At 39.7% G+C, this 144,179-nt stretch overlaps 1 protein-coding gene, 3 long non-coding RNA genes and 1 other non-coding gene across 10 annotated transcripts in view; 3 read left to right on the forward strand and 2 right to left on the reverse strand.

Annotated features, from left to right (window-relative positions):
• Positions 1-2,975: 2,975 nt before the first annotated feature.
• Positions 2,976-87,166, forward strand: LOC106730439. 2 transcript variants are annotated; one of them, XR_004324807.1, is made up of 8 exons: positions 2,976-3,358; positions 25,972-26,135; positions 28,935-28,989; positions 81,279-81,365; positions 81,865-81,878; positions 85,080-85,240; positions 86,150-86,274; positions 87,128-87,166. It is a non-coding gene; the product is annotated as an uncharacterized LOC106730439 (long non-coding RNA). The 2 variants fall into 2 exon arrangements; XR_001366901.2 differs by lacking the exon at positions 2,976-3,358 and adding an exon at positions 18,917-19,162.
• LOC116667771 lies at positions 16,808-28,511 on the reverse strand. The gene is made up of 3 exons (XR_004324809.1): positions 28,432-28,511; positions 23,565-23,568; positions 16,808-16,818 (listed from the first exon to the last, which is right to left on the reverse strand). It is a non-coding gene; the product is annotated as an uncharacterized LOC116667771 (long non-coding RNA).
• On the reverse strand, positions 59,504-83,206 carry LOC116667770. The gene is made up of 4 exons (XR_004324808.1): positions 83,196-83,206; positions 73,232-73,244; positions 63,408-63,417; positions 59,504-59,889 (listed from the first exon to the last, which is right to left on the reverse strand). It is a non-coding gene; the product is annotated as an uncharacterized LOC116667770 (long non-coding RNA).
• A 3,508-nt stretch (positions 87,167-90,674) lies between the features above and the next one.
• TRNAA-AGC lies at positions 90,675-90,746 on the forward strand. The gene has a single exon. It is a non-coding gene; the product is annotated as a tRNA-Ala (tRNA).
• Positions 90,747-113,466: 22,720 nt separating this feature from the next.
• The window catches only part of NAP1L1 (nucleosome assembly protein 1 like 1), a 30,720-nt gene continuing 7 nt past the window's right edge, over positions 113,467-144,179 (forward strand). The window contains exons 1-16 of one of the 5 annotated variants that reach the window (XM_032493734.1): positions 113,467-113,621; positions 123,293-123,329; positions 127,591-127,676; positions 128,201-128,303; positions 134,249-134,390; positions 134,624-134,704; positions 135,435-135,563; positions 136,527-136,598; positions 137,411-137,550; positions 137,981-138,126; positions 138,236-138,255; positions 139,472-139,594; positions 140,313-140,342; positions 140,855-140,905; positions 141,828-141,899; positions 142,565-144,179. The exon at positions 142,565-144,179 is cut by the window's right edge and continues 7 nt beyond it. In XM_032493734.1, coding sequence (XP_032349625.1) covers positions 123,313-123,329; positions 127,591-127,676; positions 128,201-128,303; positions 134,249-134,390; positions 134,624-134,704; positions 135,435-135,563; positions 136,527-136,598; positions 137,411-137,550; positions 137,981-138,126; positions 138,236-138,255; positions 139,472-139,594; positions 140,313-140,342; positions 140,855-140,905; positions 141,828-141,863 — 1,176 coding nt within the window. In that variant the 5' untranslated portion in view covers positions 113,467-113,621; positions 123,293-123,312 and the 3' untranslated portion in view covers positions 141,864-141,899; positions 142,565-144,179. Of the gene's footprint in view, positions 113,622-123,292; positions 123,330-127,590; positions 127,677-128,200; positions 128,304-134,248; positions 134,391-134,623; positions 134,705-135,434; positions 135,564-136,526; positions 136,599-137,410; positions 137,551-137,980; positions 138,127-138,235; positions 138,256-139,471; positions 139,595-140,312; positions 140,343-140,578; positions 140,674-140,854; positions 140,906-141,827; positions 141,900-142,564 lie in introns of those variants that run through there. The other 4 variants (XM_032493736.1, XM_032493735.1, XM_032493737.1 and 1 more) reach the window with 4 other exon arrangements.

Genomic DNA, 144,179 nt, shown 5'->3' on the forward strand with positions numbered 1-144,179 from the left:
TGGCATTCATGTAATTAAAGTGAAATTGCTTAGACAGAAGTCCATATTAATGAAATAAACCACACTGGAGGAATTTTTAGCTTTATTTAATTTTTTAAAAAAATTTTAAAACTCACATCATTTCTTATGATTCTTTGGTTGCCTAGAAAGTAGATTACTCACAAACACAGCCATAATTTTTCTCATGGCCCTTTGCTATGTAACAGCTTCTGTTCGTTTTTCTCAGTCTATTTTCTCTCTGCTTCACTTTGGATGGTTTTTATTACTATGTCTTTTTAAGTTCAATGATTTTCTCTTCTGTAGTGTCTAATCTTCTGTCACTCCCACCCAGTGAATTTTTCATATCTTTCATTGCTCTCTTCATTATGCTGATGATTTCTTTTAAATCCTTGAACATATTGAAAATAGCTACGTTCAAGTGCCGTATACCAATTCTCTCCATCTCTATTATTTCTAGATCTGTTTCTGTTGATTGATTTTTTCCTAGGTGTGAATCACATTTCCCTACTTTTTCAAATGTCTATAGTAACTTTTGGTAGCTCTTGGAATGTAAAATTACACATTTTATTTTGCTGAGCTCATTCTTAAAGAAGTGTTGGATGTTACTACTGTAGGCTTGACCATTTCAAGGCTTGAATGTTTCAAGGCTTAGTTTTTTTAAGCTTTGTTAGGATAGGTTTAAGATACAATTATTTAAGGTAGCCTTTATTTCAGGGCTAATTTAGTTTTTCTGCTAACGTGTGGTGCTTCAGGGTACCTACTGAGTGTCCTGGTTGTTCAGTGAGGACTCTTCACTCTGAATGATCAGAAAGTGCGTCTCCCAGCTCTCTGTGTGCCCTGGGAATTGTTCAGCTTACAGCCCACTGGTCTTTCTCTGCTTGGCCTCATGGAGTTTCTTTCTGTGTATTCTGTGTGGTTTACTCTTCAGCAACAGAGTCTTGGGAAGCCCAAATCAGATTTCTAGAACTCTTTTTTTCTGCATTACTCCTTCCCTTCTGATATACCTGTCAGCAGATTCCATGCACTTTCGCCACCTTCCTGAGGTGATGCAACAATACCACCAAGCTCTGCTTAGGATAAACCTTCCTGTACTTTGGTCCAGAACGTGCCTCCAGTAGGAAAGCAAGGGCGATCAGAGTGCTCACCTCACTTGTTTTTCTTCTCTCAGAGATCGCACACTTGCACAGAATGCTACCCAGTGTCCAAAAACAGCTATTTTATATATTTTATTCATTTTTCCTTTTTTACAGCAGGAGGGCAAGTCTAGACCCACCTATACCATCATGTCCAGAAACCGAAGTTGGAGGAAGTGTTTTAAAGGCTGTGGATAGTGCCGCTGCTTCATCACTTGAGAATCTTGCTCCTGACCCGTCATCTGATGTCCAGTTATAACCTGATGACTAACATATCCTCTTCTCTATGGTCTTCAGGTAAGTGGACATGAGAAACATTTATTGAATGTGTGTGTGTGTGTATGCATACACTCTAAAACTTAATTTTATCCTATGTATAGTTGGAATTTTACTGATTATTTCTCTTAGAGGTAAGAAATACTTTTTGGTCTATATTTATTCCACTATTTTATTTATAAATTTATAGCTATATAAATAAACCATAATACTATTTATAGTCTTTAGCTTGAATAGTCATATTCAAGCAGAAATATTAAGTGTTTGATTTTGGGATTTTGCTCAGGCTGTGTTATGCAAAATACCATAGATTAAGTGGTTTAAACAACAGACATGATTTCTCACAGTTCTGGAGCTGAAGTCCAAGGCCAAGGTGCCCGCTGATTCAGTTTCTGCTGAGAACTCTTTCCCTGGCTCGCAGATGGCTGCCTTTTCACCATATCCTCACATAGTGGAGAGAGCGCTCTTGTGTCTCTTCCTCTTTCATAAGCACACCCGTTCTATCAGATCAGGGCTCTACACTTATGATCTCATTTAACCTTACTCATCTCTTTAACGGCCCTATCTCTAATATGCTCAACACGGAGGGTTAAGACTTCAACATAGGAATTTTAGGGCGACGTGTTCGGTGCATGGTATCCACAGACTCCTCTGGGATATTATATAAAATATGGTATGTGAATGCATAACCTTTCTAAAAATCTTTAAAATTCTAAATTATGAAATATCCAGCCACTACGGTTTCTGACAACCCGTTATTGACCTGTACGAAAATATCTGAGAACCTATTTCCTCAAAAGAGTTGGGATTGTAGAACTATTATTCCAGAAAATAATAAAATTCTACAGAAATAAAAGAATATTTCAGGGCTTGTTTCTCCCTCTGAGCGTCCTTCTTTCTGAAGAGGATGGGGCTGTTAGGAACTCAATGAAAGGGGTCTAAAAATCTCAGCTGTGTTTGCATTTCAGCCTCAACCTGTTCTGTCCTTCCGTTTAAACTCGTGCATGTCCTCCTGGGGCAGGAAGCCCCATAAAAAGACCGGCAGGACCGCTGCTCTCCTCTTAGCACCATCCAGTTCCCTGGCCCAGAGGCTCTATCTCACTCTTCGCCTCTAAAGCGGCTAACTTACACCTAGAATTCTATTGGTTCCCTGAGCTCACTTCTGATTGGTTATTTCCTTCACTCCTGATTGGTTATTACTCTCACTCCTGATTGGTCCACTTCCCTAACTTCTGATTGGTCCATTTGTAGTACTTTATTTGCATGGAGCTCACTCCTGATTGGTCTATTTCTACAAAGCTTGTTCCTGGTTGGTCAACTTCTGTTGTACTTTATTTGCATATGATGTTGCAAAGTGCAAAACTGGCAGCCTATAAAAGGCCTGTGTAAACCTACAGACAGGATCCAGAGCTTGAAGTGTTAATGCTGGCGTAGTAAAACTGAGTTCTCCAGCTGTCCAAGTGCTGCTTGGTCTCTCACCCTAATCCAGGTTGCTGTCACAACTGAGCTGTAAGACGTTTTTCCACAACACTCGGAGTCAGGAACAAGGCAGGACTGTGGGTTTCTATCACGAGCGCATGCTCTTCTGGGTACAGCACTCCTCTCCAGCTCTGCCACTCCCTGGCGGAGTGCCTTTTGGTGAGCCTCATCTCTAAATTGACAGTAATGACAGTGCTTACCTCGAGGGGTCTCCTGAGGACTTGATGGCATGATCCCCAGAAAGTGCTTAGCTTAGTGCCTGCTGCAGAGTGGGCTCTCAGTGGATGTCTGGCTATTGCCATCGCTGCTTTTGTTATTACGGTTAAAGGTGGGAAACGGGAAATTACTTTGGTCATTTCCATTAAGGTGAAGGTGACTTTGAGAAGAAGGAAACTCTCAAAGGCTTTCCTCCCTGCCACTTTCACAACTGCTTGGCACAGTCAGTGGACCTCTGCTCGTGCCTCCCAGAGGTGAGTGAGCACTGTCTCCTTCCAGCCTCCCCTGCATCTGTAGAACTCATGGGACTTGACATAAACCAACCGCAGGAAGGAGCGCAGGGGAGTAAAGAGCAACATCTCAGAGGCAGCTTTTTAGAACATTGCTGTTCTGGAGATGATGATCCTCCTCTCTTTCCTCAGAGATGCTGCCTGGAGAACCTCCAGAATATTCGCCATCTGTCCATCACCTGTGCCCAGCACCACGCCCCTTCCCTGTACCCTTCCTCGTTTTTCTAATGCTCGTTTCTTGTAATGCTAAACAAGTCACATGGGTCCCCCTTATGGGATTTTAAGCTGAATTAAATAGAAGGGACTGTAGTATAGAAATACAATATTAAAATTAATTTCATTGGTTTCTTTTTACTTGTTTTAATGTGGCTACTAGAAACTTTAAAATTATATAAGTGGTTTGTACTATATTTCTATTGAGCAGAGCTGCCTTAGAGAATTCTAGTTTTTTTTTTTTTTTCCACTGGAACTTACACGCACAATTTAAAAATACTTAAGTTGGGAGGATGTGGAAGGTTACTAACAAGCTACATGCTTTCCCCTAAGCCTCAAGTTCTGTTTGTAAGCAGTTAAATCATCTCTTCATGTACTGAAGACCAAAACTCAAATGTCTAGGGGATTAAAGAGAACAAAAGAGGGTCCGAAAAAGAGAGATGGTCCCTGCTGGCAGTGTCCTTGTCCTAGGCTGGGAAGCGAGTTGGCCAAATGGTACTTAATTGTGAAAGGGAAGAGGAAAACAAGCCACTTCTTAATCCTAATGTTCTAACACCTCTCTTCTAATCTCTCTCTAGCCTCCATCTTCTAGGAGAGCAGGAGTCTTTGGGCTGGGAAGTTACATGGCCTTTTATGGGAGCTGGGAGGGGGGCCTGGGGATGCTGGCCCCTCAGAATAATAGGTAAAGATAAAAAACAGAGAGTAAACATTTGCTTATACTCAGTGGCCTGCGTTAGTAGGAACCAGTGATCTCAGTTTGAGTTAATGAGACCCAGAGAATGTCAAGGTAGTGAGAAGGAACCTTCATATACAAGGAATATAGAGCAAACAGATGACCGCAACAGTCTTCTCTGGATGATGAGCAGGCCATCCACTAAGACTCATCCCCAGAGGCAAATTTACGATATCAAAGTTATTTTCCTTGAAGCAGCGAGTCTTCAGTTTTCTCTCTTCCTGTTCACATATTATCATTTTGCCACTGAGAATAAACCAACGACATGTGAAGTGGAGACAACAGAACTCTTCTTGTCCTCCCCCAGATAATATGCTGATAGCAAAAATGTGTCACTCGTTCATTTCTGCAGGTGCACTCTTCTAAGTATTGTACCAAAGACATCTCTTGGGAGTTATTATTACTATTTATATTAAGAATTCTTCCTAGATAAACTATAGAGTCTGAGTTAATAGATGTCTCACATGATATCTTGGAACATTTTGGGGGTGGTGGAAAGTTCTTAAATATCTTGCTTTGAATATTGATTCTGTACTTTACAACTGATATATCTAAGTACGATATAAATGTGGAATCAAAAATCAAGAGAAAAATTTTAGAATATTTTAACTTACTGAAGAGATTATTGAAAAGTTATCATATTGAGATTTTAAGACTATGTTATTTCCCTGACATCTGATTTACTCTCTTTCTGTGGTTTCTGTTTCTTTAGTGTAAGAAAATTGTGTGGGCTTTTCTGACACCAAATACATCATCTCGTCACCAACCAGTTCTCCAATTCTCTGACACAACTGGGTGTGCTACAATTCAGTCCAATTCTGACACTACCCAGAGTTAGCACAGACGCCACAGATTAAGGGCTTAGTCCCACAAGGCGGCCTCCACTTCTAATGCAGCTGCAAATCAGGTCCCCAGGCTACCTGCCCTTCTGCTTGGCAAGTTACCAATTTGGAAATTCCCATGATGCCTGCCCTTAGGTTCGGTAATTCAGTAGAATGGCTTACAGAACTCAAGAAAATGTTTTCATTTCTATTACTGGTTTATTATAAAGGATATAACTCGGAAGCAGCCAAATGGAAGCGAGCATAGGGCACAGTATGGGGAGGGGGTGTGTGGTATTTCATGCCCCTCCTGGTGCACCACCCTCCCAGCACCATGGTGTGTTCTCCAACCAGGAAGCTCTCCAAACCTCACCACTTAGGGTTTTTATGGAAGTTTCATTATGTAGGCATAATTGATTAAACCAACTTTCATTGGTGATTAAACTTGGTTTCTAGCTCCTTTCCCCTCCTGGAGGTGGGGGTGGAGGTAGGGCAAAACATTCTAACCCTCTATTCACACGGATGTTTTTTGTGGTAACCAGCCTCCATCCTGAAGTTATCTAGGGCTCTTCTGTGAGTCATCTTGTTAGCACACAAAATACAGTAAATTCCAAGAGTTTTAGATCTGTGCTAGGAATCAGGGACAAAGACCAAATATTTATTTTTTATTATACTCCCAAATGATCATGATAAATAGTACCAACCATTAACATTTATTGGAAGTCAGTGATGATGCTCATTGCTGTGTCGTGGGGGCTGACAGGGGTGTAGGGGGGAGAATGTGTAACCCTCAGAGATTCTGCTGGAGTAGACAGAGGGTGGGGCACGGGAATCAGCATTTTAATAAACACTCTAGGTGATTGTAGTTCAGGTGGTCCACAGATGACTCCTTCAAGAAAAAAAATATATCCTTTAAAGCAGTTTCGACACTGTTCTACCTTGTTTAATCGAACAAAAGTTATGTTTTTATTCAGATTTAGAACATTAGGTTAGGTATATCTAAACTAATGTTTGTGAAAGATTTTATTCTAATGCAATTTGGTGTCATAGACCTCAATAGACACTCAGGCCGATTTGGTTTCTGAAACAGAGAGCAAAGAAGTACACTTGAAAATCTCTAGTGCCCTCATGGACTTCATCCAGAGATAGATACACTCTAGCAATAGATCAAGTATTAAAAAGCATTGCTTCTCAGCGTCATTACTGTTGACATTTGGGGCTGGATAATTTTGCTATAAGGAGCTATCTATGCATTGTGGGATGTTTAGCAGCATCTCTGGCCTCTGTTCACTAGATGTCAGTAGCAGTCACCCCTTCCCTTCAGTTGTGAACCAAAAATGTCTCCAGACATTGTCAAATGTCCCCTGGGGGACAAAATCCACTCTGGTTGAGAACCACTGCTCTAAAGGAAATCAGCGAAGTGTCCTGTGATAACCTCCCCTCTTCTTATTGCTCTCCCTTTAGTTAAATGGTTATGTATGCAAAGCAGCAGAGAGCTAGTTAAAGGCAACTTTGAACTCAAGGTAAATGAGAACAAACACTAAACCCTCCTCTGGCCCATCAGGTGCCTTATGGACCCCAAGGGAGAGTCCTGGAGGGATGGGGGTGGCAGATCTTTGCTGGCTGCCTTTTCCTCCCAGCATTTAAAGTGATTGTGAAAAAGACTAAGTCATTCTCACCCACTTTAACTACAACCCAAATTCCCCAAACTTGATCGTTGAAAACATCATCTTGTCAACAGGAACATTTCCAGGAGTTCTTAGGCGTTTGTGAAAGTGTACTGCTTCTACACATGCCCAGAACTATTATTACCATCAGAAGCAGGACCCGGGATTTCAGGGACCTCAGGGGGATCCACAGTGAGAGGAAAGACACCGTGGGAGATATGGCCAGTGTTATTTATAGTTTGCCTCAGGTTGTTGACACCGGTCCAAGCAATTCTATCCTTGCAGGATAAATCCAGGTGGCCAGTTCCACTTGGAGAAAGATAAATAGCTGATCATTGATTTTTCTATAGGTTCAGAAACTTTATGTGCAGCAAGAAGGAAGAAAACAGAAATAAAATCCTCTCTTCACCTCTGCTGTCCAGAAAATGAAATATGTCTTCTTAGACTCTGTTTGGATGATTCATTTTCCACAAGATGGTGTAACTGTGGAAACCATTTTCAGTTTTTCAGTATAAAATGAGAAGGGCTTTCCTAAACTTATAATCTTAAAAGAGCTGTTGAGGTATGCTCTTCCCTTACTGAGCCTAGAACATACAGTTGAAGTGGTTTGTGATGGATATAACTTGGTATATACATGGGTATAGCCCCAGGAATAAGGGCTACCAGAAAGACTTCCTTCCCCAAAGCTCCCAGTCATCCCAGTCTGGTCTGAAATTATAAAAGCATTGAGATGAATGAAGTTACAATTTACAGCCCAACCACAGCCCTTTAAAAAATTCAAGCATCCCTGGAAAAGTAACAGTTAAGATGACGTCAATTATTCATACTTTAGTGTGAATTAGGTTATTATCTGGCACAAAAATGAGGAATAAGCATAGACATTGAGACTCTGAGGGACATTTTTGAGGGAGATGGGAAAGGAGGGATTGTTTGGAGGATAGCAGGTCATCTAGAAAGAAGAATCTAAAGCAAAAATTAAGTGCTAACAATTTCTTCTTTTTTAGCGCTTTATTGTTAGTGCTGTCTTCTTCTTAGTGCTTTATTATTATTGCTCTTTTAAGCTCTTAAAGTAGCACATGCTAAATCAAACAATACAGAGGCATTTACGATAAAAATGTATAGTCTCCCCCTCTCCTCTTGCCCCACCAAATCTGGTTCCTCTACCATGTAAATCAGTGTTAGCATTTTGTTTATTGAGTATCTTTTTATTGGGTTTATAGGGTACATTTTTCCACATTTCTATAAACTCACACATGCATGTATAGTATACATGTAGGGATTCTTAAAAATTTTTTATTGAAACGTGGTTGATTTTCAATATTAGTTTCAGGTTACAGCAAAGTGATTCAGTTATACACATACATGCATATATATTTTTTCTTTTCAGATCCTTTTAGCATATAAGGTTTTAAAAGCTTTTTTAAACAAAGACAAGATTATTCCATATGCTTAGTTATCTATATGGACATCTTTCCAAGTTAATGCCTTTCTCTTATTCTTTATAATAGCTGCATATATTCTATAATATAGATATATCATTATTTATTCAATAATTTTTCTATTTGCAGATATACCTCTTATCTCTAGTTTTTATTATTAAAGATAATGCTTTATAATATGGGGGTCAATGAATAAACTGTAATGTAATATAATCGAATAACAGAGTTAAAATGAATGGACTAGATGTATATGTAACAACATGTTTAGATCTTAAAAACAATCTTGAGTGGAAAAAATATACAGAATAAAATTACCTACTACATAAAAGGTTAAACGTATACAATAAAACTGCATACTGATTATGGAAATGTAAAGATGTAACAAAAATTTTAACAGAAGAAAAATAATGCTTCAAAAAACATCCTAGTACATGTATCTGCATGTGCTGATGCTTTTATTTCTCTAAGAAAGATTTACAGAAAATGCCACCTAGGACAAAGATGGTGAATTTCTGTTCCTTTTTAACATGACATTGTTTGGAATGAATTTAAGGTTCTGTTTACCAGCTTTTGAGTATGTTTCAGTTTGTCTAATTACTTAAATCCTATTGGGTAAAGATAGAGATATAAGAAAAATAATGGTAATTTAAAATACTCTTCAACTGGACACACAATTCCTGGGGAGTTTGGACAGAACACATTTACCCTGACTATTCACTTTCTTTGTTCTGGAGCCTATTCTTTCATTTAGGGATGACAAAGAATTGTGTTCGCTTTGAGGGCATCAGTCTTATTTATAGTTTGATCCTGACTCTTGAAATAATAATATTCCAAAATCATCTGAGGAAAGCTTTTCTTAATGGTCCAAATACAAAGCATGGACAGTTTATCTACCCAGAAGAGATACAGAATAAAAAGAATCAAGAATAGACAAGTCTGTGACCTTGAATTTTTAGTTCAAGGGCTTACCCAATTTTTATATGACATAGATATCAACAATGGAAATGTGGAGGGCAAGAGACATGAGTGAGTACAGAGACATACGATCCAGCCCTGCCTCCATGTCTGACACATGTTCCTTGGAAGGTCTTCTACCTGTTCATGAATGTGCTTTAACAGCCAAGTAGGTCCAGGACTGGTGGCCTTGCAGGGGGCCACTCTAGGAAACTGTCTCAGCTGCAATTAATTTCCTCCTTCCTTCTTTTCTTCCATTCTTCCTTCCTGCCTTCCTGTCTATTAAAATATAGTTCACACATAACATTGTGTAAGTTTAAGGTGTACAGCTGCATTGATTTGCTATATTCATATATTGCAGTTTGATTATGACCTTAGTTTGGCTAACACCTCCATGGTGACATAATATAATGTGGTGGAAATATTTATGATCTAGTGTCTTAGCAGCTTTGAACTTTATAACACCGTATTGTTGACTATAATTACAATGCTGTGTATTACGTCTCCAGAACTTATCTTCTAGTTGCAAGTTTGTTTCCTTAAACAACAGCTTTCCATTTCCCCACCCTCAGCCTTGGTAATGTCCCTTCTACTCTCTGTTTCTAAGAGTTTGGCTTTTTAAGATTCTGCATATAAGTGATACTATACAGTATTTTTCTTTCTCTGTCCGACTTACCTCACTTATCATAATGTCCTCAAGCCATCCATGTTGTTGAAAATGACAGGATTTCCTTATTTCTCATAGTTGAATAATATTTCATTGATATATGCCACATCTTCTTTATCCATTCACCCACTGACAGACTCTTAGGCATTTCCATTTCTTGGCTATTGTGAATAATGCTGCAATAGACATGGGAGTGCAAATATCTTTTCAACATCCTGTTTTCATTTCCTTTGAATATATACCCAGAAGTGGGATTGCAGGATCATATGGTAGTTCTATTTTTAATTTTTTGAGTACTACTTTCCATAATGGCTGAACAGTTCCACCAGCAGTGCCTGAGTTTCCATTTCCTCCATATCCTTATTATCTCTTGTCTTCTTGACAAAAGCCTTTCTAACAAGTATGAGGTGACATCTCATTGTAGTTTTGATCTGTTAGTTCCATGATGATTAGTAATGTTGAGCATTTCTTCATGTGTCTATTGGCCATTTGGATGTCTTCTTTGTAAAGAAGAAACTATTCTCTTTCTCTGACCATTTTTAAATCAAATTGTTTAGTTGCTTAAGTTGTGAGTTCTTTATGTATTTTGGGTATTAATCCCTTAACAGATATATGGTTTGCAAATCTTTTCTCCCGTTACTTAGGATGCCTTTTCATTTTGCTGACTTCTTCCTTTCTGTTCAGAAACTTTTTAGTTTAATGAGTCCCACCTGTTGATTTTTGCCTTTGTGGCTTATGATTTTGGTATCAGAGACTTCTTCTTCACTATATATTTAGAAAACTTCTTATCCCATCCACCTGTTAGAATCCCCCCTTAAGGTAAATTATCTTACCTTAAACATTATCTAGTTGCAGAATTTATAAACTGAAACCACTCTCTAAACACCTACTGAGAGGAAATGGGGCAGGGCACAAGGGGACAATGAGGAGACTACTAAGCTGAGTACTACCTATAGATCCCAAGCTCTGGGGAGGAAGTCTTCCTGTCTCCCTGACCTATTGCCTCACCACTGTTCCAGCTGTTTTCCATGAAACTTGTAAATAATCAAAAATGGATCCAGATGTCCTTTCTCTTTGTTCCTATAGCTCACTGTGCTTACTACTATCTCAGAATTTATTGCATTCTAAAATTTTTAAATGAAAGTATTGCAAAGGCACGTTCCAACTGATACTAAGACTCTTTAGGTCTTTAATCTTCCAATACAAAGCCAAATTTACTATATATTCTCAGTGAGGCACAGGCAATGTGATTCTGCTCCCAAAGTACATGCCAGCCTTTAGGTACTAGACAAATAATTTTCAAACTACACAGCTGGACAAAAATCATGTAGAATGTCTCACTCTAGTTTGGGAGTCCTGTACATATTTCTAACCAGCATTGTAACAGAGTACATACAGATCTGTCTCAGCCTACTGGATTATTAGTTTCTAGAATTCAGGACTCTGTTTCATTCATCATTTTATTTTTGGCTCCCAGTAGAGTGCCTGGTACATAGTAGGCACTCAACAAATAGTTGTTAAATAGCAAATAGTTGTTAAATTTTTAAAAATGGAGCATGGAAGGGAACCAATGTTTATCAAACACCTACTACATGCAAGGCTCTGGGCTAAGTGCTTTGCAAAATTTATTGAGTTGTTTGGTATTTGCTAGTGTTCTGTATGGTATGTGGCTCCAGGAATTGCACTAGGACTAGGGAAGATTATGGGAAGATACCTTTCAGTTCAATGTTAAAATCTTTCTAATGTTCAAAGCTGCCTGAAGATGAAGTTGGCTGCCTCAGGAAGGGTGAATTCCCTGTGACTGTGTATAGACTGAAGATGTTACGAGGACCCAAACATCAAGTGGGGTGGAGCTGTCAACCGGATTAGGCTCCCACACTCGGGTCAGGCGAAAAGAAGAGGCCAAGCCCAAGAGTACTGCACTTCTTCCTTACCTCCAAGTGAAACAGTTACCTCATCGTGATGAACAGTGCTGGCTTTTGGCCTCTAAATTGGAGATATAATAGGGAGTAATGGGGTCTATATATATTCCTGCTAAAGAGCACAATTCTTCAGCACCAAAGGTTTCCATGCAAGAATGTGGGTCCTGTGTTGAGAAATCTTTCTAGGAATTCTCATTTGTATGACCTCCTGATCCTTAAATGTGCTATCAAATATCAAATTCCATTGGGGGAAAAAAGAAAAAAGCACTGTGAGGCACACGACGTGTTCACACATTTGGCCGATAGTCAGTTTATTATCTCTGCAACTAATCATATTTAAGGTATCTTTAAACCTGAGAGTCTTGTGATGTTTGCCTTGTAGAGTGGTTATAATCCAGTGTCTGGTTATAAATGATAAATCCTGATATTTAATGACAGTGTCCTAAGTTCACAACCACTCCAGCTTTAACTTTCACACAGGGAGATTAATTTGTGCTGGCCCTACTTTATTTCATTGGTTTTTTTGTCATCAACATCATTGCATCAGAGGTTTATCTGATTACTTTATGTAACTTCATCAACCAGAGGGTTGATTGATAACACAGGGACAGAGAAAGGCAGGTAATCTTATTATGACTTTGAGAACAAAGCTCAGCTCCCCATGGGGCATAGAGAGACTACAGTGAATTAAAACCCTGTCCAAAATGATATACACTTTGGCAGTGATATTTTGACAGTCTCAGTTTTGAATTATCTTCCCAGATGTTCTCTCAGCAAAATTAGAGAAACTTCATTTCCAGTGAAAGTCCTTTGACCCTAAGGTGGAAAATGACTTAGAATAGGAGCTTTTACCTTCTACAAAGTGACTTCTTCCCCTCTTGATCTGGGCTCATGGAAGCTGTTTTCTATTACCTGGAATTCAGGAAAAGTAGTGCAGAAACCACAGGCGTCTTCTCCTGGGATGATAAATTACTGATGCCCCAGAAGGTTATAATTGTTGATTTCTAGGGAACGACCTAGAGTGGCTTAGATCAGCTCTGCTCTGGGCAATAGAAAAAAAGCCCAGGTCCACCCCTTTCCTTCTCTTCTTTCTTGATACCTTAGTCCATGCAGGGAGCTGTGAGAAAACACCATAAATGGGGTAGTGTGTAAACAGCAAACATTTATTTCGCACAGTTCTGGAGGCTGTAAGTCTTCAGTGTCTGCTAAGGGCACATGGCAACCTCACATGGAAGGGACAAGATAGCTCTCTGGGATCTCTTTTAAAAAGGTGCTAGTCCCAGTCATGAGGGCACCACACTCATGACCTGATCACCTCCCGAAGGCCTCACCTCCTAAGACCATCCCTCTGAAGGTTAGGATTTCAGTGTGACTCTTGAGAGGATACGAATATTTAGACCATAGCCCTTGGGTTAGACTTTTTTTTTTTAATTCCAATGGATTGGTCCCATTTGCCATACTTACAATTTTGGCATATCCTAAATGAGTGGTGCCACGGAGCTACCTGGCCAGCTTTTAGTAATGTAGGACTTAGAGGTATCTGCTCCAGAAAAAAGGAAACGCCGTAGTCCATATGGTCCATCCTTTTCACCAGGAAACAATTAAGGGTAAACCTATGGTAATGAGCAGAGTGAATTTCCCAGGAGCATGCCCACTACTTATCTCTTTCCTAATATGACATAAAGTAAGCAGTGTTGGGAGACAGTTCTCTAAGGGCTTAGTTTCTGCAGGTATTGAAAATTAGGTACTGACTGCCTTTTTTCCATACTGTCTTTTCCCGATTGCTTGTACAGTGTACAGCCTTGGAAGATATAATCTGTGCCTCGAAAGCAAACATCAAATTTTCTTATAACTTTGGAAAATAGAGATAATGTCTCCTGCCAGAGCAAAGAATCTGCTCAGTGCCACTTATAAAAAATTCAGATTACCTGACCTCAGGGTTTGCCTTGTAATAAAGTCCATTTTTTGTGCATGAATCATCTGGCCTTCCTCATGTTGCTTTGAGGGAGTAAGAGTTCAGAGAATTGGTGATAAATGCTGACAGCCTGGCTACTGCTATTGCTGTGAATAATAAACAGTCCTTTGTGTCTGACCCTGGAGATTTGTGTCTTCTAGTATCCATAAAACGTTAGTGGGCTAATTCCCTTGTAAATAGAGTAAAATTTCAGACATTTAATTCTTGAATAGTCAATGATGATTAAGTTTTCAAGAATCTTAGAGCAACAGGCAAAGAAGAGGCTACCAAAGTGGCTGGGTGATGGGTCCTGATTATCAAGGGAGGGCATAAAGTTGTTGCTAGGCAATGGGGTAGAGAAAACTATGTTTGGAACCCCAGAGAGGGTGTATGGGGGCACCCCTTAGAATTTGTTCAATAGAAAAAGTTAATAGCAAACAGCAGCTATCAAATAAGGAAAGAGCAACTAAGGATTCAGAGTTTTGACAGTAATGTTTGGACCATTTCATTTGGTAAAAATATGGAAGAAGTAGTGGAACAAGGAATTTATAAATATCCAATATGGTTCCTGAGAAGGTACAGAAATGAAGACCATGGCAGTTCTATATTTTCTTCCTGGCTAATTTCTTTTTTTCATCCCCTCTCCTTTCCCATTATTGGCTGATTTTAAAATATAGTCTTCACATTATCAAACATTCGGTAAGTTTATGGCTAAACTAAAAGAAAAGTTAACATCATCCAGAGATGGATACTGTGAACATCTTCCATAAATGGATATCATGATTCCTGGAACTTTGTGCTTTTACATTTGGGAGGAGAATGTTAGAGCATCTTCATTTGTACAAAGGATACTTGCATCTTGTCAGCAGAAGCATGAAGATGTTCATGTTGAAGTGTGGACGTTCAGATAGATACAGAATGTGTGTGCATGTTGGGGGTGATGAGTGTTTATCTGAGAGCTGACTGGTCAAAGGGATAGATGTGCTGGTAATTTACTCATTAGCACTGAGCTCCAAATCTACCCTTCTTTACCAGTTGGCTTCCTGTTGCCAAGAGAAGACATTAGAAAAAGGCAGGAAAAGGAATTCCCTCTTCCTGTTTGTTTGCATAGCACTTCATCCTAGCAGTGACAGTTGATTGCAAACTGTGGCTTCTTTTTGGCATCCCCAGAACCCATCACATTTTAATACTTCTGAGATGTTAGCACCATCCGGGCAGCACCCTCTCTCAGAGGTCCAAACCCCAGGGCCATGACTTCTCCTCCAAGCTTCCAGATTCTGATCACCCCAACTTCCCTCTTGTTTCCCCCAGCCAACAGCCATGTAGCTGTTTCCTGCACTTCTCTGTGTCACCTCCCTGATCTCCTTTTGTGCTTTAATCCCTCCATTTGTGTAACCAACTTCTTGTATTAACTTTTCTCTGTTGGAGTATGTCATGCAATTTCTATTTTCCTGACTGGACCCTGACAGATAGAACTGAATTTTTTTGTCAGGGGGAGGTAATTAGGTTGATTAATTAATTAATTAATCAATTAATTTAATAGAGGTTCTGGGGATTGAACCCAGGACCTTGTGCATGCTAGGCATGCGCTCTACCACTGCACTGTACCCTCCCCCCTAGAACTGACTTTAAGACATATATTTTATTTATATTTTTATCAGAGAATTGTATTATAGATGAATATTAGTGATATTTAAGGCTGTCAATTTGACTTACAGCTTCACTTGAGACAAGAAATCTGATGAAAGAAAGATACTAAAATTGTGAGCAAACGTGGATTTTGAGATAACTTATGAATTTCAGTGATGATCCTGTTTCCTTTTTGTCAATATGTTTTAAGTGTTTCGTATAAACAGAATTATTTTTAGTTTTTTGAGCTCAGTCACTCAGATTCTGACTTTAATGGGCAAATCCAGTCCATTCACAATCAGTATAAAAACTAATATACTTGGATATTAATTCTTCCGTTTCACTCTGATTTTTTTCTCCCTTAGTTAACTTCTCTGTTGTTTCCTTTTTCCTTCCCTATTTTCCCTGTTTTGGTCAGTCTAATTTTCATCTCTATTCCTTGAATAATCAAAGGTCAACTATGTGACTATAGAGGAATGTTTTCTTTTTCTTTTTGAGAAATACCAAAGTTTTAAAATGCTGCTTTTCTAATGGTTATGATCTCATCCATATGGTTCTACAAGGAAGTCTTTTAGGGAAACTAAATCAGCAGAAAAGATTCAGCAGATGTTATCCTTGGTGCTGTAGACTCCACAGTGGTAAGATTGCTTTGGTTATTGTTGGGGCTCAGGATGGGCCACCTCAAAATATGCTTCAATGGCATATTGATATTTTAAATTAAAGTTACTTAAGAAATGGCAGGTGACCCCCCTCTTTGTCTCCCTGAAAGCAGGAAATAAATCTCTCATGCGCAAGGTACACCCCCTGCATCTGGAGGTAGGACACCCTTATCGCCAGAGATAGGTAATTTGGGTCTGAAAAGAGTGCATAAACAAACCTTGTTATTTCTTTAATTTACCACCCCAAGCCCAAACTCTGCTTAGATTCTTCGCTAGGCACTCAAAGCCTAAGTTTTCTTGTCCTGTCTATTCCTCAGAAATTTATTGCTTCATCTCAAAATATAACAGCTGCCTGCTCTGGCCACTTCTTAGGTCCTACTTCTCCATGTGCATGAATTAAAATTTGTTTCTTTTCTCCTGTTAATCTGTCTTGTGTTAATGTTAATATTAGCCCAGACACAAGAACTCAAGATGGTAAATTTCCCGTCCCTGACACTATCATTTGGATACTTCCCCCCCAACACCTTCTCTAGAACATAAAACAAGTAAATTAAAAGAGAAAACTTGAAATCAAAGAAGTTCTGCTATGAAAAGAGCTTATTAACTGAATGAATGTGAAACTTGTTCATGCTTTTAGGCTCTGGTTGCTTTTTCCTCTCTAAAGAAAGCACTGCTTACACTTTCAAACTCCTATTCATCCTTTGAAAAGCAGCCCAAGGATCTTCTCTGCCCATCTGTCCCTGGCCACCCTCTCCAGACTTGCTTCCTTCTTTGTGTCCCCTCCACGGCTTACGATGCCTGTGTTACAGCCCCTATAGCATCATCCTGGAATGATTGCAGCTCTAGGCGGCGTGCTGTTTGAGAGCAGAAAGAGTTCCTTCACCTTTTTATCTCCAGTACTGAGTTACAGCGCTTAATAAATGCTTCTTGGGCAAATGATTGTTTCACCAATGGTAAGTTGTTTATGTACAGCAGCATATTTCTGGCATCTCTTTCATTTTTGTTTTCCTAAAGCAACAGAAGAAAGCAATTTTAGAGTTAATGTTGCCCCTAAGGAACGTAAATAATAGCTTCACTAGTCTTATTAATATCATCCCCTAATATTTTGAGACCTTATTTGGGTTGAGGCCTTCTGCACCCATGTGTCTCTCTGCTCCTCAAAGATTCTTTTTTTTTTTTTATTTCCATCACAGTACTGCTATTTTTTTTAACATTTTTTATTGAGTTATAGTCATTTTACAATGTTGTGTCAAATTCCAGTGTAGAGCACAATTTTTCAGTTATACATGAGCATACATCTATTCATTGTCACACTTTTTTCACTGTGAACTACCATAAGATCTTGTATTTATTTCCTTGTGCTATACAGTATAATCTTGTTTATCTAGTCTACATTTTGAAATCGCAGTCTGTCCCTTCCCACCCCCCGCCCCCTTGGCAACCACAAGTTTGTATTCTATGTCTATGAGTCTGTTTCTGTTTTGTATTTATATTTTGTTTTTGTTTTTGTTTTAGTTTTTTAGATTCCATATATGAGTGATCTCATAAGGTATTTTTCTTTCTCTTTCTGGCTTCACTTAGAATGACATTCTCCAGGAACATCCATGTTGCTGCAAATGGTGTTATGTTGTCATTTTTATGGCTGAATAATATTCCATTGTATAAATATACCACATCTTCTTTATCCAGTCATCTGTCAATGGACACATAGGCTGTTTCCATGTCTTGGCTATTGTAAATAGTGCTGCTATGAACATTGGGGTGCAGATGTCTTTTTGAAGTAGGGTTCCTTCTGGATATATGCCCAGGAGCGGGATTCCTGGGTCATATGGTAAGTCTATTCCTAGTCTTTTGTGCCCCTCAAAGATTCTTTGGCAGATTCCTACATGTGTACCAATGACTAACCATCTGAAGGCAATTTCAACCTTCTTGCTCATGGGAGCAGACGTTGGAGTCTAGCCTCACTAGTAGCCACACAGGCTGTATTCATTTCCAATGAGATTTCCTTAGGAATAATTCATTTTGGGGTGGTTTGAAGTTTTTGGCAGAGATGCTCTCATGAACCCTCATTCTTTAACCTAAAATCATCTTTTTAATCTCTCTGGCCCCAGGTTAAGGCCTCTATTTAACATGACAGCAACTGAGTATTTCCCCACTCTGACTGACATTCAACTTGATTATGGGTTCAGGCAATACCTAAAATCAATGTAAAAAAAAAGAAAGTGAATTCAGAAGGTTTGAAATATAAATCCGTTAAGGCCTGACATATTCTGGAAATTTTAGTGATTAGCTCACAGTCACCCTCTTCTCCAACTATGAAAATAACACTGTGAGTTTAAACTAAAATAAGTATCTTGGACCTCCTTTGTAAGAAATTTGTCATTTAGAAAATGCAGAGAAGCAATTTCCATAAGTTCAAGGGCTCCTTATTACAAGAGAGAAGATAGTTTATTTTCACTTTATCTGTTACAGAGGGAGCCAATAGGCAGGAGATATTTCCCAAACTGGCCGAGCAGGTCTGTCACATCCCTCTGTGTCAGAGATGTTCCTGCCGCTTCTTACTCCACTGTTCCCACCACCACAGACACTCACTCTTTCCCCTTCTAAGTACTTAAATCTAATTTTTCCTTCAAGAGCAGCCTAGAAATCCTGTATTCTGAACCAAGATAACTGGTTATTATTAAGAAACATTATAATTTTCAAAATTCTACTTGTCCATATTGGACTCTGCATCAACTAAAAAAAACCCGGATCTTTTTTAATATGAATTGCTCTCAAGCCACAAGTTCCCTATTCTATACTTTCATAATTTTGTGCCTTCATTTCAGCTATTTCTGACTTCTCTCCAGATCTCCAGAGTCCTACATCCATTTTTCCACTCTATACACAGAAGGATTTGGTTCTGGGTGTAAGTTAGGTGCTGGGTGTACATCCTATATATTCAGCTGATGCTTTGAGATCAACTGGATACATTGACCTTTTACCTTTCCCCTTGAAGCAGCAAAAGTTGGGACCAGCTGGGTTATTACCACCACTTCCAACCTCTACATCGATCCTGAAGGAGAGAATCCTACTCCTGGACCGGGGGTACGAGAACAGCAGGACGAGAGGTGATGCCACTACTCCCTTGACCTGTGCTCTAAGGCTCTGGCTGCTGAGTGGATGCTTTCATGCACCCATGGACTTAGCTTAGGGCGAGCTGGTATCCACTGTTCTCTCTTGCCCTTACATCTCACCCAATGCAGGGGCCATCTGGAACAATTATAATTTGTCTTAAGTGAGCTAACATTAGCATATACTTAAGGAATCAGGCCTCAGGACTGGGGGTATACACTGAACAGGTAAACACATGGGCAGTGCTCTTGCCACGTCTTGGATATCAGGACCCTGTCTTATATTACTTCTAAGGACAATCTTGTCCTTCCAGGGTATCCCTGAATCATTTTTGCCTTCTAGTCTTCATACAAGTAACTAAGTAAAATATATCCTATTAAAAAAAAACAAGAACAGAGACTTTGGAACATCACTAGAGACTTTCATTCATACTGGTATTAATTACGTATTTTGGGCATATTTGTTCCACAATAGCCTTTTTGTGCATGTGCAGAATTCAGCTCTGTTCCCAAAGTACACTGTGAGATCCCTTAGTGCAGGTGCAGAATTGTAATGGTAAGCAGACTAAACCTCAACCTAGTGGCCAATGAAAAAGGGTGTCTCCTGAGTGTCCATAAAAAGGCTACAGTGGAAATTTCTGCCTGGTAAATGTGAGGGAAAGGCAGGAATGTATCTGACCTTCTCTCTTGGGGAGAACTAGCCCAGGGTAAGTACCTTGGGGGTCCACAAGGAACTGAGTCTTGGAGTGGCCTAGAAGCCTCATGCTTTGTCCACTGACAGGCTGAAACCATTAATTACTCGTACGACTTCCAGATATCTGCTCTTAGTAGACGAAAGAGTTTGGGTAGATTGAGTCACGTTATTTCCTTCTTTTCCTGGGCAAACTGTCAGACTGCACTTCTGAGCTTTCTTAGAAGACAGGTGTAGCAACGTGCTTGAGTTTTGTCGGTTGGAAATTCTAAGTGGATGCTGACACTGAGTTCAGGACTTGCCGCCTCAAAATATACCACTTGGATATATCGATTATTTTGAATTTTAGACATTTGAAAAACAGTAAATTTAAGAAGAGGTTTTCTCTGGACTCCCCTATTTGCCTAAAGATAGAACCTCCAAAAGTAACTCAGCTGTCGTAGATCCCCTCCCCAGGAGTTTCATCAACCAGGGAAGATTGACTGTTATCACAGAAAAGACTAGAAGTCGACACCACACCCAGACTTTGTCACCAACTATCGTACCTCCCATCTGTCCTTCTAAGGACACATTTATCTTTCCTAAAAATCATTTACTGTCCCCTGAGGGGCCTACATTCCTCCTCGCCTTTCCCTGTTAAAATGTTAAATCTGGATTCTAAGCTGCCTTGGAGAGTTACTCATTTTCCCCTGCATGTCTCCCATGTACACACGAGGCACATGTGTTACTACACTCCTTTGGTTTTCCTCTTGTTAATCTATCTTTTATTCCAGGGGTCTTGGCTAAAAACTCCTCCCCTATAATCATTAGCATAGATGTGAAAAGAGCAGGATACAAAATTGTTTTTCCTAAGTCATCTCAAATGTGTTTTTGGAGAAGTAGGAGGACATCTGCCAAAATGTTAAAAATTGAGAGAATCAGTTCACTGAAAATGCATATCCCTTCACCTAGATCCAGGACTGCCCCACACTCTGGAGGCCTCTTTGTTCCTCCCGCCTTGCTTCTCTCCAAGAGATGAGGAGACTTCTAGGCCAAGAGGTACACCCATCTGAAGCGCATCTCCCACCCCCAGGCCCCTCACTTTTATTCCATATGCTTCAGGTATACTGGACTCTGGAATGCCTGCTACTTTCATCTGTTTTGGGGTCTGTCTTCCTGAGGTTAGATCACATCCACTGTGCACACCTCTTGGCCCAGAGGTGGCCAAGAAACCCTTGTCTGTGGGAGTGAGGAGCTGTGATATTGATGTATAGGGCAGCGAATAAAGGGAAGGCAAATATGTAGGAAACTAATAGTAGATAAAGCTGATTAGTACAGTTTGTTATGTAGCTTCCTCTGGTGCCATCTCCAGACATCCAGGCTCTTAAGTTATCCCTGGTGATTAACTTTTTTTGGTTTTTTTAAAATGTACTTTTTTTTTATTGAAGTATAATTGATTTATAATGTTGTATTTTCAGGTGTACGGCAAAGTGATTCAAATATATATGTGTATGTATATATACACATATATATTTCTGTGTGTGTGTGTGTGTATACACATACATATTTACTTGTGTGTGTGTGTGTGTGTATATATATACATGTGTGTGTTTATATATATATATTCTTTTCCAGATTCTTTTCCATTATAGGTTACTAGAAGATACTGAATACAGTTCTCTGTGCTATACAGTAGGTCCTTGTTGTTGATCTATTTTATATGTAGTAGTATGCTATATATGTTTATTGCAAACTCCTAATTTATGCTTCCCCACAACTGCTTTCCCCTTTTATAACCATAGTTTGTTTTCTATGTCTGTGAGTCTATTTCCAGGTTGTAAGTAAGTTCATTTATATCATTTTTTTTAGATTCCATATATAGGTGATATCATATGATATTTGGCTTTCTCTGTCTGACTTACTTCACTTAATATGATAATCTCTAGGTCCATCCATTTTGCTGCAAATGGCATTGTTTCATTCTTTTTTATGGCTAAGTAATATTCCTGTCTGTCTGTCTGTCTGTCTATCTATCTATCTATCTATCTACACACACACACATATATACACCACATTTTCTTTATCCATTCATCTGTCAATGGATATTTAGGTTGCTTCCACATCTTGGCTATTGTAAATAGTACTGCTGTGAGCATTGGGGTGCATGTATCTTTTCAAGTTAGAGTTTTCTCCAGATATGTGACCAAGAGTGGGATTTTTGGATTGTATGGTGATTAACTTTTGTTCTTCCTGGTAGAGAGGAGAGGAGGTACAGCACTGAAAACTTATGTCCTGCTCTTAGGTAAATAGAGGAAAGGCAGGGAGGTTTTCTTATATCTGCTTCTTCTCAATTGCCTTCAGCTCAAAATAATCCTTATGCCAAAGTGACATATTTTGGAGGTAGCATATTCTGCCACCCCACAGATGGTGCTTGAATGCATGAACTGAGGTGTCACACATACATATGCATAAGGTCCCTTGTGGTGCAAGATGGACCTGGGGGTGGGCAGAGGAAGGGGACTGGCTGCAGGCCAGGAGACTAGGGATGGACTCTCCTTGCATTGCCATGTTCTAGAACAAAACTTGTAGGAGTTTGTGAATTCTACATTTGAACTTGGCTTCTAGGTGATTATGAAGATATATTGGTAAGGTAAAAGATAGAGTATATTTTATTATTTTATGAGTTTGCCTTATAATCTTAAATATTTGGGCACATGGTATAGGAGCCTCCATTTGCACCCAGGCCCTGCAGGGACAGGAACAGGCCTGCTTAAATATACCCATTATCAACATTTGGCCACATTGGCTTGCCATGTCTGTCTGTCTGTCTGTCTGTCTGTCTGTCTATCTATCTATCTGTATCTATTTATCTGTCTATCTCAAGCTGCCTTTTTAAAAAATACTGAAACATTTGAAACCATGCTCTGTAGAGTTAACAGAAGCTGATGACTAACAGGAATTCTTGAGCTCATCTTACAGAGCAACAGATAGGAGAACAGCTTGTTAAAACCCCTCTGCTTGTAAACTGCCTTCCTTGATGAAGCTCGCTTTAGTCATTTTTTCCTTTTCTTGCTTTTTTCCCTCTCTTTAATTGCATACCTTCCCAGCTTCACGTGGCCCAGTTGTTTTTAAGAACTTGGGGTCAGCTCTTGTCCAGTGTGAGCTGCCTAAAGCTGCTTGGGACCACTGACCCTCAAACTGGGCCTGTGCAGGTGTCCGATGAGTGGTCTTTTGACATCAGAGGGCCAGAAAACTCCACCCTCAGATCATGCTAAGTGCCTCCATTTTGAATATGCAGAGACATGTAACCCAGGTGCACCTGCACAGAGCACCGACCTTTCCCCATGCCAGGACCACCCTGTTTATCCTATAAATGTCCCAACTTCAGGGAGGTGGATCAGACTTATTCTGTCATCTCCTCACTTAGCTGCCTTGTGAATAAACTCTTTTCTCTGCTATAAACCTCAGCATCTCAGCATTTGTCTTGCTTCACATCAGGCAAATGGACCTGGTCCATTAACACATTTGAAAGTACGTTGTAGACACCATGATACTTCATCTCTAAACATGTCACCATGTGTTTTCTAAGAACAAGGACATTCTCCTATATAACTGTAATATCATATCACACCAAAGAAGTTTGATATTGATATAATTAAATTATCTGCTATATAGCCTATTTTCAAAGTGTCTCCATTGTCTTAAAAATGTCCAATTAAGGTATTATACATGTCTTTTTATTCCATTTGTTTAGTTATTCTTTTGTGTTGTCATTTATAAAGATGTGAGTTCACGCTGGATTAGAAAAAGAAAAACTGGTTCTTCACCTCAGATAGTTTGAGAAGCACTGTCCTGAAAATGGTGTTTGGCAGGAGTGTGGAGTGCGTATGTGTGTGTGTGTGTGTGTGTGCGCGCGCTTGTAGGGTTGAAGGTGTCAAGGAGGAAGACATTTCCCTCTACCCTTCTAGGCTCTTCTGGCTGGTCTGAGAACTAAGTTGACAAGATGCAGATTAACAGGAGAAAGTCAAACAAAGTCTAATAACATGTATACATGGGAGCAGCCCAGGAAAACTGAGTAATTCTCTTAAATGGCCCAAGCCCTCACCTTGAATACTATCCTTAGCTAAAGACAAAAGAGGATGTGAGAGTGGGAACAGTCAGTTATGGGAGGTTACCAGGAAAGGCACAGTGAACAAGAATAATTATGGTGCAGATTTAAGTCTTTGCCTTTCCATTGATAAAAGTTTCTAGAGCTTTGGTTACCCTCCTTCTCCAGGTACGAAGAGGGAGACACACTTATAAATGGAGATTTCCCTTACAAATGTAAATATTTCTTACAAAAGGGCAACTTCTACTTGGTTTTCAGAACTCCTCCCAAGTCTGCTGTTTATTAGAAAATAACCACCTTAAAACAGTGAATATGCCAAAGAGACTTATTTTAGGGTGGCAAATTCTGCTCCTCTACAAAGGGAAAGAGATCAAAGAAAAAGTCGTTAGTTTTTGATTTGGGGCTTTTTTTCCAATCTAGGATCCAAATGAGAATCATCCATAACATTTGTTTTTCATGTTGTATAGTAATAAAGTTATGAAAACACTAAGAAAAGCTTCCTGTTAAATAAGGGTCAAATTAGATTGCTTGATATAATTGGTGGAAATGTGAAAACACTAAATGCATTTTATGGAAATAGAATGCATGGTGTTCAGAATTTTAAGGGAGTGAGAGGAGAATAAATGCCAACAACCTTTGAGCCTTAATTTCACAGTTTTTTCCAAGCCTGTTATTCCTTAAGGATATGCTCCTGCTTTTCCCTTCTGTAGGTTTCTACTATGATTTTATCTTTATCCTAAAACTGAAGTGGAATAAAGGCAATGTCAGATAAGGGACATTTTAAAGTAAATAACACTTTAAGCCAGTTGTGTTCACATGTTTTTAATAAACAAATTTGCACTTTGCACATTTGTAAATCCTTGCAGTGTTAAACACTGATTTCCTCACTTCTATCTTGGGCAGACTTCCTTTTCCAAATCCTCACATGTGACAGTAAAACATTGATGTTTGTGAAACACAACCATTTCCTGATACCTCATTCTTTTTCATGGCAGCAAACAGTAATGTTATAAGCATCTGTCTTACGAGCTTTCATTCAGGAATAAAAAAATGTTCTTAACAAGAAATGTAAGCAGATAGGGTGGGGGTCCCCAGAGAAAAAGAACCAAGCATGGCTTTCCTGACATAAGAGAAGCCATTTTTGGCCCAAGCCTTTTTGTGATCTAAGTCTGGCCACAATGCTTGCCCTTGGACTGGTCTCAGTAATTAGTGATCTTAAGGGAAGAAAGGGAATGCAGGAACAAAGAAAAAGCAGTCAAGAAACAATACTTTAGCTCTAAAACAGAATCCTAGCTCCTCTTCAAGGAATATACATAACAGTACTGCCCAAGACAGTAGCCATTAGCTATTTAAGTTCAGCTATTCAAATTTTAAATAGTTAAGATTAAATTATAATAAATTAAATTAACATCAAATAAAATAAAAAATTCAGTTTCTCAGTTGCATTCGCCAAATTTCAAGTGCTCACTGGCTACACGTGGCAAGTTGCCATCATATTGGACACCGTAAATATAGAATATTTCTGTCATTGCAGACTGTTCTGTTGGACAGCCCTGTTCTAGCATTACCTATAACACTTACCACAGTTCTGTTTACAGAAGATATTAAAAAAAAAGAATGTGAAATAATACAGAACACATAGTATTACTAATAAGGTTACTTTTAGTAAGATCAAGAAAAGTCACATTTATGGTTTATCATTTAAAAATGAAAGGGTTGGAATGGAAAGAGATAGACATTAAGAGACCTTTTTAAAAAACACACACCGATAGTACAAATAAAAGAGAGTACCTGCACTGTCTGTTTTCACAGTTGTGTGTATGTGTGTGAGAGAGGTTGTTGTCAGGATAAAAATGAGAGTCTTCATGAATTATGTAAGGCCTTAGACAAGTGTGAGGTATTGTTAGCAATAATTACAACAACATAAACAGCAGTTTGGCTATTCTGGTTTTGAGACAAAAGGAGACGGGGTAGTGACTTGAAATTGAGACACACTGGATCTTTTCCCTCATTGTTTTTTCTCACTAGGTTTTACCATAGAGTTTGCAGACTCTGACTCGACAGGGGAGCTGCATACACAGGAAACGTTGAGAAATGTTGCTGCTTTCAGGAGCATCAACATGGCCCTCCAGACAGACTGGTTAAGCCCTGCAACTGGCTGAGCTTGTGGACAGGAGTCCCGTCCTCTTCTGGTGAGCAGCATTCTTGGGTTCTGAGTCCCACCCCTGATTAGGAAACTCGCCATCCTAGGCAGAGAGGCTGTGGACTCTCCAGGGCCTCCCTCCCTAAAGACTCCCGATTGATACCTGCCCTCCAGCACCGCACTGATATTGGACTGTCAGTGGCTTTTTCTTTATTCCTTTTTCTTTTAAATTGAATGCATGGATCATGAAATAACAGCTACACAGAATGGTTTTGCTCAGCAGAGTATAAAGATTATTTGCAGGAAAATGTTGTTTTACGTATAAGTGAATAAAAATATAATGAATATCATCTTAGGATCATGGTAAGAAGTATACAAAGACTCTCAGAGCTGAAAGAGGCATTTTAATCATTTAGCCCAAAGATGAGGAAGTCCCTGCTGAGAAGTAGTCCCCAGTCTCTGCTTAGGAGGTACCCGTATGTCAGTGAGTGTCCTGGCAGGAAATAGATGGCACAGTTTAACTGGGGAACTAGAGAGCGTCGATTTACAAAACTGTAGGCGGGCTTCATGGAAACCAGCAAGGAACAGTGCAGTACTTTAAAACTAGCAACATCAGGGAGCCCTGCCTCCCCTGTGCCTGATGGGGCAACAGAGGCCATGGTTCTTAGACCTCTGAGAGGGTAGCTTTCTTGGTCCACCCAGGCTGCTATAACACAATACTGTAGACCGGGAGGCTTAAACAACAGACATTTGTTTCTCACGGTTCTGGAGGCTGGGAAGTCCAAGATCAAGGTGCTGGCAGATTGGGTTCCTGGTGAGAGCTTGCTTCCTGGATTGCAGGCAGCCACCTGCTCACTGTGTCTTCACATGGCAGAGAGAGGGCAGGCTCTGGTCTCTCTTCCTTTTCTAAAAAGGAAGCTAATCCCATCAAGGGCACTGCATCCTCATAACCTCATCTCAACTAATTACTCCCCAAAGGCCCACTTCCAAACACCATCACTTTGGAATCAGGGCTTCATGTGATTTTGAGGGGAACACGGATACTGAGTGCAAAGCAGCAGCAAGTGGGGAGGGCTGCCTGACAGGAGCCATCACCTTCAGTAGAGGGATGAAGACAATCTGACACGAAGGGGGGCCTGGGGAGTAAGGACCCCCCATCTCACTTTCCACAGCTCTCCTATTGGCCAGACTCACCAAGAAGCAGGAGGATAAGGTGGCCAGTTGATCTGGTTTATGTCAGTCAGCCTCTTTTACCACAGAGCAAGAGGAATAAGGATCTGGAGCGGCAAATAGAAAATATACAGCTGCGGGGGAGGGTTCAGCTCAAGTGGCAGAGCGCATGCTTAGCATGTACGAGGTGCTGGGTTCAATCCCCAGTACCTCCTCTAAATATAAATGAATAAACCTAATTACCTCACCCCTCAAAAAAAAATAATAAAAAGAAAATATACAGCCAGCCTCTCAGGCTACTTATTTCCCTGGAATGATTAAATGCAGTAATGTGTGTAAGGCTCTTTGTGTAGTATCTACAATGCTACAGAAACTTAATAAATGCTAGTGTGCTGAGTATAAAATTTATAGTCCCAGACTTACTCCATTTTTCAAAAGTTTAAAAACTGAGATAGGATCTAGAGTCCCCAATCTGTTTAGCAGACTGCAGAAAATAGTCTTACCAAATTATTGAAACTCAGTCATTTTTGAAAAATTCTTTTTTTTTTTTAGATAAATTGCCACATTCAGGGTTTTCCTTTCCACTTTCTTCTCCATTTCTCCCCTTCTTCCCAGGTCTGATCTAAATTTCTGGAAGGATCTTACAAATGATGTAGGTATCAGTAGTGTGTGGCTCGCTGCCATCCTATGTCCTCTGTGCTATTATCATCTGTTCTTTCCAGTTCTGTGGTTTATGCCACATACTTATGCTCTGAGTCTTCCAGGCTTTATTCTTAATACAGGCAGACCTCGAAGACATTGCAGGTTTAGGTCCAGGCCACCACAATAAGAGCAAACATTGCAAAAAGTGAGTCACACAAATTCCTTGGTTCCCCAATGCATATAAGTTATGTTGACACTATGCTATAGCCTCTTGTGTGCAGTAAGTCTAAACAATGTACATACCTTAATTTTAAAATACTTTATTGTTAAAAAAGGTAATCATCGTCTGAGCCTTGGGTGAGTCGTAATCTTTTTGCAACAGTAGCCTCAATCATCACTGACCACAGATCATCATAACAAATGTAATAATAATGGAAAAGTTTGAAATATTGTGAGAATGACCAAAATGTGACACAGAGACATGAAGTGAGCAAATGCTGTTGGAAAATGGCACCAGTAGACTTAGTCAACACAGGGTGGCCACAAACCTTCAATTTGTAAAAATCACAGTTATCTGCAAAGTGCAGTAACATGAGGTATGCCTGCACTTACAATCAACCTTCAGAATTAAAAATTAATAAAACCAAATATCTTTCAGCCTCTCTTGCCCCCTTAGCTAGATAACCACATGCAATGAATTATCTGTTCAACCACACACAGCAGTCTTCACAATGTGGTGTTAAAGTCTGTTATTAAGAGTCAAATATCATAGAATTCTGTCTGAAGCAATGAAATTAAGTATCAGGAGTAATAATTAAGAAAGATAGTCAACTATGATTCTGTTTATTATAATACTGATTTTGGGGTGCTTCATATTTATTAGGGAGTGAATAAGACTGACCACCCAGTAGCCACACATCAGTGACGTTTGACCTACCTTGTCAGGAAAGACTTTAATTTTCACGGATGTGTATGTCTGAAGTTTGGCTCTCCACTGAGTTTCTGCTTCCAGGTAATAAATCTTTTTCTTTCTCAGCCTCACTGATATGAAAATGGAAGGAAGTTTGCTGTGATCTCTGGGCTTCAGTTTGGTAAGATGCCACAAGGGGATAAGGGAATAAGACCAAAAGATAATTTGATTATTTGATGTATTTGGAAGCATATCCCAATGCTCTGAAAACTGGAATTTTGACATTTTGAAGTAAGATTAATGTGGTCTGCACGCTGGGCCAACACCCAAACTGGGTAAGTAGTATGGTGCCTGTTCTAGGCTTGAAGGTATTGCCTAAATCCAACTAATGGCCAAGGAATGTGGAACCATGGAAGTCAAGAGGATTTAGTTAATCTTCGTCAGCCTTTTGTGATTTGACCCTTTGTGGTTAGTTCTGAACAGGTTCTGAAGTTTAATTCCTTTGTCCATGTTACCATGTGTGCATCCAAAAGAAAAATAAGAAGAATCCCATCCTGCCCTCCATATACACACCTAGAGAGCCAGCAGGGATTAACTGCAAGAGCCCACCTTGCTGAGGGCTCTGCCCAGTTATATAAAAGACCAAGTATTTACATTCATCCTCATTGCTAGGACACAATGTGTTCTCAGTGTATTACTCTTGTTACCTTTTGAGTGGTGGTATTTGGTTACTCACTGAGTAACAGGAGAAGAACCAGTATAAATGGTAGAGAGATTATAAGAGCAAACACCTATTTAGTGCTTTCTTTGTGTCAGGCCCTGGGATAAGCACTTTTCGTATATTAACTTATTTAATTCTCCCAGTAACCCTATGATGTAGTTACTGTTCCTAACATTCCCATTTTAATGGATAAAGAAACTGAGGCAGAGTCATTTATTCAATTAATATTTATTGAGTGTCTACTATGTCCCTGATACTGGCTTAGGAAGTCGGAATGCATCAAAGCATCCCTGCCTTCATGGAATTTACCATCTAGTGGTGAGAGGAAAAAAAAAACTATAATTATATAAATTATATGGTAAGTTAAAAAGTGGTAAGTGATACCAAAAAAAAAAAAGTAGAGCGTTAAAGAAGAAGAGTGTTCTGTGTGTATTTGTGTGCACGTGCAATTTAAAGTAAAGGATGTTGGACAGTGAAAGCCTCACTCAGATGGTGACTTTTGAGCAAAGATTGAGGGAGGTGAAGAGAGACCCAGGTAAACCCCTAGGAGAAGGTCATGCCGCAAAGAGTAAACTGCCAAGTGCAAGGGCCCCAGGGAGGTGCTTGGAGTGTTGCAGACAAAGCAGGGGGGCCCCCGTGGGTAGAGTGATGCAAGTATGTGAGGGAGGAATAGAAGAGGTTAGAAAAAAAGCCAGATCCCAAGGTCTTTGCAGACACTGACTTTTATGGAGTTGAGAAGTCTTTGGAAGGTTTTGAGCAGAGAAACTACATGATGTGACTTGTGTTGGAAAAACATCCTATGGATGCTGTGCTATGAATAGACTGTGTGTGGGCAAGCAGTAGTAGATGGGGTGCTGGTAGGCTAGGGTGGAAACCAGACAGATGAGTTAGGAGGCTATTATAATAACCTGGGCTTTCTGGAGACTATTAACAATAACCTGGAGAGTAATGAGAGGGAGTTGAACCAGTATTGTTGCACTAGAAACAGTGAGAATCATCAGATTCTGAGAATATTTTGAAGGTGGAATTCCTAGGATTTGCTAATAGATTGAACAGGGGATAGAAAAAGAAGAGTAAGAATGACCCCAAACTTTCGGGCCTGGCTTACTGGAAGGGTTGGCATTGGTGGAAGCTGGGAAAGACTCAGAGAGGAGCAGGATTGCTGAGATCAGGAGTTCAGTTTTGACATGCGAGGTTTGACATGACAAGACATCTGTGGCAGGGAGGACAATGCCCCCCCCCCAGCAGAGGGGCGTCCAGATCCTAATCCCTGGAACCCGTGAATATGTTTGGTTACATGGCAAAGAGGAATTAAGGTAGTAGATGGAATGAAGGTTGGTAATTAGCTGACCTTAAGACAGAATTATCCAGGTGGACTCAGTGTAATCACAAGTCATCACAAGTCTCTAAATGTGGAAGAAGGAGACAGAGGAGTCAGAGGGATGCAATGTGAGAAAGATTTGACTGGCCATTGCTAGCTTTGAAGATGGTCCTGGCCACAAGCAAAGGAATGCAAGCAGTCTCGAAAAGCTGGAAAAAGGCAAGGTAGTGGATTCTTCCCTAGAGCCTCTAGGAAGAAATGCAGCCCTGCTGATGCCTTGACTTTAGACCACTGAGATGCATTTTGGGCTTCTGACCTCCTCCAGAAAAGTAAGGTTATAAATTTAATAAATTTGTGGTGTTTGAAGCCACTAGGTTTGTGATCATTTCTTGCAGCCCCAATAGGAAAATATAACACCCAAGTGGAGATAACTAATAGGCTGCTGGATATAAATGTCTGGATTTGGGGTAGAGATCCAGGATGGGGATATAAGTTTGAAATTATCAGAGTATTGATGATACTTAAAACTAGGAGACCTGCTGTGATCAAGTGAGTCAGTACAGAGAGGGGAAGAGGAGAGAAGAGCTGGGAAGTGGGGAGGAGGAGAGGGGAGAGGAGAGGAGAGGGAAATGCAAGGACTGGGCTTGGAGGAACTCTGATATTAAGAGACCAAGATGAGAAGGAGCCAGCAAAGGAGACCTGGGAGGAGAAACTAGTGAGGTAGGAGGACAGCCAGGTGGGCGTGTTGCCTGGGAGCAGGAGAAGGAGATGATGATACGTGTCAGATGCTGCTGATGGGTCAGGTAAGATGAGGACGGAGATGGAGCATTGGACTGAGCAATGTAGGGGTGACTGGTGACCTTGATAAGAGCAGTTTGAGCAGAGTGGTGTCGGCTAAAACCTTGTGGAATAGATTTTAGCAAGAAAAGGAAGAATGGAGTTAAAGACAGTGAGTATAAATTCCTTTGAAAGAGTTTTGTTATAAAAATGAGTGGAGAGACTGTGACAGCTGGAGTTGGAAGTGGACTTTTTGGCTGAGAGTGAGAGAAATAACAATTTATTTGTATGTTGATAAGAATGATCGAGCAGGGAGGATCAGAGAGGTCAGGTCACTTGCTCAAGGTCACATGACCATGTAGAGCAGAGATGAACTCTTCCAGCTGAGGTCATTCTAGACAAGCCCACCCCCAGAAGGGGAGCCACTTAGCCAGCCCAGCAGCTGGCCACACACTAATGTGTGAGCCCAGCCAAGACCAGCTTAATGATGCCTTCTGTTTCAATTGAAGTTTATGGGTTGCTGTTATGTAAAAAAAAAAAATAATAATAACTGATATTGGGTCAAATTAGTTACATGTGTTTGAGGTACAAGTGGCCACCTAAGTTCAAGATCATAACTGACTAATATATGCAAAGGGCATTATAATTCATTATATGGGATTCATTATAATGAGATTGTAAGAGACCTTTCGCTCTCAAAGGTCTGCCCAGTGTAAGTTTTATGCTAAATTTCTAATTTGCTTTTTCACTGGAAAAAAATAGGAATGTAATCACCTTTAGCAACTTATTTATGGCATGAAAATTGATACATCTTTCTCTACATAGGTGGCAAAATAAGATTAAATAACACTATCACTGTTCACTGAATGCGTGTCTAGACAACACCAAGTCATGGCTTTTTCTTGTCCTAATATGCCGTCATTTAAATTTTTGCACTTTGCCTTCATTTCTTTTTAAAATCATGAGGAAATAGTTTGCAAATCAAATATATTTTACTTGAAAAGGTCATTTTCCTATGCTAATTTGCTTAATTGTGATGATTATTTCACCATGTATAGGTATGTCAAAACATCACATTGTACATCTTAAATATACAAAATTTTTATTTGCCAATTATACCCCAAAAAAGTCAGGAAAAGAAGAAAAATTTTGATTATTCAAAATGAATTCATCAGGGAAAAAAATTGAAAAGAAGAAAGAAAAAGAAAACATCATTTTCCAAAGCCTTAATTGGCATTAGTTCTGACCCATAAGTAGTAATTGCACAATTACTTTTAGGGTATTATGACTTTGGTGCAAGAAAAATTATGATGGCTATAGACTGATCAGCTTTTGGCTATAACCGTTAAAATCTAGAAATAGAAGCTAGGAATAAATTCTTTCTGAATGAATCCATTCCTTTTCTCAAAAATTCTAGATCAAGGTAACCATAAGTATAAGTGAGTTAAGAGCAAAACCAACTTTTGCAGCATCTCATGCCTTAGTGAGTTTCTGAGCACAAACATCTTGCTCTGTATCCATCTCTTTTCCCTCTTTCCTGTAGGGTAAGGATATTGTGGTTCTTCTCAGGGTCGTGATCCCCCTGGCCTCCCTTCTCTCTCCTCCCCCATTGCCCTCACAATTCCACATCAGAGGAATAGGAAGCACTATGCCCTTGCTGGTGCCGTCTTTGTGTAAGTCTAGTAGTTTCTAGTTTTACCAGAATTTATATTATAAACCAGACTGCATTGCCAATCTATGTGCACCTTTGATATAAGATACTGTTTGAGACCTGTGCCTTTGCAGATCAGGCAAGATGTATTCTTGGTTTCCCACAGACATGGGACAGAAATTTTCTAGTTTAAATCTAAGAAATGTATTTACCCAAAAGCCGAGTGATGTGTTAATAACCATTCCTGTCCACAGAGGTTTTTGTCAGTTTGTGCTCTGTCATTATACAGTGACCTTTCTCTGGCGTATCAGGAGGCATTTAAGAGAGAACAACTTTGCTCAGGATTCTTTATGGTGTGTGATGGAGAAATCATTGCTGTCGGGGGGGTCTTAATTGGAACTAAAGTGGATATCTCTTCAGCATTTAGTTTCAGGTATGAAGCACTTTCTCACATTAAGCATTTCCTTATCTGTATAATAGGGTGTCAACAAGCACTTCTATGTAAATAAATGTTTTATTGAACACATATGCCAGGAACTATTCTAAGACCTTTGTATACATGACCTCCTAAGATGGGAATTTGAATGCACAAAGCAGTTGAAATGCACACATTTTAATTTTTAAAAATTCTTAGACATAAAAACAGTCTTCAAAGTTCTTAAAGGTCATTTTGTCATGAAATAAAAAGCAAATGCATGAATTGGAGAAGTACTGAAAGAGAAACAAGCACTCTGAAAGTGTTGCTGTTAAAGCAGTCAATTGATTGCACGGTAGGGAGTAATGTTGCAATTGGGCAGCCGTGAAAGAAGGGAATTTTTGGCGAAGGCAAGGTTTTTATCTTGAAATGGAAGAGATGGAAATCATAGTGAGACCATAGCTACATGCAGTAAAGTAGCTTTTTTTTTTTTCTTTTCAAGTTGTGGCTTGAGTGTAGCTGAGTTTTAAAACTGGGAGGCTGGTGCTGGCACTAACTTGTATCTTTTCTTATGAAGTATATGATGCCAAACAAATTGCATAGTTTCCAAGACTGGTGAAGTTAACATGGTCATATGCCCCAGGACGGTGGAGGAATTTGGGATGATAAAGTGTATTAATTACCTTTTGCTGCATAACAAATTACCCCGAAGTTTAGCAACTTAAAACAACAAAAATACATTATCTCACCTAGTTTTTAAGGGTCTGGAAACCAGGAGCAGCTTTGCCCAATGGTTCCAGCTCTTGAAGTTGCAGTCAAGCTGCTGGCTTTGAGGAGGAGCCGCTTCTAGATCCATTTACATGGCTGTTGGCACAAGGCTTCAGTTCCTCACCTTTTATTTTTGTAACTTAATCTAGGAAGTGACAATTACTTCTGCTGCATGCTAATGGCATACAGACCAATTCTAGTAAGACATGGTTGGTGGCTATACAGGGTGTGAATATCAGAAGATGGGATTGTGGGAGGCCATCTTGGATCTGGCTTTGTTTATTTTCTTAAAAAATCATTTGGTCCTGCCAGTTAATGAGACAGCATCTGCTTATACACCTACGTCCTTTTGAGTTATGCAAAATCCTAGTCACAGGAACTTGGAACTGGAAGAACTGTAGAGATGATCTTCTAACCCAATCCTTGTTTTCTTCTAAGACTCATCAGGATGGAGTAGGGAAAATAAAGCCCAGGGTGCATAAAGGACTTGCCCCAAATACCCTCCCCTCCAAAAGCTGATTCAAAAGTTTATCCTTAGACCTGTCAGTAACTTTTTATAAAATATTTGAATCCATAATTTTTTGTTTATGATTTATTTTACTTTTAAATCAGAAGAACCCAAATGTTGAGTTGGGTTTAATTTTCATGAGTCAGGATTCATTCAAGTCAATGTTCTTTTCTTTTTTAAAAAAAATTTCTTCATGGGTGGGAAGGGCATAGCTCGGTGGTAGAGTGCCTAACATGCAGGAGGTCTTGGGTTCAATTCCCAGTAGACTCCATTAAATAAATAAATAATTGAACCTAATTACCTCACCCCATAAAAAAAATTTTTTTTAATTTCTTTAAAAAAATGTATTGAATGTTATTTTGTGCCAAATACATGTTAGATACTGGGTACACTGTCTAAAATAGGGGGAAAAATGCCCTTTCCTAATGAAGCCTATTGGAGGGGGGATATATTTAACAAGTATTAAAAACAGGTGCTGTGTGGGACACAAAAATGAGGAAAATGTTATTCGTGCTCTAAAGAAGCTTAAAATGTAGTACAATTAGTGTTAGAATTATGTATATAAGATGTTAATTGGCATAATTTAACTTTTCATATGACTGGTCTCATGGCACTAGTGTGAAGCTAAAAGGCTTTTTAGCTATGTTGGTGGTAGCTGGATTTGCTACTGCCAATCAGACTGGGTCCATGTTACTTTAATGTGTGTACATATTTTTATCGAAATATAATTGACTTACAATATTATACTAGTTTCAGGTGTACAGCATAGTGATTCAGTATTTTTTAAATGTTTTTTTCAGATTATACTCCATTAAAGGTTATTAAAAGATAATGGCTATAATTCCCTGTGTTATATGATATATCCTTCTTGCTTATCAATTTTATAAATAATAGTTTGTGTCTCTTAATCCTATAACCCTAATTTGCCCCTCCCCCCCCACTTCCCTTTGGTAACCATGAGGTTGTTTTCTATGTCTGTGAGTCTGTTTCTGCTTTGCACACACACTCATTTGTAGCATTTTTAAGATTCCATTCAGAAGCGGAACTATACATTTTTTCTCTGACTTATTTCACTAAGCATAATATTCTTAAGATCCATCTATGTTGCTGCAAATGGCAGAATTTTATACTTTTTTATGGCTGAGCAATATTCCATTGTATATATGTCTGTACAACAGACATTCATCTGTTGATGGACATTTGGGTTGCTTCCATATCTCACCTATTGTAAATAGTGCTGCTATGAACATTGGGGTGCATGTATCTTTTTGAATTAGTATTTTCATTTTTTTCCAGGTATATACCCAGGAGAGGAATTGCTGGATCATACAGTAAATCTATTTTTAGTGTTTTGAGGAATCTCCATACTGTTTTCCATAGTGGCTGTACCAATTTACACTCCCACCATGTACAAGGATTCCCTTTTCTCCACATCCTCACCAACATTTGTTATTTGTAGACTTTTTGATGATAGCCATCCTGACAGGTGTGAGGTGATATTTCATTGTTGTTTTGATTTGCATTTCTCTAATAATTAGTGATGTTGAATATCTTTACATGTGCCTGTTAGCCATCTGTATGTCTTCTTTCAAAAAATATTTATCAAGTCTTCTGCCCATTTTTTGACTGGGTTGTTTGGGGTTTTTTTGATATTGAATTGTATGAGCTGTTTGTATAGTTTGAATATTAACCTCTTATCAGTCATATTATCTGCAAGTGTTTTCTCCCATTCTGTAGGTTGTCTTTTCATTTTGTCAGTGGTTTCCTTTTTTTGTGCAAAAGCTTTTAAGTTTAATTAGGTCCCACTGGCTATTTTTTATTTTATTTCTTTTGCCCTAGGAGACAGATCCAAAAAAAATATTGCTGTGTTTTATGTCAAAGAATATTCTGCCTGTGTTATTTTCTAGATGTTTTATGTCTTCAGGTCTTACACTGAGGTCTTTAATCCATTTGAGTTTATTTTTATATATGGTGTGTGGTAATGTCCTAATCTCTGTTTTACATGTGGCTGTCCAGTTTTCCCAGCACCACTTACTGAAGAGACTGTCTTTTCTCCGTTATATATTCTTGCCTCCTTTGTCACAAATTAATTGGCCATAGGTGCATGGATTTATTTTTGGGCTGTCTGTTCTGTTCCATTGATCCATGTGTCTATTTTTGTACCAGTACCACTGTCTTGATTACTGTTCTTTACATTTTTAATGTTTGTATAACACAGTCTTGTTATACATAGACTTGGAGTATATGCATGGAAGAGAAAAGTAATAAACAGAGTGGCTGCAGTTAAAAATCTCTAATTTTAAGCCTCCTTAGGGTGCTTAAACAATGCTAAATGATAACTCTTGTCTCAATCACCAGCAGCTTATAGGTATTACATGTCATTAGGAAATGAGTTTTTTAAAATAGAGTTAGAATCAGGCTCAAAATCTGCATGGCATCATAAAAAATGGGTTCTTCCCAAGAACAGGGGATGACAAAAGTTATTCCAGCTTTGTGGTTATTGTAGCTTCATCAGTCAAATGTTTGGATCCAGGAACCAATCGTAAATTTTTAGAGGAAGCCAACTGTGGATAAGATAAACTGTTTCTTGGCAGTATCCCCTTGAGAAAAGATTTTGGATAGAAAAGTTCTCTTTGGATGGTTTCTGCAAACACCATCCTACTAATGAAACTCCCTGGGCTTTTCTCTCTGACTGCTCTGCAAATACTGGTTGCCAATTACCTGTGATTCAGGTCCATATTGTATGTACAGCATGTCCTCCATTTGTTCCCTGGACCAGGGCTGGCTCTCCCACCGAGCAGCCAATTGAAGGGAGAGAGAGCCAGATATAAACATTTCAGTTTAATTTTTTCTGCCTAGTATATAGCAGAGCATCACACACAAGAAGACACATAATAAATGCTCTTGGATAAAGGCAAGGGCTGCTGCTAGCACCATTTCTAGGCTCAGGATAGAATGGGCTTTAGTTTTGCTTTTCCTAAATTACACTGAATTTAGGGATTTACTTTAAAAAAAATGCTTTAGCATTATAAAGTAACCCAGAGGCAAAAAGAAGATAAGATGGACACCAAGGATCTGAGTACATTGTGGTGAAAAGAGAATGGGCTTTGGAATTGCTCAGAAATTTATTCATCCATCCATTCACTCAACATATATGGATGGAGAGTGTGCATGTAGTGAACAAAGCTGACAAAAAGCCCTACCATCTTGGAACTTGCGTTTTAGTAATGCAAATATGGTATGTCAGAGAATTTAAGTGCTTGGAGGAAAATAAAGTGAGGAATGGGTGAGGGACAACAGCAAGTGGGGTGAAGTTGTCAGAGGAGTGTTAGGGAAGGTCTCACTGAGAAGGTGACATTTAAGCGTGTGAAGTACATGGAGGAGATAAGGAAGGGTGTCACGTGGTTATGGGGGAAGAGTGTTCAGGCAGAGGGACAGCTGGGACAAAAGTGCTGGTGTGGGTGTGGCAAGCAGGCCGGCGTGGCGGAAGAGATTTGACTGTAAGTCCAGTCCTGCTGAGAAAGCCACCTAACCTCCCTAAACTTCAGTTTCCTCCCCTAAAAAGTAGAGATGAAAACGCCTAGTTTGCAGGATTATAGTGAAGACCAAACGAAATAGTAAAGGCAAGGAACCAGCACGGTGCCAGGTATCCAGATAAGAGCTTTAATTTCAACGTAAAGAATGTTTCGTAGCACTGATACTGCTTCTGTTCCTTCTTCCTGGAAAACAAAGGAAATGACACTACATTGTAGGTTTCTCATGAGAAGTGAAGGGTGGCAGAATATGCCACCCCAAAATATGTCTCTTAGGCATAAGGATTATTTTCAAAACAACAGACACAAGAGAAGAACTGAGAACACAGAAGTTACCCTTTTGTAAGGGAAATTTACAATTATAAGGGAATCCCCATTTGCAAGGTCATCTCCCTCTCTTCACCAGAAGAGAAAGATAACTAAATAGCAAGAAACTCATCAATGGAGAAGGCACCAATTTAAATCTGTGTAACAACCCTTACTTTTGTTTACTTTTCCTGATCACTTCCTTATAATTGGCCTCTCCCATACTCTTCTCTCTAGTCTTTAGCTGAAGATGGTATTTAAGCCTGAATTCTAAACCACCTCTGAGAGTTACTCACTTTTTCCTGGGTATCTCCCATGTATAGGCAAGGTATACATGTTAATAAACTTCTATTTATTTCTCTTTTGTTAACCTGTCTTTTGTTACAAGGTTCACAGGGGAGAACTTAGAAGAGTAGAGAGAAAATTATTTTTCCTCCCCTACAGGAGTAAATGCAATAATACATGTAAAGTACTTAGCTCAGAGCCTGACACATGTTAGATGCATAATTGATGGCAGTTCTCATTATCAGATACTTCAGTAAAGCATTAATTAGTATAGACATAGACAAAATTAGGAGAGCAGCACCAAGCCACTAACAAACAGGGCTAGGAGGAAAACAGAACTAGTTCCAGGGCCCAAAGGGACCAGGAAATATAAGAGCAATGGAGCTGACAAAGGGCAAATTGAGGATAAATTCCATCAAGGTTTTACTCAAGGCCAGGGCAAACTTGGTGAGTAATCTGATTTATTTGAAGGAGCATGGAGTGGGAGAGACAGCAGAGCAGAGGCAAAAACTAGGTGAACTTGAGGCTTCAATATAGGGAGGGAACTATACCAAATAGTTATTGTAAAGTTGAGCAAGTAGAATCATTATAAGCAGACCTGGCCACAAATGGGTGTGACTTGTCAAAGGAAACAGGCTAGGATGGAGGGCAGAGAGATTAATGCAATATGTCAAAAAGATACAGACATATGTGGAAGCCTATAACTGTTGCAGGGAGTACCGTGGAGAACATTTGGATAAGGATAAAAGCAGAGAGAAAGCAAAAATGATACAGTTGTGGGAGGATACTAAAGACAGTTCTATAAGAAGTAGGAAATAGAAGTTGTATTCCAGAATCAGACAGCAAATGCTGGCCAAGCTATGCAGAAAATTTCTAGATCCCAGGTTCAATTAAGAACAAGGCATCAAATAAATCCTTGAAAGTCAGAGCATCATGGTAGTTAACTTAATGGACTGTAGGTGAACGGATTTCATTTCAGATATATTGTGTGACCTTTGATAAATTAACCACTATTAGCCTTGGTTTTCTGGCAAGTAAAATAAAGGTGATAAAATTCTTTTGAGGGCAATATTTAAGAAGCCTTTTGAAAATGGTTTAACATTTTCTTAGATTTTCATCTTCCAACTAATAGAGAAATGAGAAAGGGAGTTGCTATTTTGGATTTAATTCTGACCAACAGTGAAGCAGCTGTGGGCTGAGTTGGGAACTTTAGAAGAAAGGGGAGGGAAAAACAAAGTGATGACCTATGTTAGAGTCCTGGATGGAGAGAGGGGCACTCGGCAGGAGCCTGGGATCAGGATGTTCCTTCTCACTCCTCCAAGAATTTCCCAGAGCACAACTTGACAAGAACTTTGTTTTTCTTCTTTCATTTGGACCACCCAGACTGCCACACATTTCCCACCTCTTTGAAATGTTCTTTCCCTTTATCTTCCTGCTTGACATTTTTGTGCAGACATTAATTTTTCCCCCTAAGTGGTCCTGAAAGCGCTGGAGTCAGAGTCAGGAGCGTTCAAGTTCTTTTATTTCACGCCTGAGCACATAGGCGCTACGTTTTCCCTCCCTCCTTCTCTTCTACCTCTTTCCTCTTCTCCTCTGTCTCCTCTGTTTTTCCCCATCCAGACTCATCCCAAACTCAAGTTTATAGATTGAAAGTGAGAGCACTAAGAGAGTTAGTGGGTGAGACCAATGTCAGTGGGGGCTGAGGGTTCAGGTGGCAGCCATTGCAATCTCTCTGTTACCCACCCACCCTCCACTTAGGGCAAACCTAGTGCCTTTTCCTGCCCTCACCTGTGACAACAGAATCCTGACTGTGTGCAGGACTGTAATGTTTGGGCACAGCAGACCATTATAAACCTCCTCTGCTTCCCCAGCCTCCCTTGCTGCAAGAGGTGGGGTGAATCAGCATCACTCATGCCCTTTCCCTTCCCGGAGATCACTTCTTTGCAGTTACGCATGGATGGCTGTGTGACTTGCTTTGGCTAATGAAATATGGGTGGAAATTTCACCTATCACTTCTGGATGGAGGCAGGTATGAGTTGTGCCCAAAGTTCATGCTCTTTTTCCCTGCCACCATGATGCAAGAAAAATAATTCAGTCCTATCCTACTGTTCCACTTATTGATCGCTGTGTGTAACAGAACCACTCCAAAGCTTCGTGACTTAAAGCAACCACTATCTCATGCTTCTGTGGGTTTACTGGGCTCAGCTAAGAGGTTCTTCTGTTGATCTCTCTTGAGGTCTCTCATGGAGGTGCAATCAGATAATGGCCAGGGCTGCATCTTTCAATGACTCACTCACACATCTGACACGTTGGCAAGGATGGCTGGAAGCTTGAGCTTGGCTATGTCTCTCTCCCTTTCTCCATGCCATCTCACAGCCTCTCACCCTCTGTCTGATCTTTCATGCAGTTTCTCTGTATGGTCTTCCTAACATGATGAAGTGTAGCAGAATACTCTGTCCTACAATATGCTGCTGATATAATGATTATTTTGAGTTGAATGCAATTGAGAAGAAGCAGATGCAAGAAAAGCCCTCTTCCCTCCCCCTATTTGCCTAAAAGCAGGACACAAATTTGTAAAGGTGCCCACCCCCACCCAATAACATCAGGAAGAATTGAAGTTAATCAGTGGAGACAGCGTTAGATCCTTATCAGCCCATAGACTGCACCAGGGGATCCACGCAGCAAACCCTGCTGAAACTAGCTCTTACCTACCATATAATTGAGCTTCCCACAATTTGTCATTCTAGAGACTCAAAGTCCTTTTCCTTTGCCTTGTCACCTCCTACAAAATTTGCTAAGGATGCCATATAAGTCTAAGTTCTAATCACTTCTCTGAGTTACTCACCTCTGAGTGCTCCCACGGATACATATGACACACATGTTAATAAACTTCTGGTTTTCTCTTGTTAATCTGTCTTTTGTCAGACAAGAGGTGTCCTATTGGGGTAAAAACAACAGGGGAGAATAGCTACGTGGTGACACAACACATGAGAAGCATAATCTACCAGACTTTTCAAGACTTAGGTCCGGAATGGGCACAGCACCACACCACCACCACATTCTCTTGGTTAAAGCAGTCATGGGCCCAGACCAAGTTACAGATTGTGGGAGATAAACACCACTTCTTGAGCAACAGGGAGTTGGTGGCCATTTTTAATCTACCACACTCACAGTTAACATCAAAAAACTCAAGCCCTTCATGTAGACCTGGAAGTACCCAGACTATGGTAGGCAGGAAGACACTTGTCCTAGCTGTAGCCTGTCAGCTAGCACCCTAGACTCCCAGATTCTTCTGAGCTGCTTCTGGTCCCTTTATTACCAAATCTCCATTCCGTTCTAGTCTGCTTCTTCCCCAAACAGGCTCCTAGCTCCATCTTCCTTCTCTAAGGTTGTGCTATCACAAGGGTGACAATGGGCAGTGAAAGGAGGGAAAGTCAGACTCAGACACCACTATTCCTGCAGTTTTCAACCTCTTCTCCCATGGGGAGTGCCGGCAGGCAGCCACCCCTCGCCCCTAGGCGGGCTCTCCTGCCAACTTATTGAGGATTATCCTAACTCTCTAGTTCCCTTTCATTTCCTCTCTTACACACGTTTTAAGTTTTGTTGCCAGAGAATAGATTCTTGTCTTGCACAGGAAAGGATTCAAGAGCAAAGCATAATAAAGTGAAAGCAAGTTTATTTAAAGAGATACACACCCCATAGACTGAGTGGGGTCTGTCTCACTCAGAGGGAGGACAGCTTAGGAGATGCACACTCCATAAGCAGGATGCAGGCCATCTCAAAAAACGAAAGGGAGAGAGAGAGACAGCAGTGTAGCAGATGTTTAGTTTAAAGTAAAAGCAGATTACACGCTTCATAGACAGAGTGCAGGCCATCTCAGAAGGCAAGAGAGAGAACGACCTCAGGGTGTGGAGTTGTTAGTTTTTATGGGCTCGGTAATTTCATGTGCTAGTAGGAGGATTATTTCAACGTCTGCGGGGGAACAGGCAGAGATTTCCAGGAATCGGCCCCCCTGCCCACTTTCTGACCTCTTATGGTCAACCTAGGAGCTGTCATGGCGCCTGTGGGTGTGCCATGAGGCTCAGGGTCTACTGGAGGACACATCTTCTGCCAGCTTGGTTCTAACCAGTTTGTCCAGTCCTCAATTGCTGTGTCATTCCTTCAGTGGTTGTGCCCTGCTCCCTTCCCTCCTGTCTCAGTTTTCTCTCTCTCCAGATGAGGCCAGAAGTTGTTTTTCATTAGAAAAATCTTACCCTAGTGACAAGCACGTTAACTTTATCCTGCTGAACCCTACCTCAACCTCCCCGCAGCACAGTACTCACCCCGGACCTTGTCTTTCACACGTAAAAGGCCCATTAATGTGTGAAATTGTTACTGAACAAAAGTTCGTGTGCCCAATACACAGTAAGGCCAAACAAACCGAACCGTTGGAGTTTGGAGCAGAGAAAGATTTATTAGATGGTCAGCAAAGAGAACGAATGGCTGATGCTCAAAAAAACCAAACTCTTCAATGGGCAAAATTTGGGATAAGGGCTGCAATGCGTGACTTTCTTCTGATTGGTTGGTGGTGAGGTAATGGGGTGGTACTAAAGTCGCCATCCTCCACCTGGATGGCCTTAGTTCCTGCAGAGGAAGTCAAAGATATTGTTATGTATGTTCTTTGAGGCAAAGAGGACCCTGCCCCAAGGCTGGGCTATTGTTTCTTAACTGCTTCTCCCTTATCTCTTCATTCCCTCCTTCCCCTGAAGTGCAGCTATTTGAATCTGCCCCTTGGAACTCAGGGAAGGTCAAGGAGCCCATTTTCTACAAAAAAAGAACAGGGGGCACACAGAAAGGATTTGTACCAGAGAGGACCCCACAGGGCCCTGCTCTATTTCAAAATGGAAATGAGAATTTTTTTTTTTTTCTTACTAATATAACGTCCACTTTTTTTCTGATTTTTACACATGGCTTCTCCTCTCCTCTTCCAGAGCTGTGTGCTTGCCTTGGGCAGAATGAGGACTGTAGCCGTAGGAAGGCAAAGAGGAAGGGGAAATCAATATCCAGTTTTTGACTTTCAGAGCTGTCAGAAAGGAAATAATAGTCTTAAAAGCCAGTCTTTGTCAAGAGAGGAAATGATTTCTAAATTCCATAAGCCGTCGTTAACATATCAAGAGCAGAGACCAGCAACGGAAATAAAAGTATTATTCAGGGAGAGAGAACTGAGCGTAAGAAAAGTATCTGCTACAAAGGGGTCGGAGGATTAGAAGGTGACGGCGTGAAAAGCCCACCTTCTGACCCTGAGGGATTATGGGAAAAAGGAAGCAGGTAACCTTGTGGAACAGGTGGTGAAAGGAAGCTATGAGACACTTGTGTCCTCTCCAGGCTGAAGTTCTGGAGGCGCAAGGTCATCCAGTCAGAAAAAGAGAGCAGACAGCAAAGGGGCTTTTGTCCTTTTCTTAGCTGGAGCCCTTGAGGGAGACTACCATGCGGGGCGGGCTTCAGTGCCCTGGGGGTGGATAGAATGGGGTACACAAGGGTTTTGCAGGACAGGGAGATGTGCAGAGACATCTGAGGTAGAGCGCTTGACTCCTTGGAGTCTGTATATGGTTTGTGAGCAATCTAGACATTCCCAAATGCCCTTGGGGGGCTGCTGAAAGTAGATGACATTCAGGCTGGGGAAATTGCCACAGATGTCACAAGGTGGGGTTGAGGCAAAGAAACCCTGAGGCTGGGAACTCAAGGTGGGGTGGAGAACATCTGAGATTAGTGGCTGGACTTCCAGTGGCTGGGCTGCACAGCCACCAGCAAAGGGATGAGATGGAGCTGAGTGCCAAGGGTGACCTTAACCAAGCTAAGAGAACAGACAAAGCTGTGTTCCTCAGCTGCTAATGTTAGCAACCATCACCTGTAGGGTGCTTGGCAGGACCCAGACTCATCCCACCTTAATGGGTACCAGCCAGCCTTGGGTACACACCCAAGGACAGGACCAGGTGGCCAGCAGTAGAGACAATACAAAGACAGGCACCACTCCAGCCAGAGCTCCGTCTCCCCAATGCCAAGATGTCAGCATTCCTCTACACCTAGAGCCATGTTGGGGGAAGGGAGAGAAAGGAGCAATCCATCTTTGATAGGGAATTAAGCTTTAATTGATAAATGTTTAGTCCTCAAAGAGTATTTTCAGTCCAGTGTGCCCTTAATTGGAAAAGTTCATGTGCTCTCCCCACCCCTACATTGGCTGTTACTCAGTGGGTTGGGTCCATGAAGATTTGGTCTATGACAGAAAATTAAAAGTCACATGGTCTTTGTATATTTGAGTTTTAGTTTGTGTTCAGTTTGCAGCTTCATTCCTTGAATATTTCTCAGTAAATGACCAAGTTTCCTACAGAGATGAGTTCTGCAGCTCCCCCAGGATGCAGAAGTAGTTGCAATTAATTTTTAAAGCAAAAATATGTCTTCCCACTTCATCAGAAACCATTATTCCTTCTAAACTCCCTGTTTCTCATGTTTTATTTAGAAAGACCCGGAACTGAGAAAACACAAAACTGAGTCAGATCATGAAGCAATTCCTGGCACCTGCCCTCTGCAGAACTTGACTCCCGTAGCTCCAGCCACCCTTCCATGTGGTTCGCTGCTTGTCTGGAGGGAGCTGTCAGAGGTCTTGCTGAACACACTGTGTGGAGTGGTTCAGGTGTGTTGGGGGCCACATCCCAGCAGACCCAATTCTGTGATCTTTTCTAGTTTCCCTTCTGTCTCAGCCTCAGGTAACTGTCCTGCTGAATTACAAATAAATAAATAAAATTCCTCTTCTTCTTAGTTTGAGATAAAGTTGTAATTTTTCAAAGGGTAATTTAAGTAAGAAACTGAGGTATAATGAAAAAAACACACTAAAGTATTAAGAACCAGGGATTTTTTTTGGATTACAGATTTATTACAGAAAATGGGGGGAGATATGCCTGAGATTATCTCAGATGCACAGATTTTAAGGCATTCAGCCATGGCTTTTTTTTCTTCTTCTTCATTCTGCCAGATTCAGAAATACTTCTTATGATTCAGAAATAGTTCTTATGATTTTCTTCTTTCTTTAAGCAGTGGTGTTCATCTGGGATGGTGGTTGGGAGGGGCAGTTTTAGCCCCCAGGGGACATTTGACAATGTCTGGAGACACTTTTGGTTGTCACAACGTAGGGAGGGTGATGCTACTGGCATCCTGTAGGTAGAGGCCAGGGATGCTGCTGAACATCCTACCATGCACAGGGTAGCCCCCGCAACAAAGAATTCTCCTGCCCCGAATGTTAGTTTTGCTGAGGGTGGGAGACTCTGCTTTAAGGAGACACGTGGAACAACCCCATTTCAAGAATCATATCCAGCATGACAATTAATTACTATGGTCAAAGAACTGTTCTCACTGGGAAAGAGACAAAGTCACAATTCTATATTAACTAATCAATCAATCCATTCATGTGTCAAAATTTTGTTGGTATCTACTGCATGCCTGGCATTGCTAAGCAATGAGCAAGACAGACAGCCTCTTCCCTTGCAGAGTTTATGGGCAAGTTCAAAAGAGAATCCTTAAAGTTAAAATCATACAAATATAATTTAACTGTAATTGTGATAATTCCATAAACAAAAAATATGGGCAGATATAAGAAAGTACATATTCTGAAGGGAAAACTAGAACATTGTTATATTTTCTAAAAATGAATAAATTCAGTGAAAGAAATCTTAATGTTTTATTCCCTTGAACTTTCATCATGACTGTTTTCCATGACCAGTCTCCTTAGTCTTTCTTGGTTTACCAAGGGAGCACTGTGTCTCTCCTTGTTTTCAAAATGTTCATTTAAATCTCTTTCAAAATGTAAGAGTCTGTTGAAGCTTGTTTGCTGCTAAGCCCCAGCCCAGCCTTCCCTGTGGAAGCCAAAGCAATTCTGGGAAAGGTTGGGGCTGGAGGGCAACCTTGGGTTAATCTAAGAGTGAGACGGAAGTGACAGCCTCCAGGTTCCAGTGGTAATCAATTCCCTTTCCTGCATTAAGCTACTCAGTAAGCAACAAGACCCACAGTTAACAATTTGAGTCTATGATCTTTTCCCAGGGGTGTGGATTGGGGAAGTCTTCCCTGGGGGAAAGAATACTTAAGTTGAGATCAGAAGGATGAACTGGGCAAAGTTGGGGAGGATGAAGGCAAGCATTCCAATGTGCAGGTCTAGTAGGTCTAGTAGGTGTAGATTGGCATATCAAAATAATCCTTAGACCCAGAAAAAGGTTTCACTATGATCTCTTGCTTCCTGTTCTTCAGAGACACTTGATCCGGGATGTGTGGCCCTACTTGGGGGAGGGGAGTAGTGGCAGAATTGGTTTGACAGTGACTCACTGAACCATAAGCCCCAACCAGCTATCCTGCAAATTTATGACAACAAAATTATGACAACTACATACAAAACCAAAGCAGTGGGTATTCTCTACTGAGAATGCCTAAGAGTACTCAGCAAATGTTTATGTAGACCCGACTGAGGGCCACAGCAGGGCAGACTTTCATTTCCCTTTTGAGATCAAAGGTTCCGTGGAGAAGCTGAGGAAGACTATGGAATGCTTTCCTGAAAAACACACAGATGCACATGTGTCCAAACAATTGCATACAGTTCATGGGGTTTCCAGCTCCGAAGCTCATCCATCTCAGGGTAACACAGCTGCTCTCAAACTATAACAACGGATGAGGAAGAACATGCCAGTGGTGGGAGGTATTGTGTTCCGTCTCAAATGTAATGAGTTTGAGGTGCATATGGCAGGATATTCAGGTGGAAATGTCCCAGGAGCAGTTTAAACTGCTTCCTGGTTTTGTGCGATTTTCTAAGTATGTTTAAATCAAGAGGAAGTGGGTGGGTATGTATCGGTACAATGGGCCCCATCCCAAGGGTCCAGATTCTCTCGTGTTCTTATTTAGAAATTTTTTTCCTCAGAAAAATTTTCATTGTAGAAAATACGACCCAGCCTTTGCATTATTAAGGTCCTTTTCTTTTCTTTTCTTTTCTTTTTTATTTTGGAGGAAGTAATTAGGTTTATTATTTTTTTAAATGGAGGTGCTGAGGATTGAACCCAGGACCTCATGCATGCTAAGCATACACTCTACCATGGAGCCATGCCCTCCCCACAAGGTCCTTTTCATAATCACTCTCTATTTCAGAGCCTGATTAAAGAAAAGTCTAGCCATGTGGCTGGGGAGCCGGTCTGTGAGGAGGGGCTGAAATATTAAATGTGACTGAAAGAAATACTGAACAAATGGAGCCAGTCTTCCGCTCCCCACCCCTTCATCCTGCACAAGGGCTGGCTAAACTGCCCTCTGAGGAAGCCGAGTCTACAAACTGTGCCTTTTTTTGTTTTCTCTTTTTTCCCTTTCTTTCTTTCTTTCTTTCTTTCTTTCTTTTCTTTTCTTTTCTTTTCTTTTCTTTTCTTTTCTTTTCTTTTCTTTCTTTCTTTCTTTTCTTTCTTTTCTTTCTTTTCTTTCTTTCTTTCTTGTTGTTGATAAAGTCTGGGGGCTGTGGAGTGCTAAAAACATGGGCCCCTAAAGATATCCACATCCTGTGGATGTTACCTTGTATGACCTGTGGCCTTACATCAGGCCATAAAGGCTCTCAGCAGATGTGATTAAGGATTTTGAGATGGGGAGATTATCCTGGATTATCTGCATGGACCCTAAAGGTCATCTCACAGATCCTTGTAAGAGGGAGGCAGATGGGACCCAGAGAGAAGAGGGGAAGGCAGATAGAAGAGAAGGAGGCAGTGTGACCGCAGAGGCAGAGGCTGCAGTGACGTGACCACGAGCCAGGAACACCGGCAGCCACCGGACCTGAAAGAGGCAGGGTGCAGTTGTCCCCTAGAGCCTCCTGAAGGGAGCACAGCCCTGCTGACACCTCGATTTCAGCCCTGTGGGGCTGAAATTTCAGACTTCTGGCCTTCAGAACTGGGGGAGAATTAATTTCGGCTGTTTTAATTCACCAAGTTTGTGGGAAGTTGTTACAGTAGCCAGAGGAAACTAACTAGGGACTAAACTAGACAGTAGAAGGAGGGACTGAATGGTCTAGATTGGAGCCTCTTTGTCTCAGGTTTTTCATGAAGTTTTCTGGTTTCCTTTCCATTTTCAACCTCAACTATTTCTGAATCCAAGTAAATCCTCCTCTCTCACCTTGACACTTGTATCGGAAAGCTCCACTGTCCTATATAGACTGAGTAATTGATTTTGATTCACTGGTACAAAGTTCTCTTTTGTTTGTTTTGCCTCCTTCCCCCTCAGCTTATATTCCCTGCTTCCAAATAATCGTTTATTGTTTTGGAAGAATCAGTCTCTCTCTCTCTCTCTCTTCAGCCTCCTCCGCTCCTCTTGTGCTTGATCTTAAAATAAAAGTTACCTACAGTTGACAGCCTCCTCTTTCTTTTCTTGTGATTTCCTTCACTCAGCAGTGTGGAGCGGTAAGGCTGCTCTCCCCCGAGTGTTTGAAGCCACCCACACACCTCGAAGCACAGTCTCCAGCAGCTGACAGCACAACACAAGCCGGTGACAGTCACGAATGCCACCATCGTTAGTTCCACAAATCCTCTATGAAAATGGGTCTGTGGGATGTAAGAAAAAGGGGGAAATGGTATTTCATGATGGGAATTTTTTTAAACTGCAAAAATGGGAAATAAATTGGGCCAGATGATTATTTTAAATAACCTATGGTGAAAGTAGGAACTTAAAGCAAGTCTCCATCAAAGAATTTGAGGAATCGAAACAAGCCATGTGAAGTCTTTTTGCATGAAGACCTCCTAGTGCTTCTGGGAGAAACAGTATAGAGGAGACTCTAGGAGGATGGCCAAGAGATGGGGAACCAGGGGCTCAGGTGAGAACATCGTAACTCAGGGGTCAGCAAACTATGGAATGGGTCAAATCTGGCCCACCATCTGCTTTTGCAAATAAAGTTTCATTAGAACACAATCCTGTCCAGTCATTTACATATTGTCTACAGCTACCCTTGCCCTGCAACGGCAGAGCTGAGTAGCTGTGACAGAGACTATATGGCACATAAAACCTAAAACATCTACTGTTTCACCCTTTACAGAAAAAAAAAATATGCCAATCCCTGTTATAATGAAATGGTAGCAGCAGTTCGGGGTGTAGTAAATAAGCTCTAACAGTGAGAAATACGAAGAATTACCGAGGGTAGAGTGTATGAGTTTCTTAGGGCTGCCACAACAAATTATTGCAGATTGGGTGAGTTAAACAACAGAAATTTGTTCTCTCATAGTTCAGGAGACCAGAAGTCCAAAATTAAGGTGTGGGCAGGGCTGGTTCTTCTGGAGGTTCTGAAGGAGAATGGATTCCATATCTCTTTCCTTGTGTCTAGAGGCTGCCAGAGCTCCTTGGCATTTCTTGGCTTGTAGGCACGTGATTTCAGTCTCTGCCTCCATCTTCACATGTTCTTCTCCCTGTGTCTCTCTGTGTCTTCCCCACTCCTGTCTCTTACAAGGACAGGTCATCGACTTTAGGGCCAACCCTAAATCCACAATGATCTCATCTTGAGGTCCATAACTTAATCAATTACATCTGCAAAGACCCCTTCTCCAGACAGAGTCACATTCACAGATACCATGGATTAGGACTTGGACATAAGGTCTGGGGTTGTTTCTAATTCACCGACTGTTTTAATTCACCAAGTTTGTGGGAAATTCAATTCAATGCACCACCAAAAATCTGTTAGCCACGTTGGGGGAAAAGGAGGCAGCCTGAGGGCCTTGGTGATTGCTGTGAACACCATCCACCCACAATTGAATGTAACCTTAGGAGACAGTGCTTACATAAATATCTCATTAATTTTGACAAGTTTTCATATTTAAAGGAATATATTGAATCCACAGACAACCTTGAACTTTCATCTTATAATTCGGTTTTACTTTCTTTCCTTATTCAATTTTGTGTCACTCAGTTTTATGGTCTACATGTAGAAAATGTGGGCGATTTAAGCTCTTGTGGCCCTAAAAGCAGCCGAGTGAATGCAAGACAGACAGTAAGAAGTGGAGAAGCAGCTGAGGACCAGGAAGTTGGTTCCTGCAACCTCTGTTGTTGACTCTGACAAGAGAAGCATTACCTTGGGAAGCTGTTGGAGAGCAGCAGGGAGGGAGTCCAGAGAGTCCTCTCAAGGCTGCAGGAACCTCTTGTCAGAGCGGTTTTTGTTTTTGTTTTTGTTTTTTTTTTGTTTCTTCATCTGTGACTTGAAAACAAAGAAGTGTGGTTGCGCTCATGGTGGGTCTTATCTTGTCCTTTGTTTTATTCTCTTTACCGGATTCCAGTCCAAATTTGGGTGTGGAGGGAAGGCAGGGCATGTTTCTACTAGGATTCCTTCCTGACCAGAATTCACAAGCAGGGGTGGAAAGCGGAGAGGGAGAAGCCGCCGTCAAGTTGGCACTCTTCTGAGAAACATCTGAGTGGAAGTGACAGTTTTTTCAGAGGGATTGTCCTTGACGGGCACTAAAACCAAGGCTGGAGTGAAAGAATCAGGGAAATTAGGACTCCTCTCCCAAGAATGGGAAATGACATTACCTTGAAGATGTGCCAGAGGAGCCCTGGGGCATGAGAAGTGAGGCAGCCACAGGCAGCTGCCCACCTAGGGTGCTCTGTACTCCTGTCTTTCTGTTTGAAACACCTCCAGTCGCCTCTGTTGTCCTGTATGAACCTTGTCTATTACCTCCAGGAGCTGGGACAAATCCAGGCTCCACCATCTCTTCTAATTTTCAGATATTTTCTAAGGATTCACACCATGGCACACCAGTTTCTTGAGTCTTTGCTCATTTATGGCAGAGTTTTCTGCATCCATTCAATTTGACTTGCATTTTCTAAGCTGCACAAGCCTAGTTGAAACGAGGTCCATAACAGTAATTTAAGGAGATGGAGGAAGAAGGCACTTCTCTGAATGTACCAGAGGGGAAATACACTTTTTCCTTTACCATCTTAGAGTTTCTGGCTGACTGACATGAGACAGATTTAACTGGAGAAAAGCATATGAACTTTATTTGCATGCACGTGGGAGCCCTCATAAGAAAAGTGAGGATCCAAAGAGGGGACCGGGCCTATGTGTTTACATACGAGGCTGAACACAGAGTAACACTTGTGGAGAAAGGTGGCTAAACTATGCTAGGTTTACTGTATTGGAAATTAAAACTGAAAACCTAAAATGTAGATTAAATCACTCTAAAATAACAATGAGAAGGTTGTTATGTGTGTTAACATAAATACACTTTTATGCGAAATAACTGTATCTGTCAAAACTTTTTTTTGTAAAGAAGAAAAGAAAATCCTGCCAATGAACCATAAAAGCAGAGATGTGTGCTTCCAACTTAGCCATCTCAGTGGCCTCCAGTCAGCCCCTACCCCTTCCTCAAAGAGACCCCAAAGACAAATGAGTATGTTAATTCCATTTGTGGCCTTTCCCACTGGTCAGAATCACCGGCATCTCTTACTTCCCTAATGCTAGAGGAATCCTCATCATGATAGATCGATTTCCAAATTAATTAATTAACTAAATAAGGAGATTAAAAGGTTATTTTAACAAGGTCCGTTTGTACAGCTTGCTCTCAGCCTCCACAGCGTTTCTGGTGATAAGAATGTGTCTTCCTCCCGGCGCAGGGAGAGCACCTTTCACGTGGAAAGTTTCTCTCTTGCTTTTAGGGGAAAAGACAAAAGGTCAGCATGCCCTTCTGGCATCAGCTGTTTTTTCAAGAGCCTCTAGCTCAAAATAATTAATATGCCAAAGCAGCATATTTTGGGGTGACATGCCCCAGATTGCCTTCGGTGCCCACCTATTCTGCTGGAACTATCCCTCTTCTCAAATTTCTTTCATCAAATTCCAGTGTATCGTAATTCACAGGCTAATGCACAGGCATGGGAGTCAGAGAGACCTGGGTTTAGGTCCCTAGTTGCACCGCTTGTAAGCTAAGAAATCACAGCTGACACTAGTACAACTCAGGGGTTAGCAGGGGCCAACCCTCATGCAGTCGAAAATTTGCGTATAAATTTACAGTCAGGTCTCCGTATCCACGGTTCCGCATTCAACCAACCTCAGATCATATGGTACTTGAAGAAAATCCACATATAAGTGGACTCTCATAGTTCAAAATCCATGCTGTTCTGTAGCTGATTTCTCTAAGCCTCTTTTCCCTCACATGTAAAGTGAGAATGTGATAAAAAAAAAATGCCTACTATTTAGAAAGGAGTTATAAAGAGACTGGAATGCTCTCATAAGAAAGGCTTGATTGCAAGGGTTGGCCTTTGGCTGGTATCTGGGAACCTGGATTTTGGAGGGGTTTCACCATTTCCTAAATGATAACAGTGCTTCACTGGGCCTAAAGTGTTTGTCAGACACTTGTGGTTTATGCTGAACATCTCGTTTCCTTCTGGGAGTCTGGAATTTTGGTCTGTGCTTAGCAGAGAGAGCCTACACCACCAGTCCCCCATTAAAAACCCTGGGCACTGAGTCTCCAGTGAGCTTCCACAGTGGACAAAACTTGTCATTTGTTGTCACAACAAGTTGCTATGAATTAGGTACATCTTCTGTGACTTAGAACCCTTGGAATCCTGTGCCTGGTTTCCTCCAGACTTTGCGCTGTGTGCCCTTTCTCTTTGCTAGTTTTGCTTTGTGTCCTTTCACTGTGTTAAATCTCAGCCTTGAGTAAGGCTGTATCCTGAGTCCTGTGTGTCCTCCTAGGGAGTCACTGACACAGGGTTGGTGGGGAGAGGGGTGGTTCTGAGGACTCTTGTCTTAGCCCATTGCAGCTGTTATAACAAAATACCACAGACTGGACAGCTTGTAAACAGGAGAAATTTATTTCCCACAGCTCTGGGGTTGGGAAGTTGAAGATCAAGGTCAGAGTCACATTCGGGAGAAACCCTCTTCCTGGTTCATAGCGGGTTCCTTCTTTCTGTGTCCTCACTTGGCTGAAGGGGTGAAGGATCTCTGTGAGTTTGTTGTTGGGCTCTGTCCCATTCAAGAGGGTCCCTTTACAATTTAAGCACCTCCCAAAGGCCCCACCTACTAATGCTGTCACCTCGGGGGGTTAGGATTTCATTTTAGCAAACTCCCAGGAAAACTCCTCCGTGGGTCCCTGTTTCTCTTCTTTCTCCCTTCATCTCTCTGTTCTTCATCAGAAATGTCCGCGACCCACTTGAGGGAGGAACAGGAAGCTGTATGATCAAGTCAGAATTCTCTCTGGCACACAGGGAAGAGGAAATGACACAGAACCTCCACACAGGAATGAGTTTTGTTCTGACACGTTTCTGAATTTGTGTTGCCCGTTTCAAAGTAATCGCCTTGAGAGGCTCCACTCTTTATTACCAAAACTCCAAACACATTAGGATATGTATTTTTGTAACTGGCAGACTAAACACTGTTAAAAAAAATTCACTGCATCCCTTTGTGGTCACACTCCATAGATACAGCTCTGACCAGGTACCCCTGAGACTTTCAGGATTTATCTCTTTAGTTGTCCGGTCCTTCATTGTTCTCAGCTGAGAGAGGACTGGCTTAGTGCCTCTCAGAGGGCGCGGGGGCCGTTCTGTAGGGCTACCGGTGACCACCAACAGTGCTAGGGAGCCCTGGCCTTGATATAGGGAGGTACAGGAGAAGGTGGAAAAGGAAGGTAGAAAATTTTAAATATATATATAGAAGAGCAAAACAGTAAGAGTAAAAAGGAGAAGGCAAAAGAGAAGAGAGAAGGAATTATAAAAAACGAAGCACTTGTTGAAAGCAGAGGAATAGTTTATGACTCAGATTCTCCAACCTCTGAATGTAGTTCAGTCTGTTACTCAGGTTTAGAGTTGGTTCCCAGGCAGCTGGTGAAAGGGGCTGGGGGTGGGGGTGGGAGGAGGAGGTGGGAGGGTGTGAAGTGGGGCTGCCCAGAGACACTAGGTTTTGGTTTTATTATCCACTGAGAAGTTTCTCTCTTGATGATTAAACTGCTCAGAGAAAGTCAAGCTATGAAACAAGCTACCCAATCTATCAATAAAGAAATCATGTCCTTTCTTTTTAAAGTTCTGAAATCATTCATTATCTGTGGTGTGACAGTTGACTACAGTAGAATTGTCATATCATAAATGGTGGATTAGGGATGGATGAGTGGACTTAGTGGGTGGACAGGCCCTTTTGTAACTGAGAATACAGTTTGATTAATAGAAGGAAAAGCTGGGGAACAAAAAAGAAAATCAAAGGGCAAAGACTACTCAAAAAAAAAAAAAAAAAGAAAGGGAGAAAATTTGATGTCGAGAACTTTAAAAATAGGCTGTAGGTTTATAATGATATAAAAAGAAAAAAAATCCGTTCTCTTCTCCTACCCAACCCCACTTCTAAATTTCACTGATGAAATAGGCAAAAATCACTCCTACATGTGGCTGCCGTGTGTGCGTGTGTGTGTGTGTGTGTGATGTGTAAAAACAATTTATTTCAGTTACCTAAGTACCTGGTACGATTCACACTGTACATTTGCCTCCAGAGTGTGAAATAAGTTAGATGACAAATGATGGACTCAGAAATTGCTACTGAATAATTTTTACCTTTAGCTTTAATACAAGCCTTTAAAACAAAAACATACAGGGAACTGGTATAAAGTCTGGTTGGAATTTTTTCTTTTCATTTTTTTTTCCATTACTCATATCCAGAAACAGGCTGTCTGAGGAATTAATCTGAATATTCTGTCATCTTGCACATTATTATTTGATTTAAAAAAAAATAGCTTTGCTATTGAATCAGAGAATCTTGAAGTCCCTAAGAAAAATCAAGAGATTACTTATTCTTTATTAACAGATACGTCTTACTATTCTACTCAACATTTTCATGTAGGAAATTTGTTTGAATAGACTAGTTTGAAACCAGGGTCACTGGGCAAAAATAGAAAAGTGAAAAGCAATGATGTACTCTAATGATAACTTGAAAAAAATTTGTTCTCAGGTGGACGATAACATATGCTAGTGTTTCTAATATTCATCAGTTAGATGTCTTAGGAACACAAAAGACTGCAAAAGGCTCATCCCTCCGTTAAAATGTTTATCATTGGCTTTCATTTCATAAAATGAAAATTCCTACTAAAACTATTCATAGGAATATAAAATGTTAATACACTTGTTACTACCTTCGTACCTTGGTACCTAGTTTTGTTATGATGATCTAAATTAGTTTGCAGTCTTGACTGCACATTAGAATCATCTGGGGAATTTAAAAATATATATATATATATATCTCTCCTGATGCCCAGGCAGCAGCCTAGACCAGTAAATCACCAATAAATCATAATCTCTTGGTGGAACTTGGTACTTTTTAAAGCATCCCAGGCGATTCCAATGTTCCATCAAAGTTTTGATCACCAGTTTAAGTAGTCCCTGATCAAGCCCTACTTCGATCATCACCTTTGTTAGAATCATTCCCTCCTCTGCACTAAAGAGAGAGCACATAGCAAATCGTATCTTTGCAGGTCAGGTCCGTGTTGCATTGTTTTTCATTTTTCAGCACCTGAGAGGTGCTCAATAACTCAAAGACTGAATGAACACACGTATTTCCCGGCAGGGCCGCGGAGGAAGGTTACCACCATTTTCAAGACAGCAGATTCCTCCAGCACATCTAGAGAGACAGTGTGACTCATTTAGTTACATTTTACAGCTCTGAGTCACCTGGCACTAGGCCAGTCAAAAGTTTCAGAACCTGATGTTTCAGATCCTTACCTAATGGACATTTTTATCCTGGGAGCCGGCCTGAGGATGCAGCTGACAGAACGAGCACAGGGCTTTTCTTCAGGAAGCAGTGAGAAGCCACTGCTGCTCCCCACTTATGTAACCATATGTTGCACAAGCATGACCTGAGGAATGTGATGCAAACATTATTTTCATCTTCCTCCATCACTTTAAACTCAGTTCAGCAGGGAAAAAACTTCTCTTGTCTGTCGATAAAGTCTTTCATCACTCAGCAGTTATTGACTTGGAGTTATAAAACAGTCTCATTTTAGAAACTTAATTTATTCAGTCTCACATCATAATCAAAAATCAACCTGCAGTCAGGGTGAAGCCATCACCCAGGCTCCAGGCCTGGCCGGCTGCACAAGCCTGTGGTGGGGAAGGAGTTTGTGGTCCTTCTGTCCTCTCCTTTCTTCCAGCTTACCTGGTCTACCTGTGCTTCCTCTCTGCCTGGAGTCAAATTAGAGAGGGTGAGGAAAAAGAAGGGAAAATGACGTTGCCACTTGCGTGAGCCTGGCATTGGTTAAAGCTCGAATTCCTGGATGGGTTGGCAGGTAGTTGCAGTAAGTTGTTTTCTCGTGGGGGCTTTTGTGGGTTCTTCAGAGGTTTCTTGTTGAGTTCCTGGCTTTTGCAGTTCCCTGGACCTAGAGTGATCATCTTCAGCTCTTGGTGGCCATCTGTGATGCCTTCTTCACCCAGACTCACACCTCTGAAAGAGTAGCCCCTTTAGCTGGGATCTCTGTGCACCGGGCAGCCCTATTAGAATTGGGGGACCCCACACTGCACCTCGTCTTGGTCCACGCTGGTCCATCCTGCGTTCATGCCCTCCTTCCCTCCCCATCATCCGGGGTCGGGCTGTCTCTACACAGCGGCACCCTCCTGCCTCCACCATGGAGGTGGCTGTTAGAATTCCGAGGTGGGAGTCAGCCACCTTTCACAGTCCACTTTACTTTTCTCAGGCCTGAGTGAGGGACCTGTCTTCCTTGTCCCTTGGTTGTAGGGAGCACATAAGAGGCATTCCATGTAATTGCCTTAAAGTCTCCATCTTCAAGATCTAGGAGGTGCACCTCCACTGTCATAGGTCAGCCTCCTTGGAAGCAGAGCCTGAAATAGGGATTCTTGTTCAAGTGATTTATTGACGAACTGTTCTCATTAGAAGGGGAGTAAGGAAAACAGGATGAAGTTGGGGGATAGGGGAAAGCCAGGCAGGAACATGACCAGCTAGAGACTCATGTCAGTCTGATCCCAGAGGGAAAACCCTACAGACAAAGTGCATCACAAAGGCAGTCCCACTTTGAGGCAAAGAGTTCAGTTTATATCCTCCTGCTGGTTGGGCTGAGGTTTGCTGGGGTGATCTGGGTGGAGGCATGCATCCCACAGGTGCTGGCTGGCTGAGGGCAGTTCTCCGGAGAAGGGGACAGCTGAGTGCGGTTATGGGTGGGGAAATGAGTGGGCCAGCTGGTCAAGGGGATCTGGAGGGACCTTTACAGTATCCACTACATTCATCCCACTCCCTCCCTCTAAAGATGTTTTCCCTCCTCAATCTCATCTTGATCTCTTGGAGCACTCCAAGGATTGTGGAACAGATTCTTAGAGACATTTCCTTTTAATTATACTAATTGGGGAGGGGGAGTGTCTGTCCCATTCTGGTATCGAACATCTTTCATCTTGTCCGCTCGGGAGCAACAGAAGCAGGAAGAATTCCATTCTAATATCCTTTTGCTCTTTTGTTCAGGTGGGGTTTTGTTTGTTTGTTTGTTTTTAATATCAGTGACCACAGAACTTGATGGCTAATCCCACGGGACAGGGCCCAGAGTGGCAGGTGAACTCAAAACCATGTGTGGCGGCTTCCCTGGAAGCTCAGATGGATCTGTGCTCTTCACACGTCTCCCTCAGCAGACCCCACGTGAGATACTGTCCAGGAAGCAACATGGTCAACTGGAACAAACCCATGACTTTCTCATAAGAAAAGCAAGCACATTGTATATTTATATATACACACAATGGAATATTACTCAGCCATAAAAAGAATGAAATGATGCCATTTGCAGCAACACAGATGGACCTAGATATGCCAGTATTAACTGAAGTAATTCAGACAGAGAAAGACAAATGCCATGATATCACTTACATGTGGTATCTAAAAAATGATACAAATGAACTTATTGACAAAACAGAGAGACTCACAGACGTAGAAAACAAACTTATGATTACCAAAGGGGAAACAGGGGTGAGGGATAAATTAGGAGTTTGGGATCAGCAGATACAAACTACTATATATAAAATAGATAAACAGCAAGGACCTAGTATATAGCACAGGGAACTGTATTCGAAATCTTGTAATAAACTATAATAGAAAAGAATCTGAAAAAGAATTTATATATATGTGTATATACACACACACACACACACACACATATATATATATATATATATATATATATATATAACTGAATCTCTTTGTTGTATACCCGAAACTAAGACATTGTAGATCAACTATACTTCAATTTAAAAAAAAAAAAGGCAGGCCAAAAAAACCCAAACAAACACATGGATTAACAAGACATAAAGAATGACTTTTCAAGTGTCCATGACCAAGCAGCAGGAGAGCAGAGAGGCGAGGCAGTGGTGTGGGACAGCAGTGCATCACCAATATCCCAGAGTAGCCTGGGGAGGGGAACACCCAGCCCAGAGAAGCCACAAAAGGCCTGGAGTTCTTCAGGGGTGAAGAGGAACCCAGGAAGCTGACAGAATAGCTGGTTTCCCATGCCTGTTTCCTCCTTTTTCTCCCCTGTTATACGGTTTCCTGATTCCTATTGAAAAGATAGGAAATAGTCCATGACCCATTCCTGTCCAGAGTTCTCTCTGTGCTGATTCACCAGGATGTTAGAGCTGGAAGAGACGCTAGGCTTTATCTAGAAAAGCTTTCTTCTTTCACAAATGAGGAACTGTAGCCCAGAGAGGTTATTATGAAGGACGTGGAGACTGGTGACTCACAGGCCAAACCTTGCCTGCACAGTCTTAAGTTGGAATATGAATTTGTTTAAAAGATTGAAAAACCAGATCTCTCTTTCTCTCTCACTCACACACACACACACACACACACACATCTGTTAGAAACCTGGAAACCCAGCCACAAGAGGCTTGGAGTCTAGCACGGCAATAACCACCCAGTGGTTATTATAATAACCACACGATCTTGTGGGCTGTCTCATGCCCAGCCTGTTTGATCTGTCTTGCCCACCTGATCCCTGTAGGTAACTGAGTTTGTGGCTTCTCAGTGATGGTGTTTATCCAGAGCCCCATAGCTAGTGACAGACTTGAATAGGGGCCCATATCAAAACTGAAATTTAGTAGGCACTGGCAGAAAAAGTATAGAGGGACCAGGACGTACAAATCTGCCCTGGTCCAGAAGTGATGTTGGCTGTTGAACTAAATTGGAGAGAGCATGCAGTCAGGATGGCAAAACTGGCTCCAGTCAGTGTGATAAAGGGATGGGTGCTGGGTGGTAATCCAGCAAGACTTGGGGGTTCAGGGAATTGAAAAGAGCACAATGACACATAGTTTTGCGGCAAACTGCTGGGTGGCATCAGAAACATTTCAGCAATGGATTAGCAAGGCTCTGGCCACGGGGCTGGCAGTCAGGAGTGGGATCCCAGTCCCAGTTTGGAGGAATGGTCAGAACGAGGCAGAACTCAACCTTAGAAGAAGAGCTGTAATTTCAGAAGGGATCTCAGGTTAGGGGACTAATTCTAGGACTCAGTTACGCGGCTCGAGCTGGGATGGGAAGTCAGAGCAGACCTGGGAGGTGGCTGACTTTTTGCAGTCACACGGCTCTGTGAGCTCCTCCTTGCTTGGGGCTTAGAGCCTGCGGTGGGGGTTGAATGGATCAGTTAACTGAGAGCTCAGCATGGAGAAAAGGGTGTCAGGATTGGGGAACCAAGCCCCATCAGACTCCTTCACCAGGCTCCCCACCCACTATTTCTCATTCACCTGCAAACCCAACCTTCACATAATTAAAAGACTGACTTTGCCCTGAATCTTCACATCTCTTCTCATATTTATAAATACCAACACTGAAACAAAACAAAGAGAGAATTCTGAGAATTCTTCAGCCTGGCAGCAGGTGGAAAAATGAGCCCACGATGCTGTCAGGTACCATGTGAAGCAACAATGGGGCTTGTCAGCTGTTACTTTTAGTGAGCATTAAGTTTGATGAAATAACCCAGTTGTACAAAAGGGGAAAAAAATAAGTGACAGTTATGGCGACAGATGGGGAAAGACTTGTTTCTGCACCTACAGATAGGAAATTTTACTGAAAATACTTTTAAAGGCACCCTTCTTAGATAATTGTGTCTCACCATGAAGTGACTCTAAGTTTCTAGGGCATGTTTCTTTTTGTTAAATTGTAGAAAAGATAAATGGTTTAGTCTGGGAAAAATATAAATACCAGTAAGGTCAGCCAGGCTGAACACATAATCATTACCAGTATTTTCTGGGTCCCTGCTAAGAGCCAGGTGCCATGCTAGCTGCTTCGTGTCTCATTTAATTCTCACAACAATCCAAAGAGCTAAGCATGGTTATTATCTCTATTTGCATATGAGGGTACTGAGGCTTAGAAAAGTGAAGTAAGTTACCCAAGGACACACCACAGGTGAGAAGGAGAGCCTGATTCAAAGCAACTCAGCCTGTCCCCAGAGACAAAGCTTACAAGTCGCCTCCAGTGGCGTGAGCCCTGCTGTGGCCATGTGTTAGGTGACTACCCCAGCATCCTTTGCCCCTGACCTCCTTAGCAAGAGAATCCCCATTTGTTGAGGGTGGCAATACTAAAGAACACCCATCTATCAGTGTAGTTGATACATTGCATTGATGGCCCCAAGTAATGACTTCTCATGTGCCCATGCCCTTTGCAATGAGACTTGTAATAGTAACCCTGAGGTTCCCTAAACTCTCCTCCTCTCTTGGCCCAGCCTGGGTCCCCTCTGCTCCCTCTAGGACTGGGTTGATGGAGGTGCTGCCCACCCCCAACGTTTTCCTACTGGCTCCACAGCCCTCTCTTTGGGGCTATTGCAGGACCAGAAGCACAGAGAATGGCTCCTGAAGGCTTAATTATCCATCTCAGCCCCCAGAGCATATTGGTGCTTGGAGAATCTCTCGGGGAAACTCAGGAACATCCCCTCCCTGGGCTAAGGAGGTCTTATCTCTGGGGTTTAAGTGTCATTGATAAATTTGTTATATAGAATTTACAATATCTTTTCCCATGAAACCATATTTCATAAATATGCACATATAGAAAATGTATATAGTATATATTATATAAAGCTAAAGTTCCAAGCTTGTCTGTTAAAGCACTATTTAATCTGTAATACGAAACCAATGTGCTTTTTTGAGTTTGAGTTCCTATGAATTTAGAGAGTCATTTGATAAAGCAAGAATAAGAGGGCAGAGACTGCTTTTACTCTGGGCAATTTTGAAACAGGTGAGCCAGGCAGTGTCATCCCTCTCTGCGTCTTGGTGTTCTCCTCTGGTACCCGCTTCCCCACCACGCCCAGCATCTTCCTGTGGCCCGAGCCTGGCACTCTGATACTCTGAAGGTTTATCAAACTCCTGTGCCTCACAATTCAAACGCCACCTTCAATCAAAATCTGCCTTGCTCCTTGTGGAAACTTTAGATATCTCTTGAGAGCAATCTGACTCTAACTAGGAACTAGTCAACAGAAGCAGAAAATTCCAAGCCATTGGAAGTTAGGGGCACTTATTCTGAGATGAGCGGGCATCCTTTAGAGAGAGCTACCTCGGGGGTTGTCATCCTCTGCCTCCCTGCTGACCACAGGTCTTCCCTGTCTACTTCTCGGTCCGGTCCGGGGAGTCTCTAAGTCCCACACTTTTTTAAGGCAGAGTTTCTATGGTAACATCAGTGGAAACTTTGGAGATGGAAAGTCATGAAGGTTCTTCATGTTTATGAGTCAGTTCATCTGAGATGCAGTGAAAAAGCATGAAAAGCCTTAAACGTTTGTAAGCTTTGACGCAGCAATTCCACATGTAGGAGTTTTATCTTTAAGCAATAAGTGAATAAGTGCAAAAGAGGCTTTGTCAAAGCGTTTTTTAAGATGTGGAAAGTAGGCAACAACCTAATTTCAACAAGTAGATTTGAAATAAACAATCAGCGTAGTGACTTTAAAAACAAAGCAACCGAATTGGCCTCAGTTCAATTCTGACATTCTCTGTGACTACTCTAAGGTTTTTATTTGTGTTTCAATTTTAAATAGTGATAAGGAGTGCAAAATGCAGGATATGAGACTTTTGTTTAGTAAGTGCAAATTTTAGTTCATGCGTGAAACAATTCACTGATTTTGAAGTGCTATTTTTAAAACTGGAATTTATTCTTTTTAAAAAGTTGTTATTTGTTTTAAACCTAAGGGGAAAAACAAGAAAAGAATTAGCATTCCTGATTATTACATGACTATTGCTAGGAATAACCTTGTCTCATACAACAGGAGGGCGCTAAGAACCGACCTGTTCCAGGTGTCAAGTCCCCTAGCTGTGCCACTGCTGAGGGGAAAGCTCACTAAGAAGCCAAGTGTTACTAAGACTTCTCTGAAACTTGTGAAACCTGTTGGTGGGAAAGCAGTTTGCCACTGCATGTGTTAGTTCTTCAGGAAAAGAATGCTGGGGCACATGGACATGCAACGATAAACTCCTCCCTCCACGTGGAAAATCTGTCACCAATAGCCAGCCATGGCTCCCATCTACCATCTTGGAAGGTAGCAGAACTCATTAGCAATTCTCAGTCATTCAGAAGGAACCAGTGCTTCACGCGAGTTGTTAATTTGAGGAGAAAGCAAAAGCATTGAGGGAGACATCTAACATCTACCTAATTGATGAGCAGATAGAACTCAAAGCAAACTATTGAGGTAGTAATATGGCATCCTGGAGGAAGCACAGATTTTGGAGAAGACCTGGACTTTGGTTGTGGCCCTACCAAAATTATTTGCTCCTAATTCACTTAAAATATTTATTGAATCTCCACTGTGTGGGTGCTGGGAATACAATGATATACAAGATAGATATGGCTGCCCTGAAGGAAGGAGACTCCCACCCACCAAGAGAAAGGTTAACAGACAAATGGATGAAGCACTTTTTTTGTTGTTTTAAGTGCCTAAAGGAATCAGACCAGTGGTTTCCCATTGCTCCCAAATAAACACCAAAATTCTTAATATGGCCCCCACCATCCTCTCCTACTGTATCTCACACTTCCCCCTTGCTAGGTCTGTCTGCTCCAGCCGCAGCCTTCTTTTAGTTCCTCAAGTGCATTAAAGCCTTCCTGTTTTGGGGTCTTGACCTATATTGGCCACCTCCACCCCTACTTTGCCTCAGTTAATTCCTAATATATCCTTCAGCTCCCAGGACAAATACGTTGGCAGAAAGCCTTCCCTCATGTCCACTCCCCCACATCCACTCCACACCTCCCACACCCAGTACGCCTACAATCAATGACCAGTCCGTATATCCCCATTAGCAGCCCAGGCATTTTCTTCATAACTCGGTCATTATCAATTTGCCTGTATGATCATTCATTTGATACCTGTGTTCTCTTCCACCACCGTCTCCTGCTAGACTGTGAGCTTCATGGAGGCAAAGTTCTCTGTTTGACCCACACCATTGAATTCCTAGGTCAGCATATTAAATATTTGCAGAATTAGTGAGTGAAGGTAGGCATAGATGAGTATGTAACCAAACTGAAAAATCTGCCACCAGGAGTGTGCCCTAAGAGAATTCTTTTATGAGGGAAGTTGTGCTGTCCAAAGAACTTCCTCATTCCTGCTCTCCCTTGACTGGCCTAGCTGGTCAGGTGTTGTTGTTTTGAGTTTTATTTTTATGCATTCCCCTTTTTCTTACTTTCTTCTACTTCTTAAATTATACTTACCTTAGTATTTTTTTTCTTTTTATCTTTTGGTCTTTAACTCCTACTTGAATTTATAGCTTTCCATTTCAAAGCTTTCAGCTCTGATTTTACTAGCCCTCTGTCTTTTCAAAAATTATAAGTATTTATTTTATTCTATGTTTTATCAATTCCTAATCTTAATTTTGAATAATTCTCTCTAGTCTTAACTCCTTCTTGTCTTGCTGCTTTCATGTTTTGCTCTATCCCATTTTAAATCTAATTTATAGTAGGTACCATTCTCTCATAATTTATTATTAATTTGTTAATGTGCCCATTTTTAACTTAATTGGTAGATTTCAGTGTCATTTGACCATCTCACCTATCTTTTACTGGGAGTTTTACCCTATTTATTCTCACCCCCTTCCCCTCTCCCTCCCTCTTCTTTACCCCACTGCTCCCCTCATGCCCACTTTCCCACCAGAAAGTTGGAAGTCAGAGGAATATAAACAGGGGGGGAGAATTCACTTTCTGAGCATGAAAGGATGAAAGCTATCTTTTCCCTTCCTCTTTTCCCTGCATTCTCCTCTTAAGACTCCTTCATCAAATTATTCCTCAGACCTGTTAAGGATGGTTCTTCAGAGAACCTCACTGCAGAAGATTTGGTGAATTCAGTTTTCTTCAGAGGAACAAGCCCCATTCTGTCTTTATATTTGACTTACTGGAAAAGCATTGTTTATTAATGTCTCCCTTACCATCTAGTCGCTAGTTGAGGAACTGGGAGAAAATGATGCCTACTTCATGCCCAGGAGGAGGGGCCTCGGACGGATTCTTCAGGTCAACCTTCTCCAGGCCTGATCCTAATGAGGTGCTGACAGACTCCGCAGTAAATGCCTACAGGATGTTCCAAAGTGAGACTCTGCATCCAGGGTCTTGGCACCACTTTAAACCAGCTGCAGTCATCATCCACCCAAGGATAGGTCCCTCCCCTTCTAGGCAGGTTGAGAGGAGGATTCTTTGGCTGTGACCGGCCTCAATACTCTTCCTTGTCCTGAGGGCTAGTGGAAGCTGAAGGGTGTGGGCTGACAGCTTCACAAGCAGAGTTTTAAGAAGAAGAACACTCACCCTCTTGTCTCAGGATTAGTTTACATTCTAAATCCTACACTAGATCATTGAGGCTTGCTCCAAGGAGTGGATTTCGAGGAGGTAACAGAGAATGCCTTCACTGTCTTCTCTTAGGGCATAGGCCTCTCCAGCTTTCTGAGAAAGTCCTGATGCCAAGGATTTAGCTACCTTAGTAGGATCCTTTGCCCAAGTTTCCAGAGAAGAGTTAGATGCCATGCTGGGGGACCAGGATCCCCAAAGGATGCCCTGACTACACCATCACACTCCACCTGCCATCCTCAGACCCAGCACTGAGTTCCTTTATAGGCTTCTATGGACATGCACTCTTTCTCTCAGGGAGATCTGCTCCCCTCCATATTAGCTAGATAGATTTAATCCCTTCCCACCCAGTTTCAGAGAGGGAACTACTCTTGTGGGGTAGACCCTCAGGTTCTCACTGTCTTGCCATTCTTAAGAACCTTCCTTTGAAAACCCTCTGTTGGGGGACAAGGTGGGCCGGTGTCGCAGATGGTAAAAGAATTTTCCAGAGACAAAGAAAAGTGGAAAGAAAAGTTTATTAGGGGTACGCTGCCACAGACAGCAGCAGCCACACAGACAAGAGGTGCCTGTGTGAACCCTGAGGGTCAGTTGTTGAGGTCTTTTATTGGGGGGAGGAGTTGGTGAACACAATGGGTTGGGGGCTGTGTGATCAGCTTGCGTACAAGTTTTTGTTTGGTTGTAGGTGAGGTAAGAAGTTTAGAATCTGTAAAGGGATAGTGGGGTTTATGACTCTAATAAGGTGGGCTGAAACAAACCAAGCTATTGTGAGATTAGGCATTACCTAGGGCTTTTAGTATTTTAGGGCAGACATGCCCAGTAAAGAATGTACTTTATCTGTTGAGGGATTGCAGGCAGATCTGAGAGCCCAGGAATGGAGGTCATTGGACTTTGAAGGATACCAGTTGGCCCCACACCCTCCTCTGACCGGCTCACTAGGTAGCCCCCAGTGATCTGAAACTGAGACAGGAAGGAAGGGGACCAGGACACAACCATTAAAGAATGACACAGCAATTAGCACCAAAATGACGAGAGATTTGACCTCCAGTGGACCTTGAGTTTTGTGATACACATTGTAATGTATTAGCATGGTGAATGACACACCCACAGTTTCCATGATGACAGTTCTGAGGCTAACCAAAGAGAGGGTGGTGGCTCAACTCCTGGGAATCCCCACCCCTTCCCCAAGGTAGTTGGAATAATCCCCTCACTTGTTAGCATATAAAAACTAGGAGCACCTTGCCTCGTGGCCTCTCTTGCTCCCTCACCTTCCAAGATGGCCTTCACTCTGTCTATGGAGTGTGTATCTACTTTTACTTTAAACTAAACACCCAACCCCATACCTCTTGGCCTTTCTCTTGTCTTCTGAGACAGCTTACAGTCTATGGAGTGTACATCTCTCTAAATAAATCTACTTTTACTCAACTATGGCTTGCTCTTAAATTCTTTCCTGCACAAAGTCAGGGACCCTCACTTGGTGGGGCGTGTCAACCAAGACGTAGGACACAGCTATCCTCTTGCGCCCCATTTTCCTGTATCAGAACTGCAGGTTCCCCTTAGTTTCAACTGTAAAATGAGGATGAGATCTACCTCTTAGGGTTCTCCTGAGGACTGTACAATACATTTATATAAAGCAGTTGATATGTATGTGTGTGTGTGTGTATATATATATATACACACACCAGTGTCTGGCCTATATGAGAGGTAGTTAATAAAAGTTAGCTATTTTTATTGGATTCATCTTTCTCTTTCCTTTTAGAAGTAAATCTGATTCATCAGATCCACAGAATTATAATTTCTGGCACAGGAAAATGTATTCAACACACATGGATCTAGAATCTTCCCAGGAGGCCAAGCTCCCTCTCGTGCTTAAAATAATTTGTTGGGTAAATCTTGTAATTTTTTTAATAATTGAATTTTCATCCCAGTTTGAACAAATGGGAATTGTCCTTAATTTTCCCACTGCTGAAGCGTAGGCTGGTATGGTGGATATCCACCTGGCTCTGAGACAGTCCCAAAGGTTACGGTAGGACTGGGGTTATGAACATAGGGGCCCTAGACCACTTTCCGTGTGGTAACTGAGTTTATTCCTGTATCTTCTGCACATTTATATATGCAAAATAGCCTACCATCTGACTCACCCTAGTGGATACCCTCAGTTTCTTCCTCAGCCTAAAGTCAGATTGATCATTACATACACAGACATAAAAATCACATATGGGATTATTATGTTTATGTAAAATTCCAAATTAGGCAAAGTATGACCTAGTGTTAGAAGTATGCATAACGATTACCTTTGGAGGAGGGTAATAACTAGATGGGAACCCAAAAGGGGCTTCTAGGGCACTGGTAAAATACTGTTTTTTGATCCAGGTTCTAGTTACATGAGTGTGGTCATTTTGTAAAAACTCATCAAGCCATACACTTGATTTGTGTGTGAACTTTTCTGTATAAATGATTTACTGTAATATAAACTTTACTGAGAAAAGGCAAGGTCCAATGAATGTGGTCATGGTGAGTGGTTGTCCTGTGGTCTAAGGAATGGAGAGAATCAAATATGTATAGACATCCACAAAGCAAAACAAAACACAGAGATACTCACTAAGTGTAACGGAGGTTATCAGTGGATAATTGGTTCCAGGGTAATTTCCTTCGCACTCTCCCTTTGTTTTTTTTTTTTTAGCACTTTCTAAATCCTTTTCAAAGAATCTATATTAGTCTTGCCATCTTGCCCTGTGGGATAAGCCGAATCCTAGAAGACATGATTTTATCTTAAGGCTCTGGGTCAAACTGTCTGGAGTCTTCTCATACTTCCTTGTTGCCAGAAGTATGGATTTCTTTTAAGGTCTCTACCTGCCTTCCAGAATTGTTAGGTAGATAGTTCAGAGTTATATCCCTTCGGAGAAGTACAGGAAGAAAATAGATATTAAGCTCCAAAGAACTGGTATGGGAAAATCAGGAAAGACTTCCTGGGGGAGGTGACATTTGATCTGGGTGTTAAGGGAGGACAAGAATTTGGGAGGCGTAGGGGGAGGAGGGGAATGAAGGATGGGAGGGTCCCTGTAGACCGAGGAGAGAGTACTTGTAAGGCGTGGGAAAGAATAACATGTTCATCAGCCAGGAAGAAGCTTGGCATCACTGGGGAAGAGCGGAGGGACAGGAGGCTGGAAAGGAATTGACATCCCAACATTGTGGCTTCCAACCCACACTATACACTGTATTTGTAGGTATAGTTGTAACAAATTCCAAGTGTTCATTGCATCAGACCATGAAAATGTGTAATTCAAGTTCTAAATTTTTAAGTTGTTTTTAAAAATATGTTTTATAGCAATAGCTTAATGACAAAAATAATGGTGCCAACAAAGCATTTGTATTGGAAGCCCTGAAGGAATCAGCTGGCATAAAACAATCTTGGTAAAATATTCTTGAACTTAAATTATTTAAGCTGATCAAAATCCAAGCACAGGTATAACAGTTGTTATGTCAACTACAGAGGACTCTCAGAACCTCTCCCCCTGGAATCATGGAATAATTTGGTACCGTCATTAGCATCCTTGCATGAAATGAATGATGCATTCTGGGACATCGATAATGTAAGGATGCCTATTATGATGATAAACAATAACTGCAGACACAGGGTCAGTAGCCTGTCATAGAACAGCTCTCTGGGCTTGCCAAAAAAACACTTAAAAATTTACATGTATAAAACTCTTCGTGCTAACGGAACAGATCTTTTTAGTGTTTTCCAAAGAGAGGAGAGAAGAGGCAGAGAGAGGGTGACTCTTGTGCCACGCCCCATGGCTTCCACCTCAACATAATCCAATGAGAAAAGGCAGTTGCTCTCTGGGCAGCACCAACCTAGGAGGGGAGGGTCAGACCAGCACCTGCTTGTCATTCTTACTTCTAAGTTACATCATGAAGGTAGAGACAGTGAGGCTTTTATTCAAATACACCAGCTTGGGATTGGCTCTGGGGATGGATTCAGCCATATAGACAGTGGCTGTGTCCAGTTGGTTACCACAGTTCCCAGTCGGACCAGCAGCCAGTGTAAATACTGGGGCAACCAGAGATGCTGTGGTGGAACAGGCAGTCTGTGCTTTCAGATTCAGTTCCTGGCAAGAAAGTTGCAGAATGAATCACCATGGGGCAGAAGCCTGACTGCCCGAGAGCTATAAATTGAATGGTACAACACTTTGTTGCTTTCACTGGCTCTGACATTTGCAGAAACAGTTGAATAATCAGACAAAAGGCAGTGAAAGGAAAGTAGAAGGGAATTAATACTGAGCATCCGCTCTGTGCCAGGCACAGACTAGGGTCTTCACGTGGGTTACAGAGGCAGCGTGGTGCTGGGTATGATTCTGCACCTACCACTCACTGGTTGTGTGAACCTGGACAAGCTCCTTAGCCCCTGTGAATCTCGGAACCACAGAGTCTCACCTTCTAAGGCTGTGTGGGAAGGAAAAGAGAATCCACATTCACATGGCACATAGGAAGTGCTCTGAAAAAGCAGGTATTTTTTTGTTGTCATTACATCATCATCATTTTATCATCAAATCAGTGTCATTACCCATTTTTCAGATGGAGACACTGAGGCTCAGAGAGACAAGAGACTTATCCAGGGAATATAACCTTGGTAGTGTGATACCAACCCAATCTCACACCAGAAGTCATACCCTTTAACCCTTTAGACCTAATAGCCTTTATCAATCTGTTTGGAATAAATGGATTACAGAAGTGAGAAGCAGCAAAAATGGGCTTGTAAACAAACATTCATGGTATGGTGTATTAGTCAAGGTTCTCCAGAGAAAAAGAACCAATATGTGTCTGTCTGTCTGTCTGTCTATCTGTCTATCTACTATCAATCAGTGAAGGTTTTTTTTTTTAACATTTTTTATTGATTTATAATCATTTTACAATGTTGTGTCAAATTCCAGTGTTCAGCACAATTTTTCAGTTATTCATGGACATATACACACTCATTGTCAGTCAAGGTTTTAAGAAATTGATCCATGCGATTGTGGAGGCAGAGAAGGCTGGCAGGCTGGCAGCTAGAGACCCAGGACAGAGTTGATGTTGCAGTCTGGAAGCAGAATTTCTTCTTTCTCTGGTCACCTCAGTCTTTGTCTCTTAAGGCCTTCAACTGATAGGATAAGGCCCATCCACTGATGGTTTATTGATTTAAATCGTAGTCTCATCTAAAAAATGCCTTCACATCTTTAAATCTAAACTGGTGTTTAACCAAATATGTGAGTTGTTGGCTGCCACGCTGACGCACAAAATTAACTGTCACAGGTGGGGAACAGGGATCTGTGACAAATATGAATACAGAACCAGAATGTTTGAATGGAAGCATTGTCCTAAATTGACTTCGGCCATCAGTCTGCTTTGGTTTTGACTGGGTTTTGTTTTAAATTTCTTAGAATCCACATAGCTCTTAGGCATTTAGCTCACCAGCCAGATGAACCAAGATTATTAAAAAACAAAACAAAACCATAGTGAGAACGCAGCCTGTGGGTTTAACAGCAAAGATGAAAACAGAGCCTCAGGAAGTGAGGTGCTTTTGCCCAAGTGACTATTTTATCTAATCCAAGCTCGAGGGTGAGCTATTATTTTAAAACTACAGAAAAAGCTTTGTATGTCTCCCCCTGTTTCCTTTTGCTAAGCTGTGGAATTTATTCATAGCAAGAACAGAGTTATTTTAAACTGTTGTTGAGACTTTTTTTTTTAGGAAGGTGGAAATTAGTTTATTTCCTAGGCAAAATTGAAAAATACTTTCATTATAATAATTCAAAAATGGCAATTTCCTCAAGTAGCATCTACACTAAAATACACTTGCTGCCTTTCACCTGTGAAATGTTCCTTCAGATCCTCAGTCAACAAGGTAGTGCCTTCCCTTCCAAGCTCCTCTCCCAGCTTCAAGGTGTCGGCAAACAAGGAGTTTGTTCAGATTGGCCCTTGTATTTGGGAGAAAGCTGCGCAGGGCTGAGGAAATGGCCAAGGAATCCAGCTGAGATAACTGGCTATGCAGAGCCTGCTGGCTGGTCCTCTTTCTTCTTAGTAACAGGACCCCAGTTTTATTTGGAGTGGCAACATGCCCAGATAATGAACTTCATTCCCTAGTCAAAGGATGCCTCCCTCTGTCAATTTCCCCTTGCTCCTGGAATATAGATTCAAGGGCTTGCATCCTAGCAGCCATCTTGAATTAGGAGGTAAACTTGAGGTTAGTAGCCACATGCAATGAAACTTATTTATAAAGCCACAATACCTGTTGTGGACTTCCTACCTTTAGAATTCTTTTACGTCAGAGAAGAACATTTTATGTTTTTAAACTATAGCAATCAGCTCTTTGTTTCTTGCTGCACAGTTTAGTCCTTACTAAATCACTAGCCCAGGCAGTGATCAAAGAACTAAGCTTCCTTAACATGCTTCATTGAAGGATAGATCACAGACTCAGTGTAATTTTTTAATCTATTGTGATTTGATATATGGGACAATTTAAATAAGCCAAAGCAGGAAAGAAAATTGCTGGTCCTTACTACCTACAGCCATAAAATAAGAAGCTATTAGAACTGGAAAATTACTTTAAAAATTCCTTATCTAACTTTCTGCCCCACCATCTATTTATTTCACAGATGAGGAAACAGAGGCCCAAAATTTAATCCAGCAAAGATATTAAATAACTGAGCCAGAATCTGAACACAGATCTCCCAACCCCAGTCCATTACCTCAGGATTACTTTCAATTCTTGATCTACAAATGGGGGTATAAAATGGCATAATCTGGATGTTTTACATAATCATGAAAGCAACTAGAAACAGTGGCACACACTAGTGTCCAGTTCCTCACCTACACAATGAAGTCTTAACATCAGGAATCTTTCATCAAAAGAAGTAGTTTGCAAAATCCCAATGTAAATCCCAATGCAAAATCCCAAAACAGATAAGAGCACAGTGCTCTGGTGGAGGAGGGGCCGAGGGTCCAGGGGCCTAAGGCCCTTGGTCATGCTCCTCCCACAGGGATTGACAGCTGAAGAGGGCCCCTGGGGCATGGATCCATGTAACTAAATTCTCTTCCAAAGCTGTGTTTTTACACTTATTTCCTCTCTCCCAGGCTTTTACAAAACTGAGGTATACTGAAAATTCCGACAACACTCTATTTGCCCATCACTTAAGACTTGTTTTGTCCCAGAAGACACCAAGCAAGGCTGAACCTTATTGCGTGTCAGAAAGGAAGGTATTTCTTTAGTGACCAACCAGGGGCCTTTACCAAGCAGGCCATCTGGGAAAGTGAGGACTATTTTCTGAAAACCACAATCCACAAAATCTGTTCATGGGTGAGGAGGAGGGGGTGGGTAGGGAGAAAAGATCTTACTACAACCTGATTCTCTCTCACTATAAACAAGGAAACTAAAAAATAGGGCCAAGTTGCACTGATGTCCAGACTAATGAGAATTGCCACCCTCCTCAGACTGAAGGATTCTCAGATGTGATCACATGGAGCATGAGCTTGCTTTGTGACAGTTTCCCAGAATTTTTGTCTCAGTTTCTGTCTCTTATCCAGGGGTTGGGTCTCAGCTAAATGCCCTTTCTTTCAGTCACCAATTATGCCTCTTCACAAAATCATGCACATACACTTTTTAAAAATTAAGGTAACACTGATTTATCACGTTATATAAATTTCACGTGTAGAACATTATATTTCTGCTTCTATATGCCCTACAATGTGCTCACCACCAAAAATTTAATTTCTAATCACCATTACAGTTAATCCCTTTTACTTATTTCACCCTCCCCCTCACTGTCCCCCTTTTTAATCACTAGTCTGTTTTCTGTGTCTCTGTGTTTCTATTTTTTTGGGGTGGGAGGAGGTAATTAGGTTTATTTATTTGTTTTAATGGAGGTACTGGGGACTGAACCTAGGACCTCATGCATGCCAAGCATGCACTCTTCCCCTGAGCTATCCTTCCCCTCTCTGTGTTTGTCTTTGATTTGGTTTGGACCTTGAGGGTGTTATGCTAAGTGAAATCAGACAGAGAAAGATAAATACCTTATGATTTTACTCATATATGGAATTTTAAAAAACTAACAAACAAAAACAAAACAACAAATGAGAATTTCCGCCCCCAGTGACACTACATCTATTTGCTCTCATGAGAAAACAGAGCGTCCTTCTGTGTCTGTCAGCTTTTCCCCCACCTATGGTGGTATCACGGAAGGATGAAGGCTCACTTGACTATCCTGAGAGACCTACTCTGACAGAGCACGCACGGGCAGCCTTTCCTCACCACCCCCATCCAGAATCACCCACACTTCTGTTCCTCTGCAGCCGCTCTGTGTAGCAGCTAGTTCTGTGAGTAATCTGAAAACAAACATGGGGAAAAAAAAAATAGGGATTTGTGTTGCTGAATGAGATTGAGTTTGCTTGACTTGCAACGATGTCAGGACGTAGGCTAAAATGAAATATCAACTCCAGCCATTAAACCATGGCCGATGCCTTATCTATTTTTCAAATGTTAAGCTTTTCACACACTAGGCATTTGCAGTAGTTTGTAAAAATAGCCACCATTTTTTCCTATCCCAGGAGGCAGACCCCTTCAATGTGAATTTGAAGTTCCTTCCATCAAGAGGTGGAGTCTGTTTCCCCACTCCTTGAGTCTGGGCTTGGACATGTGACTTGATTTGGATGATAAGACAGGCAAATACGAAGCAGGCAGAGACTTGCACACTGGGTCTTGTTATCTTTTACTGTGGTTGGAACTCTGAGGTCAGCCTGCAAAGGAGCCCAAGCTGGCCTCCTAAAAGATGAGAGGGTTCAAGGATGAGATTTGAGGTACTGTATCCTGCCAGGCCCCAGTCAACAACCTCCCAATGGCCAGACATGAGTGAGGCCATCCTACAATAGCCAGCCCCCAGTCCCACCACCACCTCACCACATACAACACAAGTAAGCCCAGCAAGGAACAGTCAAGTCAGCTTAGAGAAGAACCATTTGTCCAGCTCTCAGAATTACGAGCTAAATAAGCACCTGTTTTTTCAAGCAGGTAAATTGTGGGGTGATTCGTTATACAGCAAGTGCTAACTGATATAGCAATTAACAAAAATTTGCTAATTCAAAAGTCTAGTAAGAGCATGAGAATGCAAAGATAATAATGTATATTTAGAACCAGGCAAAGAGAAAACTACCAAGTAGAGTAGGAGCTGGCAGACATAAGTAAATGGATAGGCTGATTTTCCTCCCTGAATTAAAAAAAAATTATTTTAAATAAAAAAGCAGCAGAAACAAACTTGTATTCCCAATTTTTGATTTACTTCCCACCCTGATCTACTCTGTGAATCTGCTGAGTTCACACTGAGCTGCTTTCAAAAAAATACTGACCCCTCCCACCCCCAACCCCTACGCCAGTGCAGAGAGGACTAACAGGCTCTTGTTCAGAAAGAATCCAGAGCTCCCTGGATGACACAGGAAGGACAAAACATTATTGCTGACACAGAAACAGCGTCAATGGTATCTGCATTAATGTGTAGCCAGAGAGAAGCCTCGTTAAGAAAAGGATGTGCTGGTTGTGCAGCCGTGGATAGAAGCTGGAGAAAGCCGTGGGTGGGGGCCAGAAGTACGCAAAGCGGGATGAGTGTGCAAATTTCAAACATGCTCCTATTTTTAACGTTGGCTAGGCAGTATCTATATTTCAGTCTGTTCAAAAGGTTCACCTTCTCAGGAAACGGTGAGGATATAAACATAGGTATAGCATGTGTATCCCCAAATTACAAACTGCCTAAAAGTTTAACTTTTCCAGCAGCCTGCCTGCCAGTATTTTAGAGTCCATAACCGGGCAAACTATATGATATACTAGTTTTGCAGAGATTAAAATATTTTACTTATTTGGAAAGATTTCCAAAATAAAGAAAGTTTGTAAAATAGAGTGCTATTTTTATACATCTTAGTAACTCAGAACTATGGTTTTTTAAGAAAAAATTTTGTTTTTCTCTCCAAATAAGATTTCAGTGTTCAGTGTCCCTCTAGTGTGTATACCAGTGGGTCCCCACATCTTTGATCATCAGAGTTCCTAGTCTTTTCAAAAATAGAAGACCTTGGCCTCATTCATGGATGTTCTGATCCAGTAGAAACTAAGAAACTATATTTTCAAAAAGATGGCTCCATAGATGAGCCAGTTTTGGAAACCACTATAAGAAAATGCAATTAATGGATTCAATCATTTGACTTCCTATAGTCATAGTAAAGAGATTCGTCCCCAAATAGATTTTTTTGTTTTTTCACAACCCTACATCAGTGCCTACTCACTGTTAGCAACTGAACTATTTCTGAAGCCAAAATACCACTGTCTTGGCTCAAAAATAAAAATCAATATTTGTTGCAGAATGAGCTTTTTGGAAAAAATGAGGTTTTTTTTTGTATCTACTTCTGCTAGACACAAACATTTGAGCTCACACAAGTAGGTCAATTCTTAATTGTAAATCTCACTTCTAATGCTGCCCAATTGCCATTAATATGCTCTTAGCCTTGCATCTCCTGGCTCTTCTCCCCAAGGAAGGGGGAGTGACTTCAACCAATTGATGAGATTTTTGACTGGGAATTGGACAGGCAGAGCCTCACCCCTTCCTTGATGCTTCGCCTTGAAAGAGAGCTTCCTGGATGATGCGAGTGTGGTTCCTCTGTGCTCCGGGGCTTTGCCTGGCCAGTGTGTCCTGTCGTGTAAATCTGTTTTATTCTAGAAGTCAGTAGGGTATACCACTTGGCTGCAGATAAAAATCACATGCTTCTTTATTGTTTTTTGCAGTCCTAACCGAAATGTTTTGGCCTCTACTAGATCCAGGCAAAGGAAAACAGCATTAGGTATGGGGTCCTCTTCAAATACATCAACATGTCCCTGTGAAATCATTATTTTTATTATTTCCACTTTAGAGATAAATAAAATGAAATTCAGCAGCTAAATTCTTTGCCCAACACCATTTGAACCATTTCAGATAATCCTGAGTCTTGCCACAGTATGCTGATTCTAAATAATATACTTGAAAAAGGGCGACATATGGACTTAATAGCGTATCAGTATTGGTTCATCAATTGTAACAAATATACCACATACTGATGTTAGATGGTAATAACGGGAACCTAGGTGCAGAGTAGATGGGAGTTCTTTCTTCTGTCTTCATTGTTTTTTTGAAAATTTAAAACTGTTCAAAAAATAAATTTTATTTTAAAAGACATTACATATGAAATGAATGGCATCATAAAAAAAGGATACTATTTCTGAACTTTTTTTTCTGGCTGCTAAATAAAAATAATAAAGCCTCTAGTTTGAGTATATCTGGATTCCCTCACTCCCAGGTCTGGCAGAGTGCATGGGTTAAGAAGGCTTTAGAGGCAGACCTTGATTTGAATCACAGATCTGTGACTTGCTACCAGTCTGAGCCTGAGCTTCGTCACCTGTAAAAGGGACCTATACCTGGCTAATGAGATGGCTGAATGAGTTAAATAATACACTGTTGGCTATTATAATAGTAGTGCCTAAAATAATAAGAGTGCCTGGAACAGTGTTTGGCATAGACTAAGTACCCCACCCTCTATCCACCCAGCCCCATTCTGATTCAGTGTGCCTGACGTGGAGCCCAGAGTCTGCTGTGACGTGCTCCCTAGGTGATTCTAATGGTTTGGAAACCGTGAGTGAAGGCCGACCTCTCCTGAAGGCGAAGTGCTGACTTCCTGGACTGTCAGAAATAGCCTCCCTGGCTGGATTTTAAAGCTCACTGTCCCCTTGAGGCTTTTCCCCCAAGTTCCTTCATGTGGTCCTCATCTGACACTGTTTCCTTTCCAAACCAGGGATGCTAGCCAGTCCTGAGCTCAAGGGAAGATCCCATCAACTCTGCTTATTTCCTTATTTACCTCTGTTCTCCTTCAGCTCTGATTCTTGAAGAATTTCAAAGAGTGAGGAATCCTTCCCAATGTACTGGAATTACATTCTTGCCACATACACTATTTTCACTATTATAACCATACAACCAATAACTCCTAACAACTGTGTGGAGAGCTATGACAGATGTTCTTAATACACCAATATCCTCCTGCCTTGAATTCTACCAACATCCTGTGGCTTCCCCTGGCTCTAAGGTGCTTAAGATTCTGTCATTTCATAGACCCTTCCACCACAATGACAAGGTAGAGGGTACCTTTTCTCTGTGATTGCTTTCTTATCACTCATGGAATATATCAGAGTCTTGGGAGAACAAATGGAGATAGGAGGAGTGGAGGCAAGAAGGGGTTAAAACAGGAAGAACTGTAAGGAGAGAAAATTCTTTTAGCTGCCTCTAAAAATATTTAAGCTTCATTTGGAGAGAAACTTTTTAAAAAATCTTCCTACTAGAATAGCATAAGTAAAAAAAAATACAAAGGTAAGACACAAAACAGGGAATGATAAGAAACCTCAAACAATTTTATTATGTGACTGATATAATTGGCTATGTATTGATGGTATATTGATGTATTTTCTCTATTAGAGAAGATAAACTAGCATAGAATGGTTGGCTAGGCTGTTATAAAGTGCCTTCTACCACATGGTGGGTCAAACCCTATTCTTTCTGTACGTGTGGTACATAAAGCCTTTGCACCATTGCTGTCCTTGTCTTCTAGTACCAGTGTCATTCATGGTTTTTATGGATTCTCTACAGCATCCATTTCCCATTGTGCTTGTGGTAGCATTCTAATCCTTTTAGGGAGTCACTCCTTCCCCTACTCAAGTGTGATGCATGAGCCACCTCACCTGCTCCAACGGTGGCAGGTGTCCCAGGTTTGGCCAGTCAGAGTATTCCACTACTCTAGCCCATGTGTTGGTACAGTGATGGGTACTTGATTCATTCAAAGCCAGTAAGACTCAAATCTGGGATTTTTGTGGGAACCATTGAGAGAAGGTCTCTCTCTCCTCAATATCAGTCTAAGCCTGACAGTGACAAGTGACCACTATATGGAGAGGGTCAGCCTGATGTCAAATCCCACAGAGGATAGCAGAGCTGAGAGATGATGAGAGAGATTCTTTATAGTCTTAAAGTCATGGATTTAATCAGATTGAAGGCCCTCTTCTTGTCGCTTATCAGGACAAATAAATCCCTTTTTCTAGTTAAGCCCATTTAAATTGGGGTTTTTGTCATTTGCAACCTGAAGGGTCTTGATTAATCTAGTGTTTGACAATACTGATTTGTCTATAATGTAAAACAACATTTTTAAGAAAAAAGGAATTCTTTTTTTGGTAGTATGAACATCTGAGAAAATAACTCTCCCAATGTCTCAAAACTGGATCAAAGAATATTTCTCATTTAAGGCAATAGTACTGCTCAGGGCTGAGCTGAGAGTCTTTGCTTCCATCCTCACATCAAGTATCTCCATGTTGTAGATGAGGAAACTGAAGCCAAGAGCCAGCATTTGAACCCAAAATCCATACCCTCAATTACCTCTCCTCTTGGATGGTTTCATACTAGAAACATGTATAATTTAGATACCAGTTTAAGGGTAACCTTTTTGTGTGTATAGATAGATAGATAGATAGGTAGATAGATAGATAAATCGATGTATAGTCAGTTTACAATGTTGTAAGTGTAACCTTTTAAAAATGTGGGTCATGGATTCTAAAACATAAGCAGAAATATCTGAAAGGATTCCTGTTCCTTGTGAATATTAATGTTGCTGTTGTCACGTAAGCTCAGTCCCCAGCCCTCCCTCTCCTCTCCACAGCGCCTGTCTGTGGCTACTGTCTTCTCAGTGTTGTTGACCCCACTTTTGGCCCCCCCCCGCCCCCGCCCCATCCACCAGGCACTGAGCACCACTTGCATCCTGCTGTAGAGCAGGATGTTACAGCATGTGAATTCTGGTGACTGCCATTCTTTAATTTGTTCTGCCATCCCTACCGCTGGAAACTTCTCACGGATCATCTTGCCTCGTGCTGGTCCATAGCAGTACTTGGGACCTTTTCTCATCTCCTCCTCAAGTCCCTAGACCCCCAAGCCTCCTGGTCCTTGGGCTCCCCTGAGAAAGCAAAACATTCTCAATGTTTGAATAAGCAGGGCAGTTTAGGTCTCCAGTGTCTGTCTTTCCCGTTCAGATTAACTCAGACCTCTACCAAAAACTCCACATTTTCTTGTATTTGGGGGGGGGGGGAGGAAAGGGGGAGGGAAGTAGGTTTGTTTGTTTGTTTGTTTGTTTATTTATTTATTTATTTATTTATTTATTTATTTTTAATGGAATAACTGGGGATTAAACCCAGGACCTGTGCATGCTAAGCACGTGCTCTATCACTAAGCTATACCTTCCCCTCAAATTCACATTTTCTTTAAAAAAAAAAAAAAATCCTTCTAGAGGGTTTCTACCCCTAGTAGTACAAAAATCAAGAAGCTTGAAATGATCTTTCTTTTTTACTATCTTATTTTATAATTGCAGTTGTGTAAAGGCAAGGAATAGCCTGAGTTTCCCTCCATTTCTCATGGTGTCTGTTGCTATCTAGAACAGACAGTACGAAGGGAATAAATGGTGGTTCATGCAGTGTGCACTGAACAACCAAGCTCCTTTTTCCCTCTGATGCTGTTACATAGACCTGACTCCTTTGGAAATTGCTCTCTGGGATATGTAACTTGGAGAATAGCTACACTGACTTCAACATTATAACACATTTGAAGTTCCAAGCTTAGTGTTCCAGGGAATACTGAGAACTTGAAACAACCCAAACATGAAAACCCCACAAAGACCGAAGAACCAGCTCAACCTCATCTTCGCTAAACCAGTGCGGGCCATGCATCCTCATCTCCACCATGTCCGAACACATGGTGGATGATGGGTGATGCCCAGGCATCCAGACTTTGAAAGTTTCCTTTGAAAATATTCTGATCATCACTGAATTTTCAAATAGCATTTTAGGGGTTCAAATGTTAATAAAGAGAGAGAGATGTACGAGGGCCTTGATTTCTCTGTGTGGAAAATGGACACACTGTAGTATCTTCTCTCGATCTGCTGAGTCAGGTATTCTGAGAAGGAACTGGAATTTGACTGCTTTGTGCTTTGGGCTCTTGAGAGGAATAACGTTTTTAGAGATCATCATTAAAAGTTCACAAATGAAAGAACTTTACCAGATCAAAGAAATTCAATATTTTTGTTTGTAACTTACCTTTAAATTTTATCAGTGCCTTTAAAATGCTTGCTTACCATGAATCACTTTGGATGATTATTTTAAATAATTAGTGGCAGCCCAGTGCTCCATGATACAAAGATTGATGGTTGTACCCCAGCCCCACATTGGCGCATTCCTTTGCCGACATTATTTGGAGGATTACAATCGGTATAGAACAACTCTTTGAACAAATCATATTAGATTTTTGGCTTGGGGATGTGTACACTTGCATTTAATATCTTTTTGTCTTTAATTCAGATTATTTCGTCTGAGGATGGGAGGAAGAAAGAATGATGTTAGCCTACAGCTTCTCTGTGATGGTGATGGAAATTCAGAAAGAACGAGGTGATTTTCTCTGCTGTTGATGGCAAGGTCCCTCGCCTCAGAATCTGAAGGGATGACAAATGAAGGGATCCTCTCCCTCCCTGTGAGCTTTGCAAATCAGAAATGACATTCCTTTCCTGGAGTGTGATGCTTTTGTAAATGTGATTTTACACTTTCTGAAAGCTATGATTTCTTGATCCAGTAGTGTATTTGGGGAGGCTAGAATTACTTGAGGGAACTTTCTCAAGTAGGTGTATACACACACGCACACACCCCACACTCATTTTTAAACTTGCAAATTAGATTTAGAGGATAAATTTGATTTAAAAAATTAGCCAAGTAGACAAAATTGCTTTGGGAAGTTCATGGGGGGTAGGTAGTGATTACTGGTTTCTCTGCCTCTGTTTTGTTATTAGCACAAATCTTAGAAAAGGCAAAGAAGAAATCAGGTTAGACTTGCTGTGGGCAAGAATTATTGGAAAAAGAAAAATACTGATTGTTATATTATCTCTATTTTCAGTCTGCTGCTGTTGCGTAAGTATGTGTATCCTTTCATTAGCATCGTTTGGTGATGCTTATTAACTCATAAATAAGACATTGTTTTCTTGAATCATTTATTGAAAGTATACTTGCTGTAAAAATTAGAAAAGGAAGGCATTTGTTTTAGACAAGGTAAGAAATGCATGTAAAACCTGCTAAATTAATTTATTATTACCCTTTATGTAAATTTTATTTAATGTCTTCATTTTATTCTTAGCCTAGGTGATAGATCGTAATAATAGAATCACATTTAAGAATACTTAAATGATTAATTTCTTGCTAAAGGAATACAAGCTCAAAATTAAACATAATCTTGTACTAATCTATTTTCATAAAACTAAGAGTGTACAGAGGTATAATTTTTAGCAAAATTACATTATAAGTATGTTTTCAGCACAAAATATTGTTTCAGAATCCAGTGGGTTGAATTTATAAAATCTAGTTTATTTCATCTTCAATTCCAAATTAATGCTGTGAAAGTAGGAACCTGAGGTAATTTTGTATAGTAGCATAACAGCTGCACAGTACTGATTTTAAACACTCTGTAGGAAGCCAGACACAGCTATCTGAGGTGGAGGAATTAGGTGAGTGGGCCACTAATCAAAGGGTACCGGTATTAAAAAATATTATTGTTTGCTCAGTTTGAAAATTAGAAATGTTTTGTGAAACTATTTGTCACTGACATCACTGCTTGTAAGAACCAGAAGTTCATGCTTCAGATCCCTCCTAATACAGCTTTGAACTCCGTCTAAGGGGTATCATGTCCCAGCAACTTTTAGTCCAGCAATACCAACTAAACTAAACGTATATTTGCATCTGTTTCCCCGAATGCACGGAGCCAAAGAAAGTTACCTAGAATGCATTTTCCAAACACAAATATAACGATGACATACTGCTAATAAACTTTCAGGAAGGGCCCTGGTCTGGCCCCAGCCCACTCTGTTCTCATTCCTGATGCCCTTCTGTGTACATCTTATTCAGCTGCTCCTTTCATCTCAACATATCATGCTTAATCATGCATCTTTGCCATAATCCTACTACTCTTTCTCCCTGAATACTCTTCGCTTTCTCAACATGATAAGCTATTTTTCATTCTTCAAGACATGGCTCAAATTTTAATGCCCATAGGAAGTCTTCTTGACCACCCCCTCCTCCCCACGCAGTTAATCAACTTCACCCTTTTCTTCCCACAGCACAGCATTTAAATATGTCTCTCCTCCTGGACCATGAGTCTTTCCCAGCAGACTGTGAGCTTCTTGAGAGCAATGGTGATGTCTCTTTCATGTTTGTTTATATTCCCACCCCTCTCACTGCTCTCTCACAGTACTGCTTAGCACAGTGTCTGGCATAGGGAATGCTAAATCAATCTGATCCTTGTTGCTCCGAAGTGCAACTAAAGAAGATGACGTTTGTGTGATTAGGCAAGAAGCAAACAAATCTATACAACTTGAATCAAAAAAGTACACATAATTTATGCAGTTTAAACCAAAAATTTTATTCAGAGAATAAAAATTGGGAAGTTAACTATTTATGGTAAGTACAGAAATTAAATGTAAATCATTAGGAGTTTGTAGAGGAGACAGTGGTTGGAGGCAGAGGGAGTATCTAAGTCCTGTTTGGTACATGCTGAGTTCCTAAAGAGAGTGAACTGTAGTGACCAAAACAGCTCATTTTGACAGCCATTATGGCTTTGTTTCATCAGTAGTTTTTCTGCGTGTTTGGGTTGTTTCAATGGCCTGATTTTTGCAATATATAATCACAGTACTTTGTTTAAAAAAAACTTCATGCCAACAAGGGTCCTGTTGCTTATACTATAGGGTAGGGTGATCCTCTTTAAGAAAAACACAAAATCACAAAGGTAAAATTATGTATGAAAGCAAATATTTATATAGAACAAGAACAAACTGCAATTTTTATGTGACAAATATTACAAAACCCAGAAAAAGAAAACATAATTTTTTTTTAATTAATAGCCTCTATAACACTTTCCCTACGTTTTTGACTGGAAGCCCATTGATTTTTTTCATCTGACAATAGTTTTATCACTTTCTGTCGACACATAATTCAGTTTCATCTGTAGCATGTTTTTCCTAATCTACTCACATTCTACCCAATGCTGGTCACTTAGGGACATGTTCTTATTTTGAGAGACACCTGGCTTTGTGCCTTTTTGTGGTGCTGATAAGTCAGCATAGTGGGCAATTAGAGTGTTTCTGGAAGCCATTTCTACGCCAGAAAGGCTGGCCATGCTTTACCTACATATGGAAGTGAGGAGACTTACAAAAACATATCCCAAACACCATGCGTTACCAACTGTACTTTCCTTACTCAAGTCCACAAAATGCCTGTGGCCGCTGCAATAAACCAATTAGACACAGAGAAAATGTGACAGAGAAGGACGGAACGGAAAGAGAAAACAGTCTTAGCGGATGATGGTGAAACTATCTAACTTGTGCAAATTTTACAGAATTCATTTGACCATGGGAATACAGCAGTAAGGCCCCTCCCAGAGCATCAGAAGGGACCCTTTCAGGAGAAGGGCCTCAAGACTAAAATCCATCTCTTACCTAATGCAAGTGAAAGAGAAAAATCACTTATATCCCCAATCCTCACCTGGAAATGAGAACAACAAAGGCTGCTGGCAAAGAATACAGTCAAAACTCAAAGGTCTATTCTGTCTTATGAAGAAAACAGCCCTGTCTAATTCTCAGCAGATGTGAAGAGGAAGGGAGTGGGTAATGGAAAGAACATTGCTTTGCACAAAAATATGACTTTCAAGACATGGATTCTGGAGAGAAAGGTGACTTGTAAGTTAGGAAATGGTTGGAAAAATATTTTCTCATTCCTACAGGTTTACATGGCTTTAGTCTAGGAGTCATAAACTGGTAAAACATAAGTCATATTTAGCCTGAAAGCAGGTTTTATTTACCCCCACAAAGTGTCTTTAATTAAAAAAAAAAATGAGCCAATGCAAACAAATTCGATTTCAAAACACAACATCTGTGCACATCACTCTGTGGCGACATGCAGCTCAGCTGGGCAAAGATGCCCCTTTGAGATATAACGTGTCCCAGCTTGCACACTCCTCACGATTTACGCAGCCATGAGGCTTTTTTTTTTTTTTTTTTTTTTTTTTTTTTTTTTTTGCCCTTTTGGTTCTTGCTTAGGCCTGATTATTCTGTCTTCATCCTCCAGGGTGTTTGTGTTTGATCCAACCAGCATGCCTGCACATCACACTTGTGAGGAGACCATGAGGGGCCCAATTTTATTTGGAGGCACTTCAGAGATGACATCCCAAGACTAGGAGAGACTGTTCTGTGGAAGGGGGACGCCAGTAGACCACACTGATCGTACTGGTAATGGACTACTTCCTAGGACATTTTCTCAGACGCAGAAAAACTTACGGCTGATGGGACAGTGGGAAGATTGTGTTGGGGAGGGGGACATGCTGTGCCAATAAGTGGGTTTGGGGTCTGGAGCTTTTTAAAAGGTACGTTGAGATTCACACAGGGAAACCAAGAATGAGGAAAGGCGTTGGGAGAAAGATGACAATTTGAAAACAAAAGGAGCAATTTAGAACAGTGAGGGAATCCAAATAGGATCAGGTGAACATTTTAAATGATCAGATCCCTTCCCTTTGGGACCCTCAAGAGTCATTTTAAGCCCACAGCTTCCAGTGTCCCTCTCCTAGTGTGTAATTCTCTTCAGTTAACCCATGTGAAGGAAAGCACACCATCTTATATGGTGGTACAGAGAATTCTAAGGTTACTGGGCAATAAAGGAGAAGAGTGGACCCAACCCATCTGCTGATTCACTAGCACCTGCAGAGGCAGAAAAGCATCCAAGGGAAGAACCACGCCCAGAAGTGCCAGATGTGACCAGCAGGAAGGTGAGCACTGCCTACAGCAGAGCTGAATATTGGGGAGAAGAACATATGATTTTTTTCAAGCTCATTGCAAATATGCCATGTTGAAAGGCTTGCAAATTTCAGTTCCTGGCCCAAAGAAAGTACCTAAAAATTTTAGCCATCCTTATCATTTTTACTAATTAAAAAAAAAAAAACTGCTTTCCTGCTACTTGTGGGTCATAAATTCTCATGAGTCAGGATACATTGGCAGTTGAACAGCTACATCCAGTCCTTTTGTCTGAAAATTTGTTAGTCTGTCTACTTTCCCACAGACCACACTATTCTCTATTGCTTTACATCTGAATGGTTTCCTTTTGTACATCACCTTTATAGACAGTTGAATTTTGACCTCTTTTAGACTAAACAAACTCCATGGGAAGGATAGAAAAAGTTACTCTGAGACAGGATTCCGATATATTTTGAAAGAGAAGAAGGTGTTTAGAGGATCTGAGGGAAGAGGATATTCCAAAGGAGAAGCAACCTGTGAGCATGCATTTATCTCTATTTTCTAATTTTTTGAAATGCACACGTATCATCTAATTCTTATAAATACAAGAAATTTTTAAAAGACAAAGATTTTTTAATTGAAAAGATGGCTATTTAAAAAATAGATGAAGATCTGAGTTGGCCATCTCCAGGGTGCTGGGAAAATGTATGGGAGTAAAAAATTATCTTACTCTTGGAAAAACAAATTAAAGAATAAAAGATGTCAGGTTAAAAAATTGATAAAGAAAAAGTACTATAAAGAAAAGGACAACTAGATACAGTTTAATAATATAATCAAATGAAAAAAATTTAAATAGTCTGTTTATGATAAAAATATCACCTGGTTTAAAATTATTTACATTTGAAATTTTTACAAACTTTCCTTGTAATGCAAGTATTACAAGGAAATAGTCACAGATGATGAATTAATAAATATACACACACAAATTCACAAATTAAGCATAGAAATTATTATGAACATCAGATCCATATGTTTTGTAAAGAAATTTTTTTCAGTGTCAGCCTGTCTTTCAATCATTGCAGTTTTGTTAAAGAGAGGAAAAGGAAATTATTACTCAGAGATGAGTAATTGTTCAGGGAAATGAATCCTTCTGAAGGAATGTTTAGAAGGCAATTGCTGAGTATTTGAATTCTAAGTTGCTAAAAGTCCACCATGCCAGGAGAAAAAGGTGGCCACTGGCCAGGCATTGTTTCACCTCTGCATGTGGTCATCTTAAATCCGTAATACAGCAGATCTTTTGGTAATGTGCATCCAGTCTAAGATGCAGTGTGCAGCATTAATAAACAGAAATGAATATAATTGAGATCACTTTATTGTATCTTCAAACAGGTTTTGAGCATCTGCTGCACTGTGCTCACCATTGGGAAGAAAAAAAAAAACGCAAGGCCCCGGAGAAGCTCTCTGATCCAGCAGGAGGTGGGGCAGGGGCAGGCAGGTAAAAGATGCTTAACGGTATCTGTGGTATCATTTGAGTGACGAATAAGTGGACCAGGTAGTTAAGACCCAGGAAAGAAGTATCTGGAAGCTGGTTTTTATTGGGGGCATGGACTTGGCTTGGGCCTTGAAGGAAGAGCTGTCACAAAGTCACAGACTAAGAGGTGAGAAATGTGGAAGCCGTACCCAGCATGAGTAAAACTGAGTGGAGACAGTACTGAGAAGGGTGGGTCGTCAGTGCAAGAACACTCTGTGACAGCAAATCCGATCACACAAGTTAAGTAACTTTATAATCACAGTTCTGTCCACGTGAAAACATTAGACGGCAATTCAAAAGGCTTTAATCTAACCTAGCTGCAGGTTTTCGATAAATTTCTTCTTCCTTCCTGTATTTTGTAAAAACTCTGCAATATTTTTGGTTATACTAGCAATATATACTCAATATTCTAAAAATCAGCAAAAATAAAGAGAATAAAAATTAGGGAAAAATCTCACCTCTGAAGTTACCACTATTAATATTTTCATAAACAATATTGCTAGATTGTTCTCCAAAAGTTGTATCAGTGTATATTCTCATATGGAAAAATGTATAATTAAAATTTTAATTTTAATTAAAAAAATAAAATAATTTGTCAGGGTCGTTTGGTTAATTCCAGATTAGGTGTGGTTAAAATCATGGTCTTCTGAATTGCCGTCTAGTATTATTATGCAAATATTAGAGTAGAAGCAGTGATTCCCTAGACTAGGTAGAGGAGCAGATATAACTCACAGTGATGTGTTCTTATTTCTTCCTAGACTCATGACTGGGCGAAATGCGCTCTATAAACAAAGCGCTGATAGATATGGCTACTGTGAAAACTAATTTTGCCAAAATTTTTACTTTAAAAATTATGATCAGGGAGGGGAATAGAAGGCAGGAAATTAATTTCACTGATTCAAAGAATTTTATATTTTGAAAACAGTGTTCAGTGTAAAATTACTCCATGGTGCATAGTCCTTGAAGCAGCTGCAGGAAATGTTTGAGGGGCTGGGATTTCCAGGAACTTAAAAAAATTTTTTTTTTTAATCTTAAAAAAAAAAAAGATTTTGGTATGAGAAAGAAGAAAAGGCTGTCTGTGGGAGGAGAGCTGTGCCTTGAGGGTTTTTTTGGAGGGAAGGCATATCTGTTTATCTATTCATTTTTAGCTGAGGGACCACGAGGATAATGAAAAGAGATGGCATAAGATTTGTCCTTGTTTGGGTTTGAGTCTCTGGGTTAGAAGAAAAGAAAACCAAAAACTAATGGAAGTGGTTCCAGGATACTTGGAGAGATTCTGGGCAAGATCTGAGGGCCTAGAACTGATGGAATTAACCCTTCTTGAGACTCTGAGACTCTGGCCTAAAGCGAACTGCTTTGGTTCCTGGTGTCAAAGTGTAGCATGAAGTTAGAGAGGAGGCCACTCACACTGATGGAAACCAGAGTTTGGTTGGAATTTCCAGATAGAAACCAGCACTCCTCAGGTGCCTGGATAAGCAGTGGAGACCACACGAGACTCTGACCTTGTCCTTCTCACCACTGACGCCATCAGGAGGGCCAGTGTCGAGGCTTCTGCAAGTGGTATCAGGTGGGAGGTGGAGAAGAGGAGGAAGAAAGGGCAGATGCTGTGACCCCAATGGACAGGTCCCCTTGGGGACTCCCAGAAATATCTGGGGGATACTTTGAAAGGGGGCTGATTTCCTTCTGGGTCAGGTGGGCAGGGGTCAGGTGGGAAGGGAGGGCAGGTGGGTGAAGAAGAGCTCAGGCTGCTGAACCAGTGGGAAAAGCAAGCATGACCAAGTTTTGTAGTCAGGCCAGTGGGGTCTGCTTGTCTGAGCTCCATGTAGATATGCCTGAATTCTGTTGCTTTGTCCTCGATGACTTTGGGGGAATTTCAGACAAAAAGATACTGTCTTCCCTCCCATTGAAAACCACTACCTTGCTTCCTTCCATGTGATCATTTTCAATGACTGTACACTTTGTATCAGATGCTTCCATCATATCTGATTGTGCGATCTTCCTTACTATTGGACACTTAGGCTGCTTTGGTTTTTGTGATTATGAATTATGAGGCAGTGAGCACTGTTCTTCATAGAGTTTTGAGTACAGCTATTATTATTTCCTTAGAATAAAGTCTCAGAAGGGAGATTTCTGGGTCAAAGAATACACAGAGTTTTAGGTTTTTAATAGCACTACAAATTATCCTCCAGAGCGTTGTGCCCATTTGTGCGCTCACCGGGAGGGCATACGTGTTTGCCCACATCCATTTTAACAATCGGGTACCATTGTGTTAAGCACTATTTCCATGTTGAATGAATGTCGATGAAAGAATAGCTCATATTGGTAAATACTGCTGTCTTGATTTTTAGCATATGTTTGATTATTATTATTAGTGAGATTAGGTAAGCTTTCCTTTATTGGCCATTTGTATTGCTTTCTGAAAAACACTTGAAAAAAACACCATGGCCTTTTAATGTGTGAAAGACAAAAAGAGGTAGTAAGCCTTAAATTAGAAGAGAATATTCACATAAATTTTGGTGTGCTTTTTTTATGTAGAAAAAAAGAAAAGAAGGAAAGAAAAGGATGAAGGGAGGGAAGAAAGAAAACTGATGACCCAAGAATTGTTCTTTCATTGCAAAAATTCCGTTTCTTTAAAAATTTCTGCTTCCTCCTGAAACTCTGCCCTGGCTTATGTGTGTGTGTGTGTGTGTGTGTGTGTGTGTGTGTGTATACCTGTGCAGGTATACACATGCATATATACATGCATACACACACGTACACACACACATATGTGTACATATATCCTGTTGCCCTCGGGTTTGGTCAGGAATACCCAGAACTGGCCACATTGTGGCACAGTGCCCTGAATATACTCCTTGGTGACAAGAAAGTGCTGTGTTGATACTTAAGTTTCCTGCCTTGTTTTTGTTTGCAAATGTAATATGTTGGGCTACAGATATGGCCTCTGTTGGTGTGCACATAAAGTCCCCTAGTGACCTGCATAATCCCTGCCTACAGTCTGTGGTCTTGAGTGCAGGCAGGGGGAAACCATGAGAGAGTTTGGCTGCTTTCCTCATAATCAGTAAGGGAAGGAAAGGGACTAACCATCAACCCCATTAACCGAGCACCTATGATTTACTCCTCACAATTGCCCGGAGAGGTTTGTGTCTCTCATCCAAGCATTTTGTAATTGAGCCTCATGAGATTCAGAGAAAGTAAGTAAGTAAATCGCTTGAGGTGCCCTGGTGCAGTGCTGGAGTGACTAAAACCAGTGCTCCTCCCTCGGCTTTCAGCACCTACATGCCAGTCATTCAGGGATCACTTTCAGAAATTTCGTTATACCTAAATAATATAGTAATGCATTCTAACTTAAATCAGCTCACTTTTTAAACTTAAAATGTTTCTTAAAAAGGAAATTATGGCGGGGAGGGTATAGCTCAGTGGTAGAGCGCATGCTTAGCATGCATGAGGTCCTGGGTTCAATTCCCAGTACCTCCATTTAAAACAAACAAACAAACAAACAAAGCTAATTACCCCCCCCCCAAAAATAAAAAGGAAATTATATGACTACTATAAATGGAAACCCAGTATCAATGGTCCTGAACAGAGAGTATAAAAATCTCCATGGGCAAAAACACTTGTTTTTCAGCTCATCTTGAACCTATTTCTGCCTGACTGAGATTTTTAAATTTCTTTCTGTCTTTGGTGGTCCTAGGAGTCCTCGGTCAACCCCTATTTCCCACTCTGCTGCTCATCGAATAAATGTGAGGCGCTATGTCTCCAAGCTTGGCCTGAGAGGCCCTCCCAGCCCCCCCTCCAGGACTGTGATACTCATCCTCTTGTGTATAGTCGGTCAGCGTGCATACTCTGGGAAACCCTGAAAACAAACTGCTTCCTGTCCTCCCCTTCTAAGAAAAAAATACTAAACCCAGATACTGCTAGGGATCAAAATCCAAATGAAGAGTGCAGTTCTGAGGCATGTGAATTGCCCTAGTCATTCAGTAATGACTTTGGAAAAACACAGAGGGCCAATGTACCCTTTTTAGTAGATAACATTTCTCTTCTAAAGTTCTCCTCGGTGACATTTATTTATTTTTAGAGTCCTGTGGCTAGCAACCTAGACTGGGGCACGATTCATCTATTCATTTATGCTCTCTTTTGTGTTGAAGGCAATTGTTACCATTGAATGAATTCTGTCATCAACAAACCTAGTAGTTATGGCCACCAACACAGACAGATGGGCTAGTGGTGCCTTGGGCTTTTATTTTGCAGGCAGCCGTCGTCTCTCACTGGTTCCATTCAGAGTCTGAGAGGAAAAATTCTTTGTAGCTGCAGTGAATTTTCTTTGGAACATAAATGGTTAAATGTTTCTCTGAAAATTTCTTTGAGTGATGACATTTTAGTTGCTAGGTATATAGCCTATTCCATTTAGATCTGCAGGTCCTTAATTCCTGTTCTATGGGCATGTGCCCTAATTAAAGAGTTAGGCTGTATCCCAGTGGAATCTACCCTTCAGGACAGCCAAGTTGCCACGTTTCTTGTATTCTGCATAGCATCTTTATTCTGTTTTCTTTATCTGGAATCTTGTTAGTTTAAAGAAAAAGATCTTTCACAATTGATAACAAAACAAAACCAGGAAGCAAGAAGAAGTAGATTGTAAGTAAAATAAGCTTCCAATATATAAGGAGCCCTTAATCTACGTATGTAATTCGTTCCCAAACTATAGACATTGGTTGTTTGGAAAACTATAGGAGAGGGGAAAAAAATCTCTTTCCCTCTACCCACTGAGGTTCTCTGGGTAGGGCCCTATAAACTAGCCTGACAAAAAACAGATTAACAAGAGGGAAGCCTACGAATTTATTTACTATGAGTTTTGTATGACATGGTAGCCAGCATAAGGAAGTGAAGCCCTGGAGAAACGGTCAAATCTGAGTGTTTTCAAACTAGGTTTGGTGAAGAGTGGAAAGTCGTGGAAAAATGTGGCAGAACAAAAGGGCAGGAGCTAAGGGTATTAACTAGGGAAACTTAGCAAGATCTGTTCCCTTGGATTCTCTGTCCATTCGTCTTGTGATAGGGGTGTTCCTTTCCTCTGGGTATAGGAAGGGCACCTCTCACAGGAGGGTCTTATGACCTGCTTTCAGCGAGTCCTTCCTGTACCACCCGTTTCTTGAATTCCTTCAGCTTAAAATATTCAAAATGCCAAGGAGCCATGTTGGGGAGTGCTATGTTCTGAACCTCATCAATAATACTAAGCAATATTTTTGCTTAAATAAGATTCATTGAGAGCCTACTGTCCTCTCAACATCATTTCCATTGAAACAATGGAATGAATACTGTTTGGGTTCCAGGGCCAGACTGAAGTCTTTTCACCTAACATGGAACAAAACTTTACCATGAATTGTGCAAGTCATATCTCTGAGCCCTGGGAACAGCAGGTCATGTGATCAGAAGGGAAGAAGGGAAGAGAAGGAGAAAGAATGGCACTTTCTGTTGTGGGAACTCACCAGCCCTAGGACTGATGACTGGTAAATACTGATTATTTACATATGGAGCACTATTCTCAATGCTGTATGTAAAAAAAACTTATTTAAACAGATATATTTTGATTTGTGTTGTCACCTGCTTTCCTTCTGGACCCCTTCTCCACTCTTCTCATACCTCTCTCCACGTGACCAGGGCACACATACTTGTCCTGTGCTCTCTGCTCAGGCTCTTGCCCTGGCCAGATGGACGTTCCAAGGTGCTCCATGTTCTAAAACCCTCTCTTCTCCGACCCCTACGCATCAAAATTGCCATTACTTCAGTGCAGCTGATCTTAGGTGCTAAGAAGAAACTTTCCAGAGATGCTCTTATGTGCAAAGAGGATACCTCATAAGTCACATGCATTTGGTGGTATTTCAGGCAGGTGGGGGTCTGGCGCTGAAGAACAGACAGGCAGAGGTGCCAGGTTACTGAGTGGAAGGGTTGGCCCTTCTGAAGAGACAGTTTGTGGAGGCCACACCTCAGCGCTGTTTCTGTTTTCACAGCATCTTCCCTCCTCCACTTCTGAACACTAGGAAAGCACAGGGGAAAGGTACCAGCAAAGATGAAGTAGCACATTCAGCTTCTCTTAAATTCAATAGAACATCCCAAAGCAGGGGCAGCAAAGGCAATACTGTGAAAAAAAAAAAGGGGGGGGAGCCATCTTTGGGTTCAGGTTTTCTATTACAGTTGTTAATGTGCTAACATTGTATTTGCTGATCATTGGCTGACCCATGTGAAAATTGATTTATACTTACCCCTTTTCGGGCAAGGTCTAAGTAGAAAAGAAAGTCTTAAAATTAACTTCTAGAACTCTTAGCCCATGATAGTATCTTTTATCTTAATTCTTAACGATGGTGGCAGACTGAAACCTTCAAAGGCAGGGGATGCTGGTTTTCCTTGCAGATAACTTTCTGAAGTAAGAATTAACTATTTCACAAAGGCATAATCTTTGCTTGCTTCTAGGGCGTGATGTTTGCTTCTAAACGAAAAGTTAAGACCCTGTTAATCTTTGTCTTCTCCAAATTAACAATGCAGAGCTTAAAAGCATTAAGCTCAATTTCTATTTTTATTCTAGTAAAATTGCTTTATATACTTTCCAGAGGAATTTTAAAAAACTGGACTTCTTCTGAAAGAAAAATAAATGTGAGAATAATTTATAAGGTATTTCCTGACAAGTAAAAGGGGTGTTTATGCCTCTTATTTTTGTGTTTTTCCTAATGAATTGATTATCAAATTATATACAGTGGAATATTAGTGCACAATAGAACGGCTGACTAATGATCACAAAGTTTACTTTCGGAGGTTCTTCTTATTAACTGGCCCATGAAGCCAGGACTGTTGCCCGGCCCACCATTCATTTACCTTTTGTGGCTCTTGTAACCGAGCCACAATGAATTATTTGTGTTGTTCTCCGTGTAATCTCTTTTTTTCCTATTCAGCTGTGAGCTGCCTGAGGAAATTTGTCACGTTCAGCACCATATTTTGCATCCTGGTTGTGCTCATAGTCCCCGGGAGGAGGTTACAGGCCTCACCAGAACAGAAATCATATATTAAATAAACAAATTGATAACACTAACCACATGAGGTTAAGTTCATTATGACAGTTCAGCAATGAATTTGACCAAGTTTCTTGGCAGTAAGGGCCCACGTGAAAACATACTGGGCTTTTGTTCTAACTGAAAATAACACGTACACGAAGAGACACTTTTCCTTGAACTGAACTCAAAGACACCAAGTGACAGAAGCGACCACATCTGTGGTTTCACGGAACAACCAAATGCTGTTCTAGTGAGTTATTTTATGGGTGCTCCCTAAATGTCTACACTACATTGGACTAATGAGAATGTTTAGTACATAACAGATTACATGGGCCAGGTACCTTGGTTATCAGTTAATCAGACAGAATATAGTTTGGTGTTTAATGGCTCAGACTTTGGAGGCAGAACAATCTGGGTGTGCCCACTGGCTGTTCCCATACAAGCTGTGTGATCTGGGCAGTTTACTCCCTCTGAGCCTTGGTTTCCACATTGTAAAATACAACACTAATCCCTGCTCATAAACTTGTGTGAATTAAATGAGGTAATTTATGTAACCCTTCTGATGAAGAGTAAATGCTCAATAAATGAGAGCAAGTATTATTAGCTCACAATACTGAAGCAACACTAGGGGAATCTAAAAAAACTAATAGTCATCGTAATGATAACACAGTTCCTTCCAATCTCAGGGGCCTCGGTAAGCTCTATGAAGTGACATATCTCAGTCATTTCTTGAGTGAGTTTTTCTAGCAAGTGTAGGAAATGAAGATAACTTTATGTGAATGGTTAAAGGGAGAGTCATATTTTAGATACCAGGTAGTAGGGGGCAAATTTGTTTGGCTAAGAAAGAGAATATCCCAAGCGTGGTATTCTGACCCAGACAGAATTTCCACTCAGTTATCAGAAGCACAGATGGCAAGAGTGCTTGTAAATATAACCAAAGTCCCTTATCAAAAATCTAACTAAGTACTTGATTGAGATTCCCGAGCTGTGTTCCACATAAGAAGAAAGAGGAACAGAACATTATGGCATCGTGGGTTGCCAGTAAGTTAGGTAAAATCAATACCTCCAGAGCTGCTGAATGAATAGAGTACCTTTGGGGTCTGCCTAAGGGTTCTGTTAAAATTTTGGAAACTGCTTACAGGTACAACCTTTTGAGTTTGGGGGTAAAGGCCACCAAGACCTTTGACATCAACTAGCCAGTTGGTCTGATGGTTTCTTACGATGACTTTTTCTACTTGAAACAGAGTAATGCCAACATGTTTTCTATAGCAGGAAAGCATTTATTCCAGTCAATCTTATTAATCATCAAAATGAAACGGGTCTATGATGTAGCTTTTATTCCTACCTGTACTCCCAGTATGATGGAATAAAGCATTATAATGATAATACAAAAATAAATGTTTCTGAAACTTGTAAACAGATTATGAAAGAAAGCTGACATGCTTCAAAACACTAATTGATCTACAGTTTAGGGGTGAGAACAGATCACACCTCGATCCCATCTAGGCTCTACCTATATGGTGCATTAGAGTAAACAGTTGAGCAACTTTATTTCCTATCCTTCATTTAGGGCAGGAAATAAAAACTTATAATGCCTAGAGATTTTTTTCTAGAGTGATTGGATCCCCTAGAGCTACGCTGTCTAATGAGGTGGTCACCAGCCACATGTAGCTCTCTAAATTAAAGTTAATTAAAATTAAATTAAAGTGTCAGTTCCTCGGTCACAGCAGCCACATTAACTCAAGAGTCATAATGTGGCTTGTGGCTACCATGGTGAACAGTGCAGATATGAAACACTTCAACCATTGTGGAAGGTTTTATTGGACAGTACTGTTCTAGAATGATTAAAATTACTGGCTGCCAATTTGGGATGGTTCCTAGAATTTTACAAAATACCAAGGTCATTCTAAGGTGGTAGAGTTGAGGGAAGTAATTTGTCCAACTAGCAGTGGAAATGTATACTTTTGTAATTCCTCTTATAAATGTCACGCCCTAAGTAATTCTGTCCTGACAGCTGAGAACGGTTTCTCATTCCAACAATAATGCCATGTTACCAGGTCTCTACAAAGCTCAGGTTTTCTTATTAAATCTATACAATAGTTCTATGAGGAAGGTATTGTTATTTTCAAATGCAGATGAGGAAAGTAAGGCTCAGAGTGATGAATTTACTTGTCCCAAAGCATTCAGCTGCTAAGGGGATAATAGGAATTTAAAACCTATGCTGTCTAATTCTAAAGCTCTATGTACTATTCACCACACTCTCCAGTCTCTATCAAAGAAAATCATAAAAGTGTTTCCTCTATATGAGCCCCATTAGATTCTTGAGCCAAACTCTTACACTTAATAACTTCACAACCTTATGAAAACAATTTGACCTCCTGGTGCCTCAGTTTCCTCATCTGTAAAATGGGAATGATAACAGAAGTTACTTCAAAGGTTGTGAAAGTTAGTAGGCATGTGTGAAACATTTGGACCACTGCCTGGCGCTGGTAAAAGCTTAATCAGTATTTACTATTATTATCTACTAAAGTGTTTTCCTAAAACAGAGATTGAGAAGGAGCTTTTGGTAGTTTCAATTGCTAATTATTTATAACCAGGTCTGGAAAAACTCTTTAAATGATATCTGTTTTTCAAAGAGATTGGAGAGCCAGGCCTTCCCTCATGTCCACCCCCAGAAGTTGGCTGGCGGTGGCCCATCTACTGAGGTATCATGAAAGGAGAAGCCTCTCCTGGAGGCCTAAGCACAACAGCAGGAAATCCTCAGGGCAAAGGAGGTTTGTCCAAAGCCTAGACAGAGTATTTTCACTTACCCTTTTTTTGAAGAATGTAAGAAAGGGATGTAGATTTGGGACATAGAACAGAGTATTATCAGATAAGGGGCCATGTGAGGATTGCTGTCAATTTGTTTTGCAGTTCTGAGTCTCCGAAGATAGTCAGAGAGCCTTTCTCATTGGCTCCTGGGAGGTAGGGTTCAGAGATCATGAACATAGAAAACTTGTTGGGTTTCTGGGGCAGTATTACCTGTGAACTTGGGCAGTTAAACAGAATGTCAAAGCTGAGCATCCCTTTACTATCCAGGACAGAAGACTCCGAGTTTACACCTAGAAACAACGTTGGAACAAACTATGCCTGCCACGCACAGCTCTAACAGCAATGGTCACACACACACACATACACACACAAACCATGTACACAGGCAATAACAAAAATAGTCCCAGCCTCAGGGAAGAGGGTTCTGAACCATTTAACTAGAAATAGGAAACAAATCAAGTTCCAATAGCAGGAAAACAAACACCAAAAATACCCAAAACATGCAGGGAGGGTATAGCTCAAATAGTAGAGCACATGCTTAGGATGCATGAGGTCCTGGGTTCAATCCCTAGTACCTCCTCTAAGAATAAATAAATAAATAAACCTACTTCCCCCCCCGCCCCCAAAATACCCCAAACACACACAACAAAATAAACATCCTTCTCCTTAGAAGTAGAAATCTTGTGGCCGTGACCTTCTGGAGTCAGTTATATCATACAACTCAGAATAATTCTGGGGAAGAAGGGTGGTGGTGGATTTCAGGCCCCAGTAGATATGGAGTAGCCCCTCACAGGAGGCCGGCAGAGGAGAGGGACAATTTCAGAAAGCAGGAATCTGTTGGCAAATCTCAAGCAGCATTTCATCTTTATTTAGGGCCAGGCCTCATTGTACCATCCCTTCTGCAGACCTCGGTGTCACCGGCAGGAGGACAGGAAGGCAGGATCAAAAGCATCAGTCAACAGCCAAGGGACCCTTTGTTAATCATCAGCCTTGTTTAATTTACTAAGTCAAGCAGAATTTAGAAACAAAAAGAATTATATTTCCTCCTTATGGCTTTTCCAGTTTTCTCCAAAACTATTCTTTTTCCAAATAAAGATCATTTCTACTTCTTTCTGTTAACCAACCAGTATTCTGTTTATAAAAGAAAACAATCATAAGCTTCTAAGTGTTTAATATGTGCCAGGCATTCTGCAAGCCACTTAAGCGTGATTTCACCTCATCTTCACAAATCTTGAGCAGGGTTGCTAGAAAGTGGCAGAGCCAGGATCTCTATTCTGTCCTGTGTAGAGTCTGTAAGTTTGCTTTTGAAGCTTTTCCTTTTGAACTCTTTGTCTGCATGGGGTCCCTCCCTATCATTTTCAGTTCAAACAGGACTCATACCCGCTTCACACACACACACTTTGATGTTGGTCTCCACCTCACATCCCTTGATAGGTTACAGCTGCCCCTACACAGATGCCTGCAGGAGAAAGGGGGGCGGGAACCGGTCTCACATTTTCTATTTTTCTTGATTTTATTTTCCCCTACATCCTATTGAAGCCTATATAGTTGTTTCAGGCTTTCCCTTAAGTTGGGGTTACTAAAAGACATTCTAGGATTCACGGGAAAGTAACTTTAGACTGTATGCTTAACATATGCTTTTTCCATAATATAGACCAGAGGTTGGCACATTTTTTCTGTAAATGGCCACAGAGTAGATAGTTCAGGGTTTGAATCGATTGTCTCTTTTGCAAAAATTCAACTCTGCCCTTATAGAGAAAACAGCCGTAGATGACATGCAAACAAATATTCCTGGCTGTGTTCCAATAAAACTTTATTTACGAAAGTAGGCACTGGGCTGGGTTTTGCCTGTGGGTTAAAGTTGGCTGACCTCTGGTCTAGTCTAGTGCTGTCAACAGAAATGTAATGAAAGCCAGAAATATGATTTTAAAGATTTTAGTAGCTGCATTAAAAAAGTAAAAAGAAATGGAAAATTAATTTTAATAATGTATTTTATTTCCAATGTATCCAAAATATTATCATTTCATCATGTAATTAACATTAAAAACTATTGATGAAGTAGCTAAAATGTTTTATTTATTCTGTCTTTGGAATCTGGTGTATATTTTGTGCTTAGAACACACCGTAGTTCAGACCAGCCACATTTCAGTGCTCAATACTGCATGAGGTAGTGGCTACTGCATTGGATTGGGTTGCTCTGGACTCTTTGCAGGTTTCTCTAGTTCCTCATCTGGTCCCCCTCTCCTTAGGTCTACCCATCTGCTTACTCATCCTACACCCACAGAACCTATATCAGGATCCTTACTCTTTCCCCTGAGTTTGACTTACTCAGTATAGAATAGCATTCAGGGTCTACCTCAGGCTGCCAATGGTGGCTTTGGTCACTTCAAGTCCCAAAGAACAGTGTGTGTGTTCTGTGGAGTAAGGTTGGTGGTGTCCAGCTTAATTCTTTCAAGTTGGTATAACAAAAATACCATATCCTGTGTGGCTTAAATAGCAAACATTTATTTCTTACAGTCCTAGAGACTGAGGCGCCCAAGATAAGGGGTCAGCAGATTCCACATCTGGCGAGAACCAGCTTCCTGACCCACAGACTGCCATCTTCTTGCTGTGTCCTCACATGGCACCAGGGCCAGGGAGCTCTCTGGGGTCTCCTTCATAAGGGCACTAATCCCATTCATAAGGGCTCCATCCTCATGACCTAATCACCTGACAGGCCTCACCTTGGGATCAGCATCACATTGGGATTAGATTTCAAAGTATGAATTTTGAGATAATGCAAACATTCAGTCTGTGGTGGTATTCCAGGAGAATCACCCAGCAGTCCAGGTCCTGAAGAGCAGCAGAAATTTGTGCGCACACTCTAGTGTGGTACCTTTTGAGCTTTCTCCACCAGAATGAGTTTTAGACCCTCTTCTTTATTTTTTTCTCCAGTTATCCAGAGAGTAACTATTGGATTTGGAGTCTCTCTTTTAACTCTCCATCTCTCTATCTCTTTCTCTCTCTCTGTCTTGGTCTCACTGTATCTCTGTCCCTCTGTGTGTGTGTGTGTGTCTCTGTCTGTCCCTCACAAGTATGCACACACGTGCACACAAATACTGCTGCTCCCCACCCCACCCCAATGCACACAAAAGGAAAATATTACTTCCTTAAGACTATACCATCTAGTAAATTTGCAAGGCAGGAGAGAAAGACTTTTTTTCCCCATAATTGATCTATAGTTTGCCATGTTGCCTCACTTACCTTGGAATGAACACTTCACAATAGCTTAAAAGAGTGGTATTCATTTCTTTCCTTTATCTTTTTACCTCCCAGTTTCCAGTTTTATCTGCTTAGGACTGCCAGAAATAAGAAACCGACTAATCACTGAGCCACTTACTTCTTACGGTTACACTCCTAGTTACACAGAGACGCATCTGAAAGCTTCAAGCCCAGCTGAATTCTTAGACCAAGCTGTGCTGGCTTGGATGAGACCACACTGTAACAGAGACCCAACAATACAGCAACATAAAGAATATAGAGTTTATTTCTCTGTCATATAACTAATATGAAGGAGGTGGTCCAGGTCAGCAAGGCAAATGTTAGGTTTCTCCATCACCCCCTGGGGCATGTCCTTGTCCACACTGTGGAAAACCCTTAGCCACCAAGCCAGGCTCTGTAGCTGGAAAGTCAATGAGAATATAGAGAAGGCAAATCAAATGTCTTAAAAGTCAAGCCTAGAAGCAGTACACGTCATCTCTGCTCATGTTCTGTTGGCAAGAATTTAGTAACACAGTTGCATCTCAATGTGCAGAAGGCTGAGGAATTTAGGACAGCAGCCATGCACCAGGACATAAACGAGACTAGATTTTAGTGGGTAAAGAAAAGTCTCCACTAAGGGGTATATTCCCTCCCAGGCTGACGGGACTGTGAGCATTGAAATCAGTTTTCAAATGTCAACTTCATTATCTTACATAATGATTGTAACAGTCCTATGGGATCAAAGTTATTTCCATTTTACAGATAAGGAAATCAAGAACTGGGTTATGTAACTTTCATAGAATATTGTTCCTTGTTAAAGTACATTTTTCCTTTTATTATGTTTATTTGGGATATAGCTTCAACTAGATCATAAAATCCTGTCCCCAGTGTTATAAAATTCAATATCTAAACATAGCAGTTGCTTAATAAAACTTTGCTAATTGAATGACTAAATTAATGATGAACATATACTTATGTGCTGATGCTAGGAACTAACAGAAATAGACTTCTTGCTACATAGGTAAATTATTTTGATAAGATCTAATACTTTAAAATTCAGATAATACAGACAGCTATTAAAGGATATCGAAGATGGCTGCTAATTTCTTCTGCAGTGCTGAGTCATAGAATCTTGTTTATTTGATTGGTTCATCAATCCAGCATTAAAAAAAAAACCAAACTGGTCAAAAAAGCTAACTTTTTAATGATTCAGTCAAATGGTTTATACATACATTGCATAAAAACCACTTGATAAAAAGATATAGATTTTTGTAGCCAAGGTTGGTCCTTAGATTAGAACAAGAAAAAGAAAGAAAACTAATACTTACTGAGTAAATTGTATGATAGGCCCTTTATATAATCCTTACAAAACTCCATTAGGTAAACAGCATATAATTATTCACATATTCAGAAGGAGGTTGTCAGGGAGGAAAAACTTTTCCTCTACTTTCTTAGGTTCTGTCCATGGTGGCCTGTGAATTAAACTAACAAAAGACAGATGAACAGAGAAAAAAAGTACAGAATTTAAAAAAAAAATTACATGCACAGGAGTTTACAGAAAATAAGTGAAACGCAAAGAACCATTGTCCTTGGGAACTTTTATACCCTTCTTAACCAAGGAAAGAAAATTTGGGCTTAAAGGGATGATAAATTGTGGGGAGGTGACTACAAAATATATGGGAAAAACTAACAGAAGAGAAGGGCTACTGAAGCAAATTCTGTTTGTGCAACTCATCTGGGTGTTAATGCCTCATCTTTGATTACAGGGGTTGCTCATCTCTCCCTGGTATGAATGGGGGAGGCATCTTTCTCAAAGGGAAATTTATATCCTGCTTATAAGCAATAAGGGAAGGGCAGAGAACTCTTCCTGCATCTGTTGACTTTCAGTTGACTTCAGCTCAAAATAATCCTTTTGCCCAAAGTGACATCCTTTGAGTGCGGAGGATTCTGATCCTCTTCAGTGTTCAGGAAGATTTAATTACTTGTCCAGGTTTACTCCGGTATTGAGTGGAGGGTTCTGGGATTGAAATCCACCTCTGTTAGCCTCTAAAGCATCTGCTGTTTGAATACAAATATTCAGAAACGCAGTCTGGCTTCCCTGTTTTATTTAACATTCTTAAAATTATAGTTTCATCCCAAATTAATAACCTTATTTTTTTTAACTGTAGCACGATGCTGGTTCAAAGGGCTTTTATGAAATATCTCATTTGATCCTCTGGGTAGTAGGATGGACTTGCTAAACTAGTTTTACAGATCAAAACACTAAGGAACAATTTAGTGACTTGACCATGGCCAACAGTTGTTAACATTGTTGCAACCGTGATCTAGGTCTTCTGAATTCCATTATGGTGCCTTTTTTTGGCTCTTTCATTGTGGGCCTCTTCTCTAACTGCCTACCCAAGGAATTTAAATGGGATTATTCCCTTCAACGACAGACCTCTGGGTAGTATGAAGGTCATTGTTCTAAAATCCTACAACCTGGGACTGAGTCCATGTTTAGTCATTTACTGCTCTGTGGGGATAATAGGACCTGCCTTGTGGGATGAGCTTGGAAGGAGATGAGGCGATAGGGAGCATTACAAAGGGGCCTCACGTTTCCCTGTAGAAGAATCTTCACCAGAAAAACCTGCTTTATTTGTTCAGACTGGATTGTTTAACCCCAGGGCAGAAGGAGTGATGTATCTGATTGAGGAGTTTGGGAGAGAGAATTAGGCAAACAAAGCCTTCTTGGGTTCCCTTTTCTCCAGAACTTGCCCGGGTCTGCCTTCTGCCCTGTTGGGGGTCTGGAAGGGCCTGTGCCTGTGAGGAGGCCTGTGTTAATCAAAGGTGAGGTCTGAGTAAATCCACTGCAGATACAAAGCCAGATTCTCTAACCTACCTTATCTGTACTATTTCCATCTTGATTTACTGGCCTCCTGCATCTCTCTTTCGATTGATTCTAAACTCAGGCAGGGAAAATGCGTTTTGTTTACTGGCTCCCTGGAACTGAACAAGTAGATAGATTCCAGTACTTTCCTTGGTCATAGAAGGTGTCCTAAATTCATTGAAAAATGTGTCTGAGTGACAATTTCTGACGTGTGAGCCAAGTTTTAACTTGTAGGTGTGAAAAATGCTTTTATGTAATTATAAATCTAAATGGGTATTGATTTCCCTTTAAAATTATAGTTTTTGTTATTGGTGGTTCTGGTGAAATTTGGTAAGTACTTCAGAAGATTCAAGATGTCATAAGAGCAAACCGATTATAAAAAAAGAACACCTGAACAAATGGAATAATAATTAATGATGCTAATAAAATATCACTAAAGTTGGAAAAATGGAAGTCAATCCTTCTGCATTTTAACTTACAGTCATCAAAGTGATTAGTGGTAGGAAAGTGCAGAGATCCTCCTTGAGCTAATTTTTGACAGAAGAAAGTCATAACCCACTTGGGCTTTAAATAATTATTCCTTGAATTTGTAATATTTCTTTTACTGAAGTCTGGGATCTCTTGCACCCAAGGGAATCACTACATCAACTCTTAACAAGATCAGGCTGGTAGATACTGCCTGATTCACCTTCCTCCTCTGGTGTCTCAGGTTCTGCCCTCTGCCCTTCCCTCTGGTCCAGGTCTTCTTTGCTGACTCATCATTTCTGCCAACTCTTTAAATGCTGGAGTTCCTGGTCCTCTTAGTTTCTTCCTACCTTTCCTACGCGCATCTTCATCTACACTCCTTGCATCGAGGATTTCTAAATCTGTGCTTGCCCCTCGAGTTTTTCTCCTGAACTGCACATTCAGACTTCTAAGTGCTGGAGTTATCACCCCTGTTTCAAAGGCAGCATGTCCAGAACTGAACTCATTTTGCACAGTCCTTCTCCCATATTGGAAGATTTCATATAAAAGTCAGCTTCTCTTGAAACTTGAAAATAATACGGAGCCCATGTGACAACAGCTGGCTGGAGCTGGGGAGTAGCTGCTCCCTTTAAATGAGCTCAATGGTCCCTGGTTGTTCACCATTCCTACCTCTCCCTTTGTCCTATACCCGGCTGACTTCACCAGTATGTTTGTGGCCTGGCAACTGTAGATGTTTGAGTTTGTGAGCATGATCTAGGCCATACTACATCATGTGTTGAATTAAGAAATAAATCAAAGAACCAAATAGCATCACTCTTTTCTATTCAGGCTGGAATTACCTGGTATTATTGAATCCTGGTTCTTCCTGTTACTAAACTAATTGCAACTTTGCATAAGTGATTTAATTTCTCTGTACCTTGATGATCTCATCTATAAAATAGTGATAGTAATAGTAGCTACCTTGCAGGGTTGTGAGAGGTGAGTGAGAGAAAATGTGTAGGTGACTTAGAACAATACCCACCGCATAAGTAAGCCACAGTGTTTGCTGCTCAGCCCCTGTTCTTTGTTGGTTACTCTTTTCTGGATTTTTGTAACATTTTTCAAAACTCTTTATGAAAGAGATTGTTTCATAAAATTTTGGAAAATAGATTACTTTGGTTCATGACCTGTAAAGACTACAACTTCAACTATGCAAAACTATGTGAATGCATTTTTTATTACTAAGAAATCACATTTCTGTAGTTAAACAGAGATTCAGTTGAACACCTGAAAGTAGGCCCATACTAATAGTCCCAAACTGAGTTGACAGACACTTGGTACTAACACAGTTCATGACTTGGCGAGAGTTTTTGTCTCTATATATGAAATGCCAGGCCCAGCCAAAGCCAGAAGTCATTGTCTGAGCAGTTTTGTATTCCACACTGTACCTCCTATATGACCTTGAACGACTAGACCAAAACTTCTTCCATTTGGCTGGTCTCTGGCCAGGAATGCTGTCCTGCTCTGGTCGCAAAGCAAGTTCTTACCTCCCCTGTGAGGTTGGTTTGCAGCATCACTTCCGCGTTGTCTTTTCATATACCTTTTCCTCTGATGTTGAGTTGAAACTGCTTGTTTACGTATCTGTTTCTCTTTGAGTGAATTCCTTGAATTCTGAGACATCTTAGGCATTTCACTAGAAAGGATATGATGACTGCCTCAGGCTTTGGTGCCAAACTGCCTGGATTCAAATCCTGACTCTGCCACTTATTGGCTCTGGAGTCCAGGGACAGGTCCTGGATCTCTCTGAACTTCAATTTCCTCATCTTAACAGTAATTCATAGGGTTATTGTGAGGATTAAGTGAACTAATACTTGTAAAACTATACACAACAGTGTCTGCACGTGGAAGGCATTTAATAAATGTTAGTGATTATTATTGCTGTGGACTTGATTTTTATTTCCATATTCTATCTCTGGTTTCCCCAGTTGCTCAAATTTACCTTGCTGCCACTAATACAACTCTAATTTTACTGCTCTTTGCTTCTTCTAGCTGTAAGATCCAAAGATTCAAAATATGAATCACAATTCAATCCTGCAGGGATAGAATATTAAGAAATGAAAGATTTCAAGTGTCTAGTATCGGCAAAATAGCCACATTCCAGTCTCTTCTTTTTTTTTTTACTTATCCTATTACTCCACCCTGCGCCCTGATAAGCCCCTTCTAGATAACTAAATTGATTCTCTTTTATGTCTATACTCACTCTTACTCCCTTCTACCTCCATTTTAATGTGTTTGCATTTAATTAGTACAGTGTAACTAATTAAATGGATGTACTAATTGCTGCCCCATCACATCAGGGAGTACTTGATAGTAACATGACTTATAAATGATGTTGTTAATCTTGATCGTTTTAGTTAAGGTGATGTTTGCCAGTTTTCTCCACTATAAAGTTAACATTTTTTTCCCCTTCTATACTCTTCTTTGGAAGTGAGTCATTAAGTCCAGTCCAACCAAGGGGGCAGAATAGGAGTGGAGCAGGGAGGGAATTAATCTGTACCTCCTAGCAGGGGGAGTATCTACATGTATTCTTTGGAACGCTTCTGTAAGTAAGATTTGTCACTTTTCCACTATTTATTTATTTATTCAATAATTTTTATATCACCATGGACTCATGAATATTTATTTTATTCTTTGGGTTATGACCAATACCATCATTATTCTGTTGCTTAAATTGTTTCAGCTTTGGCCATTGGGAGCTCTTTCAGATTGGCTCCTGTGTTCTTTTGACATGTTCCCATCACTTTTATTTTATCTTTTTTCAAACTTTCTTCCTTTGGGGCATTATAAGATGTTCCAGACTCATCTTGTATTTTCCTTCCCCAGTCCTAGAATCAGCCATTTCTCCTTTTCCTAGAAAATGGTATTTAGGAATCAAAATCAGGATGCTGGGCATGCTTATTGCCACTGGAGTGTCACTACTTCTAGGCCTTCTCAGTGGACAGAGCTAGGAAACACATGCATATATACTGACCTATGTATACACACACGTATCAATCATCTATCTATCTGCCTATCTATCTATCTGTCTATAAATCTGAATTTAAACTAGTGTCTCTGGGCCTAACCCAGTACCACGGAGCTCATTTTGGCCAACTCTCCTTGCTTATTTATGGCATTGTCTCTGAAAATGAGAGACCTGGTTCCCATTACCTACAATTATGTACTTATTTGTTTGACTCTAGTATTACTGGTTAAAATGTGGCCTCCCACAGTTCATATGTTGAAGTCCTAGCCCCCAGTAATTCATAATGTGACTTTATTTGGAGATAGTCTTTACAAAGGTAAGAAGTAAGCAAGTTAAAATGAGATCATTAGGGTGGCCCTAATCCAATATGATTGATGCCCTTATAAGTAGGGGAAATTTGGACACAGACACATACATAGAGGGAAGAAGATGTGAAGACACAGGGAGAAGATGAACTACTACAGGCCTGGACTGGATCCTTTCCGCACAGCCCTCAGCAGGGACCAGCTCTGCTGACACCTTGATTTCAGACTGTGAGTCCCCAGGATGATGAGTCCATACAGTTCTGATGCTTAAGCCACTCAGTTTGGTTAGGGCAGTCCTAGCAAGCTAATAGAGATTTCTAGTAGACAGGTAAACTTGTTATGAAATTCCTAATACTCACCCCAAAGGAGCAGATTTACCAGTGTACGATGTTTATGTCCAGCTCTTTTTGCCTTTAGCCTTAGGGTATCTAGTGAAAACACTATTTTCCAAAGTCAGTTTCTTACCTACCTAGTTCCTTACCTACCTACCCCTTCAGTGAGGCTATATTATATATTTGTAACACAGTTAGATTAAGTTCTTTGTGTGTGTTGTTCTTTTTTTTTTTTTTTTTTTTTTTTTTTGGCAGGGGGTGGGCAGGGATTAGGTTTATTTATTTATTTATTTTTTAATGGAGATACTGGGGATGGAACCCAGAACCTTGTGCATGCTCTACCACTGAGCTTTACCCTTCTCCCCCTACCCCCACCCCCAGTTTGATTAATTTGTCACAGCCTGCATGCCACCCTAGGATTTCCTCAACAGCCTGGTTGATTTTTTAAGTAATTTGAATACAGCAAATGGATTTTGACAGATGTATAAAGTCTATGGATCTCCATTACCTGTGGAGTATGGAACAGTTCTTATCCTAAAAATTCCCCTCCCTCTGCAGTGCCTTTGGAATGAACACTTCACTCCTCCTGAATCCCTGGCAACCACTGATATGTTTTCCAGCCCTGTAAATTTGCCTTTTCCATACGTCATATAAATGGAATTGTACGTTACATAGCGTTTTGAATCTGGCTTCTTTCACTTAGCAAAAATGCATTTGAGATTCATCCATGCTGTTGAGTGAATTTGTAGCTTGTTCCTTTTTATTTCTGAGTAGTATTCCATTGTACCACTGATTATTAATCCGTTCACTTGTGGAAAAACATCTTTGTTGCTTCTGGGTTTTGGCAATTAGGAATAAAGTTGCTATAAATATTCTCCTCCAAGTTTGTGTGTGTGTGTGTGTGTGTGTGTGTATAAACAAAAGTTTTCAATTCAATTGGGTAAATACCCAGGTATGAGATTGTTGGGTCATGATAAGTGTATATTTAACTTTGTAAGAAACTGCTAAACTGACTTGATACCTGCTTGTTCCTGCATTCATTTCAGCAATGAATGAGAGTACCTGTTGTTCCACATCTACATCAGCATTTTGTACCATCAGGTTTTTTTTTCAATTTGAGCAATTCTAATAGGTGTGTAATGATATATAATTGTGGTTTTATTTGCAAGCACTATGCTGTACAGATGCTTCCCTGTTTCCACACTACATTCCATGTTCTGCTGTGTATGCTCTAGGATGTGCACCCCCCCCAACGTTTCACCATCAGTTCTCCCAATAATGGACACTCCAATGGTCTCCCAATAATACCATGAAGCTTATTTTCTTTATTCATTATGATCTCATATATGTCAGTATTTCTTTACTTTCCTTTTATCGTCAAGTTATTTCACACATGAGGGAAAATAATATCCAAACAAATAAACAATATCCAAATCATATCCAAAAATCTTCTTGCATAGACTAGATTGTCAGAGTTTCTCACATAGACCCTATGATAAATGGACAATTGATGTAATTGTCTTCAAAAAAGAATTGAATAAATTATTATGACTTCCAGTTTGTTTTCAATGACTTCTTTCTTCCTTTCTCCCTCCCTGTCTTGCTTTCTTCTCTGCTTCTTTCCTTTCAATTCATTCTCTCAAAAAATATTTATTGAAGGCCTCTGCCTGTAGTACAGTAGTCCCTGTTCAAGCCAGGGGTATACACAAACAAGGGCATGGCCCTGTAGCAACTGACAATCCAGTGTAGGGTGTGTTGGGAGAGGAGGAAACATGGGAACATACACACAGACATACAGAAAAGAGTTATCGTGAAAACAGGCAAGAGTGTGTAGCCAGATCTGCCTCGGTGAGTTAGGGAAGGTTCCCCAAAGGAGATAAAAATTTAAACTAGATGTTGAAAGATTAGTAGAAGGGAACAGCAGAGGGCATAAAAAAACACTTGTCATGTTGAGGATCTGGTGAGTAGTTCAAAGTCACAAAGACTGGGGTTCATGAAAGTGGACAGTGGGAAGAATGGATAGAAAAAGAAGATGGATTCAGATTGAGATGGGCTTTGCTGGTCTTACTTTGTTATTTAGATATCAAAGAGCCGTTGAGGGTTTTATAACAAAGTAGACTTGATTAGACTTGTATTTTAGAACTATGACCTTGGCAGTGTAGACCAGAGAGGGATGAAACTGCTAATAGGAAGACCAATTGCAAGGCTGTTGCAAAAGTTCAAGTAAGAAATACTGAAGACCCACACAAAGGAATGGCCTATTTTCTACCTAAGTTGTCTATTTGTGAGGAACAAGGAAAAAAATGTAAAATCTGGGAAAGTAGAACTATATTTGGCATGTAAATTAGAAAAGAAAAAACACCAGCAATCATACAAAAAGCGACATAAAGGATCCTTGTGGTGGCAGAACTGTTCTTTATCCCGTGGTGATATACAAACTCACATGTGATAACATCGTGTGGAACTAAACATGCAAACACGCACAAGGAGATCCAAGTAAACTGGGGAAATCTAAATAAGGTTGTAGATTGTTGTTACTACTGTAATAAACTGGGCAACATTTACATAGATCTTTGTGTTATTTTGTACAACTGTGTGTATATCTACAATCATTTCAATAAAAATTTCAGTTAAAAATGATAGCAAAATAAAGAAATTTTCAACTCCCCCCCCCAAAATCTATTAATCCTTTTTGGATGTAAAGAGAGAAAATTTATTTTATTTTATTTTATTTTATTTTATTTTATTTTATTTTATTTTATTTTATTTTATTTTTAAACTTCTTTATTGAATGAAAAATTCTTTACATTCTATAGTACTTTACAATTTTTAAAACTTTTACACACATGGTTTCATATAATCCAATAATAACCCTTTTTTTCCTAATGCTCTACCCTCTGTATTGCCCTTCCCCTCTTCTAGAGGGAGAAATTTAAGGCAACTTGTCCACAGTTCCCCAATGGCAGTCTGATTGAGTTTATGTTGTATTTACAAAAAATTTGGAGAAAGTAGAAAAAAATAAAAGCATCAGATTCAAAACTAAGATAAGGTATTTAAATGTGCAGTTTTTAGATGATAATTATTGGTGCCATTAAATATTTTATATACTGATTCATTGTGAGGAGAGAAATTAAACATTTATTGGGTACTTACATGCAGCCATTGTTCTGGGGGCTTTCGTACATTTCTCTATTTCATGCTGATGAATGGGCAAATTTTATTAGAATTATTCATGCACTTTACAGATGGGGAAGCCTAAGGGTCAGAGTGTGTAAGTACTTCTGCAAGGTCATAGTGTTAGGAAGAACCTAAGGGTGTCTGACTTCCAAGCCCTATGTGCTTTCCTGCTACGTAGGGACTACTTACAGACACAAGCACAGTAAGACAGCATCTCTGTCATTGACTTGTCTGGTTGATTTCTATGGTGTCTGTACCCAATCTTTGGAAACGTGGTACTTTTGTGGCAATTGATGTGGATTATTTCAGCTCTGGAAAACATGTTTTCAACTTGTGACAAGGTAACTTTTGATAAAACATTTTGCAAAAATTGAGTCAGATCTGATTAGACTTCAGAGCAGTTCCTTCAACCTTTAATCAAAATCAAAAACAAAACCTCAGGAAGAGATTTATAATGTTTAACTTTCGTTTACTGTATGTCAGGTACCATGTTAAACAACTTACATGCTGTTTAAAATTTCACACAAAATAGGGACGAAACTTGGCCTATTTGACTCCAAAGCCACACTTCTAAACCACTGGGCTACAATGTTGTAAGCATCTACCAAATAAAAATGATAGGGAATGAAGAAAAAAAGAAACTTTAACGAAAAGTTTAGCGTGGTCCAAGATCAGTGACCAGGGCCACCATTTATTATAATTAAGTTACATGAGTTAACTGCATTGTGTGATTTGGGATCCTAAGGGTGTCTAAGCCATGTGAAAAGCTCAGTGGTATATTCAGGCCAATCACCTTCTACTTTCTCTCATTTTCTTCACAGCTCTTTCACATACTAATATGTAAAATTATTTAATTACTTGTCTATCACTTGCCACACCTCACCAGAACATATGGTCAATAAAATTAAGAACCTTGTCTTTCTTGTTCAATGCTATATTTCCAGTGTCTCAGGTTGTTCTTGGCATATAAAGATTTGTTGAATTAATGAATAAATGATTGCCCTTCCCTGGGCTTAAGTGGTAGAGATTTAGACTTACAAACGGTGGTTCAAAAGATCACATTAAAAGGCATGCCTTACAGCAATTTATTAGTTTCATGTCTTAGATAAACTGGGATAACTGAAAGAAGTGGAGGAGGAAGCTGGAGGGAGGAGCCGGAGGAGAAGGCTGGAGAAAAAGGGAAAGAGAGAACATAAACTGGTAATGATAAGCCCTTAAATATGGTGGTGGGGTTGAAGTGTCAGAAATTAGGAGACTTAGGTCAGTGCCTGAAATTGGTGGGGCGTGCTGGAGTGGGATAGAAACCATCACAAAGTCTAACTTCTCAATTTGGTCTCTGAAGTTCAAACCACAAAAGTTTATGGAAAGGAGGTGATTAGCTTTGAGGGGAATGCAGTGCTCTGGAGGCCTCCACTGAGATTAGTGCCAAGTGTATTGGCATATTGGGCACTGGTCTACCTAGTTTATATATTGTAGATTCTTCAAGACGAGTCAGTGATACTGCTATAATCCATGTTAGCCTTGTATCATTGTCGAGAAGGAAGTATATGAAGAAAGGTTAAGGAAAACAAAAGAATCACATATGAAGAATCAAAATGAATGGATACATTGAGGCATCTGTAGTACAGAGTGGGAAAGGCAACTAACTTCAACTAGGTTGGTGAGTGCCCCGGAAAAAAACTGTATGCTCTAAAATGGAATAGTTGCTGAAGGTGAGATGACTTCAGTAGATGACTCCAGCAGTCTGAAGTTTCAAGGAATACAACATTTAGAGAAGAGTTCTCAAACTTTTAAATCTCAGGACCCCTTTACATTCCTAAAAGTTGAGGACCTCAAATGACTTTTATGTGCATTACAGATGATTATTCATTGTTTTATTTTAAACAACAAACCAATTAAATGTTCAAATAATCTTTTATATAAAAAGTAACTACTTTCCAAAACAAAAAAATTGAGTAGAGTGGCACTGTTTTGTTTTTGCAAATCTCTTTGGTTGAACAGCAAATGACTGGATTCTAATATTTGCTTCTGTTTTGAATGTTTCCGTATCACATGCCACCTAGTCTGTGGAAAACTCCACTGGACACTTATGAGAGAATCAGCGTACCAAGCCAAGTAACATTTGAGCATTATTATGTAAATACTTGACTTCCCCCTTGAAAGGGCCTGGGGACCCTTGGACCACACTTTGAGAACTGTTTTAAGAGTTAATATTCGTCAATCCAGCTTCAATTGAAACATAGGGGTTTCACAGGCCCTGAGGATTTACATTCTCAAAAAGATGAAACAAATGTCCTCATTATAAAGCACCCAGAAAGTATATAAACATGCTATTTTCATCCATCAAAAGAACTAAAACAGAAAGAGGGATTGTGAGTCAGGTAAGAGGAAAGAGCGGTAGGGACGAGAAGCATCCCCGGAAGCCATGGAGAACTACTGAGTGAGGAGTAACAAGACCGGCAGAGGACGGCCGCAGGGGTGTCAGGAGGAAAGAACTGTTGTTCTTAGGGGGAAAAAATGGGCGGGGAGAGAAAATGGTTACCGGGGGCCGGGGAGTTGGGGGAATTAGGCCGGGAACTAAGGCGCGCTCGCCGTCACGAAGCCGCAAGGCCGGGCCTCGCGACTGGCCCCGCGTCCTCACCCTTCCCGGTACCAAGACCTAGGGGGCGAGGTGGGCCGGGAGCGAGGCGTGCGGGTCACGGCCCTTCTCGGGAACGGGAGCGGCTGAGTTCCCTACCGGCGAAGCGGGGAGAAAAGAGACGGAGGGAGGCGTAGTAGGGGATGCAGGCGGGAACCCGAGTAACCCAAGCCTTGCGCAGAGGGTTTGGAGGTCGCGGGGGGGGGGGGGGGTGGAGAAGAAGGACGGTTCTGTTGCTGGGCAACCCATCCTGGGCCCGCCTCCCGCTCGTGTTGCCAGGAGACAGCGAGGCCGGGGGGAGGGCGGCGGAGCGGGCCCTACGTGCTGACGCTAATTGTATATGAGCGCGAGCGGCGGGCTCTCGGGTCTTTTTTAGCGCCATCTGCTCGCGGCGCCGCCTCCTGCTCCTCCTGCCGCCGCCCTGAGTCACTGCCTGCGCAGCTCCGGCCGCCTGGCTCCCCGTGCTCGCCACCGGTAATGGATGGGGACCCGAAAGGAACGGGGGGACGTAGAGGCGGCCTGGCGGCCTGCGCGGGGGCTGGGGTGGAGGGACCGGGAGCCGCGAGCGGGGGGCCGCTGGCCGCCCGGGGCCTCCTGGGTCGTCCTATGAGGCCAGAGCCGGAGCCGTCCGCGGAGTCTCGACCCCGCAGCCGGAGAGGGCCCGCGGGGTCAGCCTGCACTTTCTTCGGGAACCGATCGGGAGACGCGCTGGAGTCGGTGCGGCCCTGGAGGGTCGGGGGCCGTGCTGGTCTGCGTCGCGGTTCCCTGAGCCCCACCGGCTTCTCCGCGCGGGCAGGAGCGAGGCCGCGGCGACGCCGGGGCACCCTGACGAGGCAGCAGCCGCGCCGCTAGGGATCGGGAGGCGTCCGGGATGCCGGCCTGGCCCGGGTGCGTGGCCCACCGCCGCCTGGACGCCCCCGCTTACTCAAAAATAATCCCGGGAGGGAGGCGGCTGGGGGATGGAAAGAACCGCGGAGGCTGCGAATTCCGATGGGAGGGAGGGGCTGTGAAGGGGACGAGGCCCCGGGGCGGGGAGGGGGCGGGGAGGCGGCGAGGCTCCGGGGCTGCCCGCCCACTGGAGGCGGCGACCCGGCAGGGAGGGGAAACCCCCGGTGGCTTCCCTCGGCACGTGGCCTCCGCCTGGGCCTGATCGGAGACCCCAGTCTGGTTGTCCTTACTTTACTGAAAGTTTTGGAGATGGTGGGATGTGATAATGATTAGTGAACAGATAAGTCCAGCCCTTGGGTTTCAAATTCTTCCCTGCTTCTTTTTGGTCTTAATCTTTTTACTGGTCCCAGAGGAAGGTGTGACTGATAGGTGATGGATGATGAAGCAGGGCCTCCTCCACTCTAGGGTTTTAAAGAAGTACCACGTGTAAAGCGCTTACGTTAGCTGCTGTTAACAAGAGTCTTGTGTGGCTGAAGTACAAGTTAGAATTTGGATGGGTGTCTCGACCAGGGTTTTTATTTGGGGAGAATTGATCCTAATCAATCTAATCCTGAACAGTTCCAAGGTAGAAGTAAAGGATTTGGCCTGCAGTGTCTTTAATTCTTCTAGGACTTCTGTTGCTTTCCTGCGAATTAGTTCCTTTGTTGGAGTTCCCACTATAAGATGCTTAACTGGCTATTCTGTTTTTAAGGTGACTGGAGTTATGGTGGAGGAGGTATTATGGGGTGGAATGAGTCGTTAATATAAACGTATTGAGCCAAGTTTGTAGCCTGCTGCCTTGTCAGTGTCCCCACTTTGCCCTCAAAAAGGAGGCAGTAAAGGGAGGCGGGGAAGGATGTACTGTATGGGAAGGCTGGGTTTTCAGAGTAGGAGGATGAACTGGGCACATGATGTCCTTAAGGAGCCCCTGTTGTATAATGTGTGATTAGTTAGGTCTGTAAGGATTGCACTTTAAAAGCGCACAACTTACACTGCTTACCTGATCTCAGGAGAGCTGAGCTGGAAAATGAAATCTGTCATTTTTGAAAATAGATGGCATCAAAATACGTTGTCAGATTTAGGCCCTTTATTCTTGTCGGCTTTAATTAATACTACTACTACACTTATTTTACTTAGGAAGTAATACATACTACCTTTGATTGGATAAGGGGAAAACCTTATATTTAAAATAACTTATTTAAAGCTGACTGGAGGTAAGTGAAGTTTACAGTGATCTTCTGGGACTAAAGTCTCATGCTTGTTCGAAGTTGTCTGAGTTCAAATTAATGGCCCAAATCTAAAATGTGGCATTTACTTTTTAAGAAGACTGGTCCTTTCATACCAGTTTGAAATCTTTGTAAATTTTGTCTGTTGCAAAGTACCCATTTTTGACACTGGACCCATTGACAGGGGAAATTATTAAGCTAATACTAAATGTGACACATGGTTCTTGTTCTCTAGATACTAAGAAAAAAAAGAAAGAAAACCCAACACTTGTACCAGAACTAATTTAATCTACAGTGCTATTGCTCATTTTCCTACTCAGCTTGCTCATATTGCGTCCAGATGACTGATACTAAACACCCCCAAATGTATTCAATACAGAGTTCTTTTGTAAGAAAAGGGGCTAAAAAAGATAGAATCTATTTGACTTCAAGCTTATAAAGATGTCAGAATAAAATACTGCTTTATTCACTTTGATCATTTTCTGCTTGATTGTAAATTTGAGATATTAATGAAAGATAGGATTAGAGGGAATGAATCTTGATCAATTTAGAAAACTAATAATCAGTCTACTCATATCCTCAAGTCTAGTCAAACTTGCAATTACTTGTGTTCTTAGTTGATTCTTTGAGTAAATATTTTAGCTCGTATTTGGACACGTGTCTTATTTGATGAGCCAACTAGGCAGATTAGTTGTCTTGATATAAAATGTTGAGTTGTGATGAGTGCTCCGAAGAAAAAGAATGTGGGGGAAGTGGGAGATAGAGTAATCGTTCATAACATTCTTTATATGGAAGAATTTGTTAAAATGGAAATATTAAATCCCTTTTCATCCTAATTTCGTCTAAATAAGTTCTGTCCTTGTTGGGCAGAGTAGGGATTTGAGGGCAAGCACTGTTGCTTTCACTCATCCTTGTAAGCTGCTGAGTACTCTGACCACCAGATCCCATTACCCGGCTTGCTGTGCAAAGTGGCCTTAGTACTTCTGGTTACCAGCTCTGCCTTTACTGCTACATAGTTTGATATATTTTTCCTTGTTCAGAAGTTCTGTACGTTTTGATTTTTATGGAGAAAGGATGCTATACTTTTAGAGTTTATTAATCACTTTGAATTATTTTCTAAGGTAAAGGATACAGAAGAGCATGACAGGAGTAAAGTAACAGTCAGCACTTATTGTATGATTATTCAGGCAATGCTTTAAGTCATTCTACCTGTATTAACTCATTTAATGCTCCTAGAGGTAGATAGTAAGTATCAATATTTTAAATGAGGAAACTGGTACAGAGCAGTTAAAGAATTTGTCCAAGGTTACATAACTGAGCAATGATGACTTATAATAAGGATTTTATATGGTTTAAAGGGAGTTCCCTTGGCTTAAACTGGTACACTGTATATATCAGCGTGGAATTTAAAAGCACTCTTGTTTGGATTCCACTGTGCTTCAAGGAAAAGCTCTGGTACTTAGAGTCATGAAGTCGTCTTCCAACACGTGTCTGACACGGGAATCACTTGCTTTTGTTTGTTAACGCTGGGTGGGTTTTCACCAAATAGCAGTTCAGCTCAGGTGGGTTTTTCTGCTGTTGGATCAGATAATGCTTTAGATAATGAGATCCCTGGGACAGAAGATAGTGTCCTCACATAGGAGTTTGTTTGGCTTGAGACTAATACAAAAGTCAGTTTTAAGTTGACTTGATATCCCTGAGGTTAAAAAGGGAGCAGAAAGAATGAGGTGTTCTGAGCCGTCGGACCACTGAACTTGTTAATGTCCAAAATACAGATTTGTTTAAAATGCATTTGGAATGAGATATGAGCTTTGAGGTAAAGGGAAATCTTATCCTTGAGATATTACTGGTTCCCTTGAACTCTTTTGCTTTAAAACATTGGTAGTTTTTAATGATTGGCTGTTATACCATTTTCTGTAAAGGGATGTAATTATAGGTGACTGTATAATCTTATAGCTGTAGGCTGATCGGGAAGGCACCTTGGCTTTTGGAATAGTGAACTGGGTGGGCATGGGTTTTGGAAGTCCTAGTTTTTTCACTTGTGTGTTGCTGAGCAAATTACTTAGTATTTCACCTGCAAGTATGAGGAACAGCTATAATCTTACAGAATAGGCTCCATAAATGTTAGCTTTCTTTCCTTCTCATTGAAGTAAGGAGAACTTATTCAGAATCAAGTTCACTGGAATGGTAGGTTATTTGATAGTACCTGTCTGGACATTGAGTTATTATAAGACCACAAAATAATCAGATGACCGCCTGATTGAATCACTTGTTAATCTTTTGATTATGCTTCGTGTTCAAGTTTTTAGGTTAAGATTAGCCTTCAGTCATGTTATTATGAAGCGTGTCTTTCCATTGAGATCTTCTGTAACATATTTGGTAGTGAGTTATTACAAACTTATTTCTAGGAATGCTTTCCCTTAAAGTCTGGTTTTGCCAACATTAGTATAGTGACAGCATCTTTCTTTGGTTAAGCATTGTGTTTTACTTTGGAACTCTTTATATCCTAAGTGTGTTTCTTCAAAATGGGATGTAGTCTTTAATCTGACCATTTTAGAAGGGAACCTAGTTGATTATGGGTAGTGTAATTACAGCGATTAGGTTTAAAGCTGATTGTATATTGTTTGATTTTTCTTCTGCTTTGGAAGTTACATGTTCTGTTTCTGAAATTTTGGGGATCACGTTAGAAATTATAACATTCTTACTTAAGAACATTAGAATAATCTATTTTCTCCCCTGTATCCTCACCACTGTCTTAATGTATGGTAGTTTAAATTTAACACATTTTGCAATGATGATATTATTTCTTTTAAAGTATTTATTTAGATGTATGCAGATATGTATGCCCCTCATGTCTTGTATCTTTAGACCTTCTGTTTGGGATCACTTACCTTCTGCCTGAAGAATATACTTACAGAATTTATTAATGAGAGTGCTGGAGATATTTTTGCCTGAAAGTACTTGTTTCACCTTCATTCTTAAGGGCTGTTTTGGTTGATTATTATATTCTAAGGTCCTTAGTTATTTTCAGCACATTGAGCACACAACACATTCTGTTGTCTTCTGGTGTTTGTTGAAGAGAAAACAGCTATCAATCTTTGGGGACTTTTGAGATTAATCTGTCTTTTCTCGATGTGCTTTTGAGGTGACCTCTGTCTTTGTTGTCTTGCCTTTTCCCTGACACATCTAACTGTGGGTTTTTTGTTTGTCCTGATTGGGGTTTGTAGGGCTGCCTTCCATTACTTCTGGAAAATTCACAGCTATTCTTCATATATTCTCCCCATTCTCTGTGATACTCCTAGAACTTGTATTAAGTCTGTGTTAGACTTTATTGCATCCTAAAGTGTCTTTTCAGTATTTTTCATCCTTTAGTTTCTGCCATAGTTTGGAAAATTTCTTCTAGGCTTGCTTCCAGCTCACCTAATTCTCTCTCCAGCTGTGTTTGGTTTACTGTTAAACCTGCCCATTTAGCTTGATTTCTGTTATTTTTATTTCTAGAAATTCTGTTTAGTTCTTTGCCAGATTTGGTCTATCATCTTTAATAAATGATTGTTCCTGTAGATACTGCTCCAGACACTGTTTTCAAACTTAATAAGCTTGGTTTTTTTTTCCACGTTTATATTTTGTTTATGGTCTTTCTAATGATATTTAAGTCTTTGGTAGGACTGGCTTGTGTTGTATTCGTTTCTGTTGCCCCTGTTATTCTTGAAAATTACTTTATGAATTATTGAAGGTCTGAGGTGAAGATGCCTTTCATTTACATTTGGGTATGCAGGTGCCTAGAGACCACTTGAAGCTCATAGCTTAGGGTTTTGGAGGGCAACACTGATGAGGTGAATTTCGGCATCTATCCAGGAGAACTCGTTTATTATCTCTGAGGATATTCGCACTTTGAGGTTCCTGCTTAATTAGGGAAGGTTGCCAAAGGATTCCCTACCTTGGATAGATAGGTCCAGGACTTTTGGTTTCACCCCACAGTAGTTCAAATTGGGCAGTTGCCTTCACAGCAAAAATAACTTCCTTCTACTTATTCTTTTGTTTCCTGTTTTGCCTTCAGTTTGGGTTACTTCTTTGGGTTATTTCTTACTATCTTATTAGCATTTTCCATGTTTTTAAGATTTTAACAAATGTTTTCAACTTTTCATCAGTAGAGTTGGTCTGCATAATCTAGCTTGTCGCTAGCAGGAATGGAAATTCTTCAGATCTCTTAAAAAGCAATTTAATGTCTGATGATTTTATTTCACATTGATTTTACCTAATGTTGACTGCAGTAAAAAAAATTAAAAATTAATATAGTGTTTAACCTAAAGTTATGTTTCTCAGTGTGATCTGATTGTCTGAGACCACTTGCCTCAGAAACTAGGTTTCTTGTTTAGACTGCAGATTTTTGGGACCACTCCCTCAGACCTGTGGGTTTTGAATCTGAGTATGGGAATCACTCTTTTTTTTTTAATAAACTTATTCATAATTTTAGATTTAGTTCGAGGTTCCCACATGTCCCTTACCCAGTTTCTTCTAATGTTAACATCTTACATTTCCATTTATTTACATTTATTGGTCAGTCTGTACATTTGTCAAGACCAAAAGACTGGTTTTAGCCATCATCCTGGCTAATTATTTTGTAGAAATGTTATCGGGAAAAGGAAAATAAGAATTACCCCAGTTCTTAGTCACCTGAAAAAAAAGAATTTTTAACAAGAGACAGAAAGCATGATACAAGCAAGATTTTTATTAGTAAAGTAAAACAGTAGTAAAAGATAGTACACTCCCAAGAATTGGGAGCAGGCCAATCCAAGAGAGGGAAAATGGCGCTGCTCCTTTGTTTTTCCGTCTTATATCCTGGCTTAGGGTTATTTTTGTGATTGATTAACGGCTCAGGTTCATTGAGTGATCAAGCTGATTGACAGCTCAGGTACCTTGTGCTCAGGTTGACTGACAGCTCAGGTTCCTTATGCTCTGGCATGCCCATCTTTTGGGCAGGTTTTTACCCATGAAACACAGAAACCTACAGGATGGGGCTCAAACTGTAGTGTTAATTGCATTATAATTGCATTGGGTCATGTTACACCAGGTCCTTCTCTTATATGCAGCTGCAGCGTTTTGATTTTAGCTGGCTTCTTTTGCTGGCCCTCATTTAGAGAAAGTAAAGATTTCTGGAGTCCCTTATCCTGAATGCAGACATACTGTTATTTTCTGGGTTATCCCTTTCGCCTTCCTCTCCCCCTGCCCAATGCTCATTTCTGTCTTAACTGCCTAACAGAAACACTGACCCCATGTTAGAGATAATTCAAAATGGACAGAGTGAAACAATTGCTTATGTTTATGGTGCATGCTAAGATCGGACAAATATCTTTTACATGAATTTACTTCTTAAAAAGAAATCCAATGAGGAAACAATTTTTCCCTACTTTTTGTAAATAGTAAGATCAGAAGTTGTTTGCCTGAGCAGGATTACTACAAAGCCACTGTCAACTTAAATGATCTGACTACAAAATTAGTCCTACTTTTCTTTAAAAAACATAAGTATATACACCAAGAAATCTAATTTAGCCAGAGTGGGCAGATTGGAGAAGGCATCTCTGAAGAAATAAATGCCATCCTGTTCTATCTTGACTCCTCTTTAATAAAGAATTAAAAGAATTTCATTATAAGAGTGTGAATTTTTAAGTGTAATGCCACAGAGTGGACATTGAGGGTAGCAGTGTAGCCATTCTTTTGTGAACATGTTAAAATGTCATAAAAATTTTGAATTCAAAAGTTTTGGGTGTTTTTTGCTTCATATTTTTGATAATTGCTGAGATTTACTAGACACTATATGTTCAACCCAGCAAATTCTAAAATATTAAATAAGTATCTGAATGGGAAAACCAAATAATGCAGAATGGTACACAAGTTGTCAGTTACTTTAGTCTTCCTCTAATAGGTAATTGCTGTTAGGTTTCTGGTGAATCTTTCCAGAAATGTTTTATTCATGAGGAAATCTGTACATGCATGAGTACGCATATTCATGTATGTGCTGGTTGGACTTTGCCATACATCCTTTCTTTACCCCTGCTCTTTCCGTGTCAACTCAGTTCTGCTTTATTTTTTTATTGCAAAACATTCCAGTGTGTGCACCTTAAACACTAATACTGTTTACTTTTCGTAAGTAATTGTAGCCGCCATACATATGTGTATATAAACTTTGTATACTGCACTGAAGAATACAGTGCAGTGATTGACAGACACATATATAACCCATGTAATCATGAATCTTGTGGCCTGGTCGATTGGGAGACAGACCGTGGTTAAATAATCACACTAATTTATAATGGAAGACATGAGATCTTATGATGGGAAAAAATGAGTTTTATAGGAGTGTGTACAACCAAGAAATCTTAGGAAGTACAAGTTGGAGAAGGCATCTCTGAAGAAGTAAATGCCAACTTACTCTGCCTTGAAGAAGTAAAGCTTTGAGCTGAGAGCCAAAGTATGTGCAGGACTTCTTAACTGGGGGTTTAGAGGAACCTGTTGGGTGAACATGAAGTGTGCACAGGCCCTTAAATCCTGTAAGTGGATAACCAAGGCTGGAATGGACATATTTAAGGCTTTTCATATTTTGTGTCCAAATTGCTCTCCTGAACGATAATAGTTTATAGGAACACTAGCTGTATTTAAGAATGCATATTCACCATAATTTCCCCTGCATTCAAAGAAAAATTAGAATTCCACTTGTGTTTCTTTGACTCAGTATTTTTCATAATTTTGAATTATTTCTTTGTAGTTTTTTTTTGCTAAATGTCTTGTTAATGCTGGCTAATTACCCAGCACTACTAGAGAAATCTGTCAGTGCTATTAGAAATTATTTATAGCAAATAGAAAATATTTAAAAATAGTGTAGGATAGTAAGGAAGAAATATTTCCTTTATAATTGTCTAAAGGGTGGAAGTTGGATCAGTAATAATATTCCAAATATTAGCACTTCACTGCTAAAATCAGTAACTCTTAGCTGTTTAGATAAAAAGCATATTAAGCATGTTGGTATGAGGAATCACATCTTGTAGCATTTTGTGAGTTAAAGATGAAGGTTTTAATTTTTAAAAGATTAAAGACTTGATTTTAATGTGGGATTCTAAGCTTGATTTTTTTTTCTTCAAAATCTGCATTACTTATGGCATTCAGCCTTTTTTTTTTTTTTTTTTTTTGGATGAATGTAACATGTTTTATCTTGAGTTTGGGTTTTCTAAAAGCAGTATTCTCTAAATTAATACTACTCTTATAGTGAGAAAGAACTTCAGATATGCTCTGATCAGTCCTAACAGTATTTCTGTCTGATAACCAAGAACATTATGGACAATGTGTCACCATATCCAGCATAGGCTGGGGGCATCGTGGTATTCAGTGGTATGACGTGGGGTGTGTTTGAAGAGACAGGGAGGGTTTACTTGACATAAGTTGGGACCCAGAGCTCTGTAACTGTCATTAAATAGTTTAAAGGGATGACATTTGATAACAAGAATTATTAAACTTTATTCACGGAGAAGGAGGCATAGAGTACTGAGGTGGTAAATTTTGGCTTTTTAACATGAATGATAAAAATTAATACTGTTAAAAATCAAGTGGCTTTGCTCTGTGAGGTCCTTAGCAGGTCAAAAATTTAAGCCAAAAATGACCATTCATGATTGTTAAAGGAATTTGAATAAAGACCCATTTTATTGTTCCTTTTCTGTGATTCTAGCATACATCAGATTCTTCTAACCAACTGTGCTATTGGCCATGTGAACGCAGAGTAGCAGCTTGTTTTAAACAGTATCCTCTGAAAAATTACTTCAGTGATTTGTGTCCCATGGTTTTTCTCAACACTGATGCTTTTTTAATGGGAGTATACATTTTTTCTCGGGATAGTTTTCAACGTGGTGTATTGATTTAAAGGGTTTTTGGCGTCAAATGTTTTTATTGATTTTAAATGAGTCATGCTTTTTTTTTTTTAAACATTGATGTTTCTCTCCATAGGTACTTGGTCTTCATACAACATGGCAGACATTGACAAGTAAGTGGCAGATAGTTGGTTCTTTTTTCAGGGATTTGGCATCATTATGAACAGTGTAATGTAGTTAGCAGCAGTACTGACTATGTATTATGAAAATGTATGGTGATGACTAATGCTTAGTACCTACTGTTTTCAAAATTGGGTACAGTGTATCCAAGACAGAATATAGTATACAGAATTACCATCATAAATATAGTAAACCATTTGTCAGTATTTATTCTTAGGAAAGTGCTGAGCACAATAATGAGTCATAAATATTTGGAGAATTCATTTTCTACCATTTCCCAAAGATTTTACTACTTGCATTGTAATGTATCATAAATACAAGATAAAAATATTGTAAGATGTATGTGTGGAGTTTAAAGAATAACGGGACAATTGTGTTCAAGTTTTTGAAAATGGAACATTACTGTTAGGAGCCCTATGTGTCTCTCAATTTCATCCTTCACCTTTCCTCTCCAGAGGTATCAATATTATCTTGATCTTTGTCTAATTCCTTTGTTTTTCTTTGGAGTTTTACCACCTACAAATTCTTAATCAGTGTTTACTTTTGAAAATCTGAATGGCAGTCACACACTTAGCTGTGTAAAGAGAAACACAGTGTTACCAATATTAGTTGAGGGGTCCAAGGTAGGAAAACAAAAAGCAAAAGAGACTGGGTCATGGTCTGGCTTCAGCTTTCCTTAGTCTTTACAAGGTCTTATTTTGGAGAAGCCATTGGGCAAGGTCATGCATCCTGGAAACATAGGTTTATTGAAATTGGCATCTTGCAGGGTTCTGGTGTGGATGGATGTCTTGTAGAAGTGTGGTCAAGGAGAATGGGTTGAGCTATACTATTTGCTGCTTGTCTTTTCACAGGAGTGCCAACTCAGAGAAGGAGATTAAAAAAAAAAACATTTCAGGAGGGAGCGGTTATGACGTGACTAGCCACAGCTGTTGTAGGCAGCAGAGCATGGAGGTGGGAGGGCTGGAAACCTTATCACTTATCATGAGGGCAACACATTGAAATACTGGTAAGATTTCTAGCCAGTTCTCCATGTACCCTGTCTTCAGCGTGAAAAGAAGAGTGGCAGCAGGCATTTTAGTGATAATGACTCTCAAAGTGATTGTCTTCTGAATCATGCCGCTCCAGTGCGGATTACTTAACCTTGGTTACACAGTTGTCATTTTAGATTTATTTTATCTTCCTAGGGTTTCCTTTTGTTTCTGCCTTTGGGTTTGCTGTTGGCTATATTGCATGTGTCCTGTTTTTGGTTCTTTGGTTTAGTACCTGCTTGGAAGAGTACAAAGGAAGTAAATTATTTTGAGATGGCATGTCTGGAGATGACTATTTTACCCTTGTGCTTGATAGTTTGGGTGTGGAATTATAATTTGGGAATCATTTTTTCTTCGGAATTTTGAAGGCGTTGCTCCGTTGTCACCTTGCTTCTAGTGTTGCTGTGTTGAAGTTCAAAGTCATTGTAATTCTTGATCATTTATACGTGGCACTTTTTAAAAAGCAGGCATATATATCTATTTCTGAAAGCTCCTCCGGCTTCAGAGTTCAGAAATGTTTACACTGTCAGGTCTGTGTTTTATTTCTTCTGTTAGGCATTCAGTGGTAGACCCTTTCAATATGGCAGTGTGGGAGCCCTCAATTCTGGGGAATATTCTTGACTTATTTTGTTGACTGTCTTGTTCCCATTTTCTCTTTCTGGAGTTCCTTTTATATGTTAGACTGGTTCTTCTAATTACCTTTTGTCCTAGTTTCCATCTTTGTCTCTTTGCTCTTCTTTCTTGGTGAAGTAGAAACTTTATCTTTCAACTCTTATATTGAGTTTCTAAATTTCTGTTATTTTAGTTTTCAGGTGTTCCTTTGCTCTCTGTTCCTGTTTTTATAGCATCTTGTTCTTACTTTATTGTTTGTAATATCTTTTCTCTGGATGTTCTTTCCCCTGTGTAGTCTGGTCTTAAAATTTTCTTTCTTCTCTTCTGGTCTCAATGGCTTTCCTCAAATAGGAGAAGGTAATACTTGGTTGTCTGCTCATTAAAATTGGGGTGGGGAAAAGGGGTAGTTGAAGGATTTTTTTTTAAGTTAATTGGAGAATTAGAGTTTTAGGGGAAGGGGGGGCTTGTCAGTTTAGGATTTTAATGTGGACTCAGCAGGGTGGGCATTTGTTGTGAGAACCCCCAGTGTCAGAATGCCATTTTTTTCTGAGCTGGTCAGATGCCCCAGTAAAGAGTGTTTGGGTAAAGATCTAGCTTCCAGTGTTCTGGGAACCGAGTGAGGAGAAAGCAGCTAGGGAGGGGGCTCTGCATTCAGCGTTCTAGTCGAGATATTGTCCTGGGTCTGTGAGCCTCTAGTCTGAGCTCTCAGCTCACTTTCCAGAGAAGTAGCTGTGACATTTCTGCTAGAGCGAGGGAGGAACTAAGGATTTAACTCTTACAGTTTTTGCTTAGTCCTCCCTGTTTTACTCACGCTCACCCCCAAGCCTTAGCTCTAGAAGGATTCTGTGTTTAGGCCGGTTCTCAGCTCTACCGCTGCTGACTTAGATTTCATTTCTCAGTGAAGTTGCTGCTCTTGTCTCCTTGTCCTTCAGTGTTCATTTAAAAACTCTTTTATCATAATTTTAGTGGGACTTTTGGAAGGATTAAGATCAGATAAGTACATGCAGTCTGCCATTGAACCTTCATTTTGTCTTAAATTCTGAAAAAAAAAGAATAAATTGGTTGTGAGAGCTTGATCGCCCTCCCACCCCCCCATTATTTACCGTTGGATGCCTGTGAGCTCTGGGAAGGTGGGAGGAAGAGGAAGATCCTTGTTCTTTAAAGCGGAAGTCAGCAAACTTTCTCTGTAAAGGACCTGATCGTAAATATTTTAGGCATTTTGGGCCTTGTGGTCTCATCATTGCGGCTGTCTTACAGTAAAACTTTATTTATAAAAATAGGAGTGATTGGATTTGGCCACATGACAGTTTGTAGACTCCTGTTTTAAAGCTTTAAGATTTAGATGTTCAGTAAATAATTAAATGAAATGACACTGGAGGAAGAGCTGTTCCATGTTATCTTCAGTTAGTGACCCTTAACTCTAAATATACCTAACTTTATACTAAGTGAAAGATACTTTTTTCTAACAAAATAGTCTGTTTCTGTTGGGAAAGCTTTTTTTATCTTGGTTGACAGAAACAAATTTTTCTAGCAGAATACGGTACTTCTGTATGTGTCCCCATATGAAAATTAGAGAGTGTTTGTTCCTGTATGAAAGTTAATTTTTCAAATGCTGTTTCTAGACATGAAAGTAACTAATTCTCTAAACCAAGTATTAAAATGTAAAATTACATGAGGAATTGTACAATGATGACTTCGATATCCTAATTCTCCATTTTAATGCTGATTTTAATCTCATGTTCCAAAACTAGATTTTTAAGATGAAGTAGGAAGAATGTTTTTACTTTTTACCTTCTCTTTTAATGGTGCCATCCTCCTGGCTTAACTCTTAAGCATGAAGTAGACTCAAGTCTTTTACTGTTCTTCCCCATCTCCTCTATGAAGTAAAGAAAAAGGAAAATCCAAAGATAGTAAGTACAGGCAGATGTGGTTGTTCCACAGCCATCAGGGATCCAGAATCCTTCTGTTTTTCTAGACTGTTTTTCTAGACTCCTTTATTCTTAGTTGGTGACTTTAATTCTGTAGGATGCCTCATGGTCCAGCATGGCTGCTGAAGCTCTAGCCATCATATCCCTGTTCCAGGGAGGGAGCAACATCAAAAAGGCTTCCAGCTGTTTACCATCCTATTTAGGAGGATATATATATATATATATATTCTACACTATATATTTTCTTAATCTCACTGCCAAAATATGATTATATAGCCACTCTAGCTAAAAGGTAGGCTGAGACTCATAGACTTCTTAGCTTGGTATTATAGCCATCTCATATAAAATCAGAATGCTTTTACTAGGAAGAGTGAAATCAGTAGATAGTGGGTAGAGAGCACATACTTCCTGACATTACATTCTCTGAACCAAAACCTATCAAATCACATTCTTAAAGCCTGAAGTATACACTTTATATTTGACTATATGTTTTTAAATGAAATTTTAAGTACTTCCAATTTGTACTTGTTTGTACATATGAAGTTAGAAAACTGAATTACCTTTTGGATTTCCTATTTTATACTTCTGAAAGAGACATATTAACCTAGAAAATGAATTGAAATTTTCTATAATTTTTTTTAATAATTGGTACATTTGAACCTTGGTGTGATACTATGATATTGTAGCAAAGAACAGTCTGAACTTGATCAAGATTTGGATGATGTTGAAGAAGTAGAAGAGGAAGAAACTGGTGAAGAAACAAAAATCAAAGGTATTATTTTAAATTATTTTAGGAGCCAGTGACTGCTGGCGCGTGTCTTCTAAAGGGTAGTAATAAATACCATTCTTTCTCGATTCTTGTCCACTTTACTGACTGGCCCATACCACACAGTAACAGTTTTATGTGTGAATGTACGTTTGGGTTTGGGGAGAGTAAGGGAGGGAAGGAGGGGAAGAGGGAGATGGAGACAGAATGGTAGTAAGTGAGGACAGTGATCACAGATGCCCATCAGAAGTGGGTAAAACACAGATAGAAGGGAGAGAAAGGATACTGTTAATAGCAGTTGTAGTAGTGGCCTTGAGAAATGGTGTGCATTAGACGTAACTAGGAGTCTGAACTTCTCCTATATGTTGGGTTTTCCTAGAGTGAATTTTCTTTAGCTTGCTACTCGTCTCTGCTCAGACTAGTGATTTATGGGCTAATCAGGAAAACTTCATGATTGGATTGTCCTATTAAAATAGCATAATACATTTTCATAAAATCCTTCTTTCGATGCCCTCCCCTTTTTTTTAAAGCGCGTCAACTGACTGTTCAGATGATGCAAAATCCTCAGATTCTTGCAGCTCTTCAAGAAAGACTTGATGGTCTGGTAGAAACACCAACAGGATACATTGAAAGGTACAAGTTCTTTTTCATGGTCTTTATCTTTCTATAATCAACATTGCAGGTGTATCTTTTTAAGGGCATCTAGGACTTACGTATGTCGCAGTGGGAAGCTGATGTTTTTTTAGTACCGAGTATAGGATTATTGGGAGTTTAAAATTTTGCTAAGTACCAATTCAGAGCTGGTCTTTTAAAATTTATTTTGGTTCATCTCTATAGGAATTATACTGATCTTAACCATTTCTGAGATTTGTTAGAAATGCACAGAATTAGAAGAAATACAGATTGCTTATTTATTTCATTGGTGATTTAAATCATTAATAATAGCCCAAATATCTTCTTATGCTTATAATTTTTTACACAGCTCTATGATTTTAGGATCCATCCACATTGCTATCTATGTATATCTCTAGTCAGTAGTTTCTAGCTTCTAAGTGTTGCCTAGTTCTCTGTGATGTGTGTCCACCATGCTTTCTTCTATGCTTTTTCTTTGATGGACCTCTAGATTGCCTCCAAACTCCATCAACACAAATTCCATTGTAATGGTAATCCTTGTTCATGTCCTCTTAAGGAACTGTGTGAGAATTTCTTTAGGATATGTACTTACCAAGGGGATTGATAATTATAAGGCTTGCAAGCCTCAAGTACTTCCAGCTTGCTTTCTGCAATGAGTGTATCTAATATGTGAAAATTGCTTTATCCTGGTGTCTTGCCAACTATTGGCATCATTCAGCTTTATAGTTTTGTTTTTACCAGTCTGAGAGGTGCAGGCTCATTTTGTTTTATTTGTATATATTTTCTGATTTCTAATGAGTTCTGAGCGTCTTTTCATAATAATTGTGACTGAGCCTTTTAGGTCACTCATTTGTACCCTTTTTTCTCCCATTCACGTTTTGAGTTTACTGTCTTTTTCTTGTTTTGTAGGAGTTCTTATATATCCTAAGTTTTCAGTTTTAGACTTCGTAAATATCTACTGTGTCATTCCTATTTTGTCAGTAGTGTCCTCCATTAAATAGAAATCCTTAATTTTTATGTTTGTTAAGTTTTTTGACCTTTGGCTTGTTCTTTTGAAGATAAGTCTTTCCTGTTTCTTCTGCATTTCCCGTTGACTAGTTTCACCTTTTACCTTTCACCTTTAGTTCTTTAATCCCTCTAGAGATCACTTTTATATTTAGTATTAAATAGGCATCCAGTTCCTTTTTTTTTTTTTTTTTTTTTTGCCTTTTCGGTGAGCTAGCTTTTATAACGCTTCACTAAACAGTTCACTCTTCCCCTATTTATTTGTGTTACCACCTTTATTACATATCAAATTCTAATTATTAGCGCCTTTGTCTTTGAGCAACACTCTTCAGTGATCTTTTTGGCTGGTTTTTTGTCATTGTCCCACTTAAAAGTCCCTATGGCTTTATAGGATGTCTTATTATCTGGCAGGGTGAGTTGCTTTCCTCTGCCACTCCTCGGCCACCATGGAAACATGTTTTTAAGGTTGACCTTACAGTCTCTAGTCCTTTATCCCATGTATGGTTGAGCATACGTATATCAGGGTTCGCTCAAAAAACAAGCAAACAGAAAAATAACTAAAATTTGATAGGAATTCCACCATCTTTTTGATAGTAAATTATCGCATCCATATCCTTGTATTTGTTCAGATCATATTCTGTGTCTTTCATACAAACTTTTCTTGTTTAATTCCTGTATGCTGTGTGTTGCTGCTATGAATAATACCTACTTTTTTAGTGTTTTCTGGTTGGCTGTTCTTGGTAAAGGAGTGCTATTGATTATTTTTTTTTTAAGTTGCTACATTTATTGTATAATAATTTATTCTCTTTTTTTCTCCTTAGCCCAAAGGGTCTTAACTGCAAATAAATAATGGCAGTTTTAGCTCTGATCTTCCACATTACACCACACCACGTTCATTTTTCTTCCTTTGTAACATTGATCGGGACTTTCAGTACCATGTTAAACATTAGCATTAAAAATGGGCATCTTTGTCTTATTTCTAATGTTAATTAAGAATAGATATATAATCTCTTCATTAATTTGGTGTCATTTATGACTTTATGACCTTTTTTCCTTCAAATGGTCTTTTGACTTTTGCTTTGAATCTGTTAAGTATATATTAAGTATATATTTTTAGAAATATGAGTTGGCTGGTTAATATTTTATTTAGGTTCCTTATTCATCAGTGAAAAGAGTTTTGTGTGTGTATATATGTGCATGTATATGTATATATATGTATGTACAATAAAAAAATCTTTCAGGGGATGGTAATTCTGTCCCCTGGTTTCAGAGTCAAGATTTCAACTGCCTAGAAGTGAACAGGATTGCTTGTATTTTTTTCCCTGTTTTTTGAAACAACTTGTATACGATAAGAGTTCCTTGAGTAGTTGGTAGAACTCTTCTGAAAATTGACTTAGGCCTTTGGGATTTGGAAACTTGAGGTCCTGGGGAATTTTTCCTCTTTTTTTTTTTTCCTCTTTTTTTCTTTTTGAACATACTAACCTCTTCAAGTTCTCTTGTGCCAATTTTGGAGTTTTATATTCTTCTAAAAATGTATGAATTTTAGGTTTCAAATAGATTATTACATAATTCATGACATTTGAAAAACTGATTATTCCCTTTAATATTCTGTATTCTCTATTTTGCATCTTCATTAATTTTGCCAGTTTTCTCAATCTTAATGTTCTCTAGGACAGCCTTTGATTTTTCCATTTGCATATTTATTTGTTATATCAATTCTCTTTTTCGGGGCTTTAATGTTATTTCCTTCTTATTTGGGTTTACTCTTCCAGTTTCTTTAATTGACTGCTTAGTTCATTTAATTAAAAAATTAATCAGTCTCTTTAAAGGCTGTATGTTCTGTGAATGTTAAGTGTGAAGATCTACATGCTGAAATCAATAACTCAGGCATATTAATGGTATTGTTCAGGTTGTCTTTATTTCTGCCTATTGATTCACTGCTTGATCTAACAGTTTCTGGGAAGGATGTGTACTTTCTCTTCCTGTAATTCTGTCAGTTGTGCGTTATATCATAAATTATTTTGTCTGATTCTAAGATACCTGTTTTAGCTTTCTTTTGGTTTTTATTTATCTGGCATGTCTTTTTCCATCCTTGTAATCTTACTTTCATGTAATTGTTTCTTAGTAATTTCAAACTCTTTACATTTCTTAGAAGTGTTATTGGTTTTGGACTTAATTACTATCCTCTTTCCTTTCTTTTTAATTTATGATACTTTCTTTTATTCTCCTTTTCTGCTTTTTCATTGAATAGATCAAATTGTCTTCTGTTGGTTTCAAAGTTAATGCATTCTATTTTTTGTTATTACGGTAAAGTGACTCATGACCTAATACCTAACTTTAATTACCCCTATTGATCTCTAAATTTACCCATAATGTACTTCTAGGCCTGTTTTTCCATCAAGGCAACAAATAAAATTTACCAAGATATTTTTGACTCACCCATACCTTATATATCATCTACAGGATATTTTTTTACTTCCTCAAAAGTTATTTTTAATGAATGTAATATCTGTGACATACTTATTAAGGCCTCATATACCTCGTACCATTTTTATTTTACCATCATATCTGAAACAGTTTGGCTATAAAATTTTAAGTTCTAAGTTCTTAAACATCTTAAAATTTCACTTCATTTTTTGTATCCAGTGTTCTCTTTGAAACCTGATGTCAGTCTGATTTCTTTTCCTTTGTAGGTTATTTGCTTTTTTCATTGAATACCTTTAGAATTTTCTTTTGTCTTTGATAGTCACGAATCTCATTGGCATGTCTAGTGATTTGAGTAAGGATGTTCATACTGCTTTAGCTCTGAGAAATTTATTATTCTCATTTTTTCAGATACTCACTTCCCTTCTCTACTTTTCAGCTGCTGTTACATTTGTCATTCATGTCTCCATATGATAGCTTTTCTGTCTTTCCTGCTGCCTTTCTAAAGAACTTTTCAACCTCGTGGATTTTTTTTCTTCCTTTGAACCTATCTTGTTTATTTATTTGTTGGTTATTTTAGTTATTGTATTTTTCATATTTAATATTCCCACCTTGTTTTGGATTTCTTGGTCTTGTTTCATGGTTAGTATCTATCTTCCTTTATCTCTTGAAGTATGTTTATATGCCTGTTTAAATTCTCAGTATGTCTGTAATGCTTTGGAAAATAAATTATTTCTTTCTTTCATTGTACTCCTCAAGGGTCTAGTTGGCCTTATAGCTCAGACACACTGGCTGAGATCAGTTACTCCAGTAATGAGTGTTGAGGGAGGAGTCAGACTTTGGTTTGTGACAAGCGCATGCAGTTTAAAGAGAAGGGGGGGGTGGGGCATGATCATAATAAGGAGAATCCAGTCACCTCAGACCCCAAGCTGGTTGACAGGTCCAGGCTGTTTTGGGAGGAGGTAGTCTCCTCTGGTTATAATCCATTGTTCCTAGGTGGAGAGGGTAGAAGAGTGCTCCTGGGCCCTGAACCAGTGTAGCTTTCATCAACTCTGCGTGTTATCCTAGGAGCACTGGCACTGGGCTCTGCGGAAGGTGAAGGGGGCAGGCAGTAAATGTGGAACGCAAGCATGGAATTAAAAGACTTGCAAAAAAGCTTTCTTCCAACTTGTCCTCACTGGTACTCACTCTGGTGCCCCCCACCCCTCCCCCTAGCTTTCTTTCCAAGTTGTAGCTCACCCTGTCTGTACTAGTTGAAGACAGCTTCCACTCAGAATTCGCTCGTGGGCTGTGTGTGTGTGTGTGTGTGTGTGTGTGTGTGTGAAATAGTTGTTTCCTTCCTAGTTCTAAAGTTCTAGGGTCGATTCTTTGAGTTGTGAAGCTGGAGGGAGTCTAGCCAACCATGCTCTTTCACCACCTTGACAGAACATTTAAGATTTTTACTTTTAATTGTAAGAAATAAAAGGTTGATAGTTTAGTTATTAGTTTTACTTCTTATTACCTTAACTAAAGTAGTGGTCAAGTAAGAGAATTATTTGATTGACAACAATCTGTCTAGCCTGGATTTTGGATCAAATCCCCTGAACTTAGGAACTTTTGGGTTTGAACATTTTGGGGGATGGTAGAAGCCTTCATAAGTTTAATCATTTTTCAAGGGGTTCACAGATCAGATGTATATAACATTTTAAAAGTCTGTGCCCCACAGTGAATTGTATATAAATTAATCTCAGTAAAATTGTTATTTAAAAAATCCATCTCCCCTCTTCATAAACTGTTACATACTTATTTAACTTCAGATTCCAAATTAAATACGGAGATCTAAGTAGAAAATAATGGTATAGGATACCGTTCTTTTCCACAAAATACATAATGCTCCCCTCCTTTCTCCTCATAGTATTGATATAGGTGAGATGTGCAGTTGACCCTTTTGAACAACGCAGGGGTTAATCTGCGTACAACTTCCGGTCCCTTATAGCCCTCAATCTGCGATTCCTTCACAACTGTGGATTCGACCAACCACAGACCGTGGAGTACTGTGGTATTTACTGTTGAAAAATATCTGCATATGAGTGGACTGAGGCAGTTCAAACCCATGTTATTCAAGGGTCAACTGTACATATTAAATAATTCAGGTTATCATTCTTATTCTTAGAAATAGGATGGTCAGTCTGCCTTTTTAACTTTGTAAGACAGACTCATTTTACAGCTGAGATGCCAGCACTGACAAGTCCACCTCTGCCTGAACTTGATTACAGTGAAAGATTTTGGGTTGACGATAGGATTTACATTTTCTTGTCAACTTACTGTACCTGGTTAAATTTCTGCTTCTGAAACGTTTTATGGTCAAGAGGTTCATGTATTTATATCTTGAATTGAAATTACTTTGAATGTACCTTTTGTTTCAAGTAGGAAACCTGTCATTCAGTAATTTTTATGCTTTGATTTCAATAAGATGAAAGAAGTGTGACTTGGGTTTTACTGTGATGCTATGTAACGAGTGCTCTCTGACCTTTCAGCTTGCCTAGGGTAGTTAAAAGACGGGTGAATGCTCTCAAAAACCTTCAAGTTAAATGTGCACAGATAGAAGCCAAATTTTATGAGGAAGTTCATGATCTTGAAAGAAAGTATGCTGTTCTCTATCAGCCTCTATTTGATAAGGTAATGCTTTCTACTACTTTGTTTTATCTAAAATTGAAGTTTCTTTGGAAATTCAAACTTTCTTTAAACCTCTCTATTTTAAAATTGTTGTTAAAGGTATTTGGGAGAATTACCAATAATAGCAATTCACGTTGTGGTATGCATTAATTAAATCTGTAAGCATTCTTTAAAAACAGCTAGTTTTTAGTTTGGATGCCAGTGTTTTTAATGCCAGATTTTTTTAATCATTCTAGCGATTTGAGATTATTAATGCAATTTATGAACCTACGGAAGAAGAATGTGAATGGAAACCAGATGAGGAAGATGAGATTTCGGTTGGTACTAACTTTAATTTACTGTTTTTAATAATTCGGAAACATTTTCTTTATTGTAAGATGGATAGGTACAGATAAGCCACTGTTCATCTTGGCACCATCTGTACCCAAATTCACTTTTTCCTCACATTTTTATAGTATTTAACATTTACAGATTCATATAGACTTTTCCTTTGAACTTCACGATGACATACAAAGGATTTTTCCCATTTTTCAAGTGGAGATGGAGGCTTCTAAGTAACTTGCCCACAACTGATAGATGGCAGAGCTATGACACAAACCCAGTGCTCTGTTACATGACCCTGTTTCTCTGGCATTGACGTTTTTGTGTTGGTTGATGAAGAGACTATATTTTGATTAAGAACACTAAGGGGGGAGGCAATGGACAAGGTTTGCATTTCTTTTGCTTTTCTTGTTTACTATGCTTAAAATTCTTTTCCCCTCCCCGCCTCATGAAGGTAAAAAAGTTTTTCCCTATAGCTCATGGTCCTAGTGGCTTTATTTTTGGAGGGACATAGTGATAACAGTATTTATAGGTGTAAGGTTTGGTATGGGTAACAGCGGTGTTTACACAATTAGACTAGAACTTCTTTGGCTAATAGTTAAAATTAGTCGGTGAGGGTTTGCTGATTTCTAAACTCTGCCACTGCATGTAAGTTAAGGGGATATAAAAAGGTTTATCAGGATGTCTAATCTAGGTATTGAGTAATGAATGCTGTCTTTTATCAAGGAGGAGCTGAAAGAAAAGGCCAAGATTGAAGATGAGAAAAAAGATGAAGAAAAAGAAGACCCCAAGGGAATTCCTGAATTTTGGTTGACTGTTTTTAAGAATGTTGACTTGCTCAGTGATATGGTTCAGGTAACTTTATTCATAAAAACACCAGTTTACCTCCCAGGGTAAACCTTTGAAATTTAAATGGCTGTGATGACTACTAGTCTTTTTATTGTTGACCTTTATAAAGTAATTGCTTTCTTTCAAAACAGCTGTTATCTACAGAAGGAAAATCATAGCTTTGATTAATCAATTATAATTCATTTTCAAAACTTAGATAATGAAATCGTCCCTTTGATAGTTGCTCATTGTTGTCTGATGCTTTCTGATAGGCCTGTGCCGTCTGTTTTTCTATGTGGAGGTGGAGGTAAGGTGGGAGAGACTCAGGAGTTTCCGTTTTCTTATCCCAGCGACCTTTTCAATCTGAAATAACTATTCCAAGGGATGCTTGCATTTTAAAAGAATACTTTAAAAATCTTTAACTATTTTAGCAACTGTCTCTTTTTCTGGGAAACCAGTGCAGATGTCACATCTGGGAAAGTTTGCCCCTCCTAATCAGAAGCATTTCTGGAGCCACTGTCATCTGCATTGTAGTACTAGCCTTGTATTGTTGTGATTGTTGGAAATTAACGTCAAGAAAAAAGATTATCTCAGAACAATGACTGCTTACTGCATTTCTACTTTAGCAAAGTAGGAAAGGAACAAGAAGCACCTGGAAAAGGCAGCAGTTAGGATCAGGAAACATTTTTAAAGCACACTTGCCCTATTTATACTTGGTTTTGAACTTTCCGCCCATTCAGTATGTATAGTGATGTGGTTCTCTGTTTAGTCACCTTTTTTCAGCCAGTGGCAATAGAAAGAGGTAGAACTAAGTAAACTAGCTTCTGTGTAAGCCATAACGTGGAGAGTACATCTGTCTCCTGGTTCATAATTGTGCATAAAACTTAACTATAAAATGTCTCAGTCGGCTAAGTGCTTATTGTCCAGTAGCAAAACAGTACTCCTAAAATGCCATTTAAAGACTCATTTTAATATGTTTTTAATTTGAAGGAACATGATGAACCTATTCTGAAGCACTTGAAAGATATTAAAGTGAAGTTCTCAGACGCTGGCCAGCCTATGGTAAAGGAATTTTTGAAATATTTTCAATTTTGTAGGATTAAATGTTTGCAGGTAGATGAATGTAACTTTCTAAAAAGAGATGACATTGAAGGGTTGGACATGGGAGTGAGAAGAAATTAAAGCTGATACTTGGTACTCTTAATTGTTGGTAGGAAATAAATGTTTGGATGTTGATAATTGTGTTGCAGTATTTATTCCTTTTCCTCCCTCTGAACATAAACTACTTTTGAAATATAGTCAGTCCTTGATCCTGAATTAAAAGTAATAGAAAAGGAATATGAATAAGAAACTACTTATTCTGTATTAAAAGGCATGTGGCTGAGAATTACCCAAAACAGAGTATGTGAGAGGGCCACTTCCCTATTATGAAAGATCAGCCAATAGCTTCTTCCCCAAACCATCAGTATTATGTAGAGCATGGGCAGAGGTACCACAGGCTACTGATTCTTGCATTACATGTGATAAGGTTGGGCTTTTCTCTGTCAAGCTCAGGTTCTCGTCTAAGGTTTAAAGTCCTCTTTGTGGGTGGAGGAAGGGGGACTTAGTCATTTTATTCAGCTGTACCTAACCCATTTCTTAAGCATACTACTAAATAGTAGTTGTAGGCTGAACTAAATTTTATTCAGTTTATTTTGTGCATCATTTTGCTTTTAATATTATTTGGGATTTATCTGACCCTTTCCTGAAGTAAGAAAACATTATCACTTAAAAGTTTATGTTTATAAAAATCACAGATTAAGCTTATTTACTAAAGCATTGCCATGTATCATGTAGAAATGTAATTAGTTTTTATACTTTTTTTTTTTTTAAAGAGTTTTGTCTTAGAATTTCACTTTGAACCCAATGAATATTTCACAAATGAAGTGTTGACAAAGACATACAGAATGAGGTCAGAACCAGATGATTCTGATCCCTTTTCTTTTGATGGACCAGAAATTATGGGCTGTACAGGGTGAGTTTTAACTTTACTACTTTAACAGAATGTTATATCTGGTTTTTCCTTACGATTTGTGGTGCTTGGTATTCCTTAGTGTGCTTGTTACATACATACATAATTTTTCTCCAGACATTTCAGTAAAACATTTCCTGAGAAGGGATTATCCCTTTTCCTAGAATTCTCCGTAGACTATTACAGATATTTCTCTGAAGGAGTGCACATTTAAATTTATTGTGAGTTTATGGTAATTATAAATAAATTTATTGAAAAAATTTGTTTAGAAATAAAAATTTTCTCTTTGTACAGCTACAGGAAGCATTTAAACCAGTTTTGCCCTCTAAAATTTTAAATTAAATAAGACATTTAATTAGAAAAGTCTCAATTCTCCTAGCAATTGAAAGTAATGTGTTATGATAGATGATTTTTTTTCCCTTTGTTTTGGAAGGTGCCAGATAGATTGGAAAAAAGGGAAGAACGTTACTTTGAAAACCATTAAGAAGAAGCAGAAACACAAGGGACGTGGGACAGTTCGTACTGTGACCAAAACAGTCTCTAATGACTCTTTCTTTAATTTTTTTGCCCCCCCTGAAGGTAAATAGTATATTACTTTCGATATATATATATATATATTTTATTTTTCAGTTATTATAGACTTTGCTTAACTTTGTACTCACTTGAATTTCTCTTTTCAATTTTGCAGTTCCTGAGAGTGGAGATCTGGTAAGCTAAATTGTTACTTGTTGATTTGTTGATATGAAATTAAAGGGCTGTTCCTTAAATGTAGGCAGCGGGATTGTTGGTACTAGCATTGTGTTCTGAGGCTTGCAAAGCACGGAGGGAGACCTTTACTCATCTGAAAAATTATTCCATTTAAAATACACATAGTGCTTCTGCTGAGGAATGCTGAAAGGCTGAGATTTTCTTGAGTTGCAGATACTTCTGTGAGGGATTCAAGTTTTTAAGACTATAATTCTCTTCCTTACTGAAACTAGAATGTATTAAGTCATTACTAAACTCTAACCACATTTCGGTTAAAACTCTTTCTGTATTTATATTGCAGTGGAAATGTGGTTTTATGTATGTGGTCTTACAGCCGGAAACTATGAGATGTGCCTGGCATACAGCCTGAAATGAGGAGCAGCCTTAAAGAACTCTATACCGGCAGGGTCAGCTAGATATGCTCTGAATTTGGTTTAAGTCTGTTACCAAATAGTGATGGTAACAAAACAATCTTGAGTAGTTATGGATAGAATATCTCTGCCTGTGATTAGAATTCTTTCCTTCAAAATCTGCCCCTTCTTTGTGTTTTATTGTTGCTATGAGTGGATTATGTTGATGAATCAAAAATAAATATCCATAAATTCACAGAATATTTACTCATTGTTTAGTATCATAGAACTTAAATGGGATCATTTTAATTTTGAATAATGTCAGCAGCATTTCTGTGCTGTACTTTGCATTAAGTAGAAATCCTAGTTGACTTAATCTTTATCAAGTAGGATTTTGTCTCATTTGGCATCACACGGCTGCTTGGACATTGTCTTCTAGGAAGTTTGAAGTGATCCTCTGTGGTCTTTTATTCTACTTGGTATTTTCAGTAATTAATATTTTAAAAGAAAAACTGCAGTCGTATAACAAAATTGCTTTTGTACTTTTTTTTTAAAAAAGGAACTAAGCAATAACCAGTTCTAATTTTTTATTTTGCAAATTTCTCTGAGTATGTACACTAGCCTACTAACATTTTTTTTTATTAAAAACCTATGAACGTGGAGCCTGTGTAGACGACTACTTGATCACGTCTATGTAGGCTAATTATAAAATGTTGGAAAGTTTAAAGTGAAGTGGGAAGTTTCTTCCTAAATGATTTCAACCTAGCAGTCCCACATACGCCGAGTTAAGAAACAGTGTTACTAAATTGTTTGCATTTCTTTAACAGGATGATGATGCTGAAGCTATTCTTGCTGCAGACTTTGAAATCGGTCACTTTTTACGTGAGCGCATAATTCCAAGATCAGTGTTGTACTTCACTGGAGAAGCCATCGAAGATGATGATGATGATGTGAGTCAATCTGAATCCTGCAGTGACATCATTTGGTGAGGGTGTGAGAGGCAGGATTGGTGAGAGGTTTAATGAATAGATGTAATTTTTTTAAAAGCAAGACGGACTAATTCAAAATTAGCTTTTCCAGGATCCTTGGGTCCATTTATTGTAGTTGTTACTTTCCTGTGATTAGGAAGACTGCTCTGAAATAGGAAAACTTAACTATGTTGGGTTAGTGTTGTAGATCTATTACATATCTTTGACCAAACAAAACATAACCTAGGACGTTCTTTAAGGGGCTGATAAAAGTCTTTATTAGGAATAGTGGAATTTTTATCCATGGTAATATTAAGTAACTATTAAGGTAAAATTAGGCTGTTTTGGACATCTTTATTGCTAAATGATAATCATTCAGGTAGGTTTTAGGTTTTTTGTGTGTGGTGAGTTCCATAAAATACAGGCAAGTGATATTTGTGGTCATAGTTTATCTGATCATACTTTATGATTATACTGTGTTATTTATTTCAGTTTTTAAAGTTGTCAGGTTTAGATAATGGCATTGAGCTGGATGATTTTTGCAGCTATTACCCTTGTTTTAATCTATAACCAGTCACCTTTGGGGAAAATACTTTTTCTTTTCTTAGATATTAGTGGATGCAGTGGTAGATATTGACAAATGCTATTCTCAAATGATTGTAGGCTTCATTCAAACATCATCCTTTTTTCCCTTTTTTAGTATGATGAAGAAGGTGAAGAAGCGGATGAGGTAATGTTTACCAAATGAGCAAATAATTCTCTGTTTAACAGATTGAGAAGCAAATTGAGTGACTTATGTATTCCTTTGCTATATAATCATTATTCTGTGATCTGGGATAAAAACATTTTTGGAAAAAATATGATTTTAGAATTCTACAGCCAAACAATGTATGTATGAGGTTTCAATAAATAAATTGCAAAACTCAGAACATTTTTTTTATTTCAAATAATTCTGTTCTGCTGCAGGGTTATCAGCTCTTTGAAGAAGTCAAAAGCTGCAGTAAACTTTTTCAACGTTGGCTGCAGTAAATCTTTTCAATAAAACCTGTCTGGATGTCTCACATTGTGTTGGGAAATTTTTTATATTAGAAGCTTTCAAATTAAATTGCTTTGTCACCAAACTCTGTAATCATGAAAATCTGTTGACCTATAGAGTAATTTGTATTAAATTCTCCCTACATTATGAGCCATTTCTTCCTACTGTGTACCTACTTCATGGATGCATTTTGAACTTTAATATAGGAAGGGGAAGAAGAAGGAGATGAGGAAAATGATCCAGACTATGACCCAAAGGTGAGCAAAATTAGTGCTGCTTTCTGTTAAATTTAAGTCAGGTTAAATATGAGTTGATGTTTCTGAATATAAAGTGTATTTTTGTCCATTAAAGTCCTTAAAAGCCCATTGACTGGAGAGAGATATATATATCTCCTCACTGGCATTTTACTAGTACATGTAATTTCAATGCACCTTTCCTAAGAAACTTTTATTTTAGTGTTCTTAGGGTTGTTGGGTTTTTTTTCCGCAAAGGAAAGCTTATAAACAAAGGTCAGTTTGTAAATCATTTGAATACAGGAGTGCTCAGAAATAGGGAAATGATGCTGTTTGTCAGATTCTCCCAACCACGTGTTTTCTCCCAGGCTCTTATTCCTGGGAATTCATCATATCAGGGTTAGTAAAGGCCATTATCTCCCACAGAACGTGTAGTATGTTATCAAGATTCATTTGAAACATCTGGTTTCTCTTCAGTATATTCATTCATTTGCTAATTGCTGTAATATATCCAGAAGATACTTTAACCTAGTGAGCAGGTAAGAGAGGGTAGTTAAAAATCCAATATTCTAACAGGTATGAATTAGTCTTAACAGCTAAATATGAATGGAATTAGCATTTTTGAATAACATCTATTAAAAACACAAAAATAACTGGTAATACGACTAACATAAATTGCTGCGCTATTTTATTTTTTAAGATTATGGCTTACTGTGTTTCATTTATAGAGTTCATTCTACAGTATAAAGTTGGGGCTTTATTTTAGCATTTTTGTGACTTGGTAATATTTGAATAAATTGCCATCTTGCTATACCATTTCTCTAATTTGACAAACATTTTGAGAGAACGGTAAGATAATGTGATAATTTAAAACAGTTAATTAGTATTGAGAACTTAATTGAATAGGTAGAAAAAGATAGATTGACTTGTTGTTTTCCTTTAACAGAAGGATCAAAACCCAGCAGAGTGCAAGCAGCAGTGAAGCAGGATGTATGTGGCCTTGAGGATAACCTGCACTGTAATAGCCTAAACACAACTATTATTTACTTACAGCCTTATGTTTTTGTATTTTCTTGGTAGACTCAGATTTTTTTTAAGGGAAGGGAACGGATATTTTAAAGACCAATTTGTTCTACTTAGCATTTTAACTAGTTTTTCTGCCAGATATATTGAATGCACAAATTCTCACGCATGCTCGTTCATTGCTACATAGTTTGGTTCTTCTTGGAGTATTTTTATCCTGTAGCTATTAAATTCCAGCTATGAAAATGAACAGAACTGTGAAATGAAACTGAGTTTTTGTTTTGCTAAATTTTTCTCTGAAGAACCAAAGTATTTTTTCAGCTGGTAGTTGAATGGGTTTAAGTTGGCTTGCACTAGCTGTGCCTTTCATTATAATACGGTGACTTATACCAAGACAATTCATCATTTAAAAAACAACTTGTCAAGACAAGTATATGGTTAAGAATTTCCAGTAAGACCATACCTGATAACTTAGATTGTTACTGGATTTTTGTATTGTAGGTGACATAGTTACTATAAAGAAACCTTATCAGCTCATAGGTGGTTATTGTTTACCACAGGGAGGTGAATAAAACCTAGTATTTTCAGATATTAAGCCTCATTATTTTAACTGTACTTCAAAATTTAACCTCCATTAACAGCATCTTTTCTTTGTGGTAGGGTCTACCTTCTGCTTCCCTGGAAAGGATGAATTTACATCATTTGACAAGCCTATTTCAAGTTTTTTGTTGTTTGTGTGTTTGCTTGTTTTTGTTTTTGCAGCCTAAAATAAAAATGTCAAATATAATTTTAGTTCTCACAAGATAATGTCTTAATTTTGTACTAATGCAGGTAGAAGCAGAGGCTTAGCTTTGAAGTAAGTGATGTACCTCGTTTACCTTTTTATTGAAGGAAAAGGGTGTCAGCTTTGGAAGAGGTACTTCATCTACTAATAAGAACGTGTGAAAAAAAGACAATTCATAAGTGATTTAATGTTTTTAATAGAAAGATTAAAGGATTACATTTCATTTCTTTTGGTTAGAACTAGGGAGAAGGTTCAGAGCCGCTCCAGTTAATTCCAATTCTTACCGCGTAGAGTCTGAGCATGTCATTTACCCACGCCTTTCGTTTTACTGTATATTAAAATGGGTAGTACTGTTACTTAACTACCTCACAAATGTGTTAAGGCATATTAAGTTAAATTTTATGAAATGTTTCTTAGTCTCATTAAAAGCTCAAAAATTTGGACCTGTTTGTACCACAAGTATAGGATATTCATCATTTTATTTATACCGAGTTTTGGTAATTAAACTGGAAAGCAAAGGCTAAGTACCTTTATTCTGGATCTGATCAGGCAACCCTTGCAGATCTTTGTGTGGCTCCTGTTTCAGTAAAAGTGCATGGGTGAGCAACTGTTTCAATGAGATTTTTTTTCCAGCCATTTTAATTATGACCACATTGTAGTGTACTGCAGACATCATGGGTCTAAAGTAGTATAAGACCATTTTTAGAGGGAAAAATACCATTAAGTTAGAGACTACAGGGCCACATTTAAAATACCTCAGGCTAATTACTGTTACTTTTGGGGATGAACTTAAAAGAAGCTTTTGACAGTGAGGGTGGACTAATTGGGTTGTAATTACAGGGAGACCTAGAGTTCCTGCTCTTAATAAAAATACATTGGGTTCACTTTTTAATGGTGATAGAGCTTCTGTTTTAAAAATTTAGTATCAGGGTCTCAGAATATAAACACATTTTGTTATTTGTGTAGTATTGTCCATTCTGTCCATTCCTTTTCTGAGATTTTAATTAACTACTGGAAATCCTTAACCAGTTGCAATAGTTCGTAAGGAAAAAATGCCATGAAAACACTTTGTTTTTCCTTTTTATTTTCGTAATGATTTTGGTTGTTTGGATAAGTCATTCTGTGCTGATTTTTTTTTTTTCTTATACCTACCTATAGCTCATCTGAACACAGCTTTTTCTGAACTTAAAAAATTTTAAAGATAGAATCCCATTTTTAATGAACTTAAAGAAGTAACAAAATCACTACTTTTTTTTTTCATTCCTTTAGAAAATAGCTATTGCCAAAGTGAAGAGGTAGATATTATTTTGTCTTGTTACATAAGGTGGGATGTGGTTTGCAGCGGAATTGTTTTCTTAATAAAGTTGGAGTTTCAAGGGATATCAGTGTTCGCTTATGCCATCTCTCCAGTTCCAAAGTGGTTCTACTCCATTCTAGAAATTGGAAATATGTAATTTGAAATCCTTAATAAAATTTGCATTTAATTTTATA

The sequence above is a fragment of the Camelus ferus genome, chromosome 12, assembly GCF_009834535.1.
Source record: "Camelus ferus isolate YT-003-E chromosome 12, BCGSAC_Cfer_1.0, whole genome shotgun sequence".
Classification (NCBI taxonomy): Eukaryota; Metazoa; Chordata; class Mammalia; order Artiodactyla; family Camelidae; genus Camelus; species Camelus ferus.